Source organism: Ursus arctos, unplaced genomic scaffold, assembly GCF_023065955.2.
Source record: "Ursus arctos isolate Adak ecotype North America unplaced genomic scaffold, UrsArc2.0 scaffold_4, whole genome shotgun sequence".
Lineage (NCBI taxonomy): Eukaryota > Metazoa > Chordata > Mammalia > Carnivora > Ursidae > Ursus > Ursus arctos.
In genome coordinates, this window is record NW_026623056.1 from 27,151,420 (window position 1) to 27,292,592 (window position 141,173).

General features: G+C 44.3%; 5 protein-coding genes and 1 long non-coding RNA gene across 12 annotated transcripts in view; 4 read left to right on the top strand and 2 right to left on the bottom strand.

Moving 5' to 3' along the window:
• The first annotated feature begins 7,769 nt into the window (after positions 1-7,769).
• TM4SF19 (transmembrane 4 L six family member 19) lies at positions 7,770-12,841 on the top strand. Of its 2 annotated transcripts, XM_044384748.3 has the most exons (4): positions 7,770-7,970; positions 8,714-8,791; positions 11,467-11,636; positions 11,909-12,841. In XM_044384748.3, exons 1-4 carry the CDS (start codon positions 7,770-7,772, stop codon positions 12,087-12,089), a joined length of 630 nt encoding a protein of 209 aa, XP_044240683.1. In that variant the 3' UTR covers positions 12,090-12,841. The 2 variants fall into 2 exon arrangements, with proteins under 2 accessions (XP_044240683.1, XP_044240688.1); XM_044384753.3 differs by lacking the exon at positions 8,714-8,791 and having other exon boundaries at positions 11,909-12,835.
• A 3,122-nt stretch (positions 12,842-15,963) lies between these two features.
• On the top strand, positions 15,964-37,367 carry DYNLT2B (dynein light chain Tctex-type 2B). 4 transcript variants are annotated; one of them, XM_057306556.1, is made up of 5 exons: positions 15,964-16,225; positions 19,376-19,509; positions 24,218-24,287; positions 33,366-33,429; positions 37,203-37,367. In XM_057306556.1, the coding sequence occupies exons 1-5, from the start codon at positions 16,107-16,109 to the stop codon at positions 37,218-37,220; spliced, it is 405 nt and encodes a 134-aa protein (XP_057162539.1). In that variant the 5' UTR covers positions 15,964-16,106; the 3' UTR covers positions 37,221-37,367. The 4 variants fall into 4 exon arrangements, with proteins under 4 accessions (XP_057162539.1, XP_026351507.1, XP_048070904.1 ...); XM_026495722.4 differs by lacking the exon at positions 37,203-37,367 and adding an exon at positions 36,085-36,230; XM_048214947.2 differs by lacking the exon at positions 37,203-37,367 and adding an exon at positions 34,766-36,071.
• A 97-nt stretch (positions 37,368-37,464) lies between these two features.
• PCYT1A (phosphate cytidylyltransferase 1A, choline) lies at positions 37,465-78,212 on the top strand. Of its 2 annotated transcripts, none has more exons than XM_057306554.1 (9): positions 37,465-38,705; positions 49,644-49,770; positions 61,647-61,746; positions 66,876-66,992; positions 67,910-68,061; positions 70,023-70,101; positions 70,701-70,843; positions 72,832-73,020; positions 74,118-78,212. In XM_057306554.1, the coding sequence occupies exons 2-9, from the start codon at positions 49,654-49,656 to the stop codon at positions 74,322-74,324; spliced, it is 1,104 nt and encodes a 367-aa protein (XP_057162537.1). In that variant the 5' UTR covers positions 37,465-38,705; positions 49,644-49,653; the 3' UTR covers positions 74,325-78,212. The 2 variants fall into 2 exon arrangements, with proteins under 2 accessions (XP_057162537.1, XP_057162536.1); XM_057306553.1 differs by lacking the exon at positions 37,465-38,705 and adding an exon at positions 42,995-43,131.
• A 1,328-nt stretch (positions 78,213-79,540) lies between these two features.
• SLC51A (solute carrier family 51 subunit alpha) lies at positions 79,541-95,485 on the bottom strand. Its single transcript, XM_044383577.3, has 9 exons — positions 95,177-95,485; positions 94,554-94,648; positions 85,547-85,701; positions 84,538-84,611; positions 83,957-84,115; positions 83,302-83,413; positions 82,864-83,010; positions 80,654-80,759; positions 79,541-79,927 (listed from the first exon to the last, which is right to left on the bottom strand). Exons 1-9 carry the CDS (start codon positions 95,212-95,214, stop codon positions 79,788-79,790), a joined length of 1,026 nt encoding a protein of 341 aa, XP_044239512.2. The 5' UTR covers positions 95,215-95,485; the 3' UTR covers positions 79,541-79,787.
• A 10,752-nt stretch (positions 95,486-106,237) lies between these two features.
• On the bottom strand, positions 106,238-110,641 carry LOC123000864 (uncharacterized). The gene is made up of 3 exons (XR_006409207.3): positions 110,542-110,641; positions 109,839-109,977; positions 106,238-108,471 (listed from the first exon to the last, which is right to left on the bottom strand). It is a non-coding gene; the product is annotated as an uncharacterized LOC123000864 (long non-coding RNA).
• Positions 108,100-141,173, top strand: part of ZDHHC19 (zinc finger DHHC-type palmitoyltransferase 19) — a 46,434-nt gene continuing 13,360 nt past the window's right edge. The window contains exons 1-8 of one of the 2 annotated variants that reach the window (XM_026495673.3): positions 108,100-108,438; positions 108,789-108,910; positions 109,436-109,575; positions 110,398-110,570; positions 110,953-111,058; positions 116,421-116,506; positions 116,865-117,069; positions 117,693-117,995. In XM_026495673.3, coding sequence (XP_026351458.1) covers positions 108,293-108,438; positions 108,789-108,910; positions 109,436-109,575; positions 110,398-110,570; positions 110,953-111,058; positions 116,421-116,506; positions 116,865-117,069; positions 117,693-117,812 — 1,098 coding nt within the window. In that variant the 5' untranslated portion in view covers positions 108,100-108,292 and the 3' untranslated portion in view covers positions 117,813-117,995. Of the gene's footprint in view, positions 108,439-108,788; positions 108,911-109,435; positions 109,576-109,642; positions 110,571-110,952; positions 111,059-116,420; positions 116,507-116,864; positions 117,070-117,692; positions 117,996-141,173 lie in introns of those variants that run through there. The other variant, XR_008957256.1, reaches the window with a different exon arrangement.

Genomic DNA, 141,173 nt, shown 5'->3' on the forward strand with positions numbered 1-141,173 from the left:
AGAAGGCTCGCAGAGGAGCCAGGCCACACATCCAGTCAGCTACGAGCGAAGCAAGGAGGGCGATAAGGAAAGAATGGTGGCTGCTCTGCTCCGCGCCGTTCCCCAAAGAGCCCCAGTTCTGCCATGAGTGGAACAGACAAGGGCCGCCGCCAGTGCGGGAAACAGTGTTGCTGCTTTGGGAAAGAAGGGAGGATAAGCTATTTCTCATGGTGCTGGTCTGACTCACTGAGACATTTTAACTCACGAGGCCATGCCTCCTGGTTCCTTCCTTCGAGTCACATGAAGATGAGCAGCGGGTGGGTCATCAGGAGAGGGCTCTCCAAGAGGAGAAGCGCTCCCTCAATGGAGGCCTGTGGGCTGTGGCGTGGGGGCGCGCACCCTCACACGCCGGCGCGCCCGCGGGCCTCCAGTATATACAGAGCCTCCCTGCCCTCCTGCAGAGTCCTGAGACCGGAGAGCCTCTGGCTGGCCCTGCGGGAGCCCCAGGGGCGCCGCGGGAGCACAGGCCTCCTCTGAAGACGGACTTCTTCCTCTCCCGCCCTGATTCCTGCCCCTGGACGCAGGTAAGCGGCCACGAAAGGCCCAGCGGGCAGGTGGCCAGGGAACAGTAGGGCCTACGGGCCAGGAGCATAGACTTGCGACTCTGCTGAGCCCTGGCTCTGCCTCTGAGCCGCTGTGCGGCTTCAGGCACTTCACGTACCCTCACTTTGGCTCCGGTCTGTCAACTTTGGGTTTCCACACCGCTTAGAATGCTTTCCCCTCCCCACGTGTGCCTGCGGAATGCCTTGTAGTCAGTGAAGTTTGAGGCTGGGCAGCACACCTTCTGCAGGACAAGATCAGGGGATCCCGGGGTGCTTCCGTGACACCCTCAGTCGGCCGCCTCTGCTCAGCACTTGCTTTGTGCCTTGTCAGTGACCCCATTAGGCTTTAAGCTCCTCAAGAAGAGACAGCGTCTCTGGTTCACCGTGGCATCTCCAGCTCCTGGCATCGGGACTGGCAGAAAGCAGTCACTTACACGTAATGCGCATTGACTGATGAAGGGGTAAAGGAAAGGCCGTCTAGGTGACAGGGTGAGGTGGAGGCACACAAAGAATTTGCAGTCACTTCCTCCAGATGCCTTAGCTGATCACTCCGACCGTTGCCTAGACATCCGGCCGAGGATTTGGGCGCCCAGCCAGGATCTCAGGTTAGAACTGGGCCTCCCCCAAAGCCCGGTTTTAAGGTTTTACTTTATGATCCTGCTTATCTCTTCAGAGATGAAATTAGCCAACCTCTTGGCTCATCTCCTGGCTCGCATTTGTGCAAGTGTTTCTCAAAATGTTGTGCTTTCTTACGGAACAAAGTCAGGGAGAGGAAGTGAAATGCAAACCAGTTTGAATCAGTGGGAAAAGCACAGCAAGAGCGTTAGCAGGAGGTTAGTGGACAGCCGGCTTGCTCTGAGCTCCACTCGTCCCAAAGGCCATGCTCAACTTTTTTTTTTTTTTAAAGATTTTATTTATTTATTTGACAGAGAGAGAGACAGCCAGCAAGAGAGGGAACACAAGCAGGGGGAGTGGGAGAGGAAGAAGCAGGCTTCCAGCGGAGCAGGGAGCTCGACGTGGGGCTCGATCCCAGGACCCTGGGATCACGCCCTGAGCCGAAGGCAGATGCCTAACGACTGAGCCACCCAGGCACCCCCGTGCTCAACTTCTTAATTTCCCCTCTGCGTGTTTATATTTTTTCGTTTCCCTTATAAAACTCTTTTCCTGATGGAAAACTTCCATAGAGGAGATTGTCAGGGGGGTTCGGTTTGGTTATCTACATCTAGACAGGCCTTCCTATGCGTCGGGGGGACCTGAAGGCGGCCGAAGGTACTCCTGAACAAAACTCCCCCCGGCCCGCAGTCTCCAGCTCTTGTTTGAAAGTCAACCTGCACACAGGTCCTTACTTGGGCCGGTGAGAGAATGGCAGTCATCTGGGAGGGGGTGAGGGTTAAAGTCGTTTACTTGCTAACACCCTGGATTGGTTAATTGGCTCCAACACGGAGACACAGCGAGAGCCCTGCGCTGGAGGACCGGACAGTCTGGGGGGGAGGCTGCCCAGACATGCACTTACACCCCAAACGTTGGTGGGCAGACTGTGGGGAGGATCGTTTTCCTGCAGGTGCCCTGTCTCCTGACGGCAGGGCCCCTTCCTCACCCTGAGGGCCCGACGCCTAGGACTGAGCAGCCAGTACTTCCGGAAGAGAGGCCTGTCATGGGCCAGCTGGGCAAAGGCAGTCGGGAGCAAACACAGCTTGCCTCCTGATCCCTGGGGTAAGGGTCACTGTTCTTCATATCCTTCCCCCACTCTCCCAACGCGTGCCCCCTGTCCTGGAGGCCCGAACTTACTTCCGGGGGGGGGGGAGTTCCTTTATTCCCTGTGAGAAAAATGGCTTAGAGAGCAACTACCCTGTGGAGAGGGCACACAGAGCAGGCCGCTCGCCACACTCCGACAGCAGCAGCTGCAGCAGGAGCTTCCCTGTCGGGTCGGGAGGAGTTGCAGGAAGTGAGCGTGGACTCTGGGATTAGGGGAAGCGAAGATCACTGAAGGCCGCGGGGGCACGAGCCTGCCACCAGCCCAACGGCCTGCTCAGCGCTGTCTGGCCCCAGTCTCTTCACCGGAAGACAGACGGACAACGCGAGGCTAATCAAGTTTTCGTTCTTAAAAATTGAGTTCCTAAGTTGTAAAACTGTTTTAAAAAAGTATGATAAAAATAAAAATTCAGGATAGTCATTTTAGGAAGGAATTCAGGAAACTATGTAGGGCTTCAATAATATTAGCAGTAACGACCTGTTTTGTAAGCTGGTTGTAGTTACACGGGTGTTGTTTAATTTTTCCATACAGTGTATAAGTACAAATATGTACCCTATGTTTACTTCTTTAAACTCTGAAATATTTTATTTTATTTATTTTATTTTTATTTTTTTTAAAGATTTTATTTATTTATTCGACAGGAAAGAGACAGCCAGTGAGAGAGGGAACACAAGCAGGGGGAGTGGGAGAGGAAGAAGCAGGCTCATAGCGGAGGAGCCTGATGTGGGGCTCGATCCCAGAACGCCGGGATCACGCCCTGAGCCGGAGGCAGACGCTTAACCGCTGCGCCACCCAGGCGCCCCTGAAATATTTTATTACATACGTATGTGTAAAAGAGAGATGGGGAGCTCTGGTTCACACGTATTTTCTTTCTTTCTTTCTTTCTTTCTTTCTTTCTTTTTTCTTTCTTTTTTAAAGATTTTATTTATTCATTCGACAGAGATAGAGACAGCCAGCGAGAGAGGGAACACAAGCAGGGGGAGTGGGAGAGGAAGAAGCAGGCTCCCAGCGGAGGAGCCTGATGTGGGGCTCGATCCCGGAATGCAGGGATCACGCCCTGAGCCGGAGGCAGACGCTTAACAACTGCACCACCCAGGCGCCCCCACACGTATTTTCTGATTATACGCAAAATAACGTGTTGGGAGGGGAGTGCCAAGAGTCTTAGGTCAGACAGACTTACCTGAATCGAAAAGCAGCAACAGTCAACTTCTTGGGGATGTCAAGGCACTGATTGTTTTCAGATCCATGTTGACACAAGTCTACCCAAATATCACCAGTCCTACTGTAATTCACTTTTAGAAAAACGATAAGAAAATAAATGAATAAATAAATAAATAAATAATTTTTTAAAAAAGAAAAATAAAATAAATAAAATAATTTAAAAAAAAAGAAAAATGGCAAGGAGTTCATGTATCAGTGAAAATTTAAAAAGGAGAAATGGCAGCCTCCTGGGGGGCTCAGTCATTAAGCGATTGCCTTTGGCTCAGGTCATGATCTCAGGGTCCTGGGATCGAGCCCCGCATCGAGCCCCGCATTGAGCCCCCTGCTCAGCCGGACACCTACTTCTCCCTCTTCCACTCCCCCTGCTTGGGTTCCCTCTCTCGCTGGCTCTCTGTCAAATAAATAAATAAAATCTTAAAAAAAAAAAAAAAAGGAGAAATGGCTGTAAGCGAAGGTGTGGAGGAGGCATTTTACAATTTATCTAGATGAGACATTTAATTTTTCAATCCATTTCCTTGACATATAATTAAAACACAATAAAATTCACCAATTTTCAGAGCCCAGCTTGATGAGTGGTGTCAGTACATCTAGTTGTGTATTCACTACCAGAATCTAGATACAGAACACGTTTCCATGACCTCCAAAAGTTTCCTAATGCCCTTATATTAATCCCCTCTCCATTCCCCACCCCTGGTAGCCACGGATCTGCCTCCCATCACTAGTTTTGCCTTCTCTAGAATTTCATATGAGCAGAATCATAAGTGAGTAGTCTGTGCGATTGTTCCTGTAGTGCTTTGTCTCTGGCTTCTGTCATGTAGCCTAACGCTTTGAGATTCATCTGTGTGGTCGCACGTGTCAGTAGTTTCTGTTTTATTGCCTCATGGGGGAGCTCATTCGCACAGCTATACGACAGTTTATTCACTTATTGATGAACATTTGAGTTATTTCTCATGTTTTTAAAGATTTTATTTATTTATTTTAGAGAGAGAGTGAGCAAGAGAGAGAGCACAAGCCAGGGGGAGAGGCAGAGGGAGAAGCAGACTCCCCGCTGAGCAGGGAGCTGGAGAAGGGGCTCGATCCCAGAACCCTGGCATCATGACCTGAGCTGAGGGCAGATGCTTAACCGACTGAGCCACCCAGCCACCCGTATTTCTCATTTTTTAATTGATTTTGTTTTATCCTGGTAAAATGTATATATCATAAAATTTATCTTAACCATTTTAAAGTGTACAATGTAATGGCATTAACTGCACTCAAAATGTTGTGTAACCATCACCACTATCTATTCCTCAAATTCTTTCATCACCCCAAACAGAAACTCTGTAACCATTAAACAATAACTCCCCATTCCTCCACTCCTGGTCCCTGGTAACCACTGATCTACTTTCTGTCTCTACCAATGTGCCTACTCTGGATATTTCATGTAAGTGAAATCACATGGTATTTGTCTGGCTTATTTCATTTAGCACAGTGTTTTCAAGTTTCACCCATGTTGTAGCATGTTTCAGAACTTTTTTCCTTTTTATGGCTGAATATTTTTCCATCGTGTGCATATGCCACATTTCGTTTATCCATTTATCTGTTGGCGGACACTTAGGTTGTTTCCGTATTTCTAATTTGTAGTTATTATGACTAAAGCTGCTGTGGACGTTCAGGTCCTAATCTTTGTGTGGACGTGTGCTTTCCTTTTTCTTGGATAAATATGTAGAAGTGGAATTGCTTGATCATTTGGTAAGTAAATGTTTAACTTTATAAGACACTGCTGAGCTAATTTACGAAGTGGCTTGTACCGTTTGTATTCTCACTAGCTACCCAGGAGAGTTCTGGTTGTGCCACATCTTCACCAACACTTGGTATTGTCCAACTTTTGAACTGAAATGATTCTGGTGGGTGTGTCATAGGATCTTACGTTAGTTTTAACTTGCATTTCCTTATGTTTACGATGTTGAGCGTCTTTTCATGTTCTTAGCTGTCATCCATATATCTTCTTTTGTGGGATGAAATGAGGCGTCTGTTTAAATCTTTGTCCCATTTTTTAAAATCATCGTTTGTCTTATTATTATAGAGTTTTAAGAATTCTTCATGTAGTCTAGTTACAAGTCTGTTATCAGATGTGTATGTATTCACATTCACATACATATTTGCAAAATTTATGTTGTGAATATTTTCTCAGTCTATGGTTTCCTTCTTCATTTTCTTCATGGTGTCTTTTTTTTTTTTTTTTTTTTTTTAAGAGCGGGGAGATAGAGAGAGGTAGAGAGAGAGAGAATCTTAAGTGGGCTCCATACCCAGCTTCGAACCGGATATGGGGCTTGATCCTACAATCTTGAGATCATGACCTGAGCCAAAATTAAGAGTCGGATGTTTAACCAACTGAGCCACACAGGTGCCCCCATGGTGTCTTTTGAAAAGCAAATTAATTTTGAAGTAGTTTATTACTTTTATGGGTTGTACTTTTTGTCTTTTATCTACTAAATCGCCTAACTCAAGATCCTGGCTGGCATCTGGCTGGCTCAGTCTGTGGAGCGTGTGACTGTTGATCTCGGGGTTGTGGGTTTGAGCCCCATGTTGGATGGAGAGATTACTTAAAAATAAAATCTTTGAAAAAAAAATCCCAATGTTTTCTCCTTTGCTTTCTTCTAGAAATTTAGTAAGTTTAGGCCTAAGATTCATTTCTAACTAATTATTGACTATGGTTTGCAGTAATAATTATGGTATATTTTTGTTTTGCATATAGATTGTTCCAGCACTGTTTGAGACTATCCTTTTCCCACTGAAATAATATCTTTCTCAAAAGTCATTTGCTCATATGTGAATGTCTATTTCTGAATTCTCTAGTCTGTTCTAGTGGTCTGTATGTCTTTTTACACCAGCACTTTACTTTTTGTAACTTTACTGTAACTTTATAATGTCTTCAAATCACATGGTGTAGGTCTTCCAACTTTGTTCTTTTTCAAAAGTACTTTAGCTAATCTAGGACCTTAGGATTTCCATATAAATTTAAATTCAGTTTGTTAATTTCTACAAAACTGCTAGGATTTTGACTGAGATATATTGAATCCACACATCAATTTAGAGAGAATTGACGTGTTAATGTTAGTGAATCTTTTGATCCATGAATATGGTTTCTCTCTCCATTTATTTAGGTCTTTAGTTTTTCTCAGCAATATTTTGTTATTTTTAGTGTACAAGTCTTGCACATATTTTGTTGAATTTATCCACAAGTATTTTCTATTCTTATGCTATTTAAGTATTTATTTTTATTTTTTTGACGATTTTATTTATTTGAGTGAAAGAGAGAGCACGAGCCAGGTTAGGGGCAGAGGGAGAAGCAGACACCCCACTGAGCAGGGAGCCAGATGCGGTGCTCAATTCCAGGACTCCAGGATCATGACCAGAGCCAAAGGCAGATGCCTCACTGAGGAGCCACCCAGGAGCTTCTAAATATTGTTTTTTAAATTTTTACAATTTATCATTGCTTGCATATAGCAATACAAGAGAATCTTTGTGTATTAATTTTTTATTCTGTAACTTGCTAAACTCACCTATTAGTTCTAGTAATTTTTTGATAGATTCCTTTGGATTTTCTTTTTCGTTTTTTTTTAAAGATTTTATTTATTTATTTGACAAAGAGAGACAGCCAGCGAGAGAGGGAACACAAGCAGGGGGAGTGGGAGAGGAAGAAGCAGGCTCCTAGCGGAGGAGCCTGATGTGGGGCTCGATCCCCTAACGCCGGGATCACGCCCTGAGCCGAAGGCAGACGCTTAATGACTGCGCCACCCAGGCGCCCCCTATCTGTATGACTTCTGCTTCTTTTTATTTTCTTATTGCACTGGATAGGACTTCCTGTACTACTGAATGGAAGTGGTGATAGTGGATATCTTTAAAGTGACATCTTTTAAAGAGGAAGGATGACACCTTTAAACATTTTTTCCTGTCCAAATAGAAATAATCACTGGCTGTATAGAGGTATAAGCAAAATATGATCGGATGAGTGGGGGTTGGCAGAAAATGGAGCAATTAAATCCTATCACTCAGGGACTATTTATAAAAGGCAAAGTTTTTCAGCAAGTTCTTTGGATCTTCTTGATCTGACCTGGGGAGGTGAAAGTATCTGTAGTCTCTTCCCCCCACCCCACCCTTGCTATGGGTGTTCCCCTTCCTGATGTTTCCAGCAACAGAGGTACCATGACTCTCCATCCATTGGTTCCAGGATGCTGTCCTCTCCTGATGTGATGGCATGCTCACGGACCTGCTCCCGCATCCTGGGGCTGAGCCTTGGGACTACTGCCCTGTTTGCTGCTGGAGCCAACTTGGTGCTCCTTTTTCCTAACTGGGATGTGACCTACCTGTTGAGGGGCCTCGTTGGCAGGCATGCCATGCTGGGCTCTGGGCTCTGGGGAGGAGGCCTTATGGTAAGTGTTTGGAGTTCCTTGGGTGTGAACTTCCCAAACACCCCTCAGGTTGGAGCAGGGAGGTGGTAGGGGAGTAGTGTTTTGGTTCTTTGCAAGGATGCTTGATCTTGGGGGTGCCTGGCTGGCTTAATTGGTAGAGCATGTGACTCTTGATCTCAAGGTTGTGAGTTCAAGCCCCATGTTGGGTGTAGAGATTACTTAAAAGTAAAATCTTAAAGATTTTATTTATTTACTAGAGAGAGAGACAGAAATCACAGAAGGAGAGGGAGAGGGAGAGGGAGAAGCAGACTCCCTGCTGAGCAGGGAGCCTGACGCAGGGCTTGATCCCAGGACCCCAGGATCATGACCTGAGTTGAAGGCAGACACCCAACTGACTGAGCCACCCAGGTGCCCCAACTTAAAAATAAAATCTTAAAAAAAAAAAAAAAAGAATGCTTCATCTAGCAAGCTGGTCTTGGGTCTATAGCAATTCCAAGGAATAGGAGACTCTAGGAAGACTTATCAAGTCTTGCTGCTGGACTTTGGCTTGGGACTAGAAGGCTGGGTGTAAATGTTGCCGTCCAGAGAGTCAGATCAGGCTAGTCATCCAATTGGGTCCTGCCAGTCAAAGCCAAACCCTCTGGGAAAGCTAGGATCATCAATTCCTTGTGAGGTGTCCAACCGATCTATTTCAACAGCCACAGGTGGCAGCTAGAAATGTCGATTACCCAATCTCTTCTTACCATTCTTTTCTCCTCTCCCAGGTACTCACTGCAGCTACCCTCATCTCCTTGATGGGCTGGAGATATGGCTGCTTCAGTAAGAGTGGGCCCTGCCGAAGTGTAAGCACCAGATTCTACTCTTCTAATACCTAGAATGTCCCCACGTTCTATTACTCTACAGGCAGAGTGGTAAAGAGGCAATTTCAGTCTTGGGGCTTGAAGTTAGGTTCTGACTGTATCGCTTAATAGCCCCAAGCTGTTGGGCAAGTTCCTTAACCTTTCTGAGCCTCATCTATAAATGGGAGTGAAGAGGATCAAGTTAAGGGAGTAAGTGCTTAATGAGCCAGAAATGTCTACAAACCTGTGAGGAACTGCTACTATTATTTTTAGCCTATTGAACAATGTGGACATGAGTTAAGTGCACTGCAGTCACGTGTCATTGATAGAAAATTTCCTGGGGCGCCTGGCTGGCTCAGTGGGTGGAGCATGTGCTCAGTTTCCAGGTCATGAGTTCAAGCCCCACGTTGGGCATGGAGTCTACTTAAAAAGAAAAAAGAAAGAAAAAGAAAAAAGAAAATTTCTTGGTTATTTTGTTTAATTTTTCTTAGAGTTGGAAGCTTTTCCAGAAATCATCTAATGACTAGATTCTAGCCTAACCCCTCCATTTTACAGAAAATGAAACTGGGGCCCAGAGTAAATTTGCACTGATCAACTGCAGTGGCATTCATATATATCTGAAAAATCTCCGTACATAGACAGTGTAAGCTATATTGCTTACATGAATCATGACACATGAATCTGCAGCCTCCTTACAGTAACTCTACAGCCTACTTTGATATCTGCAGCCCACGTATTGGGAACCCCACTGATTCAGAATTGTATGTTAAAGAAATATAAACACCCACGCATTTCATTCACTATCTGTTCTCAGTCTTTTCTGGTTTTCCCCTAGGCAAGTGAGTGGTTCTCAGACTTGAGTGTGCATCAGAATCCCTGCAGGGTTTGGTAAAACAGATTGCTGGCCCCACCCCCAGATTTTCTTTCTTTCCTTCTTTCCTTTTCTTCTCTTTCCTTTCCTTTTCTTTCTTTCTTTCTTTCTTTCTTTCTTTCTTTCTTTCTTTCTTTCTTTCTTTTTCTTCCTTCCTTCCTTCCTTCCTTCTCTCCTCTCCTCTCCTCTCCTCTCCTCTCCTCTCCTCTCCTCTCCCCTCCTCTCCTTTCCTAAAAATATACTGTCTGAGGAAAGGAGAAGGTAGGAGAGACAGGAAAGTTGACTTTATTTTATTTATTCATTTTTTTAGAGGTGGGGGAGGAGCAGAGAGACAGGGAGAGAGAGAATCTTAAACAGGCTCCAAGCTCAGCACAGAGCGCAACGCAGGGCTCGATCTCACAACCCTGAGATCATGACCTGAGGGCAAATCAAGGGTCAGATGCTTAACCAACTGAGCCACCCAGGCGCTCCAGCCCCAGCTTTTCTGGTTCAGAAGGTGGGTGAAGCGGGAAGTTGTGCATTTCTAACAAGTCTTCAGGTGATGTGATGCTGCCAGGGCCGGGACCCCATTCTGAGCATTTCCCGGGCCCCTCCCGAGCTCCAAACCAGCTTGACATTGTGGGAAAAGGACTCCATGATTCTATATAAAAACTATATCTATGTTTTATTAAACAAGTTTAAATATGTATTCTTTCAAAGGGAGAAAACAACCTAGTATTCTGAGAAAAAAGCCAATTTAAAAGCAAGCTAGACTCCTGCCAATGAAATGAACTTACGGTTATCTTTGTGGAGGGAAGCGAGCGGTGCACAGACCAAGTGCCGTGACAGAATAGGAGTACCTCCCTAGCTGACTGCGGTTCCTCTCTGTCTCTGTCTCCCTCCCTCCCTCCCTGCTTTTCTACATCCTTCCCTCTTTCCTCCCTTGTTTCCTTTCATGCTTGATTTGAGAAAGAGAGGAATCAGGGGTAGGAGCTTGGAACTTTTGAGAATACAGCTTTTCCTTAAAAGAGTCAGAAATGCTCATGCGGGGGCACCTGGGTGGCTCAGTTGGTTAAGCGTCTGCCTTCGGCTCAGGTCATGGTCCCAGGGTCCTGGGATTGAGCCCCATATCGGGCTCCCTGCTCAGTGGGGAGCCTGCTTCTCCCTCTCCCTCTATTTGCTGCTCCCCCTGCTTGTACTGTCTTTGTCTTGTCAAATAAAAAAATAAAATTAAAAAAAAATTAAAAAATAGTAAAAAAGAAATGGGCATGTGATGACCATCCAACCCTTCTACCCACAGGCTGTGTAAAACCTCTTTTTTAAGACTTATTTATTTATTTGAGAGAGAGCAAGTGTGCATGAGTGGGAGGGGGTAGAGGGAGAAGGAGAATATTAAGCAGACTACACGCTTAGTGTGGAGCTCGACATGGGGCTCGATCTCACAACCCTTGAGATCATGACCTGAGCCAAAATCAAGAGTCAGTAACTGACTGAGCCGCCCAAGTGGCCCCTGAGTGTAAAAGATTTTGATGCCAAACTGTTGAGAAGCTCTGGAGAGCCTACTGGGTCAGGGAGACCCAGGTCCAAGTGCCACTGCTTCCCCCTTCTCAGTGCTTTCTCTCCCAAGCCTTCCTGGCTCTACCTGCTGACCCCCTCATCAGCCACTCTGCCTTGGTTATGCTTTAAAGGAGGCGCCTGGGGCAGCGTTATCCCCCATGTGGTATGATGGAGAAGAGCCTGAGTGCCAGAGAAGCTAAACTTGTCCAGATCACCCCATCACCTGGTCATGACCTCATCTCACCTCATGGCTTCTTCCCTCCCTCTACAGATGCTCACTGCTCTGCTGTCCAGTAGCCTGGCTTTTCTTGGAGCCTTGATTTGCTTTATCACTTCCGGAGTAGCCCTGAAAGATGGTCCATTTTGCATGTTTGATGTCTCATCCTTCAATCAGACACAAGCTTGGAAATATGGTTACCCATTCCAAGACTTGCATAACAGGTAAATGGATGGAGACTTGGATTTTCAGTCTTTTCAGAGAGACAAAGACAGACAGAAAGACACACATGGACTACAAACTCCTCTTGGTCACGTGTTCTAGCATCTCCCTTCTCTGATGCTGGGCATTTTGCAGATGCAGCAACAATAGTCACCCTCAAGAGTCCAGGCCTATGACCTTGGCTGGGGGAGGCCCCAGGTTTCTATTGAAGTTGCTTACTTGGCTTTTCTTAACTTATTCCTCAAACCCTGGTCTCCTTTTTCTTTTGGGATAGGAATTATTTGTATGACCATTCACTCTGGAACTCTGTCTGCCTGGAGCCTTCTAAAGCTGTCATTTGGCACGTGTCCTTCTTCTCCACCCTTCTGTGCATCAGCCTTCTCCAGATTCTCCTGGTGGTCATTCATTTCATCAACAGCTTCCTGGGCCTTTTCTGCAGCCTCTGTGAGAAGTGATAGGGAATGCCCTTGCACACGTGAGAGTTTTCCTCAAAAGCTGCCTTGAATCCCCTCTGCAGTACGGATGGTAAACAAACTTTCCTTTTAGGTATCCCTGTAGTGATAATAACAGTAATGATACCTTGCACATATGCTGAATGACATATGCATTTTAAATCACATTGTAAACTGCAAGATGATATATTAGTAGAAGGAATGATGAAGTCATTTTTATCGTGCAGGAACTTACAGTTCATAAAATACCCTCCAGCCATGGTCACATTTCAGCCTCTCCACAACTCCATAAAACTGGCCACACATCACCAATATAGGAGTTGAGGCTCCTAGACCATAAGGACTTGCTGCCTAAAAGCACTCAACCAGGTTAAGGCAAAGTCAGTACCTGAGCTCTTATCTTCCAAAGTCATGTTCACCCATTGTTATGGATTGAATTGTGTGTCCTCAAAACTCATAGGTTGAAGCCTTAACCCCCAACGTGACTATGTTTGTAGAGAGAACCTTTAAGAAGGTAATCAAGGTTAAACGAGCTCATAAGGGTAGGACCCTAATCCAGTAGGACTGGCATCCTTATAAGAAGAGGATGAGATACCAGATCTCTCTGTCCACACAAGCACAGAAGAAGAGGCCACAAGCACAGCCAGAAGGTGGCCCCCTACAAGCCAAGGAGAGGGCCCTCAATAGAAATCAACCTTGTTGGTACCTTCATGTTGGAACTTCCAGCCTCCAGAAAATAAAGGTCTGTGGTTTGAGCCACTCCGTCTGTAGTGTTTTGTTATGGCGGCCATATGATTATGATGATTAACTCACCAATGTTCTTCTCTTGAGTGTTCAGTGTGGTTCAGTAAGTGCTATACACTGGCGTATCCACTGTGCGGCTGGCACTGCTGTGTGTGCAGTGGATCCAAAGATGACCGAGACATGGTCCTTGACCTTGGACCCTGCCTTGTCCTTGAAGAGCTCATGATCAGGTTAGGGGAACAAACACATCTACGAACAATTTAAATGTCCTATGGTAAGGGCCATGTTAGAGGTCAACAGGACGTAGAGTGAGTTCAGAGGAACAGTGACCTTCCAAGGAGAGGGTCTGTGAGAAATCAAGGAAGGCACCCCTTGTGCCTGAGCTGATTCTTGAAATAGTTAACCCAGCAAAGAGGGGACGAAGGGATTCTCCAGCAGAGGAAACAGCACAGTCTAAGGCATGGAGGGGAGACACAGGATGGAGCGTGTGGAGAACCGTGGTGCCACAGTGGTTTCTCATGTGGTAGGTGGAGAGCAGAGCACCTCCTTCTCTCCCACTTCCGGATCATGGCTGGGAGGTAGTGCTGGATGGTGAGTTGAGTCAGGAATGGGGTGAAGGAGATCCGGGTGGGAAAGTCTGATGGGCAGGGCACAGGATGGAGCAGGCAGAAGCAGCCTGGGAAGAAACAGGAAGATGGGTACTGGCAAGAGAAGAGGTAGTGGACAGGTCCAGGGAATGAGTTAGAGAACCCTGGGCTGTGGAGCCACAGAGGGGACGAAGTCGGGAAGGGAGTGTGTGGGCCCAGGTGCTGCTGTATCCCAGGGACCCCAGCACTGTCCCAGGTCAGGAAGGAGCTGCTGAAGCACCAGATGCTTCCAGAATACAGGAATTCCTCCGTTACCAGGGGGAGGAAGGGCGGGGGGGGGGGGGGGAGGAGAGGAAAACAGGGGGGTGGGGAGGGGAATGGGTGAAGAGGGAGTTCTGCATTCATTCCACCATGGGCTCCATAGTCCTCCACACCTGGCTGTTGGCTGCCCTCTATGGGATTCCAGAGGATACCTGTATCTGCTTCCTTCTCCCCACATCCCAGGACTACCTCGCACTCAGAACAGGCTTTCACCCTGGTTTTTTCTCCTCAAACGAAAGCTACATCTGGCTCTTGGTTAGGCTTCCAGACAGGTCTTGGGCACAGGGGCTTATGTTAATCTGTTCATCAGGACAGTATTAACATTTTGTTAAGGAAAGAAGTTGTCTGCCCCTTACCTTGTGTATGCCTTCTTGAATATCATCATGGAATGAAGAGGACGTTGCCTTGTTTATGGTCCTCCTCAGAGAAAAGTAAGCCTGTCTTGGGAACAGGTTGTCCTTCAGCTTTCTGTTATAGCAATTGGTGCTCTATTTAGCCCATTGCTCCCCAGCCAAATCTGTTCACTCTTTAGGGCAAGGCCTAGGTTTTATTCACTTTTGTATCTCCAGCCCTTAGCACAGATGGAATAATAAAATGTTTATTGAATTAAATTGTGCATCTAATCTTCCTTTTTTAGTTGGACTGTAGTAGATAGGATGAGAGAAATAGTACTGAAGAAATCATAAAAGTCTGCATATTAGTAGTATGATTTCTTAAGGCTGGTGAAACAGCAAGGAGAAAATGCTATCAGCCCCTAGGAGACATTGGATTTCTGTGCCAGGTGAGTCTGTGGATGTATGACCACAGCCAATGATGGGACTGGTGCTGCTGAACCAAGGGGCAGCTAAACAGGGCATGGTTGAGGCAGCACTGAGCTGATGCTGGGTGCACACCTCGCCCCATGGTCCTTGCACAGACCCTGGTCTGCTGGCCAGTGCCAGGAGGAAGGTTCAGCAACCCAGCCAGATCATGAAAGGTCTTACTTGCAGTGAATGCTGGGGAGGTGGTCATAAGGAACCATTGAAAGATTTCAAGCAGAGCAGTGACAAAGGAAAGCCATTTGGGGACAATGTGAAGGGCAGACTGGGAAGGTGAAGTTCTGGGAATTTATTGGAGTCAGGGAGACCAATCTAAGCTACACTAACAAGAAAACACATTGTAAGCCAAAACCTGGAATAGTAAAATTAGTTGGTCTCTACTGGAACTTGCAAAGGTATACTTTTACAGAAACTACTCCCTTTCCATCTTAGAGGAGGAAGTTTTGCAGTTTGTTAACCCAACCAATAGGAAGCCTGGATGGATATTGGGGGAATTTCTTTTCCTGTTTTTTTTTTTAAAGATCTTATTTATTTATTGAGAGAGAGTGTGTGAGTGAGCAAGAGAGAGAGAGAGCACAAGCGAGGTGAGGGGCAGAGGGAGAGGGAGAAGTGGACTCCCCACTGAGCAGGGTGCTGGATGAGGGGCTGGATTCCAGGACCCTGGAATCATGACCTGAGCAGAAGGCAGACACTTAACTGACCGAGCCACCCAGGCGCCCCTTTCCCTACGTTTTGAAGCTGGTAGAGTACAGGATAATACGGTTTTCAAAAGCAGGACCAGAAACTGGTGGGGAATACGTCTGAAATCTGCTCCTTTCTGAATTTTGCACTGGATCCAGGGGTGTAGGTGAGGCTGGGGGAACTGCGGGTTTGCAGTTATAGACTAGAGCAGGGCACTGAGAACTTTTTCTGTAAAGGGTCAGATCAAAGTTTAGACTTGAAGGGCCATATGGTTCTGCTGCAATTGCTAAATTCTACCAATAACAGCGCAAAAGTGGCCACACAATGTGCAAGTGAGCATAGCTATGTTACATGAGAACTTCACGGATACTGAAATTTTAATTTCATGTGTAGGTTTATGAATTAATCTTTTGATTTTTTTCGATCATTTAAAAATATAAAACCCGTTCAAAAGTGCATAAAGAAATGAAGGCTGCACTTGCCCACAGGCTACAGCGTGAAGACCCTTTATTTAGAGTCAGGGCTCCGCTACTCAATAGCCTTATATGCTTGGACCTCTACTGGCCTTAGGTTCCGCGTAAATTTCCTAAAATTGTGGCGCGGTTAATAAAACCTGACTCGCTTTAAAGTGCTTTGGAATTCGTGTAGGGCTATACTAGCCTTAGGCCGAAGTTACGGTAGCTGTCGCTCGACCAGTTCCCGCCCAGAAGCCAGTGCGCAGGCGCGCTGGAGGGCCGCTCTGCAGGGAGCGCGCAGCCGCGTCACATCTGGGCCCAGGGAGGCCCTGTTGCCCGGGCGACGGTTTCCCAGCTCCCTGCCGCAACCCGCCAGGCCTTCATCGCGATACACTAAGCCAAGAAGCCCTAGCCATGACCTCGTCCACCCCTGCGTCCTTCCCTATGGGCACAGCCGACGGGTTGCCTGAGACTGAGAAGAACGCAGGGGAGTCCGAGAATACCTACATTCTGCGGCCCATTTTCCAGCAAAGGCGGGTAACGGATGGGTTGTGTGTGTGTGGGGGGGGCGTCCTACGAGCTGCTGGGTCAGGCAGGCAGAGATCGCCTGGAAGCCCGGGCATCGGGAAAGTGCGCGGGGACCCGCGGGGTGGGCGGGGCGGGACTGAAGAAGGAGGGGCGGGGCTGGGCTGGGGACGCAGGGTGGGAATGGTGAAGGAGGTGGGCTGGGGGAGGGAGGGAGGGAGGGGCGGAGCGGGGCTGGAGAGGGTGGAGCGGGCTGGGGGACAGAGGAAGGTACCGGGTGGAGTGGAGCAGGGAGGGAAGGAGGGTGGGGCTGGTCTGGGGACGTAGGGGCGAGCCAGGGAGGGGGCGGGCCGGGGCTGGAGAAGAAGGGGCAAGCCAGGAGGGTGGGACGCTATCTTTCTTGAGCTTCCAGCTGCTCTGCGCAGCTGAGGACCCGACCTGCAGTTGCAGTGTTAGGGCGCCGGGAGCGCCTAAGGCTAGCACAGTGGGAATGGTTGGCCCTAGGAGACCCTGGACGTGGGCAGAGGAAAGGAGATGGGTGGAATAGAGAGAAGAGCAGTAAAGAAGCGCTTTGCATCGAATGCCATTCAGCCATTTCGAGGGTTACTGTGTGCGTACGTGTGCCAGAATACGCTTACTCCTCTGCAGGGAACGGGACCTGTATGCATACGAAGTCTTACCCAGGTATCATCTGATGTTCTTGGCCCACCACCGTGATACCTTCCCAGAATTAAAGTACACAGTCTAGTGCAGAGGACAGTCCGCTAGGGCTCTAGGGCCCATCACTCAGTTCATTTTCACAAGATAAAAAATTAAATTAAAAAAAACAGAGCCCCTCTGTTGCTTGAAACCAGACTACTGAATCAAATGCTTGGCAAATACTGGAAGCCAGGGACTTTGGTTATAATGTGATAAAAAAAATTTCATGCAGTACTTTTTTTTTGGTGGGTAGAATGGACATAAAAAAAGGTATGTTCAGTTATCATGGTAAAAGTTTCTAAATGCATAGAATGCCATTCGCCTGCATTTCTGTTGTAAAAGAGAACAAAAGCAGAACAAAATTAACATATTATGAAGGAATAATCCTATGAGATTATTTGTGATTTGTTTGAATAAAACTTGACATTTCACTGAAAATGAGAAAGGCTTAAGTGGAAGAGCCAGATATAGTATATTTGTTAATAGGAAAACCCCTTTTAGAACAGATCAAATCTTGGAAATTTGTCAATGATTCTAAAGTTCATCTGTGAGAATAACCAGGCAAGAGAGCAAAGAAAACACTGTTAAAAGTAATAAGGGTTGCTTCAGAATTTAAATTAAAAAAAGGAACACCCCCCCCCCCCCAATAAGGGACCACTAGGGCTACCAAATGTTATACCGCATTATAAGCTGAAAACCTAAAACATTCTGGTCACTTGGCACATAATAGACAAATCAACTGATAGAATATATAGTCCAGAAAATGAACCTCGTGTTGTAATATATGATAAATACAACTAAAATGTGAATGTGTTTTAGGGTGGTGAAATCAAGGGCGATTTTTTTCTCTGTCTTCATTTATTCAATAATCTATTCCTTCCAAAAGTATTTATTGTATACTATGTGCCGGGTGCTGTTCTTTTTTTTTTTTTAAGATTTTATTTATTTATTTGACAGAGAGAGACAGTGAGAGAGGGAACACAAGCAGGGGGAGTGGGAGAGGGAGAAGCAGGCTTCCCGCTGAGCAGGGAGCCAGATGCGGGGCTCGATCCCAGCCCCCTGGGATCATGACCTGAGCAGAAGGCAGATGCTTAACGACTGAGCCACCCAGGCGCCCTGGGTGCTATTCTAAGAAATGGGGAGGTAACAGTGAACAAAGCAGATAGAAATCCCTGCCCTCATGGAGCTTATGTTCCAGCTGGGCAAAAGGACAACAAATAGGATAAATACGTAAGTGAACTATATAATGTATGAGATAGTAATGAGTACCAGGAAGTGAGATATAAGGTGATGTGGTAGGAGGGCAATTTGAAGTTTTAGAGAAGGTGGCTAGGGAAAGTGACTTTTGAATAAAGACTTGAAAGTAGTGAGGGAGATAGCTATGCATTTAGAATGAGACTCGAATTTCAGGCAGAGGTTAACAGCAAGTGCAGAAGCCCTGAGGTCATGCCTGGTGTGGTCAAAGAACATAGGGAAGACCAGTGTGACTGGAGTGGAGAGAACTAGCAGGAAAGTACTAGAAAGGTCAGAGTGTTTGATGGGGTAGGTCATATGGGGCTGTGCAAGTCACAGTTAGGATGTTGCTTTTACTCTGAGTGAAGTGGGAAGCATTTGGGATTTTTTTTTTTTTAAGATCTAATGTATTTATTTGAGAGAGAGAGAGTGTGCACGAGCAGGGGGAGGAGCAGAGGAAGAGAGAGAAGCAGATTCCCTGCTGAGCAGGGAGCCTGACGTGGGTCTCAATCCCAGGACCCTGAGATCATGACCTGAGCTGAAGGCAGACAGATGCTTAACTGACTGAGCCACCCAAGTGCCCCAGGCATTTGGGATATTTTGAATAGAGGAGTGCCATGATCCAACATATATTTTAACAGGACCAGTCTAGTTGCTATGTTCCACAGGATATGGGGGCAAAGGCAGAGGCAGAGAGACTTGAGTGGAGCCATTGTAATCCAGGCAGGAGGTAATGGTAGCTTGGAGCAAGCTGGTGGCAGTGGGGTGGTGAGAGTGATTGAATTTTAGATTATTCTGAAGGTAGAACTGATAAAATTTGCTCATGAATCAGGATGTGGTTTGTGAGAGAGAAAGTCAGCAAGACTGACCTCAAGGTTTTTAGCTTGAGCAACTGGAAGAATGGAGTTACCATCGACTGATAGAGTTTTGAAGAGAGGAGGCAGCCCGGAGCTCAGTGTTGGCTGTATGAACTTTAGTTGTCCATTAGACATCCAGATGGAATACGTGTTGGAATATGTGGTCGGAAGTTCAGGGGAAAGGTCCAGGCTGTAGGTATAAATCAGGAATATGACTTGTTTTCTTAAGTTGTGTATGTCACTTTTATAATAAAAAGTATGAAAAAGAATTAAATTGTTCTAGTGACAAAAGGTTGGGGGCAGTTGGGCTGTGAGGGTAAACTCAAGTTTTGGAGTTACCAATTAGATGTTTCAAACGGTTTCATTTAGGTTCAGACCCTCTGTGGTTAAAGAATGTATCCATGCCGTGCTTAAGGAGGAGCTGGCAAATGCCGAGTACTCACCAGAAGAAATGCCTCAGCTCACAAAACGTTTATCAGAAACCATTAAAGACAAATTAAAAGGTAATTGTGGTGATAATTGGAAATATGTTCCCTTCAAACATTAAATTTTATTCCTTTGTCTCCTTCCCTGTCTTTAAACAATGGGCGTAAGCTGTGGATCCTTTTAAACACAATTTTTCTTCAATGTCTAGTCTTCTCAATTATTTGGTAAATTTTACTCATGTGGGTTTTTGCAGATAGTGGGAAAGTTAAAGATATGAAATAAAACATTGTATGCATGCACTATCTGAGAAATTCCAGTATGGGAAAGACCAGAAGTTACAAGGACTCCTTTCTCCCATCTTTCTTGGTTGTTTTTCTTACCAACGTATATATTTCTTAGCCTGTCATTCATACCCTCACTGTCTGATCTCAGCCCATCTCTCCTGTTGAGTCCTTGACTAGTCACCAGACTCAACTCTCCACTCTAGCTAAGCTCTCTACATCTATAGAACACACCTCATGCTTTTTGTCCCTGTTCTCTTTGTCTCTGTCTCTCTCTCTTTTTGAAAGATTTATTTATTTGAGAGAGAGAGAGAAAGAAAGTGTGTGTGCATGCGCCAGGGGCGGGGAGGGGGCAGAGGGAGAGGGAGAGAGTCTTTAAGCTGACTCCGTGCTGAGTGTGGACCTGGAGGTGGGGCTGGATCTCATGACCGTGAGATTGTGACCTGAACTGAAACCAAGAGTCAGATGCTTAACCGACTGCACCACCCAGGTGCCCCTCTTTTGTTAATAATGTTATACCATCTGAAAAGTCCTATCTACCTTTTTAAAAATAGAACATTTTTTGGAGAGAAGAAAATGTCTATGTAACAGTAATACATTTTCATTGTACTAACCTAGACCATCTAGAAAAGTACACATTTAAGTTTTTTAAATTATATAAAATTCCATTACCCACAGGTAGTTACTGTTTAATGTTTTGGTGTACTTTTTTCTTTTTCTTAATTTATTTTAATTTTTAGAAATTAAAAAATATACAAGAGTACAAAGAAGAAAATAGCAATTCTGTGTATTTCTATCACCCAGAATTAACTACTGTTAATTTTTATTTTTTTTATTTTTACTTTTTTACTATTTTTATTTTTTACTTTTTTAAAAAGATTTTTTATTTATTTGTGAGAAAGAGAGAGAGAGAGCACATGAGTGGGGAGGTGGGCAGAGGGAGAGGGAAAAGCAGACTCCTCACTGAGTAGGGAGCCCGACTCGGGCTTGATCCCAGGACCCTGAGATCATGACCTGAGCCGAAGGCAGACACTTAACTGACTGAGCTACCCAGGTGCCCCGATTTTTACTTCTTATTGAAAATTCACTGTTAAAATTATTGTGAAAAAGATACATGTCCATTATAAATACATTTAAACAATGTAGAAAAATAAATAAAATTAGAAAATCATGCCAAATGCCACCACCGCATATCAATATCAGTATTTAATGATAATCATTAATATTAGGTGAACATCATATCAGACCTCTTTTCTATGTTTATATACATATAAATAAATACCTTAATTACAATTGGGTACTATAGACCTGTTTCACATAGTGGTATAGCATTCATTCTGTAGATATACATATATATATTTTTTTGCATTCATTCTATATTTAAATGGAATGATTGCTCACTGTTTAGTCCATTTATCATGCCATTTGCACTGCCGAGTTCTTTATTTTGGTTTGGTTCTTACCTGATGAGATTTTGTTGTAAGTTTTTAGGAAAGGCTCAGAAATGCTACATTCTCTGGGTTCTCTCATGTTTGAGGATGTCTGCATTTTGCCTTTAAACCAGAATATCTTTTGGATGAATATAATATTTTGAGGTGGTAACTTATTTTCGTGAGAATCTTGTAGACTTTGTTTCGTTGTCTTCTGGCATTGACTGTTACTGTAGAGAAATCTAAAGCCACCTGATCCCATCCTTAGCCTTGATGCTCAATAGCTTTTTTAGAATACCGCTTGATAGTTAGCAGTTTATATCTTTCAATTTGTGGATTTTATTTTTTCCATATCAGGAAAATTTTCTTGTATCTCTGAAAACATTTCCTGTTCCATTTGTTAGGTTCTCTTCTTTAGGACAGCATACTGATATGTTGAATCATCTTTATCTTCCATATCTATTAGCTTTTCTGTGCCATACTTTCTTCCCTTTCCTTTGATATTTACTTGTGATTATCTTAAGCCAGTAATTCAATTTTCATTTGTGTCTGTTCTGTTCCTTGCCATTTTTAATTTTTTAGGTCTGTACTGATATTGTGTGAATATTCAGTTTGTTTCTTAGGGGTGTGATCTTCCTTTTCATCTTTCTGTTGAATATAATCTGATTGAGTTCTTATTTTTTGAATTTATGAGCTTATGTTATATACTGTGAATCAATTGTGAAGAATTTCTCTTTGTTCCTTGGTTTATATTATCTCCTAGGTTGAGGGTTTTGTTTGTTTGTTTTTGTTTTTGTCTTTTAAGCAGTATTTTGTTTTGTGTTTCCTGTTATTCTTTTGTTTTTCTTGCTGCATTATTGCATATTCCCACTCTTCTTTCCATTTTACTCTGATGTGGTGTGGTTTTCAGGTTTTTCATTTGCTCTTTTTATAAATGATCCAACATGGTGTGGGTGATTTCTTTTGTACTCTCCCACCATATCTGAGATTATTTTATTTTTTCCCTCAGAACTACGATTGAAGGGCTGGGTATTTAATAGTCTAGCCGCATAGGTATCAGAAAAGGATGAAGAGAAATGGGTAGGAGAAAGAGGAAGCTCTGCGGAGCTGTGTGCAGTGTTTTGGGCTCTGTCTCCTGAGATTTTGTGAAGTATCCTGAATTAAGGTTCATGTCTCACCTGGGAGGGGACCTGTAGTCTTCAGATTGTTTGCCTAATTTACTATATAATCCTGGAACCTTAATTTTGATCAAAGAGAGTTGGCTATGTTTCAATTTTGTCCATTTCCTTTCCTTTTTTTTTTTTTTAATCCCCATCCAACTGTTTCCACTATTCCTTGGTTAGAATAGGGGGAAGATACAGATACCCATTCAGTTTTCTTCTCTCCAGATTTGGTGTTAGTGAGAATTTTCAGGATTTTGCTGCTTTAGCAGTATAGTTTCTGGGGAAGCAGCAGAATTGTGCTGGGCCACAGCATTATACTCCAGAATCTTAAGTTGTGGTTTTCTTTTCTCCCTTACTGAACAGCTTACAGTTTTCTAAATACCCCATACTCTGTGCTTTTGCACATGCTATTCCCTCTCCATAGAATGGAGACATTGTCTGCCTGGTAAATTCCTACTTGTCTTTCAAGACTTAGCTCATTTATCTCATCCTCCAAGAAGTCTCTTCTGGTCATCCCTTCCCCACTGTCTAGACAAGGGAAGGAGCTGCAGCTCTGCTTGGAATTATTATTTTTTTTAAGAATTTATTTATTTATTTGACAGAGAGACAGCCAGCGAGAGAGGGAACACAGCAGGGGAGAGGGAGAGGAAGAAGCAGGCTCCCAGCAGAGGAGCCCGATGTGGGACTCGATCCTAGATCGCCGGGATCACACCCTGAGCCGAAGGCAGACGCTTAACGACTGCGCCACCCAGGCGCCCCTGCTTGGAATTATTAATATGTTGTTTGTTCATTTTATTCTTCATGTTTGCCTTCCCAACTACTCTGTGCTCTTTAAGGCAAGAAGATTATCTTTTTTTTTTTTTTTTTTACTATATTTATTTGTTAGAGAGAGAGAGAGAGCACAAGCAGGGGGAGTGGCAGGCAGAGGGAGAAGCAGACTCCCCGCCAAGCAAGGAGCCCGATGGGCTCGATCCTGGGACGCTGGGATCATTACCTGAGCAGAAGGCAGACGCTCAACCGACTAAGCCACCAGGCGTCCCAAGAAGAGTGTCTTAATTATCCCTGTGTTTTGAGGACCTACCAGTACCTGACTTACAGTAGGAGACAAAGGAAGGGAGCCGAGATCTATTGAGAAACTAGTATGTATCATCAGTACTGTTCTAGAGCTTTATGTATTACTTGTGAAAAGAAAGGGAAACCTCACTAAAATGGAGTTGGGAGGCCAGAAGGGGGAGCTCTAGTACCGTTCCACTCCTTATCAGCTCAACAGGAAGAAGCCTATACTTTTACAACCCCAGCAGGAGGAAGAGAGATTTTCTTCTTGTCCAGCAACAGCCCTGCCAATGAGAGACTGTCACAATTCCAGCAGTGAAAAGCCACTACATTTCCCACTCCTGGTTTACTTCAAGGGACTTTTTGTTTATAACAGCCCTCCTAACCTCCTCCTCTCTTCTATAAAAGAACCAGCTTCTTCTTTGTTCTCTGGACTTGCCTATGGTTTTGCTATAGCTTTCATGTCCTGAATTATAATTCTCTGCCCTTCCTGAAAAACCCATTTTTTTGCTGGTAAAATAACTTTCAGTTTTGTTTTTAAGGTCAATGTACTATATCTTATCTCATCTCACCTCACAACATCCCCCAGGAGGTAGGTTATAATATTCCTATTTAACAGAGGAGGAAGACTTAACCTGAAAGGGTGAACAGCTTGTTTAAGCTTACACACTTGGCAGGCTGACTGACTTATTTACCAAAGTAAGATTTGTCCTCAAGTCTTTCTGACTCCCAAGCTTATCATCCTACTCAGCCAGTCCTTGTGGACTGAATGCCTATGGCCATTTCTAGGCAAATTTACCTTCATTAAATAACTTTACCACTTTCACTTATAGATAACTTTCTTATTTTTCTTTCTAGAAATGGGATTTGACCGATATAAAGTGGTGGTACAAGTAGTGATTGGAGAACAAAGAGGTGAAGGAGTATTGTGAGTAGTTGGTTTTTCCTTCTTGTTTTTATTCTGAAGTGTTTTTTATTAAGTATTCATCCTCCTGACAATTCAGTAAGATTGTGTCTCTGTAAGAGTGAGAGGAAAGGACAGTATAACAAAATGCAGCTGTGAACCAAAAAGACCCTGGCACTGAACAGAGTGGTTGACAGTGTGGGTGAGCTCCGCAATGTAACTCACTTTTCGTAGTATCCGTAGGCCAGTAGGTCTTTTAGGGTTTATGTATATGTGCTCCTAAGTAGAGTATGGCAGTATGTATATATGTTTCTTCCTCAAGTCCTTCTTTTTTTTTTTTTCCTTCCTAAATACCTTCTTGCCTGGTTTTTGTTCCTATCATTCCAAATTAATTTCTTTAAAATTGTCTGAGACCTCCTTATTAGCATATGGAGTAGTTCTTTCTTAGCTCTTGTTTTTGGCCTGGGCTTCTATTTCTTTTTTTTAAATAATTTTTTAAAAGATTTTTTTTATTTATTTGACAGAGAGAGAGACAGCCAGGTAGAGAGGGAACACAAGCAGTGGGAATGGGAGAGGAAGAAGCAGGCTCCCAGTGGAGGAGCCTGATGCGGGGCTCAATCCTAGAACGCCGGGATCACAGCCTGAGCCGAAGGCAGACGCTTAACGACTGCGCCACCTAGGCTCCCCTTTAAATAATTTTTAAAAATATTTACCCATTTCAGAGAGAGAGCGTGTGCGCGCGCACGTGCGGCAAGCATGAGCAGGGGAAGGGGCAGAGGAAGAAGCAGACTCCCCGCTGAGCAGGGAGCCTGATGCGGGGGCTCCATCCCAGGACCCTGGGATCATGACCTGAGCCGAAGTCAGACGCTTACCCAACTGAGCCACGCAGGCGCCTCTTGGGCTTCTATTTCTTAATATTCATTCCAGTTTATTTTGGCCCTGATGTCCCTTATCTAACTTGTTTCTCTTCTGTTTTTCTAACTCTTTCCTTCCCTGGTTCCTCTTTCTCCCCTGCATTGCCAAAGCTGTGAGCTTTCTTCAAGGCTCAATTCTTTTTCTTCTGCTCTTCTCAGTGCTTTCTCAATGAGCTCATTCATTCTCATGACCTCCAGCTGTCGCCCATGTATTGGAGAGTTCAAAATGTGTATTTTCTGTCTTTTCCTATGCCCAAGTGTTAGTCTCCTGTTTCCCTTTGCAAGCAGTACTGAGTATATAATATTTGGTAAGGAAGTATTAAAGTATTTGTTGAACGAATTTTACAAATACATTGTACATAGTATCACTGAGAATTTTTACTATAAAATGTTAGATTTGGAAGGGACTATAGACATTTTCTAGTGTCCACTCCCCTTAATATATGGATGACACTTTCGAGGATCAGTATGATTTGCTCCAAATTCTGTATCTGGCTGGTGTCAGATAAGTAGAGCCTAGCCTTCTGACGTCTGGCACAGTCCTCCTCACCGTGGTGCCCCCTCCCATTTGGTCAAAAGGCTTCAGATTTTCTCACCTCAAAGACGTAAAGAAATACTTTACTACTCTATCACCCCAGATTCAACATGTTCAAATACAGTTGCAAATTTCTTCTCCCTTCTTCTTCAGTCAGCCTGCCATTTTAATTTCTCTGTCTTTCACAGTATTACAAAGGTTCTATTAACTCTGGCTTAAAAACTCGAAGTCCTCTTCTGTCGTATTGAGCCGTTACTCTTTCCCACCACGTGCGCTGTGATCTGGCTGCCAGGCGTACTTAGCAGCCCCTTATCAGCATTGCCAGACTCTGGTCTCTCTCCTCTACAATTCATTTGTATACTAGACCAGTCTTTCAGAAGCACACCTCTTCCATAAACTCTTTAGAGTGTATTTTAAACCCTGTCAAATATAAACTCCTTAAGCTGGTTATGATTCCCTTTGTTAAATGTGATAAGGCCAAACTCTAAAGCATAGCGTTCAAAACCACTGCCCCCTCCTTTTTAAAAACTTTTGTCATCTAAAATTTCAAACATGTACAAAACTACAGGGACTAAGGAACTCCCATTTTTCTATTACTTAGCTTCAAAGTTTATCAGCACCTTCGGGTGTTGTTTTATTTATACCCGTATCTATTCTCCCTGTCCCACCAGATTATTTTGAAGCAAATTCCAGTCATCATACCATTTCATTTGTAAATACAGCAGTGTATAATATCTCTAAAATATAAGGACCCTTTTTAACATAATAGTATATCATCACATCTAAAATATTGTCAATCCTTAATATTATATAATATTCAGTTAGTGTTTGGATGTCCCCAGCTGTCTCATATATAGTTGACTCTTGTGCACAATGTGGAGGTTAGGGGTGCCAACCCCTGCACAGTCAAAAATAACTTTTTATATATGCATATCGCTTTGACTCTCCAAAAACTTAGCTATTAATAGCCCTCTGTTGACTAGAAGCCTTACTGATAACATGAACAGTCAATTAAGACATATTTCTTTTTTTTTTTTAAAGATTTTATTTATTTATTCGACAGAGATAGAGACAGCCAGCGAGAGAGGGAACACAAGCAGGGGGAGTGGGAGAGGAAGAAGCAGGCTCATAGCGGAAGAGCCTGATGTGGGGCTCGATCCCAGATCGCCGGGATCACGCCCTGAGCTGAAGGCAGATGCTTAACCGCTGTGCCACCCAGGCGCCCCTAAGACATATTTCATATAGGTATTATATACTGTATTCTTACAATAAAGTAAGCTAGTGAAAAGAAAATGTTATTAAATGTTATTTTAAAAATCATAAAGAAAAGATATTTACAGTACTGTGTTTATTGAAAAAACATCGGCACATAAGTGGACCTGTAGAGTTCAAAGTCAAGTTGTTCAAGGATCAACTGTATATGTGTATATATGTGTATTTGTGTGTATGTATTTATGTGTTTATATTTTTTTTTTACAATTTGTTCAGAGAAGGATCCAGATAAAGGCCACATGCTGCATTTAATTGATACATCTCTTAAATTTCATGACCCCAAGATCATGACCTGAGCCGAAATCAGGAGTCAGACACTTAACCAACTGAGCCACCCAGGTGCCCATATTGTGGGTTTTTTTTGAGCACTTCCTTACTTTCTGGCACTATAAGATGCTTCATCTTATTTGTTCCCAACCCCAGCCCTATAATTAGCCATTTTTCCAAAGAGCTCTCGTTCATTTTATTGGAGAATGGCATTAGAAACTAACATCTGGGCACTAGGTGTGCCCCTTAACTTTCTAAATATTGCTTCCTCTCTTTTTGCTGTTGTTCTTTTTGGACTCCAATTACCTGTATTTGGATTGAGATGCTCTTTTTACTATATTCCACATGTCTCTTATGCTCTTCTCTGAGTTTTTATTTTTTCTCTCTGTGCTTCCTTTTGGGCATTTTTCCATTGACCTTTCAGTTGACTAATTCTCTTTTCTGTTGTGTCTAATCTGTTATTCAATCCACTAACTGAATTCTTAATATCAGTTATTATGTTTTTCAGGTCTAGAATATCCATTTAATTCTTTTTTATTCATTCTAATTCTCTAGTGAAATCAACTGAGGCACCCAGGCACCCAGACATGAGCTTTATTTGAAGAATTTGTGTAAGAGATTTCTTTTTTTTTTTTTTAAGATTTTATTTATTTATTTATTTGACAGAAAGAGAGACAGCCAGCGAGAGAGGGAACACAAGCAGGGGGAGTGGGAGAGGAAGAAGCAGGCTCCCAGCAGAGCAGGTAGCCCGATGCGGGGCTCGATCCCAGGACCCTGGGACCATGACCCCAGCTGAAGGCAGACACTTAACGACTGAGCCATCCAGGCGCCCCTGTGTAAGAGATTTCTGAATCTGTCCCGATGAGGGAGGAAAGGGCCTTTCTTTCATGTCTGTTACTAAAATGTAAATCAAGACAATTGCTGATCAAACTTACATACTATTGACGAGTAGTTTTTAGCCCCTATTTTAGTTAGTGTGATCATCAGGGGGAAAAGCCTTTTCCTAAAACACTCAGCTGCAAAGGGCAGGCAGTGCTGGAATTGCCCTCAGTGATACTGCACTCCTCTGGAAAATATGCTTTCAGGCTCCTTCCTATGGCCCAAGGCAGCAGCAAATCCTTCCTGTCACCTCCTTTTGGCCAAAGCAGCCAAAGACTTAAAAGTCTTTGGTTCACAGATGGCTAGATCCACAAGTACTTTACTGTTGAGCTCCACCTGGCACTTAACTAAATTGACAGTGAATGCTGGGTACTTCAAGCCGTGTTCCTGGGAGGCCCCTGTAATTTGATTAATCCAGAGTGTTCCCATGTTCCTCTTCTTCAGTCTTTGCACTTTTGTGCATTTCACAAATGCTGTGGTCACAGCTCTGACCACCAACCTGTAGCACCGTGCATGCTGCATTACCAGTCAGGGAGGCCAGTGAAATTACTTTTTATCTATGTTCTTCATCCTCCCTCTCTCCTCCTTTTTTACATTTTGGTCATAGCAGTTATTTCATAGTCGTTGTCTGCTTATTCTCGTATCTGGCTCATGTTTGATTCTGTTTCCATTGATTTTTTTTTTCTTGCTAATCCCTTATGTGACTCTATCTCTCAGCAGGCCTGGTTTAAATCTTGGACATTGTGTCCCAAAATTGTAGACCCTCCAGATAATATTACTGTCTTCCAGAGAGAGTTTTACTCTTTCCTTTTCCATTCAGGTGGACTATGGGCTGCTCACCTTAATCCAATTGGGTACTAAGCGGAGTTGAGGTTAGGGGGCAATTTTGATTTGATGCTCCCTCTACCTTCAGTTCACCCTCCTTTCTTGAATGTAGCCCTCCAGATCTTTCAACTAAGACCCTGGAACTTTCACTGAGACCCCACCCCCATCAGGTACCAAGTTTTATACTTGTTTCCTCAGTATAAAACTACTCTTTCCTTCAACATTTTTTCCTTAGTGTATTGCTTTCCTATTGCTGCTGTAAAAATTATCACGAGCACCTAGTTGGTTCAGTTGGAAGAGTGCGACTCTTGATCTCAGGATTATGAGTTTGAGCCTCACATTAGTGTAGAGATGACAATAAATAAATAAGTAAATAAACTTCAAAAAATTATCACAAACCCAGTGGCATAAAAATATTATTTTACATTTCTGGAGATCTTAAATCCAAAATGGGTTTCATTCAACTAAAATCAAAGTATTAGAAGGACTGCATTCCTGGGGTGCTTTGGTGGCTCAGTTGATTAAGCATCTGCCTTTGGCTCAGGTCATGGTGCCAGGGTCCTGGGATCGAGCCCCACATCAGGCTCCCTGCTCAGCGGGGAGCCTGCTTCTCCCTCTGCCTGCTGCTTCCCCTGCTTATGCTCACCCTCTCTGTCAAATAAATAAATAAAACCTTAAAAAAAAAAAAAGGATTGCATTCCTTCCGGAGGTTGTAGGGAAGAATCCACTCCTTTGCCTCTTTCAGCTTCTAGAGATTGCCTGCATTCTTTACCCTTCCTCCATCTTCAAAGCCAGCAGCATAGCATCTTCAGATATTTCTCTGCTTCCCCACTTCCTTTCTTTTATAAGGACTGTGTGATTACACTGAACCCACCCAGATAATCCAGGATGCTCTTCCCATCTCAGGATCCTTAATCATATATCTGTAAAACTCTTTTTATTTTATTTATTTTATTTATTTTTTAAATATTTTATTTATTTATTTGACAGAGATAGAGACAGCCAGCGAGAGAGGGAACACAAGCAGGGGGAGTGGGAGAGGAAGAAGCAGGCTCATAGCAGAGGAGCCTGATGTGGGGCTTGATCCCATAACGCCGGGATCACGCCCTGAGCCAAAAGCAGATGCTTAATGACTGCGCCACCCAGGCGCCCCAACTCTTTTTATTTTAAAACTCTTTTTAGGGGAGCCTGGGTGGCTCAGTTGGTTAAGCATCTGCCTTCGGCTTGGGGCATGGTCCCAGGGTCCTGGGATTGAGCCCCACATCGGGCTCCCTGCTTCTCTCTCTCCCTCTGCCTGCTGCTCCCCCTGCTTGTGCTCTCTCTCTCTTTCTATGTTAAATAAATAAAATCTTGAAAAAAAATTTTTAAAAATAAAAATAAAACTCTTTTTATTTCTTTTGCCATATAAGGTAACATATTCACAGGTTTTGGGGATTAGGACATAGATATATTTGCTGAGAGGGCCATCATTTTGCCTACCATACTTGGCTTTCAGTTTCGGAATTCAGCACATGTCTTGAGGGGAAAACCTACCATGTGACAGGCTCAGTTCTACTTTCTCCTTTTGGTCCCTCAAGTCTCCAATTTTATCTCCCTAGCCGTGCAAGTCTGCCAGCAGTCTTGGCTGGTTTCTTTTTCCCTGAGTAATTGGTTCTCTAGCTGGGCAAAGCCTGGATTCTTAGCTTCTAATCCTGTGCCTGGTTTGGGCAAATGCCCCAGGGAGAATTCCGATGCAGGGTATCAGCTCACCTCCTTGCAGTTCACCTCTCTGGAATTTTGGCTACCCTAGTCTTACTTGCTTCAGCTGCATTCGGATTCATTTTATCCAGCCTTGCTAATTAATCTTGGTGGGAACATTGGCCTGCTACAAACTGTTCCATCATACTTCTGAGTCCTTTTGACACAAATATATATACTTAAATACAGCATTTTTGTCCCTGTATAGCCCAGGCTTTGGGTGTGGCCCAGAAGTCTCAGGTTTATCTTAAACACATTTCTAGCCCTACGCCTGGAATTATTAGTCATTTCTCTGAGGAGCCCTGGTTCCTTTTATTGGCAAATGGTATGAATATAGACCGAATTTTGAAGGCAAGAATTGTGTTTTATGCATCTTTGTATCATTTGCACCTAGCACTTTGCTCCATATATAATAGACCCTCAACCAATGTTAAGTACATTTTTATATTCCTGCCTTCACTTGGTCCAACTCAGCTTAAGGACCACTTCCTTCACGAACTGTTTTTTGGCTTTTTCTCCTGTCTAAATTCTCTAACTTCCGTAGCACTTCTACAAATTTAGTTCAAATGTTATACGACTTGGACTTGGACTAGACAGGCTTTACAATTCTTTTGAATCCTGATAACCTATAAATTAGTATCAACTCTACATTATCTTATTCTTCTTATGTGTTAATTTTTTTCACCTAATTGGGGATTGAGGATTGAGGCAGATTTTATTCTTTTTGGACATATAGTAGTTGCTAAATAAATACTTGTTGGTGATGAGTAGGTTAATTTTATTTCACATTGTTACTGTTGCAGTTTGGAAATAGGTGAAACTTTTTTGACTTAATGTGTGAAATATCAGGATGGGAGAGTTCTTCTATGCAGAACTTAAAAAAAAAGAAACCACTTTCAAAAATGAACCTGGGTGGCTCAGTCAGTCAATTAGGCATGTCCGACTCTTGATAGCTCAGGTCTTGATCTCAGGATTGTGAGTTCAAGCCCCATGTTGGGCTCCACGCTGGGCATAAAACCAAGTTAAAAAAAAAAAAGAACCAATATCATTATGATATACGTGTACATCTCTCTCTACAACTTGAAGCTGAACTGCCTAGGTTCAAAGCCAAGCTTTGTCACTGTTTGTTTGACCTTGACGAGTGTACTTAATTTCTCTGATACTCAGTTTCCATATTTATTAAATGGGTATAGTAACAGTACCTACTTTATAGGGTCGCCTGGGTGGCTCAGTTAGTTAAGTGGCTGACTCTTGATTTCAGCTCAGGTCATGATCCTCAGGGTCCTGGGATCCAGCCCCGTGTAGGGCTCTGCACTCAGCACTGAGTCTGCTTGTCCCTCTCCCTCTGCTCTTCTCCTGCTTTCCCTCTCTCTATAAAATAAATACATGACATCTTTAAAATGCTAATGATGACTCATACATACATTTAATTAAAATGTAAGAACATTTGTAATTTTTTCACTTAACATTGCATTGTGAATGTATTTTCATTTTTTGTGAAGTTTATAAACTTTTTTATAAGTGTTTTGTAAATATCTCTTTAATGGCTGCATAGAATTTCATTGCCATGAAATACCATGATTTCCTCTACCATTTACTGCTGTGCATTTAAGTTGTTTCCATTATTTATTTATTTATTTAAAAAATTTAGTTTTTAAGTAGTCTCTACACCCAACATGGGTCTTGAACCCACAACCCCAAGATCAAGAGTTGCATACTCCACCGACTGAGCCAGCCAGGCACTCCATAAATTGTTTCCATCTTTTAATTGGCTTTGATTTTGCCTGACATTCTTTCTTACTCAAGATTTGGGGAAAGAATGGCTAATTTGAGAATTCAGAGGTAGCATAGCAATTCTGTAGAGAGAATACTGGGTTTAGAACTAGTTAGAAGATTGAGTTCTAGTTCAGAGTTTGTCCCTTTCTTTTCTGGAGCTCGACAAAATGATCAGGTTGGACTAAATAATCTATTAGGTCCTTTCCAGACCTACTTTTTTATATTATTGTGCAGGATTTCAGTCGTAAGTCTTAGGTATTATTTCCTCTAAAAGTTACACAAAAATATCTTGGCTGAAGTAATCTATAACAGCTTCCCACCCAAAATATCAAAGACTCAAGGTATTGACTTGTAAGCTGTCAGGCAGCTGGTCAGAGTCTGGGGTTGCTAGAGTCCCTGGGCTGTTACCTCCAGTGACATCTATGATTCCAGTCCCTTCTAGTTTACCAGTATATTCTGCTGTATGAACAGGATTTTCTGTGTGCCAACCTGTGAAAAGATTTAGAAGCACTGATCTATAAGAATATATCAAGGAAATAGCGCAGAGGACAATAGGGGAAGGAGGAAAAACTGAATGGGAAGAAATCAGAGAGGGAGACAAACCACGAGAGACTCTTGACTCCGGAAAACAAACTGGGGTTGCAGAAGGGAGGTGGGTGGGGGAGAGGGGATAACTGGGTGATGGGCCTTAAGGAGGCCGCGTGATCTGATGAGCATTGGGTTTTATATGCAACTAATGAATCATTGAGCACTGCATCAAAAACTGATGTATTATATGTTGGCTAATTGAATTTAAATTAAAAAAAAAGTATCTAGGAAGAGTTTTGCTCATGGTAAATAGATACAGTTTAGGTCCTTGTTATATTATTTATAATTTTTCATTCTTTGACTTTTTAGCATGGCTGCTCGCTGTTTCTGGGATGCTGACACTGACAACTACACTCACGATGTTTTCATGAATGTAAGTCTATTTGAAAGCCTTTTTTTCCTTTCCAAGGACATGTGGACATTCCAAGTCAAACTAATATCATTAAGATATGAGGACACTTTAGTTTTAGATGTCTGTCTTAGACTCCTGGATGAAATGATTTTACTGTTCCTTTACTGTGTTACTAAGGCAGAAGAAATCTAACGTGCTGCCGATAGGCAAGGAGACTTGTAGGTGTACAGATGACATAACTCTTCACAAGTTTGATTTTGAGAATATCATATATTTATTTAGTGCTAACAGACATGTGGCACTTGGCTAAGTATGAAGAAATTGGGTTGGCAGTGGGGTGCCTGGGTGGCTCAGTCAGTTAAGCATCTGCCTTCGGCTCAGCTCATGATCTCAGGGTCTGGGGATTGAATCCAGTATCAGGCTCCCTGCTCAGCAGGGAGTCTGCTTCTCCCTCTTCCTCTGCCTCTGCCCCCGACTCGTGCTTGCTCTTTCTCAAATAAATAGAATCTTTAAAAGAAAAAAAAAAAAAAGGAAAAGAAAAGAAATTGGGTGGCAGGGATTCATGAGCAAAGATGATTTTCATTCAGTAATAAAATTAATTATTTCATCTTAAAGCTATTTCTCAAAACTAAGCAAAAATAAAGAGAAATTTTTAAAAAGAGGTTTCATTTAAACATTGGTACATTATTGGCTGAATGTTTTATATATTTTAATCATATATTGTTATACTTTCTTCCAGAAATGATCCCTTTCTCTCTCCAAATGCTCCTAAGTTGTGAATTAGTAGACTCAGAATTAAAGTATAGAATAGAACAGAAACTTGTTGAGTAAATTAGGAAACGGGTTCCAATTCCAGCTCTGTAACTTTCTAATTGAAAGACTTCAGGTGTCATGAGACTTCTCTCTGATTGTATCAGTAACATTAGGAAACTGAATTAGATTTTCCCAAAGAACGGCTGTGGCTTCCTAACATAATTTGGGGAACTTGTTTAAAATACAGATGCCAAAACCCTACTCAAGTAGATTCTGATCAAATAAATCTGGTGTTAAATCAATGAATCTAAATTTTTAAAAAAGTTACATGATTATGCTTACTGCCAGGTTTGGAAGCTGCTTGTGCTGATGATCTTAAGATACCTTTTAGCTCTAAAATTCTGTGGTCCTACCAAAGTTTCGTTTTATGTTCAACTTCCTTAGAGTTCAGGGCTGAATAGTAGGAAGTACTATGTAAATCCCATTTATCAGCTCTCTAGGGGAAGGGTCAAGCTAAGGTGATGATTTTTAATGCTTTTTGGAGTTATTGAGTCCTTATACAATGCAATTCATTCCTTCACCAAATACTCTGAGCTCCCATTAGGTGCCAGCCTCCCCTGGAGGGGCGAGGGATAGAACGATGAATGAGACAGGCATGGAGAACTCTGGGCAGTCCTGTAGAAAGGTGGCCAAAGTGGGATCCACAGACCAGTGCCAGTCCTTGAGCTGTTTGTTTACAGATGCTGTTTACAGGTGAGAGAAGTACATAGAGTGTAAGAGTTTAGAAACTCTTATAGGAATTTGACAAAGTAATTTTATATTGATTAAATCTAATCTAAATTAAATCTAATAGTAAAAAGTCTAGGCTATATTTTGTGTGTTTCTTTTTTCATCTCATTTTCCTACTTACTACTTTTTATTGTATTTTACAAAAGTATCAGTCCGTAAGGGCCTGGAAAGTAAAACAAAAACAAAAACAAGTTTTTCACCACAGATAGCACTGTTGCAGAACACAGCTCATGGTTCTCCCACCCAAGGAAAAGGGACCTGGGCTTAACCAAGAATTTTGCTTTGGTTAGTAATCAGGTACTTGAGTTTAGATTGTTTTCTCCTAGTAGTACGAGGCTAGAGGTGAGATTTGTTGGTCTCAGGAGTCACTAAGGCCGGTGGAACTCCTATAATTACTTAAAAAGTGTTTTAACAAGTTTAACTGGGATCTGGAAAACATTTTGTGATTCTGAGTTAAAAGATAGATAAATGAATTTTATCAATTAAGAACAAACACCCAGAGACCATTTGCCCTTACCCAGAATTTATGACAAGGTGCTATTATGTTTTTTTAAGATTTATTTATTTGAGAGAGAGAATGAGAACGTGCAGGGGGAGAGGCAGAAGGAGAGGAAGAGAGAGAATCTTTAGCAGAGCGCAGAGCCCAACACGGGGTTCGATCTCATGGTCTTGGGATCATGGCCTGAGTCAAAATCAAGAGTCCATGCTTAACTGACTGAGCCACCCCAAGATGCTGTTATTTTTATCTGTGATGTTATAATATAGTTATGCATTTATTCCAAGAAACTCAAAGCATTTCATAATTGTTATTTCTGTGATAAATCAGGAAAAATGGGAATACTCATTTTATGAAATAAAGTTCATTAGTTTGTATTTTACTTCTACCTTCAGAAAGTCTAATTCTTTACCCATCCTACCCTTTGAGCAAGCAATTTTGTAGTTACCCTGAAGCAAGCACCTTTATAGCTATATTCTGGAAACCCTTTGTATATTGAAGAAGGAAAAGAACCTTCATGATTGAAAACTGGCAGGGATCTGAGATGATATTCATTTCATTGCCTTTGCTGCCCTTAGCCCTTCATTAGCACTAACATTCTGGATTTGTGTGTGTTTTCTGTTTTGTTTGCTTTTTAGGACAGTTTATTCTGTGTTGTAGCGGCATTCGGCTGTTTCTACTATTGAATTTTGAAAAGTTGGGTAAAAATATGACCATGAAGAAATGTAAACTTTTATATTGTTAACTATCTCAACAAAATAAAGATAATTTGGCATTTTGGCAACTGAGTCCAGTCAGTTTTAGGCCTTATATTTTAGTGTTTTGATTTTATTGTAGTGTGTTCTTATTGTATTTGCAAAGTGGGGAAAATTTGTATTTCAATTGTTCAAACATAACCAATTGTAAATATTTGGGTATATTTTCTACCAGTGTTTATTTTCAGGGTTTAAAAAAAATCATATACACAATTTTGTACCGTGATTTTTCACTTCTTATAATGTCATGTGCAGTGTTCATATCATTTTATTTCCATTATGATTTTCATAAGCATAATTTAATAGCAGCACTTACTCCACTAGGTTATCCCATTGGTTATCGTTGCCATTTCCTTATTAAGGGATTGATTATAATTTTTCACTATTACAAATAACACTGAGATGAATTTATTTGTGCATAAAGGATTTTTGGTACATTTTGAATTGTTGTCTATCTCTCATCCAGTGTTTCTGCTTAGCTATTGCCATCCTACACCTTACACAGCTTATTAGGTTAAACGCACATTAATTTTCTCCAGGGTTTGCTGTAGTGTTAGGAACAGTGTCCCAGTTGTATATGAAATCAGCCCTCCCTTAAGACTTTGAGATTATTCTGGTTACTATCCAAGCTCCCACTCTCTTTGTAGTGATGTTCCCCTTGTAGTCCCTGGCGTCTTCTCCAGCTAGCAGCCCTTATTTGGAGCACCTTAGTTTACAGGACACGTTCAAGTAACTATTTGAAATTCAAAAGGGAAAAAGGGTTACAATTTAAATCCTATTTCTCCCTGGGGACTCCTCAGCACAGTCCTGAGTGTATCCACCCACTTTTCTTCTCAGCCACTTTCAAGGCAAGCATGTAGACAAAAAATAATAATACGTTAAAAAGTTCTTTTACATTCTTCTCCCATCACATTGGGTATTTGCTTGTCTTGCATCTATGGAATCAAAAGGGACCCCTCCAAAGGTTCATTCTAGCAAGGGAAAACTTTTCTCTTTACCAGATACCCTGCTACCTGTGATTTCCTACCAGCTGGCCTCCCTTGAATCCGCTCCTGCTCAACTAGCCCTCGGTTGATCCCTATTGATCATTTTTCGGTGAGCCAACCTGGGTCAAAAATAACGGAAACGAGGGTTTGGGGCCAGCTACAGGTCACCACAGGGCTGGGCTGACCGACATGGATTCTCCCTACATGACCAAGTAGGGCGAAGTTGGCGCTGTGCCGAAGCAGCCGCAGGCCGAGCGGTCTCGGGCGGAAGGCGTCACGGCCACCTGTCCCGCGCCGGACGCCGGCGACGGAGCGGAGAGGCCGGAGAGGACAGGTCCTTCCCGGGGGGAATCTGGCCGGAGCTGGGGGGCCACCGGCTTAACGCAACTTGACTGACTGCCAGCGAGCACGCGCGACAGTTCACGGCTGTATCTCCTCACGAGGAGGCGTCTTCACCCCAAACTCCGGTGCCGCATGGAGGCTGGCCCTTAGCCATTTCGTCTCTTGGGTCTGGTGTTCTCTGCTCAGCCACGCCGTCCCCGGAGCCTCTGTGGAGGCGGAACTACTGTGTCAAGGGTCTTGGTTTTCAGGGAAATGTCGTAGTCGGATTGACAAGAGGCGGGCAGTAGGCGGGACTTCCGGCCCGCTGTTCCGTCAGCTGCCTTTCCCGGGCGTCTCCCCGCAACCTCTTCAACTTCCCTTGTCCGTGACGCGGCGCCTGGGAGAAAGCCGAAGAGACTGAGGCCGGGGGAGCGTGAGCTGCAGGTGAGGATCCGGTGTGTGCATCTCCTTGCTGCTCTCAATCAGAGGACACACTGTGTGGCTAGGACCGCGAGGAGACAGACTGAAGAGTGGGTCAGTGACAGCGAGGGGAGTGTGAGGAGGAGTTACGAGGCTGCTGTGACCCAGGGGCAGTGACAGCGAGGGGACCGTGACCGAGCTGTAGCTGCTTGCGAGGAGTGTGCGACCCAGGAGCAGTGAATGCTAGGGGACTCTGACCTGGGAGAGCACGAGGCAGAAGCTGCGAGAGGACTGTGACCGAGAAAGTATGAGGCAGTGCCTCGGAGGAGACTCAGGGTCGAGGGAGAGTGACTGTGCGGGGTCTAAGGGAGCGTGAAGCAGCGGCCGGGGGCATCTTGGACCGAGGAGCAGTTAACTTGGACTACAGTGTGGGCTGTGACCGGACGTGGTACTGCAGGGTTATGTTTGGGCACGGGGTGTGGTTGAGCGGTCATGACTGGGCAGAGAAGGTCTTTCGTGTAAAGAACACTGGTCTGGGTGGGACTTATCAGACAGACCTGAGTTTAACTTTATGGACAGACGTCTCGTGGCCGGGAAACTTACCTCAAGACCGAGGTCCAGTTTTTTCATCAGTGAATGGGAAGTTTGGACTAGATTAATGTTTCCTGGACTATGGGTTCCATCCTGTTACTGGGTTGTGAAATCCATTTAGTGGATAGCATCAGAATTTTTTTTTTTTAATACAAGAGAAATTTTCAGTGTGTTCATATAGTAAGGGTAAGTATTGCTTCATGAAACTTGTTTCAGTTATGTATGTATGAGATGATGATGTAAAATGGATTTCATGTATCCTAAAATATGTGAAATGTAGTAAAAGTTTAAACTCAGATTATTTCTGAGTCTTCTCTCAGGTCTAAAATGCCACGATGCTTTGTTTAGGGGACTGTTTAGAAGTACAAAGACTGGCTCTATGGCTGGGGGGACAGGCTCCATCAGATTGACTTAACTGGAGAAGACTTCCCGAATATAATTGAGGTGACTGTTATGACTGAGGACTGAAACTCAATATCTCAGTTGGGAGAACCAGAACTTACATACTGAACTAGGGACAGTGATATTTATAGAAGCAGTGAGGATATAGGAGTTTGTGATAGGAGAAACTGCTAGGAAAAGACATTGAGAAAGGGGAAGCTTTGAGAAGGGTAGGAACAAGGCTCAGGAAGGGAACTGAAGATAGAGACAGAAAACATTCTGCCAAGATGGGGTTTGGTAGGTAAAATGGGGGTAGGGAGATGCAGTCTTTAGGGTCCTTTTCAATCTTGTTATTTAGTCATTCTGTAAGTACCAAGAATTGCTGGTAAAAAGATATTAGTTGAGAATGGGATTGGTGCAATAGTCAGTGGTAGGCAGATGGTGACCATCATAGGGAAGAAAGGATAAGGCTAGCAAAGTCAACAGTGGTGACTAGAATACCATATGGGAGAGGGTTTGATGTATTTAGCTGTCCAGCTCACTGATTTATGTACTAGAGGCCAAGCCTGGCAAACTGGGAATAATACCATGTTGTGAGTAATTCAGATGATGTTTTAGCTGGTGATTTTATCCCCTACTGATCCCCATTCCTGAGGGCTGTTAGTGATGCAGATGACATGAACTGGTGAGTTTCACTATATCCTCTCTACATACCTTTGTAGAAGGTGCTACTGATTGTACCGCCCAGTGTTTTTTAAAAACAATATTTAATAGAAGAAACTTGAGATAATTTTAGCTTATCTGACATTGCATTTATCTGATAATCTAATAGTCACCCTCACCTCCTACACACATATACTTTGTGATAGAGGAAGGGAGTTCAGAAAGATTCTTGAATGGTAAGTTATAGAGTTATGAATGATGGGGGAGAGTCTTTGTTTAGATAAAAAATGGCTAGTTACACCTTTTTCTAAAACATTAGATGTTTACTTGGCTTACATTATACATAACTGAAAGGAACTATGCAAGAATTTCTTTCTGTAACAGAATACAGTTGACCCTTGAGCAACACATGTTTGAGCTGCATGGGTCCACGTACACGTGAATTTTTTTTTTGATAAATACAATACTGTAAATGTATTTTTTTCTTCCCTATGACTCACTTTTTCTTTCTTTCTTTCTTTCTTTCTTTCTTCCTTCCTTCCTTCCTTCCTTCCTTCCTTCCTTCCTTCCTTTCTTTCTCCCTTCCCTTCCCTTTCCTTCTTTTCTTTTCTTTTCTTTTCTTTTCTTTTCTTTTCTTTTCTTTTCTTTTCTTTTCTTTTCTCTTCTTTCTAGAAGAGAAAGGAGGGGGGAAGGTCAGAGGGAGAGGGAGAGAAAGAATCTTAAGCAGGCTCCACACCTAGCTTGGAGCTGAAGCGGGGCTTCATCTTACAACCCTAAGAATGTGACCTGAGCTGAAATCAAGAGTCAGACGCTTAACCAACTGAGCCACCTAGGCATCCCCTTATGATTTTCTTTCTTTTTTTTTTTTTAAAAGATTTTATTTATTGATTTATTTGAGAGAGAGAGAGCACAAGCAAGAGGAGGGGGAGAGGGAGAAGGAGAAGCAGACTCCTTGCTGAGCAGGGAGCCAAATGTGGGGCTCGATCCCAGGACCCCAGGACTATGACCTGAGCTGAAGGCAAACACTTAACCGACTGAGCCACCCAGGCCCCTCAGCCCCCTTATGATTTTCTTAATAATATTTTCTTTTCAGTAGCTTCCTTGTATTCCTTGTTAGAATACAGTAAATAATATGTGTAACATACAAAATATGTTAATCAACTATTAATGCTATTGTTAAGGCTTCCAGTCAACAGTAGGCTTGTTTTGAAGAAGTCAAAGTATAAGCAGATTTTCAGTGTGTGTGTGTGTGTGTGTGTGTGTGTGTGTGTGTGTGCTGGGGGACAGTGCCCCTAACCTCTGTGTTATTCAAGGGTCAATGCTGTATGCTTCAAGATAGCTGACTTAGAAGAGTAGACATTTAGGCTTGGGGACTGCAGCACTTCCTCTGGGGACCTTTGTATTTGTTGAATGAAAGGATTCTTTTTGACCTACCCTGCTTTGCAAATTCCCTTCAAAAACCAGTATAATGGCCTGATTGATAAAGAATAAACTTTATTCCTTTCTGAGCCTATGATTTCTCTTCCCATAAATAGGTGAGGTTTTATTTTTCTTGGGGACCTTCTCTTTGGATATGTGATCCCTTAGGGAGAATAATCTAGTCAGAGCCTTAGATTCAGAAATCACAGGTTACTTTATCTGATGTTAACACTAACTCAGTTTGTGACTGAGGGAAGAACTGTTTGCTTTCTCATTTTAGCTTTTCTAACTATAGCAGAGGTAACTGTTATTCTGCTTATAAACAGTTTTTAATAATCAGAAATATAGGCATACTCACCAAATTTTGTATACAATCTCATAGAGTTTGTAAACCACCTGACCCGGTTCATGATTCCCCTATGGAGCTGTCTAACCTCTAAGTTACACATGATTCTCCTAGAGAGCTGAATAACTTTTCCATGTTATAAATGCTGATAAGAATTAATTTATAAAATATTTATAGAACAAGCAACTATGATAATTTGCTATCGTTATTAATGATGGGTAATGACAAAATATCTAGTAATAATGCTTTTCTTTTCATGTATTTGCATAACTGATCTGAAGTCAGATCTTTTGGCTTTTCTACTATTAGGGAACTCCCTTTTCTACAATTCAGTCAGTAAATTCAGGGAATATACATTTTTATGTACTCTGTTTTGCAGTATGTGCCAGAGCTCCACTCCAGAAAAAAAAAAAAAAAACTGTTTGTGAGTCTCTAACAAATATTTGGCACTCTGTTAAGTTTGTTTACATACATTACCACATTAATATAAATAATTGAATTGCTTGTATTTTATTGTTTGCCAACCAGATTAGTAGATAGATATATAGCTGGCTTTTTTTGGTTTTTGTTTTGTCTTTTTGCCCTTTCTTTTGATAACTCTCTTGTTAAAAGTTATATGAGTTTGAAGCTTTCTGTATTTGTACTAGAAGGACTGCCAGTGAGCCAGGGGAACCCCTGGGTCTGCCAGGCTGTTGTATCACACTCACAACTATTTGCAAACGAATTTTGAAGTGAAGACTGGTAAAAAAAAATAGTGACATATGGTCTTTGCTCTATGCTAGAGAACAAAATGGGTGTGTGGCACTTAATGGAAAATAGTTTTTTTGTTTTGTTTTTAGGTAGGTTTTTTTTTTTTAATTTAAAGGGTATTATCTTAGATGTGATTATCTTTGTTTATTTTTTGGTCCTAGAGAGAAATCTTAATCTTTTTTTGTGCTGTGGGCCCCTTTGGCAGTATGGTGAAACCTTGTGGATTCCCTTTTGGAATAGTATTATTAGACCAAGCAAAGAATTAAATATATAAAGCTAAAAAGGAAACTGTGTTGAAATAAAGCTATCAAAATGCTTTTAAAATGTGTGATATGAGGGACACCTGGGTGGCCCAGTCATTTGAGCGTCTGACTCTTGATCTCAGGATTATGAGTTCAAGCTCCAAGTTGTGCTCCATGCTCCATGTGGAGCCTATTTAAAATATATATATATTTATATTTATATTTATATTTATATTTCCCACCTCACACACATTTCCACTTCTCTGTACTTTCTTAGTAGCAAAATTGATGCATCCAAGCAGGCATTTATTGGAACATTGAAGAACAAGGCAAGCAGTGTGTACTGGGAGGTGAGTCAGCAGAAATGGAGCCAGATTTTGTGAATCTGAGTAAAAATCACAGGCACAGATACTACATTTTGTATCTTGAAAGCAATTTAGAGACACCAATTCACTTAATAGGTGTGGTGGTGGTCTGGTGGTGGTGGCAGTTATGCCTGTATTTAGATCTGTGCATCAGTGGAGATTTTGACTAAAGGTAGGTGACTAGGGACTGAAAGGTAGCAATGTTAGAAAGATCAGGCCTTACAAATGCTGTCAGTTCCATTTGTCTCTCTTGTTATAGTTTCATTTTACAAAGAAACTTTTTTTGTAGGATAAACCGCTACGGAAACAGGAAGCTTTGGCACACCCTAATGAGCTTAAGAGGGAGGCTATGTATCCTAGCTCCAACTACTTTCATTCTGACTCATCCTAGCTTAATTAATATGGATGCTATGGCTGGAAGCCAGGATCCGCTTACAGATTATTAGGTAATTCTCCACTCCCCATCCCCATTCTGATCTTACACTATATTGGTTCTGAGGAGGTGCCATCTTTTTCCAACCTATCACTTTCTGGACAGCCTGTTATGTTAAGGCAGCCTGTGTATGTTTTTGGTTTTTTCTCTCTTGAATGTAGATGTTTAAAGCCACCCCCTTTTCCAGGGAAATCACTGCACCTTTACTTAATAGTGTTGGTTGATTACAAAGGTGAAGTTATCATAAACGGGGAGTTTGAGAAGTAATGTTCCTCATCGTTGGAGGAACTGGACAATTGTGAATGTTCTAAAGGTGAGTGGTTTTAGGTATAATGCACTAAAAGCCAACATGTATTTACCATCCTCAGTATGCTCTCATCCTCCCACATACCTTTTCTCAATGGCAAACCTGATATGTCAGGCATCTTTTGTAACTTTTGGGGAACTGGTAATATTTTCCAGTAAGGCACTAATAATTAAATTATTCTATATGCTTTCATGTTGTATAAGTTATTAGATGTGAGGGAGCATGGGGTTGGTCTAAGAGAGAGCCAGTGAAAAGTGGTTTAAAAAATAGTAGTAGTTTTAGAGGAAAGGCATGAGAGTTAATCTTTTTATAATTTCAAAATTCTTTTAGAGTTATTGTTAAAGAATGTCTGTGATCTTGGTGTTCTCCTTCTAAGAAAGTGGGTAAGATACAGAAGTGTTTTACGTTAAACACCAAAAGTATTAGGTGTATTTGTTCCAAATCCATAGGATGCTAAGACCTGAGTTTAAGTCTAATGTGTAATGTTCAGTTTAAAGTATAATGTAAAATACAGTGGAAGACACAAAAGTCATCTTTAGAAAATAGAAGAACTGTATGTAAGCGGAAAAGGAATAGTGTAAGTAGGTAAGGAAAAATACTTTTAACAGGTTGGGAACTTTGTTGTGCCATCTTTGATACACTTATAAACTGACAAGAACTTGACTTCTTTCAAAACAAAACAGTAATGTATAAAGTGCTTTTCAAAATTTCAAAGTGGTTTTCTATACTTAGTATATTTATTCAAATAGTAATTGAGTGTGCCTACTATGTGCCAGAGCTCATTGCTAGGTATTAAATGTACCAATTATGATTTTTATGGTTCCAAGTGATGAGAAACCCAGTTTAACTAATTTATGCCAAAAGGGCAATATTTTTTTCCTATGGTAGCTTACAGTCAGACTCTAGAAGACTTCTTGCTGCAACAGTGATTCTTAAATGGGATAGGGGTTGGGGAGATGTAGCAGGAGATGTAGCATACTTAATGTTTTACCATAGTTTTACATTCAAAGTATGCTTTTCATGGGGCGCCTGGGTGGCTCAGTCGGTTAAGCGTCTGCCTTTGACTCAGGTCATGATCCCAGGGTCCTGGGATGGAGCCCCGCCTCAGGCTCCCGGCTCAGCAGGGAGTCCACTTCTCCCTCTGCCCTTCCCCCTGCTCATGTGTGCTCTTTCTCTCTCTCTCTCTCAAATACATAAATAAAATCTTTCAAAGAAAAAAAAAGGTATACTTTTCATAATAGTAATTCTAGGGGGGAAACTTGACAAAACCTTTTTGGATATAGGGGATACACAAGAATGCAAGTTTAAGGCAGATGATGACAACTCCTACTACTAAATAATATAGTAGCTATACTTACAAGTACTTACTGTGTGCCAGGCACTGAACTAAGACTTACATGGATTACTCCATTTGAACCTCATTTGTTAGGTGATGCAGCTCTGGTGATTAAGGAATTTGTCCACGTTCTCATGGCTAGTAAGTAGTAGAGAAGGGATTCATATTTAGGTAATCTGATTTTAGGGCCCGAACTCTTAAATCCTTATACTATGCTGACGGAGTGAGGTTAAAATTTCTATATTTCTTGGGGCGCCTGGGTGGCACAGCGGTTAGGCATCTGCCTTCGGCTCAGGGCGTGATCCTGGCGTTATGGGATTGAGCCCCACATCAGGCCCTTCCACTATGAGCCTGCTTCTTCCTCTCCCACTCCCCCTGCTTGTGTTCCCTCTCTCGCTGGCTGTCTCTATCTCTGTCAAATAAATAAATAAAATCTTTTAAAAAAAAATTTCTATATTTCTTAAAATGGAGCATGCATAAGAATTACTGAGAAATACTGCCTTAGACATTTGATTAAAGGTGCTTATATAAGGCAGATGGAGAGTTTTTTTTATATGTACTCAATTGAAATACAGGTAAAACATATTAGTATTACTATTATTTACCAAAGGGCTTTGTAACATGTTAATAACAATAGTAACCACTGTAACCACAGTAACCACTTGATTCCTTCTATGTTTGTGAATTTTACTTTAATTAGCTAATCATACAAATCCTTTCTCTTGCCTTGAGTCCTCATTGTGATATTTTATATTTTTTGTATGATTTATTAGTCTAGTGGAATAGAACTGGTATCACAAGGTCCAAATACCCCAGATACCAGTTTGGCTGTCGAATATATTTAAACCACACTGGCAGTATTTTAACTCTTAGAAGGAGAGCCTTTGCTTCTTTCTAGTACGATAATATCCACCATGTGTTTGTCTAGTTAAGTTGAATCATATGACAAGATGGTTCAGTACTTTAAGAAATAAGCAGTTAGAAAGTAAAGCAAATCTTTACATATATTTTGCCACAGTATAAAAAACAAACAGCCAAACAAAAAGGTAAAGCAAAGTTGAAGTTGGGGAGGGAGAGATAGATTCTAATGTGGCATGAAGAAACCTGAGAGTGGTAGTTATGTTGATTATCTTAATTTTGATGATTCACAGATGTATAGATATGTTAAAACTCATTAAATTATACACTTTAAATACAGTTTATTATATGTCAATTAAACTTCAATAAAGCTATAAAAATATTATAGCACACATGCCTTCCCACTCCTCCACCCCCCACACAGAGCAAAGACTTCTAAAGATTCCTATAAACATGTCTTTGGATGTGTTAAGTATTTTCCTATTAAACATTAGGAATTTTAACTTGAAGTTATAGAAAATAATTATTGAAAAAACAATATGACATTTATCCCCTTGATTTATTATGGCACTCTTAAAACTGTTTTGTATCATGAATGGAAAGTACAGGTGCTTTTAAAGTGACACCTATTTGTAATGTCAGAAGAGGGAGGAACAGAGATTAAAGAAATCTTTTCTTTTTTTAAGATTTTATTTATTTATTTGACAGAGAGAAAGCACATATAGGCAGAGTGGCAGGCAGAGGGAGAGGGAAAAGCTGGCTCACCACCAAGCAAACCCCCTGCTGAGCATGGAGCCTGACACGGGGCTTGATCTCAAGACCCGTGAAATCATGACCTGAACTGAAACCAAGAGTCGGATGCTTATCTGAGAGCCACCCAGGCGCCCCAGCTTTACATTTTTTTTAATGTAACATAATATACACAATTTTCTTCTTTCTTCTCCCTCTCATTCCCCACCCCCTGCTCCTCTTCCTTCTTCTGCTTCTGTTTCTTCTGTTCTACTGCTTCTACTACTGCTGCATCTTCTTCTGCTTCTCCTACTTCTGCTTCTTCTGCTGCTGCTTCTGCTTCTTCTGCTTCTCCTCCTTTGGCTGCTTCTCCTGCTGCTGCTTCTCCTTTCTTTTTCTTCTTCTGCTTCTCCTCCTCCTTCTGCTGCTTCTCCTTTTTCTTTCTCTTCTTTTTCTTCTTCTGCTTCTACTTCTTCTGCTTCTGTTTCTGCTTCTCCTTCTACTTCTCTTCTTTTTCTTCTTCTGCTTCTACTTCTACTTCTGCTTCTTCTGCTGCTGTTTATGCTTCTACTGTTTCTGCTGCTTCTGTTTCTCCTTCTTTTTCTTCTCCTTCTGCTTCTTCTGCTTCTGCTGCTGCTGCTGCTTCTTGTTCTTGTTCTTCTTCTTCTTCTTCTTCTTCTTCTTCTTCTTCTTCTTCTGCTGCTGCTGCTGCTGCTGCTGCTGCTGCTGCTGCTGCTGCTTTTGCTTCTGCGTCTCCTTCTGCTTCACTTCTTTTTCTTCTCCTTCTTCTGCTTCTTTTGCTTCTGCTGAGGGTAAGTTGCAGCAATCATGACCCTTTATCCCCAGGTACTTCAGCTTTTATCTCCTAAAAACAAAGATAGTCTTTTATATAACACAGTGTAATTATCAAATGTATTTTAACATTGATGTGTATTATGATTTGATACACAGCCTATATTCAAATTTTACTAGTTGTCTTAATAACTATCCTTTATAACAATTTCTCCCCCAACCTAGAAATGAAATTTAGTTGTCTATTCTTTGTATTAATCCCTCAGCCTTTCATTGTTTGTCATGATTGACATTTTTTTGAAGAATAACAGGGTAGAATGTCCTTTAACTGAGGTTTGTTTGCTTGTTCCTCATAAACCCATACAGGGTATGCTTTTTTGGCAGGTAATGTGTCCTCAATGCCTCACTTCAGGAGGCATTATTGGTGATGTTAATTAACTTTGATCACTTAGCTAAGAGATTTTTTCACTTTAAAGGTAACTCTTTTCGCTTTATAATTAATACGTAATCTATGAGGATTACTTCAAAATACTTGAAGATGCTTTGAAACTGTAAATATCCTGTTTTTTAACAAACTTTCCCCCAGTGGTTTTAGAATCCTAAGGAGCATTTTTGTATCATGAACATGTGGTTTCCTCAGCTGAATTGAAATCTTCTTGAGAAAATAATTTTTACTTTAAAAAATATGTTATAGTACCCTATACACAGTAAGTTCTCAGGACTAGGAACTACCTAACTTTCAACTGCCTGACAGGAGATTGCTGATTGCATTTCTCATAATGGATTTTGTCTACTTACCCTGAGAAGTTAACAGATACTTAAGCAAAGTCCTATTGTATGCAAATTAGAAATGGTCACTAATTAGGTTTTTTTTTTTTTTAAAGATTTTATGTATTTGAGAGAAAAAACATGTAAGAGAGAGAGAGAGTGAGCATGAGCAGGGGGGCAGAGGGAGCAGGCTGTCCACTGAACAGGGACCCAGACTATGCGGGGCTTGATCCCAGGACCCTGGGATCATGACCTGAGCCGAAGGCAGACGTTTAACTGACTGAGCCACGTAGACACCTCTGATTAGGTGTTTTTAGTTAGCCTCTCAGACCAGTGAGGTGAGAGTAATAATACAACCTCTGGATATTTTGAAAGAAAAATTAATAACAATAATGAAGAAAAGCTCTCATCATCACTGAAAAACTTGTTAAATGTATAGTATCCTTATTCCGTTTTAATTTGCATTTGTGATGAAAGGAAGTTTCTGGGTGGTGTTCATCTTTCACTTTGGACTCTGGCATTTTTCATGTCAGCCTAATACTTAGCCAGGACTCATGGGTGTCACCTTCAGTCTTTAAGAATTAGGTCAGGTTTCTTGTAGATCTTGTCACAGAAAGTAAGGCACAATTGCAGTTGTTTAGATGAACGTCATCTTCAGGAGAGCTTATTAGAGGCAGTAAGGTGAAGGAGAATGTCCTTATTCTGTCTGGCATGTTTTGTTTTTCACCTCTGCTCTGAGGATTTTTCTTCTACCTTTCATGGTATCATGTCTTGGCAGAAATGGCAATTGATCATTAAAGTTCTTCTATCCCCAATTTCTGGCTGATGCCTAAAATTACGTCATTATTAAATTAACTTATTTGTGCAAATTATGATACCCAGGAAAAATGCAAATATCCTTGCAGGGTGTTGGAGAGGTAGCACAAGTCAACATCTAAACATGAAACATCAAATATTCAGATCTTTGCTGTGGTAGCTAGTTGCTAGAAGCTCTCTGCTAAGTGAGACAGTAATAATTAAGTTTTCACTAGGGAAGGAGAAGCTTGGGTGGGGTTTTAATTATTGGGGGCTCTGAACAAACTTAAGGTGCTGACTCTGAAAGAGGAAGGGAAAATAGGTATTGGAAAGGGAAGAGGAAGGACATTTAAAAGATACAGTACACTTCACAATTTTCATAGATCTAACCCTGTGGAGTGGTCTCTGAAACCTACAGAGCATTTAGAGTTTAAAAATCCAGCTTTGTTAAACCAGGAATTGGTGATGGCTGTCTCTTTTTTAAAAAGCTCTTTTTTTCCCCCCATCTGCACCAAAAACATACCTTTCACATTTTCTTATACTTGTAATAGCTCCAGATGTCCTAGGGATGTTATAAGTGGTGGTGGTAAAAGTCCATATAACTAACTTTCTCAGCCAAGTTATTCCAATCTTTTACATTTAGTCAGGATATGAAATTAGCAGTTAGTATACAGGCTACATTGGTCAGGGTAATAATTTCCAAGGTCATGTGATTAATTGTGGCCATTTTTCCAGAGAAGCATTTCAGTGTTTCTACTACAGCATGTGTTTATTGAAGCTTTGTTGTTTTTGCCAGATGCAATCAGTTCATCTTGTGAAATGTGTGCTATGGGATTGATCTTTTGCTGAGTGTATCTGTGTTAACATCTCTGAAATACTGGTGACAGACTTTTTCTCCACTTCAATGAGAAAAAAATTCTTTTTCACTTTCTATGACCAGTTAAAAGAAGATGGATGCACAGAGTTCAGCCAAAATGAACACAAGAAAGAGGAGAAAAGAGGTACCTGGACCCAATGGGGCAACAGAGGAAGATGGAATTTCTTCAAAAATGCCACGCTGTGCAGTTGTAAGGAAGAGACTTCTTTGTTGAACACTTAATCTGGTGGGGGGGGGTGTCTAGAAACTGATATAAAATTGATGATATCAGTATGTCAAGTCTTAAATAATGGAAAGAATGAATAGTAAGTGTGAATAGTATTTTCATAGTTGTTGGAAATGTTATGCTCTCTTATCAAGTTGTAGCTCACAGCTCAGTTGCAAGAGCTTTACATTGGAACCGGAAAAAGAATGTTAGAGAAAAAAAAAAGAAGTTTAGGAAAATTTGGAAGTTGTGTGTATATTAGGCTAAAGATCAAATTAAAAGTAATAGAATAGAGAAATTGGAGCCGTCATCTGATCTTAGTATCATCTCATGGTGTTTAGTTTTCTCTGTGTTATTTTTGTTCTCCAATATCATTCCTTCACTCTATTACTGGTGATATCTTAGATGACAGGCTTTTTCTATTACTGCCTACGTTGTGTTCCTTTATCTCTGGGACGTTGTCTTGTATTTGCTAACTACTGCCAAGCCTTCGACGAAATACCCCATTCCAAACTGCTCATCCTGTCTTGGTTTGGTACCCTTCTTAAAGCTTTCCCTAAAAAACATATCAAAGATCACATACACAATTGAAGTTATTATTGATAGATAATATTATTATGAAATCCATGTTTTAAAATTCCAGTGAAAAGGATTGTATGTTTCTGTGTTTTCTTTACAACTATATTGACCATTAGCCATTGATCAAAAACTGCAGTTTCCAGTGTTTAGTCATGGAGCTGCTTGTAGTGTAAAGGGAAAAATATTTTTACTCTGACACAATTAAAATTTGTTCCAAATCAGTACTCTATCTTGATCAATAAAAGCAACTGGATTCCACCAACAGGAGACATATGCTTTAGGCCTGATATTGATGATGGTATTGATGGTAGGGGCAAGTGTATTAGTTTCCTATTGCTGCTTAACACATTGCCACAAATTTAGTGGCCTAAAACTATACAGATATATTATCTTATAGTTCTGGAGGTCAGAAGTCTGAATTGAGTTTCAGAGGGCTAAAATCAAAGTGTTGATAGGGCTGGAGGTTCTAAGGGAGAATCTGTTTTCTTGTCTTTTCCAGCTTTGAGAGGCTTTGCTCTTGGTGCCAGCCAGCAATCACAACACTCTGACTGCTGCTTCTGTCATCACATCTCTGCTGATTCTGACTTTTTTGCCTCTCTCATTCACTTACGAAGACCTTTGTGATTACATTGAACATACCTGAATAATCCAGGATAATCACCCAGTTTCAAAATTCTTTAATCATATCTGCAAAGCCCATTTTGCCATGTAAGGTAACAGAGTCACAGGTTCTAGAGAATAACATGTAGACATCTTTAGGGGACCATTATTCTGTACACTGTAGCAAGTATACTCAGAAAATGACTCAGCAGTAAACAAAACAGGCCATTGTTAATTTCTGAATGCGTATTAGAGAATTGAGGTTAAGAGATGGTGGTAAGCACCAATTCAGCAATCAGCCTTGGAGTAGGGACAAGTTATAACCAAGTAGGTGATACTCGTTGCCAGTCACAATAGCCAGGGATAGAGCAAAGAAGGCCAGTCTTAGTGGAATGGGCTCTTAAAAGACTTAAATTTCTTGGTCCTTAGAATTGAGGAATTTCAATGCTTTAAGTTACTTTGCTTCATATATTCATGTCACAAATCAGTTGAATGACTTCCTACTTATCCCACATTCCTCTCAAGTACACACTGGCTATTTAGCATGCGCTAATGGTCAAAGATTCACTTACCCAACAGGCTGTACTGACCCTAGTGAGGAGTGTCTGCTAAATAAACTTATCTGTCATCTCTATTGTACACTTGTACGTTCTGTCTCTGACCCCTTTTCAGCTCTGTAGCAAAAGCAAACGAGATTTTTTTCTTTTTCTTTTTTTTAATAACAGTTCTATTGAGATTATATAATCCACCCATTTAAACTGTACAATTCAATGGTTTGGGGTATATTTACAGCTGTACAACCATCACCACAAACAGTTTTAGAACATTTTCATCACCCCCCAATAAAGTCCTATCCCCATTCTCAGTCACTTCCCATTACCTCCTAACTTCCAGCCTCTGGAAACCACTCTTTAGGTCTCTATAGATTTGCCTGTTCTGGACATTACATATAAATGGCATACATACAATACATAGTCTTGTGGCTGGCTTCTTTTCGCTGAGCATGTTTTCAAGATTCATTAATGTTGTAGCATGTGTTTGTACTTCATTTCTTTCTTTTTTTTTTTTTAAGATTTTATTTATTTATTTGACAGAGAGAGACAGCCAGTGAGAGAGGGAACACAAGCAGGGGGAGTGGGAGAGGAAGAAGCAGGCTCCTAGCGGAGGAGCCTGATGTGGGGCTCAATCCCAAAACGGTAGGATCTTGCCCTGAGCCGAAGGCAGACGCTTAACGACTGCGCCACCCAGGCGCCCCCTGTACTTCATTTCTTTTTGTTGACAAATAATATTCCATCACATACCACATTTTATTTATCACTCATTAGTTGACATTTGAGTTGAGCAAACAAGATTTTATCACACACAGTGTGCCAGCATGGCCTGTAGGTGATAGGAGTATAAAGATAAATATGCCCTTCCCTTTGAGAGATGTGAGCCTAATATGGAGCTCTATAGCTCAGAGTTCAGAAGAGGTTTTTGTTTTTTGTTTTTTGTATTTCCCTTGCAAGGGGGAGAGAAATTGTAAGGATCACCAAGTAATAGTAGCTGGGGTGGTGGGTCAGAATAAATTGGAAAGAAGAGAGAAAATAATTAAAGAGGGGGAAAAAAGGGATAACTTTATGGTTAGTTTGTTTATAAGTATAAAGAATTTATTGATACAGATGTTTCTAAAGGTACAATCAAAAAATCACAAAAATATTTGTGAAGAATAAGACTTTTAGCCTATCTTAATATTTATCATATGTATAAATAATCACAAATTGGCAACAGTTCTGCTAATGGAGATAGATCTCACAATCTCATATATTGAGAACATCTGTATGCCAGTTGCTATGCGTTGGAGATGCAAAGATGAAAGGATGACCTTGCCCTTAAGAAACTCACAGACAGGGGCGCCTGGGTGGTGCAGTTGTTAAGCGTCTGCCTTGGGCTCAGGGTGTGATCCTGGAGCTCTGGGATCAAGCCCCAAGCCCCGATCCCCACGTCAGGCTCCTCCCCTGGGAGCCTACTTCTTCCTCTCCCACTCCCCCTGCTTGTGTTCCCTCTCTCGCTGGCTGTCTCTCTCTCTCTGACAAATAAATTAAAAAAAAAAAGAAGAAGAAGAAGCTCACAGACAGGGGCACTTGGGTGGCTAAGTTGGTTAAGCGTCTGCCCTCCGCTCAGGTCATGATCCAAGGGTCCTGGGGTCAAGCCCCACCTCGGGTTGCCCGCTCAGCGGGCAGTCTGCTTCTCCCTCTCTCTCTCCCTCTGTGTGCTCGCTCACTCTCTCTTTCTCTCTCTCAAATAAAGAAATCTTAAAAAGAGAGAGAAGGTCACAGACAAATAGGGGAAATAGATAAATAAGATACAGAATGAGGGGTGCCTGGGTGGCTCAGTCAGTTAAGCATCTGACTCTTGATTTCGGCTCAGGTCATGATACCAGGGTTGTAAGGTTGAGCCCCACATCAGGCTCTTTGCTGGGGAGGGAGCCTGCTTAGAATTCTCTTTCTCCCTCTCCCTCAGCCCCTACCCTGTTTGCATACTCTCTCTTTCTCTAAAAAAAAAAAAAAAAAGATAGAAAATGAAAGGGCCAAATAGAAGAAAGAGGTACAATGGCTGCCTAGAGAAACAACAGATAAACTTTGATCTAGGGGTGGGGACAGTGGTTTTGGAAAAGCTGCATTGAGGAGATTATTTCTGAGCTGAACTTTGAAGGATAAATAGGAATTCAAGACATGGACAAGGGGCACCTGGGTGGCTCAGTTGGTTAAGCATCTGACTTTGAATCTCAACTCAGGTCTTGAGATCAGGGTTGTGAGTTCAAACACTGTGTTGGGCTCCATGGAGCCTACTTAAAAAAAAAAAAATTCTCCAAGAAATGGACAAGAGATAGCATACAAGTTCAAGTGTGAAATAATAGTATGTTTAACAAACCATGAGTAATATTACTAGAGTTTAAAGTTTGGAATAATAATCTGCAATAGATAAGGTAAGCAAGGGCCTGATTATGAAGGATCTTGTGGGCTGTGCTCAGAAGTTTGAACTTTATCCTGTGGATAATGTGATCAGATTTGCAGTTTAGAAGATCATCCGGATTGTTTTAGAAAGGATGAGTTGAAATGCAGATTGGCAGAAACCAAAGGACTAGTTATGAGATTGTTGTAATGATCCAGGTTGGAGATAATGAGAACTTAAGCTAAAATTTTAAGTTTTTAAGGGGTAAAATAGGCAATCCTTGGACATTGGGATGTAAAGGATGAGAGGTGTTAAAGATGACTCCTAGATTTCAGTCTTAGGTAGATTGTATAGATGGGGTGCTTCTTATTTAAAGTAGAAATATGGAAAGATGGTTTAGGAGAAAGATTTTAATTTAGTACAAGTTCAATTTAGAAGGCCTAGGAGACATCCCAATAGTGGTTAGATAGATGAGTTCATTGTTTGCATTCATTGAAATGGCAATAGGAGTCAGGGAGAATTATTGCTTTTCTTTTCTCCTTCCTTCCTTCCTCCCTCACCCCCCTTCTCCCTTTCTCCAGCTTCCTTCCTTCCTCCCTTCCTTCCTTCCTCCCTTCCTTCCTTCCTTCCTTCCTTCCTTCCCTCCCTCCCTCCCTCCTTCCTTCCCTCCCTTCCCCAGGGAGTGGAATCTTTTTGCTCTGTTCCTTATCCCTTCTTTCTCATACCACATGGTATTCCTCTTGACTTCACAGCCTTTCCTCTAGCATTATGGAAAAAAATTGGATCTCAGTAAGACCTGTTACCATTTGTGCAGCATGTTTGGGTAAAAGGGAAATGTTTCTCTGTGTCATTCTGAAAGTTTTTGCTGAAAAATGTTTTAAGAATCCTTGGAAGTAGAGTACTGGGAAGCCAATATCAAATTCTGGTCATAATCTGAGTAATCTCCATTCCCTATTCCTTAGGACACCAGAATCTCATCTCTTTCACTGGAATTTTGAGGAATAGTGAGTTAATATATGTGAACATAATCAGGAAAAGTTTTTGTGAAAGCAATATTGTATTCAGAAGATCATTCATAATTTGGGGATGATGATCATTAATCATTATAATAGTATTCATTATAATTTGTAAAGAATTAGAAACTTGATATAGCATCTAGAATCTAATGTCTTAGATTAGTACAATTTAGTTAATTTTGTTGGCGTAATGAAACCTGTGTACCATAGAATGGGAGAGAAAATGAGCTCACGTTGTTGATGACATAAATTGTTGAGTGCCACTATATGTGAAACATTGTGCTAGTTACTTTGCATATGCTCTTTTATTTAATCCTTGCAGCCACCTTGTGGGGCAGGTATTATCTTCCATTTTATAGAAGATGAAAGCTATGATTTCACAGCTATTAAGCGATAGAGTTGGGATTTAGATCTAAGTTTTTTCAAGTTCTAAATCCATGACCTTTCATTTATGCTTCACAGCCAGATAGTCAAACGACTTGAAAATAATATTCTGTAGGATTCCCTTGAGGTTAAAATGAAGGAGGTATGTTTTAGGAGAATAAAGGTAGAAGTACTTTGTCCTACTTTTATTAGGTTTAGCTTCTAGAGGTACTGTTTTTAGAAAGATATTTTTAGAAATACTATTCATTCTAACTGGAGGCAACTCTAGAGAGAGAAAGGTTTTGCTGATCTGTTGTAGTTGAAGAACCTTAGGTTTCATTTTCTATACTTAGGAGGAATTGAAACCCTAGCCAGGAGGGATACCTGCATTTGCCTTCTGCTTTGGAACATACACAGTATACAGGGAAGATTGAAGAAACATTGTAAAAGATAGGACACTTTTAAAAAATATTTTATTTTTATTTATTTTAGAGAGAGAGAAGGAGCACGGGTGTGTGCGGGTGGGGGAAGGGGTAGAGGGAGAGGGAGAGAGAGAATCCCAAGCAGAACTCTGTGCTGACCTCGGAGCCTGACACTGGGCTTGATCCTGGGACCCTGAGATTATGACCTGAGCCGAAATCAAGAGTTGGATCCTTAGGACTGAGCCACCTAGGTGCCCTGAAAGATAGGATACTTTAATGTATCGTTTTAAATTGAGATAAAATTCACATAATATAAAATTCACTGTTTAAACCATTAAAAAGGTACAATTCGGTGATTTTTAGTGTATTCACAATGTTATGCAACTATCACCACTATCTAATTACAAAACATTTTCATCACCACAAAAAGAAGCCCCATATCTATTAGCAATCACCCCTCCCATCCTCCATCCCCTGGCAAGCACTAATCTACTTTCTGTCTCTAGGTATTTGTCTATTTTGGACATTTCATATAAACGGAATCATATAGTATGTGACCTTTTTATCTGGCTTCTCATATTTAACATTGTTTTCGAGGTCCATCCGGGTGGTAACATGTATTAATACTGCTTTCCTTTTTACAGGTGAATAATATTACCCATAGACATACCATTTTGTTTGTCCATTCATTAATTCATGCACATTTGGATTTCCACTTTTTGGCTATCATGAATAACGTTGTTATGAACATTGTTCATTTACAGGTTTTTAAATATATATATATATATTTTATATGGCCCTGGCTGGCCCAGTCAGTGGACTGTGCAACTCTTGATCCTGAGTTCATGAGTTCAAGCCCCATAGTAGGCATAGAGCCTACTTAAATAAATAAATAAATAAATAAATAAATAAATAAATAAATAAAATCTTTGTTTTCATCCTCTCGGTTATATACCCAGGAGTGTAATTTCTGGATCATATGGTATTCTGTGTTTAACATTTTGAAGAACTATTTTCCAAAGTTGGGCACTAGTTTACATTCACAGCAGCAGTGTATGGAGGTTCTAGTTTCTCCACATTCTTGCCATCACTGTTATTGCTAGTCTTTTTGCTCATAGCCATCCTAGTGGGTATGAAGTGGTAACATTGTGGTTTTAATTTGCATTTCCATGATGACTAATGTTGTTGAGCATCTTTCCATGTGCTTTTTGGCCATTAGTATATCTTCTTTGGAAAAGTGTCTAGATCCCTTTGCCTCCTTCTCTTTACTTCCCCCTTCTGCCTCCCTTTCATTTTCTATGGCCTAACCCTACATCTTTCAGTTTCTCTTCCTAGACCTGTTAACTTGGCCTTCTCTAGATTAATGTTGCTGGCTTGATCTGGTCTTAATACAGTGCTCAGTAGTTCCATTAGTCATTTGCTGATGGTCTGGTACATTTCCCACAGTAACTATTCCACATATTTTCTGCTTTCCTCAAGCTTTCAGTTTCATATCAACCTCCCTGTTTTTCATAGGACATTTCATATCCTTCTTACTATACTGATAAAATTGAGGATATCAGATATAAATTTGTGTGTCTTTCCTCCTTTACATCTAACATTGTCCTTTTATCACCTTTCCTTCTGCTTTTAGAATGGGGTGATCCTTCTTATTTCTGAAGCTAATACTTTCCCCCCTGCTTTCCTTTAAAGCCATTCCCTGCCATTTCTCTAGACTCTTCCTTCCTTAGTTATCTGTTTTTTCCTTCTCCAGTATTTTGTCTCTTTGACTCCTTTTCCTCTGTCTTTGACATGTACAGATCTCCTTAACTTAAAAAAAAAAAAATGCCACTTGATCTTTCTGTCTCCTCTAGGTATCTTTCAGTTTTTCTCATTCCTTTTATGGATACACATATTTAATGAAAGATTATTACTAATCTATTTCCTTTTCTTCTAATTTTCTTAAAGGCCCTGGTGTTCTGACTTGTATTGATATATTCTAGAAGGTCTCTAATAGTCATTTGAATCTCCAAGTTAAAAGACTACTCTCAGTTCTCATTTTCTTTGATCTCAACTTCTTTTTTAAAAAACTTCCCCGTTCCTGCTACTGATACTACTGGTACTACAATCTTATTTTCAGTTCAAAAATTCATTGTAAATGCCTCCTTCCCTCAAGTGACAATATTTTTTCCTTTTACCATGTACTACCCATTCTTCCTTCACAAAATCTGCCACCCTTTCTACTCCCACTGCAACATTAATGGAAAAATCTGTAAGCCCATTTTCTTCTCCCTGTAATAACCTCTGAACTGGTCTCTTTCTAAGTATGCAAAATAACCAGTGGTGTCTTAGTAAACTGGCTCACTGCAGGGGAAAAAAACCCCTCTGATATGTAGTATTTGCTGATTTCTGTGGCTGAGATCAGACTACCAATGATTTAATAACTGGCCCACAAAAGTCCTGAATATTTAACAACCAACTCCAGTACTCTATTGGTAATAACTTTCAGAGCAATAAAGCTCATCTTTGATCTATGTGTACTATTGTTAATAAACACATTTTTTTCTACTTGTTTTATAGATTTTTGCCTGTTTTTTATATATAAATATATATACACTTTATTGATATAATTCACATACTATTATAATTCACATATCCATTTAAAGTGTGCAATAAATGGTTTTTGGAATATCCAGAGGGTGCAACCATCATTATAATCTATTTTAGAACATTTCATTACCCCAGAGAGAAGCCCTGTACCTGTTAGCGGTCACTCTCCATTTCTCCCTAACCCTCCAAGCCCTGTATAACCACTAATTTACTTTCTGTATAAATTTTCCTATTCTGGATATATAAATGGAACCATACAATAAGTGGTCTTTTATGGCCAGCTTCTTTCACCTAGCATGTTTTCAAGATATCAGGATCCCTGTTGTAGCATATATCAGTACTGCATTCCTTTTTATGCCCAAATGTCACTTGTTTCTTGCGGTATAACTTACATACAGTAGAGTGCAGAAACCTTAAGTGTACAGCTCAATAAATTTTTACATATGTATATATCCACGTAATCACCAGTATTCCCAGAAAACTCTCATGTCCCTGCTTGTCAGTATCCATTTTACCTAAATTTCCTCCTTTTCCTGTGGCTTCCAGTCATCATAGATTAGTTTTGTGTTTTGATCTTTATATAGATAGAATCATAAATTATGTATTATTTTGTGAATAGCATATGCTTTTAGAAACACAAACTACTGTTAAGCAACTCTTTGAGTACTAACTTCTAGAGGATAAATTGTCTTCTCTAATCTGTAGAGAAATCTGTTAACTACAGAAAATTGTATATTTGGGTCATTGGTCTATTCTTATCTCCTTTAAAAAATGTCCTTAAAAAGGATAGCATGCATATGTGCCCATGTCTCCTAAAAAATGAATGTTTTATCTTTATATAGCTTTAGCGTATCTTAAACTAAGCTTATTATGTAAGTGATTCTTAAAAAGAAATAAGTTTTTTTAAAGATTTATTTATTTTTTTATTTTTAGAGAGAGAGAGTGGGGAGGGGCAGAGGAAGAGGGAGAGAGAGAATCTTAAGCAGGCTCCCCATTCACAATCCTGAGATCATGACCTGAGCTGAAATCAAGAGTCTGACGCCCAACCAACTGAGCCACCCAGGTGCCCCAAAAACAAATATGTTTTAATTTTAAAACCTAATCTTAAAGGATGCCTGGATGGCTCAGTCAGTTGACTTGGCTTAGTCAGTTGGCTTAGTTTCTGCTTGATGAACCCTGAGTTGGGCTCTGCAGCAAGGGGGGGGGGAGTCTGCTTGAGCTTTCTCCCCCTTTGCCTCTCCCCCTACTCATGCTGTCTCTCTCTCTGTCTCTCAAATAAATAAATAAGTCTAAAACTTAATCTTAAAAAAATCCATCATTATCTCAAAACAAAACAATGTCTTCCCAGTCGCTGGATTCAGCCCAGTCATGATGTGATCTATTTAGAATTTAAAATTCTAAGCAAACATTACTACAACACAACAGAAATTAAAAGAATTATAAGGGAACGTTATGAACAACTGATGCCAAAAAATTTGACAATTTAAATGAAATAGACATTCCTAGAAAGAGACAAATTACAAAAACTGACCCAAAATGAAATAGAAAATCTGAATGGACTTATCCCTAGTAAAAAAAAAAATTGAGTTTTTTAAAATCTCCCCACAGAGACAAGACCAGTCCCAGATGCTTCATTGGTGAATTCTTTCAAACATTTAAGGAAGAAATAGTTTCCTATTCTGAACAGTTTCAGAAAATAGAGAATACTTTCTATCCCATTTTATGAAACCAAACATCAAAGCCAGGCCAAAAAAACCTAAAAAACAAAAAACACAAGAAAAGGAAACTATAGTTCAAAATTTCTCACAAACTTAGATGCAAAAATCCTTAACAATATATTAACAAATTCAGGAACATATAAAAAGATGTATATAGCATGACCAAGGAGGATTTCACTCTGGAATGCAAGGTTGGTTTGACATCCTAAAATCAATTAATTTAATACACCATAAGTAACAAAAGACAAAACCAGAATATGATTGTTTCAGTAATGCAGAAAAAGCATGTGATAAAATCCAACACCTATTTATTATAAAAACTTTCAACAAATTGCAAAAAGAAAGACAATTCCTCAGTTGATAAATGGCATCCACAAAATACCTACAGTTAACATAATAATGGTGAAAGAGTGCATTATTCACCCCTAAAATTGGGAAAAAGGCAAGGATATTTGTCCTTGCTACCTCTGTTCAACATTGTGCTAGAGATTCCAACTAAGGCAATAAGGGATAATAAAAAGGAAATTAAAGACATCCAGATTGGAAAGAAGTAAAATGTCTTTAGTCATGGATGACATGATCTTATATGTAGAAAATCCTAAGGAATCTACTGAACAAAGTCCTGAACTAATAATTGAGTTTAGCAAAGTCACAGGACCAAGATCAATATATAAAAATCATCTGAAATTATAGACACAGACATTACATTTGCACATATAAATCAATTTGCATTTCTATATGCTAGCGAGGAACAATCCAAAAATAAAGTTAAGGAAAACAATTCCCTTCACAATAGAGGAAAGAGCATTCCTGCATTCTATTTCAGCTTTGCCTCTGAGTAATTGCATATAATTCATATAATTTCTTTGAACCTTGTTTTCCTCATCTTTAAATTGAGAATTATTGTATTTCTTGCCTGTTAATGAACTGTTACTAGCATTAGAACATATTTACAGTGTAAAGCATTATACTGTGATAATCATGCTTAATAAAGCATACAGAAGCTATTTGCCGGGGCGCCTGGGTGGCTCAGTCGTTAAGTGTCTGCCTCGGCTCAGGGCATGATCCCGGCATTCTGGGATCGAGCCCCGCATCAGGCTCCTCTGCTGGGAGCCTGCTTCTTCCTCTCCCACTCCCCCTGCTTGTGTTCCCTCTTTTGCTGGCTGTCTCTCTCTCTGTCAAATAAATAGATAAAGTCTTGAAAAAAAAAAAAGAAGAAGCTATTTGCCTTCCCAGTCCCCTAGTTGAAGTGGTATGAAAATGTACTTAAAAACCTTGGCAATTTCATCACATAGAACAGGGTCGGGTGTTCTGCCAGACGGCAGAGGAGCCATTATTCTGGACCCAGTTAGTTGGGACATTGCTTAGTGCCCCAGCCACCTCGCTCAATATTACCCTGAAATCACCAGTAAGACATTTATCTTTCATATCATGATTTACTAATTTACCTATTTGGTAAAAGGTTGCAACTTTCATTTGTCATTTTGAAATGCCTTTTTTTCCTTTTGTTATGGTTTTAGGAGGAATTTAATCACCAGTATATTGAATAACTGATTGTTCTTTAAAGCTGCAGTTTTTTGATTATTTCAGTCTGTACCATTGAATTTAACTTTCTTTTCCTTCACTTTCCTCTTTTTAAGGGCTTACAGCAGCCAGCTCCTTTTTCTGACGAAATCGAAGTCGACTTTAGTAAGCCCTATGTCAGGGTAACTATGGAAGAAGCCAGCAGAGGAACTCCTTGTAAGTAAATGCCTAATTATATTCTTGTTTTACTCTTGTTTTTAGCATTCAATTGTATTTATCAAACATACACGGACTTTCTATATTCTTTCCTCAGTTTACTTGTAAAGGCTAGTTGGGGGAGGGTTTCTTCCCATCTCCCAGCTGTTATCTTTGGGGAAAATAACTGTACTCCATAAAATTTCATTTTTTCTTATTATAAACTTGTTTCCTATTATGTTGTTACAGCTATGAGATATAGTCGTACACACTTGCTTCCTGGGCTACTGTCAACAGCTATGAGATATAGTGGAACAGAGATAATAGGATATTAGCCTGAGCTGGATTATAATCTTGTCTATTTTTACAAAGGTCCAAATAGTATGTCAGGCTGTCACATTTTTAATAGCCTTCAAAATTGTCCCCCACATCTCCCTTTCTATAAGTTAGTACCCTAGCTATGATGCTGCTGATTGATAGAGGACAAAAATATCCTAAGTGGAGAGATTCTTATCACTTAACTTTATCTTTACTGATATAATTTTTTAGGTTTTTTTTTTAAAGACACTTTTATTTTTAAACCCTATACTCTTTATTTGTATGCTAAATTTACATGATTAATTAGCAGTTTTTGACTACATAATTTATTAATATGTATACTAGATACCCTTCCTGTTTTGAACAAGTGGATTTAGGGATCATCATAAAGAGAAACTTCCTTGAGTGTTAGGAATACAAAGTCCTATAGGCAGCTGTCCTTACTTATTTGTAAACTCTCCAGTTCTTTTTTTCAATCCTTTTTTGGTTCTTTCCATTACTATGGTAAGTGTTCTGTCTACTCTGTAAATGTAGGCCTGCACTCGAACCCAGGCAAGTACCAGGGAACAAGAGGAAGTCATAGCCACAAGTCTATACATTTCCACTATATAGAAGATATTTGTGGTTACTTCTTAATAGTGTTAGTATGTTTGCTCTCTGTTGTAATTGAAGAGTAGCAAAATATGAATAGACATGAATGCTGGACAATTTCAGGCCAGGGATCCCAGTGCTCCTTAGCTATTTCTTGGCTATTTGGAGCATAGTTTTTGAGTCCTCAAAATTCCAGAGCATGCTTTCTCTTTGCAGAAGTGTTTAGTTGTAGCTCATGTTGATCACGACCCTTCTGACTCATGATGGCATTTTGGACTTGGCTGCCCTTGAGTAATAAGTAGGCCAATCGGGCAGAGTAAAATGATAAAATGACAACAAGATAGGGTGTAGTGGTAGCAGGTCAAATTTCAAAATGCCATCAAACAGTTCAAGAATCACATTCCCATGTGATAGTAGACCTGTTGAGGGCAAGGTCTTTTCATGTGCTCTCTAATAACACACAATCAGAGTGTAGTACCTCACTCAGATCTGATCACATTGGCTATATTACCCAGCTTATTGCTAATCGATCCACAAATCACCTGTGGTACATAAAATGTTTGTGTGCATGTGTAATATTCCCAAGTTTTGAAGCTTATAATTAATAAGCACTAATCTAATTTTTAACAATTTTAGAATCAATAGAATTTCATAAGTAAGTCATTTTTTGAGGTTATCTACTTTATCATCTCTTCATTATATACATGAAGAAACTGAAGTCCACAGAAACTAAGAAGTGAAAGCTTCCCCATAGTAAAACAAATAATTAGTGATGACTTGAAACTAAAACCTAAGTTTTTCCATCTTTGTGTTCTTTTCACCCTGGAGTGATGGTCCTCTTTGTAGACATTAGTTATAAATATAGAAGGCCGTTGGCAAACTGATTGCATTTTAGGTGGAACAAAGAGTTACAAATTAGCCTTTAAAGTTTGCTGGTCTAATTTGGTCTCCAGTTTTTCTCCTATATCTCATTCCGTCTGTTCAATCTTATGTTAAATAACCACATGACTATTCATGCCAGTGTTGGACAAGGAGTAAACCAATAAAGAATCTACACGTGCCACAATTAGTGAATTTTAAACCAATAACTAGTACAAGGGGGTATTCTTCCCCTCCACACCATGTTTTCACTAGGGAGGTTAAGGGGATACAAGAAAGGTGTTGGTATAATCTAGGAGAAAACTCACTACCCAGAGAAAAAGCAAATATAGCTTGAGAGATGAAAAGCTTATTTCTTTTGGAAGATGAAAGAAAAAAGTCAACAATATGTTTTCTGGGAGAAAGGGAAAAAAAGGCAAAGTCTGAAGGGCAATGGAACCTGTTAGGGACAAAAGTTCTGGTGATAGGTATTGGAGAGAATATATCAAAAGATGCAGTAAATTGAAACCCAAGTCTGTTCTGCCTAACGGAGGACATATATTTATTTAGCCAACAGTAGTGCAAGGACTATAATTTATAATACAGATCAGGACCATTTTGAAAGTGAAAGGGGGTTGCTCTTAATAATATGCTGAGACAACATATAAATCAGGGTTTGATCATCCTAACCAGTGGACACTTTGAAAAAGAATGAATGACTGGTGCTTTGTCCCCACATTTTCTCATTCAACAGTGGTCCCTTCTGGCCATTTGGTTACTATATTAATGGGTTTGCCAAAGACTTGGGGGTAAGTCATGGGAAATTGAGAATTTAGGAGGCTGGGGAAACACTGAAAAGGGCAAGAAGCACATCTCGAGTTTGGTCTGAGAAAGGCTTTGGTGGTGACTTGGCCTGATAACATGATGATTAACCCTGGCAAACAGCCAGTCGATCAACAGCATTCTGTACTATTTCCGCCATCCTGGAAATGTGTTTATGGAGCTAAATCCCCCTCATCTTGCTTTGCCCATGCTATATGCTAATGTCAAAGAAACAACAAAATATTCTTAATTTTTGTATTGTGTGCTTTGTCTTTTAGGATCAAAAAAAGTGAGATCATAGTCATGCTGGACTTGTTTAGGAAAGATGGCAGTATGTTAGTTACTTCATGGTCATGATTTCTAGGAAATAGAAGACAGATTATGTTCCTCAGATTTTGTTTTCTTTTGCTTCATTTTATGGATGAGGAAACTGAGTCTTAAAGAGGTTAAGATTACAGAGGAAGGAGGCTGGTTGTTAAGTTGGAGCTATAATCTTTCTGATTCTTAAATCTATTTTTTGTTTTTCATTGTACTGGCATATCTATTTGATTTAAAAATCTTACTGCCTCTATTATAAAACCAATACATTCCCATGGCCTAACATTCATAAAGAACAAACAGGGTACAGAGTGAAATGTCTTCCTATTATCACTGTCTTACAGCCAGCCAGTATCCCTCCCTCCCACCCTTTTAGTAGGTGTATCATAGTACATTCAGTCCTTCTGTTGAAATTTATGTTGTTTCCAAACTTTTATTATTACAAACTATGCTGCAGTGAATAATGTACATACTTACAAATCTATCTGTGAGATAAATTCCTAGAATTGGAATAGCTGGGCCATTGTAGAAGATAAGAAAACATCTGATGACTTTAGGTGCTTTCCAGAAAAAAAGGGTAAAAGCATTTATTTGTCTTTTGATAGATATTGTCTAATTGCCCTTCTTTTTTTAAAGATTTTATTTATTTACTTGAGAGAGAGAGAGAGAGAGCATGCACACGCTTGTGTGTATGCACAAGCAGGGGAAGGGAGAAAGGGGCAGAGGGAGGAGGAGAAGCAGACTCCCTGCTGAGTAGGGAGCCTGACGAGGGGCTCAATCCCAGGACCCCAGGATCATGACCTGAGCCAAAGGCAGATGCTTAACCAATTCAGCTACGTAGGCATCCCTCTAATTGCACTTAAAAGTTGTACGAATTTAAATTTCAATCACCAGTGTATGATTTCTCAGTTTAAAAGCTACTTACTTATGGGTAAAGCTATCTGGAAAGAAAAGTCCACAAACCTTCTGAGAACCAGTTTTCTCCCCCTCGATTGATTGTCCTCAAGACAGGAGGGAGCTGTATCTTACCCCTACCTTCAGTATGGTTTATCTGATGAGGCTCCCCTTCTTTCCCAGAATGATGTAGCTTCTCCTACTGTTATTTTCTGCTGCTATACTTGAATACTCTTCTTTTATTCACATATGGGAATATGTTACTAGGACTCGTTAGAGTTATTATTTGAAGCATGAGGAACCATTATGTCAATTCCATTCTCAACGTGTTTGTTTGGCTTTGGTATTAGTCTTGTACCCCCAAGAGATCATTTCCTGGCTTTTCTTTCATAGTCCACTACTACTAAAAATAAACTAACAATCTGTTCTCTATTATTCTCACTAATGGAGAGAAGAGGAAAAGCTCTAATACAAAGTCCTATAAGATTTATATTTGATTTTCAAATAGTCTGTCACCCTCTACTGAGAAAGTATAACACCATGCTCACAGTCAGGGAGAAATACTTGAAGGAATCCTATCTGTTATCACAGAGCAGGTATTGAGGGTGACTGGGACTGAGAAGCAATAAGTTGGTAACTGATACTTACCTTCACCCCTTTCACCTTCCCTGTCTCACCCCTCTGGATCACTTCTTACTCACTGGGCAATTGGAGGGAGGTTTATTTTCAAAGCAAAGCTTAGTTATTAGTAATCAAGGCAGCCTGAAAATGAGAGAGAGAGGCAGCGAGAGTATAGCTTAACTATACTCTGTTTAAATATGACTGAAATATAAGCATAAGCCGAAGGTGAAGATATTGAAGTTTAGAACACATGTTACGTAACTCTTCCCATTCATTTTTTTTTAAGATTTTATTTATTTATTTGAGAGAGAGCGTGAGTGAGCAAGCAAGAGAGCACAGGTGGCAGAGCGAGAGGGAGAAGCAGGCTCCCTGCTGGGCAGAGGACCCTGGGATCATGACCTGAGCCAAAGGTAGATGCTTAACTGATTCCCATTCACTTCTAAAATAACTTCAAGAAAAAGCAATCATGAAATCCAGTTACACGAGCAGCTTAATGATATCAGGCTAACAGAGAGTCAATGGATGTGATGTCAAAAGGGACTTTGGAGCCAAGGAAGTCTGTGATGTTATTCCTCACAACCCCAATCCACCATTCCATTAGGGTGAATATCCAGAGAACACCTTGAGAGAGGTGTATGCAAGGATGGAACACAGTGCCATTTCCATTTGTCAAATATGAGGTATCGAATCAGTATATTTTTGTGATAAATTCTTTCCTTTGGATTTAGGCGATCGGCCTGTGAGAGTTTATGCTGATGGAATATTTGACTTATTTCACTGTGGTCATGCCCGGGCTCTGATGCAAGCAAAGAACCTTTTCCCTAATACATACCTCATTGTAGGAGGTAAGAAAACATCTGATGACTTTAGGTGCTTTCCAGAAAAAAAAAATTATAGTAGCCTTTTTCTCCTATTGTAACATGAATACTGGCTCTTGTTTTGGTTTTTAAATGAGGGATCTAGAACAGCCTCTCTAAAACATGAAGTATATGAAGTATATAACATGGTAAGAGGAGCTCCAAACTCTTTGGCCTGAGATGTCCAGTTTTTATCTCAGTGTTTTCAGTTGCATTTCTGCAGTTTTGGGAGCAACAGTGACCCCTATTGTCTACTTAAGAATAGCATTTATTCTAGATTTCAGTTTGTCAATTTTCTTTTTTTTCAAGATTTTATTTATTTATTTATTTATTTGAGAGAGAGAGAGTGTGTGAGGGGGTTGGGGGGAAGAGAAGCAGAGAGGGGAGAGAGAAGGATAAGCAGACTCTGCTGAGCATGGAGCCCAATACGGCGCTCAATCCCAGACCCTGAGATCATGACCCAAACTGAAACCAGGAGTCAGATGCTCAACTGACAGAGCCACCCAGGCAGCCCTGTTTATCATTTTGAATCAACTGAAGTGCAAAAGTCTGTTAAGCAAATGTTATGTGGTCCAGCACAGTCTTATGAAAATATAATAAGAAAACATTTTTAAAAACTCAAGTGTGCAGAAATTCACAGCAGGTTAATTTCAAAGCCAAAGATTTTAGGCCCTTGTTGTATCCTCTCCTCTCCAAAGAATGAACATACTTTTTAGTGAGTATTGGTCCTGAAGGTGTATCTTGGATTAGGAAAAGCACTGTTACTCAGACTGAGCTGTATCCAGAAAATTCTTCTCCAGGTGGGAAGATTGGTTTCAGTTCTAGGAAATGGGAGAGGTTGGTGACTGAGGAATGGTTAAACAAAGGGGGCTTTGACTTACAACTTTATGATGTGGTGAACTCAGTTTGCAGTGATGAGCTTACGCACAACTTCAAAGGCTTCACGGTGATGAATGAAAATGAGCGCTATGACGCAGTGCAGCACTGCCGCTATGTGGATGAGGTGGTGAGGAATGCCCCCTGGACCCTGACACCAGAGTTCCTGGCAGAACACCGGGTAAGAAACTGAGCACATGTCCCCATTCCTTGTTCTGGAATTCCCTCAACTCTCAAAACTTCTGGGACTTGGGCTAGTTTTCCACTAGCCTTATTTTACTTCTATGCTCTATGTAAATTTTACATAGAAGAGATGACAGTAATATTACTACTAATTATATTGCTACTACTAATAACAATCACCCCTAACATTTATATGGGGATTGGTGGTTTACAGGCATTTCTACATCCATTATATTTCATTTGTTCCCCAAAACAATCTTATTGGGTAGCTATTATTTCTACTTTACATATGAGAACAGAGCCAGAGAAACCAAATAACCTGGTCCAGGATACACAGTAGCAGGGCTAGAAATTGAACTCTTCAGTTAAGTGATTTTTATACCCCCACACTATGAACGTGTCCATCCTCCTAACATACCAGTCCTTTAGAATATACAAAGCCTTAGCTGTGCTCGCAAGGAGTTCCAGGAAACAAGACAAATAAACATAGACTTCTCTTGTACTGATTTAAATCTAGTTTCAGGGCTTTGATTTTGGGCTTGAAGTTGTATGGGATCAGAAACCAGGAGGTTTCTCACTTTTATTCCTTGAGTTAGTATTATAAAATCCGTCACTCCTTTTAATTCTCACACATTAAAGAAACAAGTTTCCTATAAAAGGTGGGTATAAAAGGTGAAAAATGTTTATCAGGTCAGGTCGGAGGCCCCCAAGCTTGAGGAACTAGCAAGCATATTGTCAGTTCTTAGCAAGGGTATATGGAATGTCAAAGGTGAGTTGTTCAATGAAGCAGAAAGAGCAGAAAGAACAAAAGTAGCCAAAGTGCTTCAAAAGCAATAGCAGGGGTAGGCCTGAAGCTAAAGGGTATTTGTTAAAACTGCTTGGGATTAGGACAGACCTTTTGTAGTTCTCTAGCTTTTCTATATCAATACTTGGCAGCCAGTGGTACCAAAGGTGATGAATAAGATTGTTCTCAGCAACCACAGCCAGGCAGGCCCAGGCAGAAGAGGTTAGAGGAACTTTTAACTTCCCTTTCTCCTTGTTAGCAGTGAATCCTCAGCCAGCAGTCTTTCTTGGCCACCATTCTTATTTTCACTTTGCTGCCTATTGATCCCTGACAGATTGTTCATAGGTAATCAGGATGTTAGCTGAGAGTCTCTGACACGGTCATGATAGTCATGCTTCACACTACAGTGGCTTCTGGGAATTAGCTATAGTCATATTAGCAATTACATTAGTAAAGGGCATATGGCCTACTCAGGAATGACTAAGGTTAGCATATCTCTCTGAAAGATTATTGATCCCAGTGCTATTGATCTTTTCTCACTGTTGCAAGAGGTATTGACAGTAGTAAAATGATAGAGCACAAGACCTAAATGTTTTTTATGGCTTTGAGTTTTACATTCCTCAGCAGTATAGATGCATCTGTTCTAGTAAAAGGGCTCTTGGTTGCTATTTTTATATTCCCACTCATCTCATGGACTGAGGGAGAAACCAGCTAAGGAAGAAGTGACCTCTTTTGCATATTTTTGAAACCCTTATTTGACCAGTCTTTATAGACCCAGGAGGATGGGGAGATTTCCTTTCTTCTTTCCTCAGCTCCACTCACTCACTAACACACCAGCAAATCCTCCAGTCGCGTTTACTGCAGCATGGTGGCTGGTGTGCAGTATGAGGGTAGCACTTCCAGTAGACCAGGATAATTAGCTAAAAAAAGAAACTGGTCAACTTCATATTTATGAGTGATAAATAATTAGATTGAGTGGCTTGTGAATGAATCACAGAATTTATGAAGCAAAGCAAAGAGAAATAAAGAGAAAAGTCCATTTGAGGCCTGGCCTCTCCTTGTCCTTTATCTGGGTCTGGGAGAGTATTTACTGGGAGAGTATTTTCTGGGGGATTATTTGTTGGTTCTTTCTGATGGCAGTGATTGTGGTTTTAAATGATGTTTCCTTATTTCAGATTGATTTTGTAGCCCATGATGACATCCCTTATTCTTCTGCTGGGAGTGATGATGTTTATAAGCACATCAAGGAAGCAGGTGAGTCAGCTGATAAACATCCTCACTTTATGGAGTCTCAGGGGCAGCATCAGAGATTCAACGACAGTGCTACATGGAAAATTTATACACTCGGAAATTCAATATCTACTTTCAGTCACACTTCAGATAGGAGGTTTAGGTATGTCTTTTAATTTCAGGAAACTCTCCCAGGTCCATATTTTTTTTAGTATTAGGGCCATATAGTTTTTCCTTTCTTTACCCCAAGCCTTTTTTTTTTTTTAAAGATTTTATTTATTTATTTGACAGAGACAGAGACAGCCAGCGAGAGAGGGAACACAAGCAGGGGAAGTGGGAGAGGAAGAAGCAGGCTCACAGCAGAGGAGCCTGATGTGGGGCTCGATCCCAGAACGCCGGGATCAAGCCCTGAGATGAAGGCAGACGCTTAACCGCTGTGCCACCCAGGCGCCCCTACCCCAAGCCTTTGATTCAGTCCTCCTCCTGCCTGTCAGTATCTCCAGACTTCATTTAGTAATAGAAGATTGTTTTTTGAGGAAAATAATGTTGCTCCCAGTTTCCACCTAGTCCTACTGCCTGAGTTAACCAGAATGTCACAGTGTTTGTATGTGTTCTTGGATTAGGTATGTTTGCACCAACACAGAGGACAGAAGGTATCTCCACATCAGACATCATCACCCGAATTGTCCGGGACTATGATGTGTATGCCAGACGGAACCTACAGAGGGGCTACACAGCAAAGGAGCTCAATGTCAGCTTTATCAATGTGAGTTTCAGCTTCATCCCAGAGTTCCCTGGCCCTATAGGACACACGTTTGCCTCCCACTTCATCTGAACTAAAGTTGCTTTTCGGTCTGCTGTAATTATCACCTCCAAAATTCAATGATTGCCTCTTTGCTGATTATACTGTGCTAAGCTCTTTACAAAGAGAGTAAAACAGAGGCATTCTCTGCCTTTATGGTCTAGTATCAACACGTTGATATAAAGACACACAGCCAATTAAATAAGAAAATGTTACTTAGCATAGTACAGTATTTATATCAAATATATTTAAAACAGCAGTTCTTAACCTTTTTTTTTTTTTTTGATTGGATGGTCTTTGGAAAATCTAATGAAAGCAATGGATCTTCTCCCTGTGCGGATAGTGGCACACACATTTTGCATGCCGTTTCTCAGGGCATGTGGATGTAGGTTTTAAATTTTGATTTATGAAAGCAAAGTTTACCTTGGCTTAATATTGCCTTTTAGAAACAAACTGCTATGCATTTTGTGTGTAAATTGTATCTTAATAAAGTTGGTTTTAAAAGAAGAAAGCTGCTAACTATATTTTCTATACAAGTAATTTACCATGCTCCCTTACCTGCTGCCAGTTGCGTGAATAATGAATAGGTGAAATGGTTTCATCTAAATATGATTTATCTTTGCAGATAAACCCTAGCTGTTGTTTACCACCTACTACAGAATCTTTTTCAGGTGTTTAAAAATACTAAACATAATCCCGTTCCCCTTTATGATCTGGAAATTATGAAAGTGCTTTTCCTTTGGCTAAACATCCCCACCCCCCATCCCTGGAGGGTTCATACCATTTCCCCTTCTGTTTAGGGAAGCTGATAGGACCATAGAGTATCATCTTCATTTTGCAAATAAGCAAACAGACCTCCAAATACTAAAAGATAAAACAAACAGCTTCTAAAATCATAGAATAGGCCAATGATAGAGGGAAAACATCCAATAAAGTAAACAAATTAAGTAAAAGATCTTCTACTTCAACCTATTATAGTTGTCTTATTCTTGGCAATATTGTGCAGTGATCCTGTGGCTCCTTATATATCTTCATCTAGAATGGGGTTTGGGTTATGTTGTGCCTGTTCTTGTTCCAAGTTTATGATTTTTTTTTCTTTCCTTCTTTTTTATTAACATATAATGTATTATTTGTTTCAAGGGTACAGGTCTGTGATTCATCAGTCTTACACAATTCACAGCTCTCACCATAGTACATACCCTCCCCAGTGTCCGTCACCCAGCCACTCCACCCCTCCCACCCCTCTCCACTCCAGCAATCCTCAGTTTGTTTCCTGAGATTAAGTCTCTTATGGTTTGTCTCCCTCTCCGGTTTCGTCTTGTTTCATTTTTTCCTCTTTTCTATGATCCTCTGCCTTGTTTCTCAAGTTTATGGTTTTGTTTTTTTTTTATTATGTTCAGTTAGCCAACATATAGTACATCATTAGTTTTTGATGCAATCTTAAAAAATCTGACTTCATTTGGCTATATGCCCATCTGTTACTGAGCATACGCAATATATTTAGTTTAGTCCAGGCTTCCACAGTGTTCGAATTGTCACACTTTCATATAAGATGACCATCCAGAGTATATTTAATCTGTTATTATGCTAGAGAAACAAGGGCTAGATTAGGGCGAAGTGAAATTCTTTTTTTTTTTTTTAAAGATTTTATTTATTTATTCGACAGAGATAGAGACAGCCAGCGAGAGAGGGAACACAAGCAGGGGGAGTGGGAGAGGAAGAAGCAGGCTCATAGTGGAGGAGCCTGATGTGGGGCTCGATCCCATAATGCCGGGATCACGCCCTGAGCCGAAGGCAGACGCTTAACCGCTGTGCCACCCAGGCGCCCCCGAAGTGAAATTCTAATGACTGGAAATAGTGTCAATAGAGTGCTGAAATGTTTTTTTTCTTCTCCCTTTGGAACAGAGATCAGAGTGAGTATTATTTCTCAAAACAATTATTTCTTTACATAGGAGAAGAAATACCACTTGCAGGAGCGGGTTGACAAAGTAAAGAAGAAAGTGAAAGATGTGGAAGAAAAGTCAAAAGAATTTGTTCAGAAGGTCGAAGAAAAAAGCATTGATCTCATTCAGAAATGGGAGGAGAAATCCCGAGAATTCATTGGAAGTTTCCTGGAAATGTTTGGTCCAGAAGGAGCGCTGGTATGTTCTTTCCTGGTGGACAATTTAGGGAATTTCAGGAAAATTTAGGGAATTTTCATGCTGTGGAAAGAATTATAGCATTATAGAAAGGGACATCACCATTAAGTAGTTATCTAATCTGTTCTTTATAGTGGGCAGAACTATATTTCAACTATTCCCAAAAAGTTGTTTAAAATCTTTACATAAAGAGGTTACACATTCTCCGAAATAATTTTGCCAGCTCTCTGTCAACCTCCAAATCTGGTGATAGGCAAGTAACCTTGCCTAGCTTGCTTCTATATTATAGGTTTAGATAAAAAGGAAAGAAAAGAACGAAGAACAGTCAAAAGAAAGCTGCCTCCACTACAAACAGCTGCTGCAGAGCTGCTGGGTGAGGTGAGAGTTCTGTCCATGAGGAGTAACAAGGTCTTTCCAAGCCAAATAGAAGGTGAGTGTAGTTATTTAGCAAGTGAGCCCTAGGATATCAGGAAGGATCTAACTATGAAAGTGTTTGATACCAGAACAGATTATTCAGGGAGAATATAGAATTTCCTTTTCAGAGAGCTCTAAAACTAGGATAGGTACCCTTTTGTCTGAGTTAGTTCCTTTGTTTTTGCCTGGAGCCTGGACTGCAGACCGAGTAGCCATTTAGGAATTCCTTTGACATAGAAGTCAAGAATTGGGTGACTGTGGATAGCATGTGAGAACCCTTAGATAAGTAGCTTAGCATGGACTACTTTAGGGAGGCAGTTGCTTAAAATTTTAGGTATGTCCTCGCCTAGCTTATTTGATCACTTTTGACATTGCACAAGGCACTCATGATAATTTGAAGTCTCAGATCCTCCAGTGATGATTTAGTAGAATACATAGGTTTCTTCTTTTTTTTTTTTTTTTAAAGATTTTATTTATTTATTTAACACAGATAGAGACAGCCAGCGAGAGAGGGAACACAAGCAGGGGGAGTGGGAGAGGGAGGAAGAAACAGGCTCATAGCGGAGGAGCCTGATGTGGGGCTCGATCCCAGAACGCTGAGATCACACCCTGAGCCGAAGGCAGACGCTTAACCGCTGTGCCACCCAGGCGCCCCATCTTCTAATTCTTCCTTTTGGTCTCCCCAGAAACATATGCTGAAAGAGGGGAAAGGCCGGATGCTGCAGGCCATCAGTCCAAGGCAGAGTCCCAGCAGCAGCCCCACTCGGGAACGCTCCCCCTCACCGTCTTTCCGATGGCCCTTCTCTGGCAAGACTTCCCCGCCTTCCTCCCCAGCAAACCTCTCCAGGCACAAGGCTGCAGCCTATGATATCAGTGAGGATGAAGAAGACTAAGTTTTCATCCCTCCTTTCCTCTCCCCTCCCTCTGTTCCATCACCTTCGGAAGCTCTCTGTTGAATTTCAAATTGTGATTCCAACACTAAACCTAAGGACAGCTACAAAGGAAAGAAAGTTGGGGCAGGAGGACCTAGGATGGGATCAGACAGCCCATCCTCTAAGAGACATCACCCGTTCACACCAAGAAGGAGGCTGACTACACCTCAGAAACCTGTTCTGCATCCATATACCCTCCCTCCAGACTTTGCTTTACTGTTTATGTTCATGTGATTTTGACAGGGAAATTGTCATTTTTATTAATTTTTTAAAAATTAGTCTTTCAAATGTTGTAAGTAGAACTAATTTTTTGCCCCTGAGGAGTGGGCAGAAGGAAATGGTGTATTACCCAGAGGCCTTTTCTTCCTGATACACTATAATGTTTGCCTTCTGTTCTGAGGCAAAGTGGCTTGCCAAGTCCTTCCAGCAATGAGCCGTGCTGATGAGTGATTTCAGGGGGAGGAGAAATAGCATAGTTTTGGTGTCCTTAAAAAAAGCTAAAAGCTGTGTAAACTCAGTCACAAATCCCCTAAATGTACTGCTGGCACATGTGTCAATGTGGCTGTGAGAAGAAGGAGATCTGAGCCTAACTTTTCTTACTCCCTGAGGAGTTTCTTGTTGGACCCAATGGGGTCCCTGGAAGACACTGATGGGGATGGAGCCAGACCACATGGCATCAGCTGCGGTTCTCCTGCTGTGTTCATCTTCTCAGAAAACTCTGTTGCCCAGTTATTTGGGAGCTCTTGTCAATCTTTTTCCTACAGTCTACCTTTGAAGGAAAGAACACTTTCAGGTTTGTTGTGTTTGGGGGGGCAGTGGGACAGGACTCAGTCCTATACAGGGTCAGGTTAGGTTAATTTTCCCACCTGGGAGTACGCCCCTGGCCCTGCTATATCAATGCTTATTACCTAGCTTTTTACAGAGGATACTTTGTAAATGTCTGCAGTTTGAACATGATCTGTTAATCCGTGTTGCTCAAAGCCATATTGAATATTTAGGAGATTTGCACAGAATGTAAACACGAAAGCATAAAGAAACACCCCCCTTCCTAAAGCCTTATCTTGAACTTGGTCCTTCTTAAGAATGTTCTCGACTGGAACTGATGCTCCAGGTGGTGTTTCTTTTCCTCTGAGAGCTGCAGCTGGTTGGGACTTCCCTCCGCTGCCCCTCCAGCAGGCCACAAAACATTACAAGAGAATGGCAGGTTCTCTCCCTTTCCCATGTGTGCCTGGTGGTTATGGTCCCACTTCCTCTGTTAGGTTGCCCAGGGGGAGTCACTGCTTATATTCAACATCGGAGATGCTGAAGCTTAACACTTGCTATTGAGCATGAGCTCATTTTTAAGCCTCTAGCATTCTGCAACTACATGACCCAGCAGACCGTCATCTTCAGTAATCCTGTAGCTGGGTTCAGGGGAAGATTGCTTATGTCCAGGCCCCACCCCGTCACTCATAAATACCCCTTGTGGGGGTGGAGTTTTGGTGTTTTCAGCTAAGAAAACCACATTTTATCTTTTCTTGCCCCTATGCTAGGGCTGTGAGCATCTCATAGTCTCCTCCCTAAATACTTTCTGGTAAAACCTTCTCTTCTGCCTGAGGATCAGAGGCTAGAATCACTGCCTGCCTGCACAGCAGGACTACCTGGTTTCCTAAAACTCCGATCACCCAGAGAGGCAGAGTATGGCTGAGTAGAGACACAAAGAGAAGGAAATCTCTTGTTGTCATGATGGCTTATGAAAACTACATTTCTGACCCTTCTCATGAAGTGCTGTTTTTGCTATCAAATACGGTTTACATGAGCTTTGGCTTGAAATCCTTTTTTTGCAACAGTTCAAGTTCTTGTCTTCCTACATTAACCAGCTTCCTAGGATCACATAGTTTAACTTTTCTGCTTTAGTCTTCTTGGGAATTCTGCCTATTTCTGTCTTATTCTCCCTGGTGTAGAAAGATGATGAAATCATCTCTGAAGGTCACCTACCTGTTCCCTCAAAGTACATATTGGCCAAGTGTATTTGGCAAGGGAGATGCTCAGAATGCGGTTTTCCTCGTGCATGTCACTCCTCTCAAGTATACTGTCTGGGACCTCTTCCTCTGCTCTGTCAATGGGCTACTTTTGGCATTCCCTGCCCTTGGAATATAACCGCTGTGCTGAGAAGTTCTGTGAGACTGCCGGGGCCAGCATATGCACACGAGCTTGGAAATCCCTCTCACGCCTTTTAACGAACTTCTGTGGCCCCAGTGTCCTAACACTAGTGCATCTTCAAATAATTTTGACTTAAAGCTAAAACTTGTATGGTGTGGCATATTAGCTACTTTGGGATAAATGTGATCCTAGGTGCTGGACAAGGATGGGTGGAGGGAAGACGCTGTTGGGATGATGCAGTATTTGATCATTTGTGCCTAATTAAATGAAGTTAGTGGTTGCCTACCATGACCATGCCTGTGATCTGTAAGTCTTCTATTATTAATTGTAATATTAACTATTAATATTGATTTCTTATATTAATATTAATTAGCTATTTCCCTGAATCCCACACACAAAGCAATAAGCCAAATGTAGCAGAGATGGGAGAGCCTTAAACACTCGTTGGCTTCAGAGCTCAGTCTGTAAGACAGAAGAATGGAGACGGGCCCAGGAGCTCGTGCTGAGGAGGTGCTACTTCAGTTACCTGGGGCAGAAGGTTGGCTCTTTTCATACACACTAGACTCAGTAGCACTAAGGAATAGAGGTTGAAACTTCAGAGAAGTAGAAACAGGTCTTTTGTACTGCTGCAGCTGTTTCTGATAGCTAGAGCCAAAGACCATTATTTCGCTGAGGCTTGGGTGAGAAGGTTGGGGATATGAGAAGGTTGAAGACCCTAAATAAGAAAAAATACGAAGGAGGTCAAGAGAACTTCTGACTTTTTCTGGTTACCGATAACCCAGCACCCGAGTTAGATTTTCCTTCTTTACTTGTGATGCACAACTGGTCGGGCAGCCTCTGTCTGCATATCCCCTCTGTGGTGGTTCTTCACAGTGCTTCTGTTTCTCTGGATTATCTTGATTTGTGGGTAGCTTGTTATTCTGGAGCGCATTGCCTTTTGGATCCTGTTCTAGATCGTCTATCTAAAATCTTCCCAAATCCATTATATTTTGCTGCTTTTCTTTAATCTCTAGAAGCCATAGCTTCTACATTTTCTGTCAGCACACACTTTCACCAGAAGTTGAACTAAGACAGGTAGAAAAAGAAAATCTCCCTTAACAATGTTTTTAACTAATGGTTTTTTTTTTTAAACTTACCAATATAAGTATTTTTAAAGGTTGTATTTTTCAAAGTCATACAGTGATTATTCTTGTTTTCTCTCATAGAATAGATTGTCATGAGATAAAGAGTGGTCCCTAGCTTCTATTTTTCCAAATAAGTGGAACATGTTCTTGGGATTATACTATTAAATGTTAATTTTCTTTAAAAGAAAGAAGAAAGATTATCTGTCTGCCAAAGTTTTATGTTAATACTCAGACTGGGGTAGAAAACAAAAGTGCTAGGTTTAACACTAGGATGACTCAGGTTGTGTTCCTTTAGGTTTAAAGAGGGCTTTCCCACCCTTCTTAGGGGAGCACTGACTGTTTTAAACGCAGAGTCTTGACTGGTTGGGTTGTTTTGTATTGAGGATCCTGAAAAGAAAAAGGTGTGTTGGGAAGAAACGCTGGCCTTGGCGTGAATGTTAGCCCATCCGCAGTGCCAGCAGCCACAGGGCGTTTTCCTCAATCGGTGTTCAGTATATTGTTTTCCTATGTAAGTGTTATTAATTTGTTCAGTTATTTTGGCCTTTGTCATTTAGCCAAATAAAGGCAAAGTGGTTTTACCTAATGTTCCATTTCCTGTGTTTTCGACCTAGTATACATGGGTATAAGATGTTTTATGTATTTGGGACTTTTACCTATACCCTCAGTTCCTTTGCTTTTACATCCTAATTTGTCTCCTCAGAATTGTTCCATGACCATATTATGAGGGATATCCTTGTGCAGCTTTGCAAAGAAGCTCAAAAAGCCATTGTCCCTCTAAGGGAGGCTGATCCAGATCTATGAGATCAAAATGTCATCAGTGCCCTCATGACACATCTGTAAGGGAAAGAACACCTCCCATCTAATCAGAAGCCTGGTTTCTTTTGAGACTTTAGGTTTGTACTATTTTTGCCTAGTTGAGTTCTTTTTTTTTTAGTTGACACACAATGTTACATTAGTTTCAGGTGTACAACTTAGTGGTTTGACGAGTTTATACATTATGCTATGTTCACCACAAGTATAGCTACCATCCATCCCATTACATTGCTATTACAGTATCATTCACTGTATTCCTTTTTTTTTTTTAGATTTTATTTATTTATTTAAGAGAGAGAGAAGGAGAGAGAGAGTGAGAGCAGGTGTACATGGTCAGAGGGAGAGGAAGAGAGGGTCTTAAGCAGACTTTGCACTGAGCATGGAGCCCGACACAGGGCTCAATCTTATGACCCTGAGATCATGACCTGAGCCAAACTCAAGAGTCAGATGCTTAACTGACTGAGCCACCCAGGTGCCATTCATTGACTGTATTCCTCATGCTCTGTTTTTTATTCTTGTGACTAACTCATTCAACAGCTGGAGGCCTGTATCTCTCACTCGTCTTTACCCATTTTACCTAACCCCTCACCCTCTCTCCTCTGGCAAGCATCAGTTATCTGTATTTATAGTTCTGATTCTGCTTTTCATTTCTTTATTCATTTTCTCTTAGATTCCATTTATGAGTGGAATCATATGGTGTTTTTCTTTCTCAGTCTGATTTATTTCCCTTAGCATAATACCCTCTAGGTCTATCCATGTTGTCTCGAATGGCACAGTCTCATCCTTTTTATGGCTGTGTAATATTTCATTGTGTATATACACCACATTTTCCTTATCCATTCATCTACTGATGGACACTTAGGTTGCTTCCATGTCTTGGTTATTGTGAATAATGCTGCAATAAACGTAAGGGTTTGCCTGGTTGAGTTCTACTCCTGTTCTTATAACAGGCAAACTACCATATACTTTCCCCCCTTTCAGTGGCTTTGGGAAAACTCAGAGTGACCTTTCAGTATACAAACTTCAAGGGCTAATAGTGTCACCCACAGAGGCAATGTACCCAATTACAGAATTTTTTTTTTTTTGGTAAGAGTTTTTTTATTATGTTAGTCACCATACAGTACAATTATAGAATTTTAAACTCTATCCTGTTTATTGTAAAACTTAAAATACCTTCTCTAGGTAAGATCCAAAATAATTGCATCCTATTCCATAATTCTCCTTCATCTCCTACAGTCAAATGTAATCTGCCAGCTTGTGCTGAAAATGGAATCCATCCCTGTTTGGTCAAGGTTGAGGGACTGTGAGGAAATCTTGTGCCCGTTTAATGTGTACAGTGTCTTTTTCAATGTCCACCTTGGACCAAATCCAGGTTTGAGGAAGAAAAAGGTTCATATCCAACCTTGTTGTCTTTCCTTCGGTAGTACATGCGTGCCAGCACAGTCATTAGAAAAGTCTCCAGTACCAGGAGGTGGCAATTCATCACTGCAGCATGGAGTGAAAAATAATGTAAGTTATGCTAAATTGTAGAGGTGGTATCCCACTAGCAGCCCTGGCATATGAGTTCAGCAACACTTTTCTCCAGTTTGTCCTCAAACCAAGTCTAGACCTATTAAGTTGTCATAAGTAACACAGCAGATTGATGGCAGAGCCAGAACCAGACCTTGACTCTACCTTCTGCAATCTGAGGCTACCATTAAACCCCATTTCTTTTGTGTGTTCTATCAGCACAACCTTCCTTTTTTTTTGAGAGAGAGAGTGAGCAGGGGGCAGAGGGTGAGAGAGACTCCCAAGCAGATTCCATGCTCAGCATGGAGCCTGACGTGGAGCTCGATCCCACAACCCTGAGATCATGACCCAAGCGGACATCAAGAGTCGACGCACTTAACCAACTGAGCCACCCAGGCGCCCCCATCAGCATGACCTTCTGCCTTCATACCACACCCACTCCTCTCCCAGAAGCTGAGGATTGAACAAGTGGCTTCCTGGATTGGTCATCAGGGCTGGCCTCAAGCTATGGGATCGAAGCTCTCCTCTGTGTGGTCAGAGAAGCCACCATTTCCCTAAAACCTGACTAGGATTTCTCGGAGATCCCTTTCTGAGTATTTTGAGCAGAAGCCAGCTGGCCCAACCTCTGTTCTAAGGTCCTGTCTTCCCTGACCCTCCCTTCTCGCCCATTCTGGAATGAGAGAGGGACTCCCTTGTGCTCACCTTGAGACCTGATTTTAGAGGAAAAGGGAGGTGAACAAGCAATCTGCCCATTGTTGGCCAAGACTGAGAAGATGGATGGCTGCAGGGCAGTCAGGATGAGGAGCACCTGCAGAACGGAAGAGAAGCAAGGGCAGGAGGGGCCCAGCACCCATGGCCCTGAGGCTGTGCTTGGCCTTCCATGGTGCATTCAGCTGACCTTTCGATCTGTGCGCTTACAGAGGGTTGAAACTCACTTAAGGTAAAATTTTGTGGAGTTTTAATCTTTAGGCAAAGTACAATCTTGTCTTCTACCCAATATTTTATGAGAATTTGTGACAAGAAACAAGAATTGATTGGCGGTCCATGTTTATTTCCCTATCTCAGCCATGGCTACTAATGAGCACTCAATGGATGAAGAGGGTGGATGGTTAGAGAAGACTATTTCTGTCTGGCTCAAGAACCTGAGATTCCCTGCTCCTTGAATAATGGGCAATTGGCCATGAAGTAAGGCACCTTTGAAAAATCTCTACTGTGCCAGGGGCTGGGCGGAAGCGGGAACGGGGGATTAATGTTCAATAGGTACAGAGTTTCTGTGTGGAAGGCGAAAAAATTCTGGAAATGGATGGTAGTGATAATTGCACAACAATGTGAATGCACTTCATGCCACTGAACTGTACACTTAAAAATACTTAAAATGGTAAATTTTATGCATATTTTGATACAATAAGAAAAAAAAAAAAGAAGAAAAAGAAAATCTCTGTCCAGAGGCTCCAGCAACTCCATTTGTCTTAGTACTTGTCCTCCCTGAGTGCACTTTTTAAAGCATCAGACTCTTTAAGGCAGACTCAGCATGTCCAGGTGTCCCCACAATAGTCACAGGCAGGCTTGGCAGTCACAGGGCTCTTACCCTGTGGCATGACCCTAAGTGCTTCTGGGGCCCAGATCCTTTTGGCCCTTTCAGTCCCTGACTCATTTCAGGCTCTTCTGGCCTCTCTCTTCTTCAATTCTACCTACTGTGTGTCCAGAAATCCACATTTTGGAGGCATCTGCTTAGATCAAATGAGAATTTATGTGAAATCACATTGTTAACTGTAAAGCAGTCACTATGCTGTGGGAGTAGGAGAAGGGCCTAGTGAGGAGACAGAAAGAATGGAGAGAGAAGGAAAACACGGCTGGGCTAGAAATCACTGCATTTGGTGGAAGTTCTCTGGGCTTTAGAGAATGGAAAGTGTCAAAGTGAAAAAATGTGCCTTGTGGAGAACTTTCAGAAGAGGCGTGCAGGTGAAGAGGCAGCACGATGAGAAGAAGGAATGTGGATTTGAGAGTCAGACAGATCTAGGTTTAAATTCTAGCCCCATACCCACATGCCTTCGAGCAAGCCCGATGACATCTCTGGGCCTCGTTTGTACAATAGAAATAATAATGACTCCTAAGATTATTGTGAAAATTTAGATGTAACACATGAAAAGTCCCTAACAGGTGGTAAAGGTAGGTCATAACTATGATAACGCTGATGCTCCTGGTGGTGATTCATTATAGAGCTTTAGAAAGTGTTGGGTAGAAAAGAAAGAAAAAAGCAAAGGTAGAAGAATTTAAGGTTGATGGTACACGTTTTAGGAGTTGAAGTGGATTCCCTAAAACGATATGTTGAAGTCCTAACCCCCAGTACTTCAGAATGTGATCTTATTTGGAAACAACATCATTGTTTTGGTTAACTAATTAGGTGTCATTAGTTAAGATGACGTCGTGCTGGAGGAGAGTGGTTCCTTATTCCCATATACTGTTGTCCTTATAAGGAGAGTAAAAGAGACACAAGACACACGACACATGCCATGTCATGATGGAGGCAAAATCCGTGATGCAGTTGCTAGCTGGGGATTGCTGGTCAACCACCAGTAGTTAGGAAGAGGCAAGGAAGAATTCTCCCCTATAGGTTTCAGAGGGAGCATGGCCTGGTTGACATAGGCTTGTAGCCTCCAGAACTGTGAGACAAGACATTTCTGTTGTTTTAAGCCACCCAGTTTGTGATCCTTTGTGAGGGCAGTGTTAGGAAGCTATTATAGCACAGAAAAGCAAAAACTGGGAAGTGGCAGGAATCGTTTTCTAAATCTCACAGGAAACTCAGGCTTAAGATTCCCAGACCCACTTTTGTCTTTATTAGTCTCACCTCCTAACCCCAGTTGTTGGTAGCTCTAATATTAATCCTCTTTTCTCTCCCAGGGTATAGTTACCTGAAAGAGGACAAATTTGGCTCCTATATTCTGCGCGCCCAGGTGCATCTTGGCTTGACGGAAGATGATGGCCAGGGACCAGAGAGCCAACAGGGTGGACACACCAAGGACAGTGTTGATCCACAGAGCTGTGCTTTCCTCAGAAATCTGGGGGCAGATCAGAAAGCAGTCAGTGAGGTAGGCAAGCCTTTTCTCCTCCTTGTATTTCTCCTCTTCCATGGTGGGAAAGGTAATAAAAAGGCCCCCAAACCTTGGCCTGTTCCACTCTCCTCTCCCCACCAGAGTCTCCAAGCCTCTACTTTTCCATGGCCACACTGTACTGGGGCTACCCTGTCTGTGGGGCCCTGGTTGCAGGGAATGTTGGCTCCAGCTCTTCCTTCTAGAGCTCAGAGGTAATAAGTGAGTCTGGGACTTTGCCACCCCTTACTCCTGGCTTACGTCTGCTGGGTCATAGATGCCATCAGGGATGAGAAACAGGCCCACCAGGCTCAGTGTTATCTTGAAGAAGGCATACTGGAATGGGCCCAGCATCAGCAGCTGAAGCTTCTTCCTGAAGGAAGTAAAGGGTTAGGAACATGAACCCACAAACTGCCTACTTCAAGAACACCTTCAGCTCCTGGGCTGAAGCTTGGCTGCCATAATGGACACCAAAATGGCTAGATGGATGAGGACAGAAGAGACCAGAATGTTGAGAGCATTGGGAACCCTCTTCTTGTCTCCCACTCATCCCCAGACCAGAGGGCTGCCTTTTGAGCAAGAACTATCAGAATGTTGACCCCAACCTCATTAACCAAAATGGGCAGAAGGGACAAGTAAGTAGCCCAAAGTCCACTTTGCTCCATGTGGCTAAAGTTTGTAGGCAGCAGTGAACTTAAGTGATTGAAATTGGAGTTCTCCTTCCTGTGCTTTCCTCACCCCTGGGTGGGTGCCCAGTGTGTGGGTGGTGGCTGTGGGATGTCCACCGTTTCATCGCTGGCTTTGTTCCATACCAGCCTGATTCCAAAAGACTTGAAGCAGGGCTGAGAGAACCAGAGAGGCTCTTGGGAGAAGAGGCTAACCTGTTCCTTGAGGGAGCCTCTCCCTCCCACCTTACCTGGTGAGTGTTAGTGGGGGGCAGCAGGGGCAGCAGCAGCAGCAGGGGCCTGTATGGACCATCATCGGAGTGTCCTTCAGTGTCCTCAGTACCGCCTCCTTCCCACCAAAGCCTTCCACCATGACTCTCATCATCAGGTAAAAGCATACCGCGTAAAACCTGGAGTGGGAGCAGAGGTGGGCCTCACAGAGGGGGAAGTGGCAACCAGCTAAGGGGATAGCAAAGACAAATAGACTGCAAAAGGTGCAACAGAGGTATGGCTCAGCGAGGGGGTCACAGTAGGGACCAGGCATTCAGAATGTGTGACGCAGCGAGAGGGAGAGAGAGGACAGGGTCCAGGGGCTGAGGAAGAGGGGAACTGGGGCTTGTAGGAGCAAAATGGTTGACTGAGGATGAACAGAGTGAGAAATTTAAGAGACCTGATTAGCACAAGTTGAAAGGGCCTAGATTCATGGTCAATTGGTTTGCAGGGATTTATGGAAGGGATATGGGATAAAAAAAGACATGGACTCTGGAGTCCTGGGTGAGTGGGGAGCAAAAGGGTACCCAGCTCAGAGCTGGGGGTGGGGCAGGACACTCACGAGGTTATGGCCATTTCCACGAGCATGAGGGAACGAGGGATCCAGAGACCAAAACAGCAGAAGACAGACACGACCTACTTGGAGAGGAGCAAGAAGCTGGTTACGGCGAGAAGGGAGTCTTTGGTGCTCACCCTCTCAAACCTTTTATGGCAAAACCTGAACAATTAAGGTGCCATCACTTAAAAGTGGTTGGCTGGAAAAATAAATAAATCAATGAATTTTTAAAAGTTTTTTTTTTTAATTCAGTGGTTAGTTCCTTCTATATCTAGGGTCAGAGACAGCAGGTCACTGTAGGTCAGGTGCTCTTTTAAAGACTGTCCTATATCCTATATGAAGACATCCTATATCCCTGGAGCAGTGTAGGTAAGTTCATCCTTAGGATGAATTGGGTCAAGATCCAACCCTCCCTTTTCAACATTGCATGTTACTAGAGCATCTCTGATGACATGAGATGGCTCAGGCAGGTGTCCTCTGCTAGAAAAGGACCTCAAGGTGCTCCATTCTCCACCCCCCACACACACACATAGACCTTACAAGGAAACGGAAGTCCAAACTTATGGCCTGGGAGCAAGCCAGAGACCTATATAATGTCTGTGAGAGTGAGTTAAAAAGGTTTACAATGTAAGGGTAGAGCTGAGTATGTCCCCATGGGAAAATAAATTCTTTCCCTCTTCCCCCTCTGAGGAACCACTGCTTTCCTGTACCGGAAGGAAGCTTGCTTTTAACAGTAATACTATGGTGGGAAGTAGTGAGTGGCAGTGCTGGTGGGCTGAGCAGTTTCTGCAGCTCTCTCTTGGCTCTAAGAATTCAAACTCCCTGTCCCACTGCCTATTGGCCTTCCAAGCATGGGGTCCTGACTGCAAATGGAAATCACATTACAACCCCCCATTGTAAGTGGGTAGAAGCAGTCAACCCTCTGCTGACTTGAATTCTGAGTTTAGAGGAATTCTCAAAAATGGTTCCTGTCTCTTGTTTAGTCCCTCCCAAAGGGCAGCTATAAGGCCCTTACCGTGGGTGCAGAGCTGCTCCAGAGCAGGGTCCCCCTCTTGATGGGGCATCGAGTGTTCTTGTACAGGTAGACAGCATCTTCCAGGAAGATGATGACCGAGCCCAGGGTGAACAAAGTCATAATGACTGTGAGGGCAATTTGTGCAGGACCCAGAGCTAAATGGAAAGAGAGGGCAAACTCGCCTGAGCTGAAGTCCAGGACTGAGGGGCAGAAGATGTGGGCTTCTTCATTTGGATCTAAATTGCTTTACCGTATCTAGAATTATCTGGTCAACGCTCCCACCCATGCAGAAGAATGGCATTTTCTTAGACCTAGACTATCCAACACGTAGCTAAAAAGTAGTGATTCTTCTGCATGGATGAGAGACTAGACCAGATAATTCTAGGTATGATAAGGCTTACCTCAACCAGGATATAGACACCAAAGAAGTTTTTACTTAATTAGCAAGAATTTTGAATTAGGAGGTTGGCCGTGCCTAGTCAACTTTACTACTTTCCAGTGAAAGGTGTCATGCTAGCAGACGTGGACCAATTAACATTATAATTAAAGCAGAATGTAATCAATGGTATACTTCAGGGCTGTTTAAATTTGACTTCAAAAATTATGTCATGAAACTGCGACATTAGGAAGGGATTTTAACAAAAGAGAAATGCATACACGTAAAGACTCCAAGGACAATTGACTCATGTTGGCCTCACATTAGTCTTAAATTAAATGTGGTTCAGTAGTTCTCTTTAGTGTTTATTGCAATCATTTGAGTAGTTGTTAAAAATTAGCTGTCCAGGTCCTACCCTCAGAGATGCTGCTTTTAAATCTTTGTGAAGAATGTGTAATATTTTTTTAAAAACTTATTAGCACTCAGTTAAAAAAACAATTTATTAACAGACCCACACATATATGGTCATCTGATTTATGACAAAGGCTTCACTACAATTTATGGGGAAATGGATGTTTTTTTCAAGAAAGGGTTCTGGCTTACTGGATACCCTTTGGCAGATAAAAAGAACATTGACCCCTCCCTCACACCATCTAAAAACACCTAAATGTAAAAGTTAAAACAATAAAGTTTTTAGAGGACAACAGAGAAGTGTCTCTTCATGACTTTGAGATGGGCAAAGGTGTTTTAAAATAGGACATAAAACCACTACCCACAAATCTAAAAATTGATAAATTGGACTTTCTTAAAATTAAATATTTTCATTCATCAAAAGAAACCATTAAGAGAGTGAAAAGACAAGCTCAGACTGAGAGAAGATACTTGAAATACAGATATCTAGCACAAGACCAGTATCCATCCATACATGAAGAATTCCTATCGGTCAGAAAAAGACAGCCCGATTTTTACAAATGAAAAAAAGACCTAAACAGTTACTTTACAGAAGATACTTAAATGTTTATGAAGCAAAAAAGGTGCTAAATATCAGCAGTTATCACGGCCACACAGATGTGAGATGCCATTACATACCCACCGAAAGGGCTCGAAAGGACTGATGATTCCAAGTGCTGATGAGGATAAGGGGAAAATGAACTCATTTATTTCAGCTGGGAGTGGCATAACCGTTTTGGAAAACAGTTTGGTAGTACGTAGTAAAGCTAAACATACCCCTACCCTATGACACAGACATTCCACTTCTGGATACATATTCAACAGAAATGAGTGCTTGTAATCACTGAAAGTATCCTCAGAGCAGCATTATTCATACTGGCCCAAACTGGAAACAGCTTATAAGTATTCAACAAGAATACAGATAAATACAGTTGACCCTTGAACAACCCAGGGGTTAGGGACTCCCACCCCCGCACAGTTCAAAATCTGTGTATAATTTTTGAGTCCCTCCGAGCTTAACTACTAATAGCCTACTGCTGACCGGAAGCCTTACTGATAACTAGGTAGTTGATTAACACGTTTTGTATGTTATATGTATTATGTTTTGCATTCTTACAATACGGTAAACTAGAGAAAAGAAAATGTTATTAAGAAAATCATAAAGAGGCACCTGGCTGGCTCAGTCAGTGGAAAGTGTGACTTTTGATCTTGGGGTTGTAAGTCGAACCCCACGTTGGGTATAGAGATTACTTAAAAATAAAATCTTTATTAAAAAAGAAAATCATAGGGAAGAGAAGATATATTTACAGTACCATACATATATTATTGAAAAAAAATCCTCAAATAAGTGGCCCCGCACAGTTCAAATCCGTGTTGTTTATTTTTTAAAAGATTTTTTATTTTATTTATTTGACAGAGAGAGAGAGAGCATGCGCACAAGCAGGGGGAGCAGCAGGGGGAGAAGAAGAAGCAGGCTCCCAGCTGAGCAGGGAGCCTGACACTGGGTTCGATCCCAGGTGCCCCAAACCCATGTTATTTAAAGGTCAACTGTAAATCGTGATCTATTCTGACAATAGAACATCGTACAGCAATAAAAAAAGAATAAATTACTGATACATGCAACAAAATAGATTAATCTTAAAAACATAGCGATGAGGGGCGCCTGGGTGGCTCAGTTGGTTAAGCATCTGACTCCTGCTCAGGTCATGATCTCGGGGTCCTGGAATCCAGCCCCGCATCCGGCTCCTTGCTCAGCAGGGAGTCGGCCTCTCTTTCCCTCTACCCCTCCCCCTGCTTGTGCTTTCTCTCTCTCTCTCTGTCTGGAAAATAAATAAAATATTAAAAAAAAATAATGATGAGTGAAGGAAGCCAGATACGAGAGTATATACCATTTGATTTTGTTTATAGAAATTGAAGAATAGGGAAAAATGATCTATAGAGGTGGTAGAGGTTAAAACAGTGGTCTCAGGAGGCCGAGTAACTGGGGAGGGAGTACAAGAGACCCTACTGGTTGCTGGAAATGTTCTATTTCTTGATCTAGCTGGTGGTTTCACAGATGTACACACAGGCAAAAATGCACCACAATATACACTTGACATCATTACCCTTTACTGTATATAATTTATACCTGAGAAAAGGCCTCACGTCAACAAAGAAGATTGCAAAATTAGCACAGTAAAATTATAATCATGTTTGGGGAGAGCAAGGTAGGAAATAGTTGAAGGAAAGAGTGGGGCACGAATATCTTTCTCTTACAAAGTGCAAAGTCAGGAAGTACTGCTCATAGTTAGCAGAATAAGAAATTATCTAAAGGGATAATAAACCTATAAAGATAACCAACTAAAAATATTGACATAATTGTATGGAGAACAGAAGAAGGTCAGGGCTGAGAAAGAGAGAGAGAGTGCACATGGGTGGGGGGAGGGGCAGAGAGAGAGAGAGAAGAATCCCAAGCAGAATCCTCCCCCTACCTCCACTGAGTGTGGAGCCCCCCCCCCAACCCCCATGGGGCTCAATCTCACAACCCTGAGATCACGACCTGATCTGCAATCAGGAGTCCCACGCTCAACCAATTGAGCCACCCAGATGCCCCAATTCAGTAGATTTCTCTAAACCAGTGTCCGTTGTGGGAAGGCAGAGTCACTGCTAGAGGCCTCTCTTGGCAGGACTTGCCCACCCCTGCTTGACCCTTGTCCTCACGAACTCAGGGAGAACTGAGAGTGAAAAGAGCCCTTTCAAAAAGCCAGAGCCTTTCCCTGTCTTCACTGTCTCGACTGCTCCCTCCTCTTTGAAAATCTGCCCCACATTGGCTCCCAGAACCACTGTCCCCTTCATGGCCTCTGACCCTAGGTCTCGGGCACTGATCTCTTATCCTCTCCCACGCCCTGCGTTTCCCCATCTGAAACACTGCTGCTCCGGTCTTCTCCGTTTATTGAGGTTCAGGATTTCCCTGCCACTCCTTCAGTCTCCCAATAACCAAGTAAGCTGTGCCACCTCCGGAACTTGGTGGTGCTTGGTTTCTGCCCATATCAGCTTTTCTCCCTGAGCTACCAGGGCTGGCTTCTCCTCACTGAGTTCTCCGTTCAATGTCCCCCTCAGCCAGCCTTCCCTGAGTGCCTGGCATGCTGCTGCCCCCCATCTGCCACCCACAGTGAGGTTATTTACATATTTATCTACTTGCCTATTTTCTGCTACCTCCCCCTGCCCCCCCCCCCCCCCCGCCATAAATTCCTGGAAGGCAGGGGCTTTGTCAGGCTTTGTTCTCTGTTCCATCTCCAAGTGCTATTGGTTGAATGAAAGAAATAACCCCATGAGAATTCCTATTGTCATCTCCATTTTATAAGCTTTTCCAGAAAACTAGGCTTGGAGAGTTAAGCACCTTGCCCATGGTCACACAGCCTGGAAGTTATGGGGCTGGGAGCAAAACCCAGGGGTTTCTGGCTGAGCCCATACTCTTAACCATTTCACATGCTGACTCTTGGTGTGTGTTCCCATAGCTATGGGAGGGAGTGTGGAGTGATATAAACAATGAAACGCAACCCTAAAAAGTTGTTTAAGTTTAGGAAGGTGGGGTGGGGGCATATGTGACTGTTCAGTACAGACATGCTTTTGCAGTCTCTTGTAACTTCTGGCTTTGGCACTCTGTATTCTTTCTCCTGCTTGTATCTGTAGGCTCTTGTATCCACTGCCACAGCACAAAAGCTAAGAAAGAGAGAAGTTTCTTAGCATCCATAGCCTACTGCTGACCATGAAACTCATTTATCTTCTTTGAAGATTGTCCCCTACCTTATTTTTCTGCATCTTAATAGATATTAGCGTTCTACGGCCAGAGGATTTTTGGAAATGCCTTAAACAAAATTAAGCCTATTTCTTCCCATACTCAAGCTTTTAATCGGATTTATACTGTAATTTCCTAGTGGAGGTTATAGAATGCAACTTTTACAAAACTTATTTTTCTGTAGATTCTGTGTTCATGAAGCAGTACTTGAGACCAGTATTCCGAGAAACACACTTTGGGAAATGCTTGTCTAACTGACCATTTTGAATACAATTACACACTTAGGAACTAGCAAATTTCCCACTGTGTCTGCAATAGTGAAGATTATTTTTTTAATAATGAAAACAATATTGGAGCATTAAAATTTTGAAAGAGTATCCCCCATAATTCCAGCTAGTTCCTAACCAAAAGTTATTTTCATTTTTGCGTATTTGTCTTCATGGGAGCTAAGAGCATAAGCTCTGGAGTCAGAGACACCTGAGTTCAAAGTAAAATCCCACTTACTGCTTGCTCTTGACCTTGGACAGGTTATTCATCCTCTCATTAACCTCTTAGCACAGCACCTGGCGTGTAGTATTTGTTCAATAAAAAGTAGCTTTAAAAAACACCCTGGTTAAAGTGCATACCTACTGTATTACTGCAATTATACTATAAAATTGTGTACGCTTTTAACTAGCATTTCATCACAGCCATTGAAAACGATTTTTTATAATTATTTTTTAAATTACAAAAATAAAGAGAATAATAGAGCAAACAGTAATATATATACCCATAACCCATTTTAAGGAGTGTTACAATGTTGCCAATTTTGCTTCAAAAATTATTTTTAGAAGCATTAAACATTACAGATGTATTTGAGGGCCCTTGTACATACCTCCTGGATCATTTTCCCTTCCCCACCTCACCTCCCAGAGCTAACTACTGTTCTGAAGTTGGTGTATATCTTTCTCCCTTATGTTTTAATTTTTCACAACATAGGTACAATGTACTCAACATACCATATTACTTTGCATTTTACAAAATCTACAGAAATGGGGGCACCTAGGTGACTCAGTCGGTTAAGTGGTTAAGCATGTCTGCCTTAGGCTCAGGTCATGATTCCGGAGTTCTGGGGTGGAGCCTGAGGACCCCCACCTCTGACCTCCTGCTCTTCGGGGAGCCCGCTTCGCCCTCTGCCCCTCCCCCACTTGTGCTCTCTCTCTTTCTCTCTCTGCTCTCTCTGTCTCTCAAGTAAATAAATTTTTAAAAAAAGACAAAAACTACACAAGTGGCATCATTCTGCAAAATGCTTTCTCCATCCAACATTGTTTTCATGACATTATTTTCATTCTGACGAACAAATGCTTCCATAAATATTCTTGGACGGGTCTCAGCACATATGGGAGAGTTCTTTTATGCGGACACTTAAAATCAGAATTTCTGGGCCGGAGGAGATGAGAATCTGTCGTGCTGCGGTGAGCTGACCACTCTCCACAGTGGCTCTCCCAGTTAGATGCCCGCCGCTGGGCCCTGAGCCCTCACTGTCACCTCAGAGTCACTGGAGGGAAATGCCATCATTTTACTCACGGCTCTCCAGTTCCTGACCAAATTGAGTATCTTTTTGTCCATTTATTGGTCGTTTGGGTTTCTTCTGCTTGAACCGTCTGTGCACATACTTTATATACTTTGTATTGGGTAATTTCTCTTACACCGACTTAATTCTTTGTTAGTTAGGATTGAAAATATCTTCTCCCAGTCTAGGGTTTGGCGTTTAACATCGTTTATAGTGTCCTTAGTTGTATGGAGTCAATCTCCCTGATCATTTGGGCTGCTTGTGTTTCATTTAAGAAATTATTCTCCACTTGCAAACATAAAGATATCTTTTCTATATTGTCTTTCGTAAAAACGTTTGCATTTTCCAATTAGGTATTTCAGCTGTCTGGATTAAAGCTACCCTGGAGCTATTTTCACACGGATTTTTTTTTGTCCTGGGGACAAATACATTGTCCAGATCACTTCTCGAAGAGTCTGCTCTACCCACTGGTGTGTGTGGCCACCCTTCACGGAGCACGAGCCTAAGCGGGCACCTGTTGGGTTCTGCGTTTCTACTTGTTAGGCCCCTTGCGCTTACTACTCATTGCTTAGTCTTATTAGAAGTCTTAATCCCTGGTAGGGCAGCTACTCTCCATACATATTTTCAAAATTGTCTTGGCTTTTCCTGGCCCTCCACGCTTTCCATAAATGTTTGGATCAGTCCATTTAAGAAATCCTGTCGGGATTGTCACTGCAGTCGTATCGCAGGCATTTTAAACACAGGTTCAGTAGTTCTCCCCTAAGAGCTCCTCCTTAAACGGCAACCAGTTTTAAGGAGCAACAGTTTACAGATGAAGGAGCAGAGCCTTTCCCGGGCTTTCCTGTTTCTCGGGGTCATCGCCTCTGCCCTCACCATCCAACCGCCCCCCCCCCCCCCGCCGCCATCCCCAGGGTGGTGACCGCAGCCTCTTTTTCCTTCACTCACCCTGTCAAGCTATTTACCAGGTAGCACACTCTTTCTTCAGCTTGCCTCTGCTTTCCAACCTCCCCTCTCTTTCCCTGACACCGTTCTGGCTCCGACTCTTGTTCCCCGTGCTGGGCTGGGGCGGTAACCTCCAATGTATACCCCTGCTTCTCGAAGCCCTTCTTCCCGGAGATCCATCCTGTCTACGGAGTAATGATTCTGAAGCACTGTCCAGCCCCCTCCCAATCTCAGAGCCCCGACCGCTCCTTCTGTCCGCAGGATCACATATGACTCCTCTGCCTGACACTCATCAGGCCCCAGCTCACCGGCCCGGCCCTCCCGGTTGTCCCCTGCTTCTCCACCAGCAGCCTGGAATCCTGCCAGATTCAGCTCCTTCGTGTCCGGGGAACCTGCCGGCCCCTACTGTACTGCCCCTGCCCCCCTGCACCACCCACTGCTCTCCACTCTCCGACATTCCCCCTGGGCACGACCCAGAACCATTGCCCTACTTTGAACATCCTTGGTGCTTCTATTTGCACGTTCTGCCACAAAGCAATGAGAGACCGATTTTTACTGTGTAAGGCAGGGTTTCTCCATCTCAGCACTGCCGGCACTTTGGCCAAGGTAACTCCTTGTCGTGGGGGACTTTCCTTTGTATTCAGGCCAGCATCCCTGCCCTCTCCCCACTAGAGGCCAATGGCACCCTCTAGCTGTAGCCACTGAAAGGGTCTCTACACATTGCCAGACGTTCCTTGGGGGACAAAATTGCCTCTGGTTGGCAACTGCTCACGTAAGGGAACACTTGTGCCACCAGCTGCAGTCTGAACGAGGGCTTCCCGGAGCTGGATATAGCAGCTAGCCGCTGGCACGAGCCCCAGAGCAGCCGCCAACCTCTCTGCACACTCCGGCAGTTGTCATTCGCTCTGAAACCACGCTGAACCATGCTCTGAACCATGCCCATGTCTGCCTCCTGATCCACACTGACCACAACCTGTTGGTCAGAAAGTCTACTCACTGAAGTGGCAGTATCAGGAAGGAGGCTGGGAAAAGACATTAAAGGTACCGTAGAGGGGCGCCTGGGTGGCTTCGTCAGTTAAGTGTCTGCCTTGGGCTCAGGTTGTGATCTTGGGGTCCTGGGATCGAGACCCACATGGGGCTCCCTGCTCAGTGGGGAACCTGCTTCTCCCTCTCGCTCTGTCCCCCCCCACTTGCATGCTCTCTCAAATGAATAAATAAAATCTTTTAAAAAAAAAGATACCACAGAGACACAGACTCCTCTTCATCAATAGCTAAGAGGTGGTTAATCATGTAGTAGGAAAACAAAATAAAATACAGGTAGGAGACGGATTTGCTAGAAAGACGCTTGGGTCATTGGTTGTCATACAGCAGCCAGGGAATAAACTGAGTCCCATCGTCTGCTTTGCACTTTCAAAAGCGATTCAGTATAAGACCTAGTTGGCCAGCATTGTCAGAGTACTTCCACAGGGTCGCCTAAGTTTTAAGAACGTTATTCATAATGACCACCCCTCTAGACCGATGTAGAGCCTTTCCCAGAAGCTATTGTGCAGGCCCCAAGGGGGATTCTTGGGGGCTTGGATCATGCGGGCACCATCTTGAGTCCCTGGATGGCTCTAGGGTTTGAACAATGCTCCAGGCATGTCCCCAGCTTGCATGAGCTTTGAGGCTGCGATCTGTGGGAGGTCTCGCATGCAGCTTTGTCTCCCTGGCTAGGCCGCCATGCCCCTCTTCTGGCCTCTTGACTCCTTGAGGAGGTGCTCTTCTCCAAGGCCTTAGCCATGATAGATAGACACTGTCCAGGCTGGCCAGCTCAGGACCACCTCTCGTCAGCGTCACTCAACTGTCCTGGCCTCCTGCTGGGATGCTCATTTCTCCTTTCAGTTCCCTCTGGGGAGGGCCCCTGACTCACCTCTCAGAAGCTGGGCTGCAGTGGGAGCGTAAGAGAAGCAGGCAGAAGGGATGCTGTAATTGGTTTTCAGTAACTCCAGAAGATCTGCTGTGTACCTGTAGAGACGCCAGCCTACTTCAGAATATGGGGCTTGGGGAGGTGGAGGGGGGTTACCAGAAGGAGCACCAGTTATCTGACCCTCTCTCAAACACTCCTGAGTTCAGGGAGCTTGTACATTTCCCCTCGACGCCCTGATTCTTGGAGGAAATGGCAAGTGAGCCCAGGCTGGTGTGTAAGACAAGTGCCACCCAGACTATAGGCAGGCCTGGCTTCGGTGCCCAAAGAGTCCACGGTTCGCTCTCTCCACTTCCACTGGGGCAGCGGGCCAGGCACTGGCCAGAGAGAAAGAGCAGGGCCTCAGAGAAAGAGTAGACTCTGAGCACCAGGGATGGGCCCACAGCTCGTTGGGGCCCTGTGCCTGCCCCTCATAAGTCTTCAGGGCCAGCCTGACCATTATTCGTCTGCCTCATTCTGTGTCCTGGGAGCCGAAGGCCCCGGGAGGGAGATAGGGCCCGGCCCGCGAGATAGGGGCCGCCACTGCTTAGCAACTGACTCCTGGCTCTGGGCCGGCCGCCCTCACTCACCTGGGGTCAAGTTTTATCTGAGTTTTGTCTGGCTCCATCGTCTTCTCTCTGGCTTTCCCAGCAAGCACTGAGGGGCAAGCAGGGGCAGGCTGGTGGGGCCCTGAGGGAGGTGGCTCCCGCTGGTCCTGCTGCCTGCTGGCCTTTGTCAGAGCGAGGGCTGCGGCCACGTGTAGGTGCAATGGCAGGATCTTCCTCTCTGCCTCTCTCTTCTTGGGCTTCCCGTGCCCACAAGTCCCTAGAGCTTATCTCAAGAGTTTACCCCAGAGGAATTTGATCCTCTTGGCTGGCTGAGTTCCCTCATTCCTGACTCCTCCCTCTCCCTAGGTGTGGTCCTTCCTTCCTCCCTCCCCCCCATGCCTTTGGCCACCCTTCACCACCTGCCAGCCCTCATACTTCATCCCCTCTAAGGAGTCTTCTAGGGTGGTGGTAGAATAAAGTTCCCTATCCTCCCTGCAATACTACCAGTCAGCAAACCCCTGTCTCCCAGAACCTGGCTGGAACTTGAGCTCTGGTCCCCTGGAGACGGGAGAGTCAAGGCCAACTCCCTGACTGCGCTGGCACTTTGGTCTGGCGTGCAGAAGGGAGAACTAGCTGGTAAAGCCAGACGAGGCCCATGTGCGTTTCCCAAATCTCAGCCTTCCTCATCTTGATGATGAGCTTATCCTGCCAAATAGCAGCCAAAGACGCAGCAAAGATGCGGAGGTGCTTAAGAGGCAGAGCTGCTGAGGGAGATTTCTGAGCATTTTGACAGATTCCAGAAAGCTGTGCCAAATTATATGTCTCTGAACTTTTTTCATTGATTAGTGATTTCTCTTCTCTCTCCAAGCAGATTTAAAGCCATTTGAGCCCAAGCGCAGTACCCCTGGGTTCCTGGCACAGGGCCCGATACATACGGAGTGTACTTTGGAAGCGGTCATGTGATTGATGAACGAATGAAAGCTGGGCGACAGCAGCAGCAAATGTTTGTTGAGCATTTTTGGTGCCCTGGGTGCTGTGGAAAATGCAGTAAGGTCCTTATCTTGTTGAAACCTCACAACTGCTCTTGGAAGGTAAGTACTGTCTTTATTCCCATTTTACAGATGAAGAAACTGAGACTCCACCAGGTTGGAGAGAAAGCCATGAGTGTGGAGAGAGGCAAAAGGGACCTAGGTCAGGAGTTCTGTTGAGGTTCAGGGAAGAATTTTGAAAGTAAGAAAAGGGCCCCTGAGAGGGTCAAGAGAGTGGATTCTGGGAAGGTGAGGAGTTACAGGCAGAGAAGCAGTTACTGGTGGGTACCAAGAGGACTCTCTACTGCTGGCCCCGTACACCTAAAATGTCTCCCAAGGGTCCAGCATGGTTCTGTCCCTCACTTACCCTCCTCCTAAAGCACAGCTCTCAGGGCAGGATAGTGTAGGGATCCAGGAGTCTCAGGGATCCAGTTACCTCCTGAGGTGGAGGCGACGGCACAAGGAGTACGAGGGCATTGACCCACAGAGGGTCACTTGCCTTGGTCCCACCCCGACAAAGACACAGGCTGACTCAGCGCCTCAACCACCTGACAGGAATGCTCTCTGGGTCATTCACCTCTAGCCTGGTGAGAGGCCTTGAGTTAATTGTCCCAAGTCCTGAACTTTAGACTTCCCCAGAGCAGGTAACAGGGCACCAAGGATGTTCTCTGAAACGTCTTCAGGATGGAACTGGGGGAGGCAGGAAAACGGGAGTGAAGAGTGAGAGGGGGTCAGGAAGGGAAGGTGGCTGGGCTGACGCTCTGTTTCTGCAGCTGGCAGCAGAAGGGGGAGACTGGCCAATTCTTAGGTTGGATGACCATGGAGAGAGAAATGATGGGGTGTTGGTGAGAGGGAAGGCTTTAGCTCTGAGGGGGTATACTGCTGCCCCACCCGGAGTCCCTAGGTGGCTATCTTCCAGACAGAGTGACCCACAGATTGATTAGTCGAGGGCGGTGACGGCCTGACCCGAGGCCAGCCCACCCCTAGCTAAGGTGTGGCCACAGGTGATGAGCTGGAGCCGCTTATCAGATTCTTCTCTTCCTAATTTTGGGCAGCTTATTGTCAAACCCTGAATTTTAGACCCAAGAATGAATCATTCTTCATTTCATTGTTCGGGCTTAATTATTCACACCAAATTATATGATTGCATGGAGGACACCTGTCACTTCAATTTTGGCTCTCTCAGTGTAAGGACCATTTTTGAAAAATCCAAATATAAAAGACCCCATAAATTTCATCAGTTTTCCTCGGGGGTCCTCAGTCATTTGATGTTTCAAGGCCATTCTCTCTTTTTAAAAAAAAATGTCTTATTGAGATAAAATTCACATAACATAAAACTCACCTTTTTAATCATTGTAAAGTATATAATTCAGTGGTTTTTAGTGTATTCATAGTGTTGTGCAACTGCCATCATTAACCTAATTGCAGAATATTTCCATCAGCCCATAAAGAAACCTCCTACTTCCCAATTCTTCCTTCTTCCCATCCCGCTGGCAAGCACTAATCTACTTCCTGTCTCTATTGATTTGGTCCGACTCCGGACATTTACCTAAGCAGACTCTTACCATGCAATACGTGGAGTCGCATGCCTGACCTTTTATTCAGCGTGCTCTCAAGGTTTGTCTGTGTTGCAGCATATGCCAGTACTCTACTCCTTCTTCTGACTGAACGATATTCCATTGTGTGGATGTGCCGCATTTTGTCTATCCGTTCCTCAGTTATGGGCATTTGGTTGTTTCCATTTTTGGCTGTTATGAATAATGCTGCTATTTTTCCTGAACTCATTTACTATCTCTGATTGTGTGTGTGTGTGTGTGTGTGTGTGTATTCTTTAAGGTTAACTATATACAAAATTGTGTCATCTGCAAATGGAGTGTGGATGCCTTTTTTTTTTTTAAGATTTTATTTATTTATTTTTGCAAGAGAGAGCATGAGCGGGGGGGGGGGGGGAGGGGCAGAGGGAGAAGCAGACTCTCTGCTGACCAGGGATCCTGATGTGGGGCTGGATCCCAGGACCCTGGAATCATGACCTGAGCAGAAGGCAGACACTTAACTGACTGAGCCACCCAGGCGTCCCTCCTCTTCTATGTCTTGAAAGAGTTTGAGGAGGACTGGTGTTCATTTTTTCATGTCAGAATTTAACAATGAAGCTATAGGCCTTTTTTTTTTTTTTAAGAGCCTATTAGGTTGTCAACCTTGTTGATTTTCCCTTCTTCAACTTTTAGCTGTTTCAGACTAGCTTCTTATCGGTTGATGACTTTTTGGGTGATTTAAATGGTATTCCAATATCACTTCTATCAACATCATAAAATTCTGCTGCTTTGCCAGATTTTAAATCTCATTTTGTAATAAATTGTCATTGTACCTGCAGTTGGCATTGTTTTGCATTGCCGTTGAGGAAAAGGAACATGATAATTTGAATGAAAGGTGATGCTTGAGTGGGGCCTCGGTTCTTATTCATTAGTTAACATTTTTGTGTTATGCTTTTTGTATACTACATAGCATCGTAATTTAGGAATTCAGATAATGACAACTAAGAATGCAAAAAGCCCCCTGGATTCTAAAACCACCAACATCAAAATATGTGGTGCTATATTCAATAAATAAATAAAACAAAAAATTTGCAACAGACTCTTGAGATCAGCATGCAGGATGCTTGTTAGGGAATCATTTTCAATCAATGCCTGTAAAAGTGAAGGAAAGGAAGCGGGTTTGAGTAGAGAAGTCAATCTGTGGTAAAGGGCCCAACAACAGCCTCAGCCAACCTGGAGGTCACAAAGGGGCTGGATAGCCCTTCAGAACTCCTGCACTGGGGCAAAGTGTCTGGGCCTTTCTACTTCATGTTCATCACTCCTTGGACGCAAACTGCTACGGAAGGACGTGGGACCTTGGTGAGGTAATTTTTGTGAGGGGAGGCACTCCCCCAAGCTGAGGCTGTCTTCTAGCAGCTGGGGGATAAGTTCTTCATTCCTGAGGGGAGTCTGAGAGGCCCCTCACAGTGCACCCACATATCTTAGCATATGTAAAGAAGTCAGAACATATCAACTTTCAGGACTGCTAAAGGCCAATGCTGAACCTGAGGACATTATGCTGAGGGGAAGAAGCCAGATGTAAAAGGACAGATACTGTGTGATTCCACTTACATGAGGTCCCTAGAATAGTCAGAATGTAGAACAGTGGTTACCGGACGCTGAGGGAGGGGAAGTAGTGAGGAGTTACTGTTTAGTGGGTAGTTTCTGTTTGGGATGATGAAAAAAGGCCTGAAGTGGACGGTGGTGACGGTTGCACAACATGGTGAATTTACTGAATGCTACAGAACTGGACACTAAAAAGTGGTTAAAATAGTAAAATTTATGTTATGTATGTTTATCACACAAGAAAAAAGAGAAAAATACCCCAACACTTCCACATTGAGATGTGAGCAAGCCAAAATGTAAAAGGGCAATTCACAAAGCAACTACAAGAAAATGACCTCTAGGTATATAGAATACTTAATTTTATTTTATTATTTTTATTATTATTTTTTAAGATTTTATTTATTTATTTGACAGAGAGAGACCACCAGCGAGAGACAGAACACAGGCAGGGCGAGTGGGAGAGGAAGAAGCAGGCTCCCAGGGGAGGAGCCTGATGTGGGGCTCGATCCCAGGACTCCAGGATCATGCCCTGAGCTGAAGGCAGACGCTTAACCACTGAGCCACCCAGGCGCCCCAGAATACTTAATTTAAAAAAAATAATAATTGATTAATTAACATATAGTGTATCATTAGTTTCAGAGGTAGAGGTCAGTGATTCATCAGTCTTATATAACACCCAGTGCTCATTACATCACATGCCCTCCTTAATGCCCATCACCCAGTTACCCCACCCTCCCACCCCCTCCCCTCCAGCAACACTCAGTTTGTTTCCTATGGTTACGAGTCTCTTATGGTTTGTCTCCCTCTCTGATTTCATCTTGTTTTATTTTTCCCTCCCTTCCCTTATGCTCCTGTTTTGTTTTTAAATTCCAAATATCAGTGAGATCATATGATAATTGTTTTTCTCTGACTTATTTTGCTTAACATAATACCCTCTAGTTCCAACCACGTCATTGCACATGGCAAGATTTCATTTTTTTGATGGCTGAGTAGTCGTCCATTTTATATATATATATATATATATATATATATAATGCTCCCTGAGCAGGGAGTCTGACGCAGGGCTCGATCCCAGGACCTTGGGTTCATGAACTGAGCTGAAGGCAGACACTTAACTGAGTCACCCAGGCCCCCCAAAAGTTGATGGTATTTTGATAGGGATTGCCCTGAATGTGTAGATTGCACTAGGTAGTAGCATAGACATTTTAACAATATTTGTTCTTCTAATCCACGAGCATGGAATGTTTTTCCATTTCTTTGTGTCTTCCTCAATTTCTTTCATAAGTGTTCTATAGTTTTCTGAGTACAGATTTTTTTCCTCTTTGGTTAAGTTTATTCCTAGGTATCTGATGATTTTGGGTGTAATTGTAAATTACTCCTTAATTTCTCTTTTTCTGTCTCATTGTTGGTGTATAGAAATGCAACGGATTTCTGTGCATTGATTTTATATCCTGACACTTTGCTGAATTCCTGTATGAGTTCTAGCAGTTTTGGGGTGGAGTCTTTTGGGTTTTCCACATAGAGTATCAAGTCATCTGCAAAAAGTGAGCGTTTGACTTCCTTGCCGATTCAGATGCCTTTATTTCTTTTTATTGTCTGATTGCTGAGGCTAGGACTTCTAGGACTATGTTGAAGAGCAGTGGTGAGACTGGACATCTCTGCCATGTTCCTGACTTTAGTTTTTCCACATTGAGAATTATGTTCCACTTTTCGTAAATGGATTTTATGATATTGAGGTATGTTCCCTCTATCCCTATGCTGTGGAGAGTTTTAATTCAGAAAGGATGCTATACTTTGTCAAACGCTTTTTCTGCATCTATTGAGAGGATCATATGGTTCTTGTCCTTTCTTTTATTAATATGATGTATCACATTTATTTGCAGATGTCGAACCACTCTTGTAGCCTGGAAGTAAATCCCACGTGGTCATGGTGAATAATCCTTTTAATGTACTGTTGGATCCTATTGGCTAGTATCTTGTGAGAATTTTCCCATCCATGTTCATCAGGGATATTGATCTGTAATTCTCCTTTTTGGTGGGGTCTTTGTCTGGTTTTGGGGTCAAGGTAATGCTGACCTCATAGAAGGGGTTGGAAGTTTCCCTTCGATTTCTATCTTTTGGAACAGCTTCAGAAGAATAGGTATTCGTTCTTCTTTAAATGTTTGTAGAATTCCCCTGGGAAGCCATCTGGCCCTGGACTCTTGATTGTTGGGAGACTTTTGATTACTGCTTCAATTTCCCTGCTGGTTATGGGTCTGTTCAGGTTTTCTATTTCTTCCTGTTTCAGTTTTTGTAGCTTATACATTTCTAGGAATGCGCCCATTTCTTCCAGATTGCCTAATCTGTTGGCATATAGTTGCTCATAATATGTTCTTATAATTGTTTGTATTTCTTTGGTGTTGGTTCTGATCTTTCCTGTGTCATTCATGATTTTACTTATTTGGGTCCTTTCTCTTTTCTTTTTGGTAAGTCTGGTCAGGGGTTTTTCAATCTTATTAATTCTTTCAAAGAACAAATGCCTAGTTTCATTGATCTGTTCTACTGTTCTTTTCATTTCTATTTCATTGATTTTTTCCCCCTAATCTTTATTAATTCTCTTATGCTGGGTTTAGGCTTCATTTGCTGTTCTTTCTCCATCTCCTTTAAGTGTAAGTTTAGGTTGTGTATTTGAGACCTTTCTTGTTTCTTAAGAAAGGCTTGTATTGCTATACATTTCTCTCTTAGGATCTCCTTTACTACATCCCAAAGGTTTTGAACAGTTGTGTTTTCATTTTTATTTGTTTCCATTATTTTTTAAAAATTTCCTTTAATTTCCTGGTTGACCCATTCATTCTCTAGTAGGATGCTCTTTAACCTCCATATGTTTTGAGTTCTTTCCAAAATTCCTCTTGTGACTGAGTTCAAGTGTCAAAGCATTGTGGTCTGAAAGTATGCAAGGAATGATCCCAATCTTTTGATACCAGTTGAGACCTGATTTGTAACCCAGTATGTGATCTATTCTGGAGAATGTTCCATGTGCACTCGAGAACAATGTATATTCTGGTGCTTTAGGGTAGAAAGCTTTGAATATATCTGTGAAGTCCATCTGGTCCAGTGTGTCATTCAAAGCCTTTGTTTCCTTGTTGATCTTCTGCTTAGATGATTTGTCCATTGCATTGAGTGGGGTGTTAAATTCCCCTACTATTATTATATTATTATCAATGTGTTTCTTTAATTTTGTTATTAATTGGTTTATATAATTGGCTGCTCCCAAGTTAAGGGCATAAATATTTACAATTGTTAGATCTTGTTGGATAGACCCTTTAATTATCTCTTATTACAAACTTTGGTTTAAAATCTAATTTGTCTGATATAAGGATTGCTACCCCAGCTTTCTTTTGATGTCTGTTAGCATGATAAGTGGTTTTCCACCTCCCTCACTTTCAATCTGGAGGTGTCTTTGGGTCTAAAATGAGTTGTAGACAGCATATTGATGGGTCTTGCTTTTTTATCCAATCTGATACCCTGTGTCTTCTGATTGGGGGCATTTAGCCCATTTACATTCAGAGTAACTACTGAAAGATATGAATTTAGTGACTGTATTAATTGTAAAGTCACTGTTTCTGTATATTGTCTCTGTTCCTTTCTAGTCTATGTTACTTTTGGGCTCTCTCCTCACTTAAAGGATCCCCTTTAATATTTCTTGCAGGGCTGGTTTAGTAATCACAAATTCTTTTAGCTTCTGTTTGTCCTGGAAGCTTTTTATATCTCCTTCTATTTTGAATGACATCCTAGCTGGATAAAATTTCTTCGGCTGCATATTTTTCTCATTTAGCACCCTGAATATATCATGCCAGTCCTTTCTGGCTTACCAGGTCTCTGTGGATAGGTCTTCTGCCAGTCTAATGTTTCTACCCTTGTAGTTTATGGACCTCTTGTTCTGAGCTACTTTTAGGATTTTCTCTTTGTCTCTGAAATTTGCAAGCTTCACTATTATATGTCGAGGTGTTGACCTACTTTTATTGATTTTGAGGGAGTTTCTCTGTGCCTCTTGGACTTGAATGCCTGTTTCCTTCCCCAGATTAAGGAAGTTCTCAGCTATAATTTGCTCCAATATACCTTCTGGCCCCCAGCCCCACCTTTCCTCTTCTTCTGGGATCCCAATTATTCTATATTGTTTCGCTTTATGGAATCACTTATCTTTCGAATTCTTCCCTCATGATCCAGTAGTTATCTTTTTTTCAGTTTATTATCCATCATTTTGTCTTCTATATCACTGATTATTTCTTCAGCTTCATTTATCCTAGCAGTTAGAGCCTCCATTTTTAATTGCATCTTATTAATAGCTATTTTGATTTTGACTTGATTAGATTTTAGTTATTTTACTTCTCCAGAAAGGGATTCTCTAGTGTCTTCATGGTTTTTTCAAGCCCAGCTAGTATCTTTATAATTGTTATTCTGAACGCTAGTTGTGACATCTTACTTATATCCACACTTATTAGGCCCCTGGCAGTCAGTACTGCCTCTTGTTCTCCTTTTTAAGGTGAGGTTTTCCATCTTGTCATTCTCCTACCTTCCAGAAAGTGGTCGCTTTTCTATTTGTAGAATTGAAGCATTCTTTTCTTAGATCTCCAGTTGAGGTCACAGGTGTTCAGAATGATTTGATAGCTACCTAGCTGGATTCCTGGGAAAAACTAAGGTCTCTTACTCCTCCACCATCTTGAAAAGTCTTCCTTCCTTAATTTCATATGGAATTTAAGGAGATATAAATGAAAAAATCAAGATGTCATTTCTCATTTATAAAATTTTAGAAATTACTTTATGTTAATATTTAATTATAGTGTTTGTATTATAATATGGTTATGCTCATAACAGTAGTGTAAACATGTATAAACTCTCTGGAAAACATCTTGCAAATGATGCAAAAGACGTTTCAAGTAATCACATTTATTGACCTAAAATCCAACTGTGGGGAGTGTATTCTGAGGAAACCCATGGATGTACAGGCATCTGGAAGGCACAGAGGTGCCACATGAACAAAGGACTTGGTGAGGTGAGGAAGCAAACTCTGTGAGTGTTTGTGGCAGAGAATTCCAGGGGAACAGGAGAGCAGGTGTGAAGGACCCAGGGCTGGAGTGTGCCAGGTGTGTTTGGGAAACAGCAGGGAGGCCAGTGTGCCTGAGCAAGGGGCTGAGTGTTAGGAAATGAGATCAGAAAGTTAGAGGAGCCAGGTCAGGGAGGGACATGAAGGCCATGGTAAGGACTTTGGACTTTGAGGGAGGTGGGCAATAGTTGGGGTTTCTGACCAGAGCCCATGATCTAAGTTCTAAAAGGAGCACTGGCTACTATTTGGAACAGAGTCTACTAAAGGACAGAAGAAGCCCGGTCTGTTAGGAGGTTATTGCAATATCCAAACAAGAGTGGGTGGTGGCTTGGTCTTGTGAGGTTCTCTTTTGATGGCAGAGATGGTAGATTGGATGTGGGGCATGGGATAAAGACAGGAGTCAGGTGACTCAGTGGGTTTGCTCTGTACAATAGGGTGAATGATAATCCTAATTACTGGGAAGAACAGCACTGGGGGAGAAGTAGGTTTTTGGAGGAAGGGATCCAGGGATTGACTCTGACAGCGAGGTCTGCTCTGGTGGTCACATCAGCTTACTCTAAGGAAGTCTATAATCATGTGTCTATTCCCTGTATCCCTTTCTGTTCTTCTTTGATGTTTCTTCCAAAAGACCTGACCTCTGGTCTGCAGCTTCTAGCAGGGACTTTCAGACAAAAATGAAAGGAGCAGAGAAACTGTATGGGGATGACAAGGCACATTAACTTGTTACAGTAGCTAACATTATCAGAATGGAGGAGAGTGGAATCTCTACTGGGGTGAGGTACATAAGTGATGGGTCCCCATAATTATTCTGTGAAGATTTAACTGATAATTAACTTGAGGAGAAAAAATAAATTAGTAGACAGTGAAAACACTGACTAATCCATTACATAAAGTGTGTGCCAAAATTGCTGCCAATCGACATATGGGTTTAAAACCAAGAAACAGGGACAGCTGGGTGGCTCAGTGGGTTAAGCATCTGCCTTCAGCTCAGGTCATGATCCCAGAGTCGGGCTTCCTGCTTCTCCCTCTCCCCCGCTTGTGCTCTCTTTCACTCTCTCTCTCAAATAAATAAATAAATAAAATCTTTTAAAAAAATAAAAACAAAATAAAAATAAAACCAAGGAATAAAATGTTCTCAGAAGCCAATTTGTTGACAGTCTATGTTGGGCTTTGCACTGGAATTTGAATGTACTTTTACTCAATCTGCAAGAGTATCCAAATTACTGAGAAACTTATTCATATCGATAACCTTTTACCTATATAGATATTAGATTAAATCCTTTTTAAAAATTTATTAGCTTACCCCACAACACGGGCCTAATAAATAAAGCAACTCTTACCGTATTGTTGAGCACATAAGAAAATATGGAACGTGTTAATTGTATCTCTATGTTAACACCCTTCCATGCTTGACAGTGCCATGTCACAGGTTATGAGGGGGCAGATGAAGCCTTTGTGTCACCTTGCAGTCAAAAAGACACAAGGTCAAATTTATTTTTCTGAAGTTGGGCCCCAGCATCAGAAAATAGCAACATCAAGAAGAATTGTTGCTATGTGAGAGTACAGGTGCCGGAGGATAGGAAATAAATGGTGATAGTGTTTGCTGTATTATTAATCAGACTAACAGTCTTTTACATAGCATAGCAGAAGGTAATGTAACAAACATTCAGCATTTTATGGTTTTTTTTTTAAGAAGCAAGGAATCTCCTAACATTCTATTTATTTTCTTATAATTGTCTATGGTCATAAAATTCCCCAAACAACAAAAAAGTATGTAAATGAATAGACCCCATGAGATTATTCATTTAGGTTAGGCGAGATCATGATTCTGTACCATTCAGTAAATTGGCAGAAAGCAAATAATAACTTTTTATTGCATCACATTGAAAACAGACTGTTAACGCAAAGATCATTTCTATTCCAAGCTATCAATTCTCTCCTATTGTAGATATACCATTAAAAAATTAATTTAATTTTTTATTTTTTAAAAAGATTTTATTTATTTATTTGAGAGAGAGAGTGAGAGAGAAAGAGAGAGCACAAGCAGCGGGAAGTGGTAGAGGGAGAGGGAGAAGCAGGAGCAAGAGGGAGAAGCTGAGCAAGAAGCCTGATGCTGGACTCAATTCTAAACCCTGGGATCATAACCTGAGCGAAAGGCAGACACTTAACCAACTGATCCACCCAAGCACCCCCTAAATTAATTAATTTTAATATGTATCAATATGTAGGCATTTTAAATGTACATACATAATACTTTTTAAAATTATAACAAATGAAAATGTCTAAAACTTTAAACCTTAGTATTTGAAATATAATCAAGTATATTATAAGGTAGTATTCTTTTTTTAAATGTTTTATTTATTTGAGTAATCTCTACACCCCAGGTGGGGCTCAAACGTGATCATGACCCTGAGATCAAGAGTTGCATGCTCTTTTGACTGAGCCAACCCAAATACCCTTTATAAGATTGTATCCTTATGACATTGATTTTAACCCATTAATTTGAATGTCAAGAAGAAAACCTGTTTCTATAGATAAGAAAATATAAGTAACAATGATTGTGCATTGACAAGGGACTTTTGCTGTTTTTAATCAAATTAATTTTCTCAAAATGTTCCAGTTCATTTAGTCCAATTCAAAGTAGGACTCTTGGAATTCCTTTTTTTTTTTTTAAAGATTTATTTACTTATTTTAGAGAGGGAGGAGAGAGCATGAGCAGGAGGGGGCAGAGGGAGGGAGAGAGAGAATCCCAAGCCAACTTCATGCTCAGCACAGGGCCCGATGCGGGAACCAAGAGCCAGATGGTCAACCAACGGCGCCACCCAGGTGCCCCCGGAATTACGTATTTTATCCATGTTGAAGAATAGTACAATCACTGTTGGAATTAAAGTGACATTTAAGATGGCCATTACACTTCAACACGTAGGAGCTCTGCAAATATGTGCAGAAGACTCCCACTTGGTTGGTGGTGGCAGTTCTGAAGCTAACTGGTGGCGCTGGGTCACAGGGCTATGCTCTAGCTGCAGGAGAGGCTTTGAATTTGAGTTTCTGGCCGTTGTAGCTCGCATTGGGCTGGGGAACGGTCTTTGCCCTTCATGAAGAGGTACAGTGCAGGGACTGCTCCAAGCACAGAGGGGTTCAGATGCTCCACAGCTAAAACAAATGACAAATGTCGGCTGCATGTGACAGAAAACTCAGCTATCTTCTCATATAACAAGCAGCTCAGAGGGAGCCAGCTCACGCCTGGGCACTGACTCAACAGTGTCCTCACGCCTCTGTGCAGCATGTCGACATGCTGCCTCGTGGGTCCAAGCACCTGCAGCCAGCACATCTAGGCTCAAGACCACAAGAAACGGACAAGGCAAAGCTTTTCTAGAAACCCTCAGCAGACATCCATTTGTGTCTCCTCGGCCAGAATTGTGTCATGAAGTCAACCCTGGAAATGAGGGAAGCTGGAAAGTTATTTAGCTGCCCGCCCCCCCCCGAAAGCGGAATTTTATAAGAACAAAAAGGAAGGAAGTGGAGATAGGGTGAACTATGAGCACTGTCTGCCCTGATTAGCCCGGAGCCTGAGAGGATGATTAGAATCACCCACCTTCTCCGCATGTGTTTCTCTAATCTCATGTCGTGTCAAAGCCAACCTCACAGGGCCAGGAGCTCTCAATCCCTGGCACAAGTGTGGGGCGGGGGTGGGGTGGTGACGGGTGGGTTTGCTGTTGGTGCAGACAGTTCTGCTGAAGAGCCCCTGGCCTCCATTCTTCTCAACCTCTATGATGTCACACTGGAACTTCTTTCCTTCCACCCTGGGCTGTGGCTTCCGAGGCTGCTGTGGCCATGGGGCTCCTGGAGCCAGCAGGGGTGAGGGAGCCTAGTGGCTCTGATCTCCCCTGGGAGCGCAGGAGGTCCAGCCATGCCGCTCTTGAAGGACGCCATGCCCTTCATGAAGCAGCCCCATCCCCCACCTCAGGCCCCGCTTCCGTGGATCCTCCCAAGCCTGTTTGCCGCCTTCAATGTAGTGCTGCTGGTAGTTTTCAGTGGCCTCTTCTTTGCATTCCCGTGAGTCTCCCTCCCACACAAGCTGCAGGTTTCCTACAGAGACAGAAAGGAAAACAGATTTAGAGGCAGGGGAAGTGCAGAAGAGGGGTGAGAGGAGGGAGGATATTCTAGGCTGAGGGACCTGAACGTGCAAAGACACAGGTACACAGTGCTTGGTGCCTCTGGGAGCCACAGGTGGCTGGCAACATCAGGTGACATTTGGTGGAGTCGCTAAGAATCTGTCAGTAGGCTGGATATTTAGAGCAGGCTTCAGGGTGTGTGGGTTTTGACCAAGTGGACTGGGTCGGCGGGGATGGGTGGGGGAGCTTCAGGCCACTCTGGATCAGGGCTGAGCCCTGCTCTGGTCTCAGTTGCAGATGGCTGGCCCAGAACGGGGAGTGGGCCTTTCCCCTTGTCACAGGCCTCCTCTGTGTCCTCACGGTCTTCAGTCTGGTTTCACTCAATTTCTCAGACCCCGGCATCTTGCATCAAGGTGAGGCGCTGGCCCCGGGGAGAAGCAGGCAGCCCCTCCTGAAGGGCTCCTTCCATCTCCCCTCTTTGGGCCTCAGGACCCTTTCACTGCACATCCTCATTTGCCCTGGCCCTGCCTTTGGCACCTCATTGTTTAAGCCACGGAGATGTGGAAAAACACATTTCTGGAAGTTTTCCAGTTGCCTTGTGTGGGAGGGCCCTGGCAGGCCGGGGAGAAGCCAGCTCTTTGAAACCACTCAGTTCTCCCTTCGTCCTTCCCACTGCACAAACTCTTTAAAGCATCAATCATAGTTTCGAAGGGCTGAGTCCTCACAGAACTCTTCTGGCTGGAAACCTACCTTCCCCCTGAATGCCAGTCTCTCTGTGCTTGGGAGGCTCGCTCAGTGGAGACTAGGGATACCCTTGCCCACCTCTTCCCCACACTTCCTGGAGCCCAGTAATGACATAGGGCTGGCCTCCCTACCCCCTGGAGCAGAAAACTGATGGAAGGGCCTCCTGCTGCTGCCCAATCCTCTTCCCACGCCAGGCTCCAACGAACAGGGCCCCATGATGGTGCATGTGGTGTGGGTGAACCACAGGGCCTTCCGCCTGCAGTGGTGCCAAAAGTGCTGCTTCCACCGCCCGCCCCGGACCTACCACTGTCCCTGGTGCAACATCTGTGTAGAAGTGAGTGCCTCTCTTGACTTGCCCACCTGCCCCCACCCCTGCCCACCCACACGAGGGCCAGTGGCGTGAAATGACTTCCGGCACTGCTAAAGGCCAAGAGTGGCAGTAACTCCCAACCGCTTTTGGTCACTCACGCAGGTCACTACCTCTGCACCTGTCCGGGGAGGTTGGCCCTTGCCTGTGTGGGTGTAGGCACGCACAGAGGCATCCACACCTATGCTGGGCCTGGTCAGGCCAGGGGGAGAAAGACACTCCCGTCTTACCCCAGGCTGGCTGACACTAGCTACCCAAGGCCGTCAGGCTGGCTGTAGGCCTGGCTGGAAAGCTTCGCCTGTCCTCTTCGCATGTCCAGGCCGGAGGGTCTTCTGGGCTCTGAGTGCTTGTCTGTCTCATGTGCACAGCCTGCAAAAGTTTACAAAGGTGCTGTCTTATCTGGTCCTCACAACCCTGGGAGGCTGGCTGAGCAAGGGTATTATTATCCTCAGTCAATGGATGAGGAAACAGAAGCCCAGAGATATTCTATTTCCAGCCCACGGTTACACCGGGATGTGTCCCCAGAAGACCAGGCAGGCCTTGTTTCTAAAGGCCTCTTGACATGTGACCTTGTGAGCCAGAGAGACCTAACAGTACTCTAACAGAAATGCCAGCATTAGGGACTTTGGGCTGGGTTTCTCCCTAGGGATGAGAGCCAGTTTGAGGGGCCAAGGGCAGGTGGCTTTTGGGAACGGGAGTGGAAGGGTGGGTAAAGCCTCAGATTTGGGGGCGATGGAAGCTGGTCCAGAGGTTGGATCCTTGAGGTCTGCTCCCCTCCCTCTTACCCAGGACTTTGACCACCATTGCAAATGGGTCAATAACTGCATTGGTCACCGCAACTTCCGCTTCTTCATGCTGCTGGTCCTGTCCTTATGTCTCTACTCTGGCGCCATGCTGGTGACCTGCCTGATCTTCCTGGTGCGCACGACCCACCTGCCCTTCTCCATGGACAAAGCCATCGCGTATCTGCCGGGGGACCCACGTAGAGAGCAGTGGGGAGCGCAGCAGTCGGCCGGGGGGCGGAGTCACAGGGGCGGAGCTAATGGCGGGCGGGGGAGAGCCCCCAGGACTAGGCCGGGGCGGGAGTGTGGGGGGTGGGGGGGCAGGGAGATGGGCGGGGCTAGGAGGGACTGCGAAGAGTTGAGAATCTCGCAGGGTGATGGTGGGGAGTGCTAAAGGTGGCACGGGGCCTGGACAGCTAGGTGGGCTGAGGTGTATGCGGGGGCGGAGCGCGGGGAGCGGGCGGAAGGGGCCGGTTGGGGGCGGGGCTGTTGGGGCGGAGTCGGGCGAGGGGCTGGGCCAGGGAGGAGGGTCCGGCGGCGCTGCTCCTTAGCTGGCGCGCAGCATTCTGGTGGCCGTACCCGCCGCCGGCTTCCTGGTGCCGCTCTTCCTGCTGCTGCTGATCCAGGCCATGTCGGTGAGCGCGGCCGAGCGCTCCTACGAGGGCAAGGTACGCGAGGCTGAGCGGGGCGCCGGGATACCGGGCAGTGGGTGGTCACCTTGCGCCTCCCGGACCTCTGCCCTTTCCGCTCTTTGTCCCCCTCCCTGGCCCCTGACGACCTGACCTCCCTCGAAGGCGCCTCATGAGCCCTTCTAGACCTAATGCATCTCCAGTCTCACCGGCTCGGTGGTGATTCTCCCTCCCGGGTGCCCTGCATCGAGGGCCTACTTGTGTGCTAGGCCTCGTGTGCTTTATTTTGAACGATGGGCGTAGAGGTGAGTAAGGCTACACCCCGCGCTTCTGTCGATACGGAACCTGAAATCAGAGTAACACCCGCCAGACAGCGGTGAACGCCACGAGAAAGGGCCTGTCCCATGTTGAGTAACAGGCTCACAGAGGGACTCAAGTTCAGTGAGGACCACCGGGTAGAGTCGGACGCGGCGCTCAGTGGTTTTGGACGGGCAGAAAACGGGGGGCGGGGGGAGAGCAGTGCAGGTGCGGGGCTCAGCCTGCAGAGAGGCAAGGAAGCCTGCAAGTCTGTGGAATGTGGGTAGGATGGAGAGGACACGGTGCTAATTGGAGCAGAAGGTGGCGTGGGAAATCAAGGGGACTGCTTTGGATTGGTCAGAATTAAAAGGCCCAGAAAGTCAGGTGGAGAATTGAGTCTTGGTTCAGGGGAAGCCTGGGAGCTTTGAGAGGATTTCCTTTCTTTTCTTTTTTCCTTCTTTTTTTACATATGCTAAAATTCACCCTGTTTCAGTGCAGTTCTATGAGTTTTGACACACGTACAGTCCGGTCCTGTAACCAGCACCATAATCAAGATTTATAACAATTCCGTCGCCCCCCAGAAACTCCCTCATGGCCTTTTGTAGTCCGTTTCTCTCCCTGCCTGCAGCCCCTGGCAACCACTGATCTGTTTTCTATAGTTTCCCCTGTGTATAGCCACGTGAACATACATTTTCATTTTTTTGTGGGTAAATACTTAAGAACAAGGAGTGGTTATATGGTTGGGGTTATATGGTATATATATATGGGTTATATGGTAACTATGTTTAGCTTTATAAGAGACCGTCAAATTGTCTTCCAAAATCGCTGCATTTCCGTTGTGCATTCCCACGGGCAATGTGTGAGAATTTCAGTTGCTCTGCGTCCTCACATTTGGTGTTGCCAGGGGTTTTTTGTTTTGTTTTTTTGTCTTTTAATTTTAGTCAGTCTAAAATATGTGCAGTGGTATCTCATGGTGATTTTAACTGACATTTTCTTAACGACTAGTGGTGTTGAGCATCTTTTCACGTTCTTACTTGCCATCTGTATATCTTTGATTAAAAGTCTGTTACAATCTTTTGCCTATTAAAAAAATTGGGTTTTTTGAAATTATTGAGTTCTATGAGTTCTTTATATACTCTGGATTCAGATATGTGTTTTGCAAATATTTTCTCCCAGTCTGTGGCTTGTCATCTCAATTTTTTAACAGTGTCTTCCAAAGATCAGAAGTTTTACATTTTGGTGAAGTGCACTGTTGGTTTTTTTCTTTTATAGACCGTGCTTTTGGTGTTGTTAATTAAGAAAGCTTTGCCTAACCCAAGGTCACAAAGATTTTCTTGTATTTTCTTCTAGAAGTTTTATAGTTTTAGATTTTATATTTAGGCCTATGATTCATTTTGTGTTAAATTTTGTGTATGATGCAAGGTATGGGTCAATATTTATTACTTTTGCGTAAGGGTTGTTCCGGCATGATTTGTTGAAAAGACTATCCTTCTTTCATTGAGTTACCTTTGCGCATTTGTCAAAAATCAGTTGACTAAATAGTTGTGGGTATATTTCTGTACTCCCTGTTCTTTTGCCAAAACCACACTGTCTTGATTAGTAGGTTTGTATGACTTGAAATCACACAGTGTGAGTTCTCCAGATTTGTTCTTTTTCAGAGTTTTTTGTTGTTGTTGTTATCCTAGTTCCTTTGATTTGCTGTATAGCTTTTAGAATCAGCTTAATTTCCGCAAAAAAAAAAAAAAGATTGCTGAGATTTTTATTTGGATTACATTGAACCTATAAGTCGATGAGGAAAATTGGTATCTTAGCAATATTGGGTCTTTGAACTCATGAGCTCCTTTTCATTTATTTACTTCTTTGATTTCTTTCATCAGTGTTTTGTAGTTTTCAGTATATAGACCTTGCATACATTGTGTTAGATCTTTTCTAAGTATTTTGTGTGCTATTATAAATATGTTTTTAAATTTCATTTCTATTTGTTTATTCTTTTAAGAAAATAACAGTGGATTTTTGTTTAGTGGTCTTAAATCTTGCAATTTTGCTGGACTCACTTGTCCTAATAGCTTTTTTTGGTTGATTCTACATAGAAAATCATATAATCTATTAGTAAGGACAGTTTTATTTCTTTCTTTCCAACTTGGATGGCTTTCTTTCTTTCTTTTTTTCTTCCTACTGCACTGTCTTGGATCTCCAGTAGAGTGTTGAGTAGGAGTGATAAAGTGAACAACCTTGCCATCGGATTCCTTTAGCAGGACAGTGACTTGACTAAATATTGGTTTGGTTTTGTTTTTCTTAAGTAGGCCCCATACCCAATGTGGGACTTGAACTCACAACCCTGAGACTCTGAGATCAAGAGTCACATGCTCTACTGACTGAGCCAGCCAGGCACCCCAACTAAAGGTTGTTTTAGGAAGGCTGTAGTTGGCCACATTGTTGAAGGAGGGCTGGAGACAGTAAGACAGCTGAAAGGACAGAGGAACCCTGTCTGCTCACTGCTTCGCATCCCTACAGTCAGCACTCAATCACTCCAGCCCACCCTTGTTTGGCTCCCAGCCCACCTGTGACTCCTCTGCTCTTACCCATTAGCCCTTACTCATTACCTCCTGTGGTCTGCATGCCTTCTCTCTCTAGCTTCAGTCCATCATTTCAGCCTCTCCAGGGCAGCATTCTCCCTTCCCACGTCCCATGGTTTTTCTAGCCCCCAGTCAGGCCATCGGCCTATCCTTGCTCCACTGCTCAGAATGGGGCTCTCCCAGTCTATGATCTCCAGTCAAGAAATCTTAATGTGCCCTGCACTCTGTGAGTCACTGCACTCTGTGATGAATGTGATTCATTCATTCAGGGCTCTTTCCCGTTAACTCCAAAATCCATTTCAGGCATCTATTCCCTTCCTACCTCCATCCCCAAACCACATCTCCCAGGACCACTTGCTTGGTGGTTGACAGCAAGGGCTCTAGAGCCAGTCTGCATAAATTCAAACCACAGCTTCCTATGGGCAGGGAGATCTTGGGTCTGTTACTTAGCCACCTGGTGCTTCCATTTCCCCATCTGTAAAAGGGAGCAGCATGGGTTAATATGTGTACAACACATACAACAGTGCCTGGTACAAGCAATTGCCCTATAGAATGTTGCTGTTGTTACCATTCCTTCCCGTCATCATTTACACATATTCATGTCTCTCTGATCTTAAAAACAAAGCAAATAGTCCTTAACATCACAGGCCTCCCCTCTGGCTGTTCGCTCTCCCCTCCAGCAGAGGCATATTTCTGGAACAAGTTAGCTGTGCTCACTGGCATCATTCTTCCCCTTCCCCAGCCCACAGCAGCCCGGCCTCTGCTCACTGTCACACTAATGTCATGCTCACCAGGTGGCCAGTGGCAGTCCTAAGACTCATCTTTCCAGGCCGCACACAGCAGCGTGGTGCTGTATTCACCTGCTGTGGCCCTTCCGCAGCCTCTCAGGGCCCCACTCTCTGCTTTCCAGGGCTGCTGCTACTCTCCCTGCCCCCTGGAGTCCTGGCACCGGCTGCCTGCTCTGCCCCCTCATCCCCTCTCTGTGCCGCCCTGACCCCTCACCAGCTGTCTGAAAGTTAAGCCTGGCTTTGTTGGTGGTGGCATGTCCCCAATCCCCAGTGCAGTGCCTAGGACATTGTTGAGGCCCCAGAATATTTATGAGCAAATACATGAATCTATACACAAAGGAATTGCTACTGCTTTGGGAGAGAAGAAGGGAGGGAGGGAGGGAGGGAGAGAGAGAGAGAAAAGCCTGATGCCCTGATCCCCAGGGAAGAAGGGCAGAGAGCAGAGGCAGCAGGGAGCTGGGCAGGAGATGGGGTGAGAAGATGCCCACTTTGGTTACTGTCCTGTGGCGTGTGAGAGCACTCGCGGCACGGATTTGGAGCAGGAGAGCTGGGTGTGGAGCCACTGTGAGATGACAGGGAACTTCGGAGCTGTTGGATTCTGTTCACATCTGAGAGGCTCTCCTGTGGGGAGAGGAAGGTGCTGCCCCTTTATTAGTAGGTCCTAATGAGTTCATTAGGCAATTATCTATCATTCCTTTAAGCGTTGAACAGTCAACGTGTTTGTATACTTCATATCCATCTAATCAATCAAAATTTATTTCTCTAAATTTAAAATTCTAATTGTAAATGTAATCAAACTCTTCTAATCATTTAATTAAAATTGCAAATAGAATACCACTTTCCCTTAAATGCTTTAAACATGTTAAAGTAGGCCGGACTCAAAGTATCGTGGTTGTTAGTGTTGCTTTCTGGCAATGGTGGGACATCGTGGAGGTGTCAGCTGCCCTGCATGGAGTCCTGGCTCCTTTTGGTGGAGAATAGTGTTGAAGGTCAACATCTTTATGACAGGGACATGGGACATAGGGGAGCTAGTGGTGGGCAGAGGTGGCCCTGGGCCACTTTTGGTCATGACAGACATTTTATAGCCAAGGCTCTTGTAGTCACGGTGAGAATCAGCTTGTGCTGGAGAGGAGGAGGGGAGGGAGGCTGATGGGTAGAGGGAGGGGAGGGGGAGAACTCGGTTAAGAGTGTCCAGTGGAGGACTTGACCTTTGGGCTTGACCTTCCCTGCAGAGGTGCTCGGCAACTTCAGTGCAGACTTCCGGATGTTAGGGAAATCTGATTGGGCCCCAGGCAACTGCCCTTCTAGACAGTGAAATTCAGTGAAGACACAAGTTTGGAAAAAATGAGAGGTGGGAAAGTAGGAAAGTTGGGAAGGGAGTGGAACTGTCTTTGGAGCAGTTTAGCAAAAAAGGAAGATCTGAAAGTGTATCTGGAAGGAGGTAGCAGGAGGATGTGGTGCGGTCCAAGGAAACAGAAGAGGGGAGGATACTGCAAAAGGGGGTATGGGTGATGGGGGCGGACCCCTGAGAAGGCAGGAAAAGTGGGTGCAGTGCCAGGGGTTGCCTAGAGAGAGCTACTCAGAGGTGGATGGGGGGATGGATTGGCTCACTCTCCCTCCTCTGCCCCTGGAGTCTTGTTGCCGCCCTGAGCTGAGCTGATGGTTCAGGGAGGGCATCAGGGGTGGCCTGCCCAGTGTTGCTGGATCTGAGTTCCTCTTCCGGTCCTTGCCTCCCTCCAGTGCCGCTACCTGCAGGGATACAACCCCTTCGACCACGGCTGTGCCAACAACTGGTATTTAACAATTTGTGCACCGCTGGGACCCAAGTGAGTTGGCAGACCAGGGGACCAATTGGTGGCCCCTGGGGCTGGGGGGCAGGATAAAGCCGGGTCATCTCCCCTGGCCCCTTAGCCCAGCTCCCAGGCCCTTATACTCCCTGTTCTTTTTCTTTCAAGTTTTCTCCAGGGCATTGTGAGAGCCTCTGGAACCCCCCCCCCCGCCCACTTCCTTGCCTTTGCCCATGAAAGGTTCTTGCCCCAAGGAATGGGGTGCAAGGGCACTATAGCCTGGATGAGACTGGTACCAGCTCTTTACAGGGCCAGGCCTTGGGCTGTGTGCTCCCCAAGCTGAGGGGGACCAGGCCAGGCGGGCCACAGCCCCCCCACCTGACTTGTTGCTCCCCAGGTACATGGCCGAAGCTGTCTGGCTGCAGAGAATGGTGGGGTCTGACTGGGTGCCCATGCAGAGCCTGCACTTCCCAACGTACCCCTCGGTGCTCAGTCCCCCTGTCATCCCAGGGCCTGGGCCTGGCCCCCAACCCCAACCTCTGAGTCTCTACAAACCAGGGAAGGGTCCCCCAGGGAGTGGTGAGGCCTCAGCCCTCCAGGAGGTGAGGAGTATGCGTGTGTGTGCGTGTGCGTGTGTGTGTGTGTTGGAAGAGGGGGTCTGTGGATTTTACAGGTGTTGGGGGGAACCCCCTCACCGCATGTTGGGCTGGCCCTGAAGCTGGAACACTCAGAACTTGAGGGAGGGGGATCATACATCTGAGGACTGCTGGAAGTAAAGTCACAGGCCCCCAGAATACACGGGGGGGAGGGGGGGAGTCCCTGGAGACAGGAAGGGAAAAGACCGCACCACTCACTTGCTGGTTGGCTTTGGGCCAGTCACTTACCCTTTCGGGGCATGTTTCCCCAGCTATTCATTAGGATTGAGGCTAGTCCAAGGGGTTCATAATTCTGAGGGGGGATTTCTTTATTTAATGACAACTTTTACTCCTAAGCCCAACATATGAAACACACGGAAGTGGACCGTTAGGAATGAAGTGGGGGGTGGGTAATCACAGCCTCCCCCTCCCCCCGGGCCCCTGTAGTGACAGTCTGTGGTGCCACCCCACTCCCTTTGCTCTGCCTGGGGGGATGGTGGCTTGGACAGTTTCTTGCTCCCCAGCTGGTGGGTCATGCGCTGTTGGGCAGGGGCTTGGGGAGAGCCCCCATCCCTCCACTCTGTGTTTAGCTCCATGCAGGCCCAATGCTGCCCCTGCTGCGGGAGTGCCCCAGACGAGGCTCTGTCTGCCACTTGCCCCTTCACACCCAGCGATGCCAGGAGCCCCTGCGCCTGAACCCCATCTCCTGAGCCCCACATGGAGGCCTGTCTGTGCTCTGCCCTTGCCCACTCCCCTGGTGGGAATGTTGAGATCCCAACCAAAGCCCATTAAATACCTGTTGCCTGCCTCCTATAAAGGCCCTACTGCGCTGTCTGTCCTGTGGGCGAGGGAACTTGGGGGCGAGGGGGGCTCTGAGGGGCTGGGACAAAGACTCTGGGAGGGAGGAGCCGGGGTCCCATACTGGCTGGTTCTGCGGCCTTGAGCAAGACACTCAACACCTCTCATCCTTAAAATGGGGCAACCGTAAGGACCACAGTGATATAAGAGAAAACCCAGCGGTCCCAGGAATGTCAGCCCCAGCAAAGTCCCGGCCTCCGCCCTGCTGCACCCCCGTCTGGCTGCAGGGGGCGCCCGCCGCCTAGGAATTCACCAAGCCCGCAGGTCCCGCCCCACTACACTGAAGCCTCCCCTGTGGGTTGGGCCGCCCTCAGGCTGGGAGTGGGCCGTGCCCACGCTGCCTCATCCCCTGGGGGAGGGATGTAGGGGGGTGGCAAGGGGTGTTCTCCATCACAGTACAATTCTGCAGTCTTTCTTGCCAGCGGGTGTCACCCTGGTCACTCTCTTCTGTTGGGGAGTCACATGCTGGTTCTGGTCCTGTCCCCAGCGTGGGTCCCAGGCTCTGTGAGTCTGCAAGCCGCTGGGGGTTGAAAGGGGTGAAGGGGGCCGAGAGGAAACCCCCTCAAACTGCAGTTTCTCACTGGAGGCCAGTATGTGACTTTGGGAATAGAAATGATGGCACAAATGAGATGGCTCTTGCCAAACATCAGGAACACGGTAGGCACACAATGAATGCAGCCAGCATGGCTATGGCTGTTTTCTCCACCCAACACCTAACAGACCCCCCCCCCCCCCGACGTTCCTCCAAGGACCACCTTCTCAGGATTACCTGGGGCCCCAGACCACTGATTCAGAATCTCGGAGAGGGGGGAGGGCAGGAATCTCAGTCTGAATTTTTGTTAAGTGCCCCATGTGATCCTGCCCCCTGAAGTGTCAGAACTGCTGCCTTAGCAGGTGAGGATGGGCACCAGCCCCACTGCTTCCTGCCACCTTGTACCCAGGTGAAATCAGGGTGTGGTGAAGGTGAGGGCACGGGATGTCACCAGGATGAACACCCCAGAGTCCTGTGGAGGTGTGTGCCTGTGTGCTTGCTGATACTGGGGGAGTGGGGTGGGCAGGAGCCCATCCTTTGCGGGTGTCAGCCCAGCCTGGAGAGGTCATAACTCCAGTTCTCCATATGCTGAGTCTCTCTCGATGCTGCCCTTCCTTCTTGCTCCCACCAGGAATGTCTTTGCTCAACCTCACAAACTCCAGCACTTTCTTGTCCCCTTTGCTCTGGTCTTAGGGTCTCCCCATTCCAAACCCTGTCGGTGTTCAAGCCTTTTCTCAGCTCTCATCTCGGCTTAACTCAGGTTCTTGGGCTCTGGGAGGGGTGCAGGGTACTCACTGGCATGCAAAAAGGCAGCCTAGTTTTGGCTTTGTTGTAAATGGCTCCCTTGGCCATGTGTAAGACTCTTAGGGCCCACATTTACAAGTAAAGTCGAAGCAGACTTGTCTGTCTGGGAAGCCTGCAGTCCATGGTTGCTTGGTGAGGGGACGAGGGCATGAGGCCTTTTGAGCCCCCAACCCCAGGTATGTATGTGGCGTACAAATCTGTGTTTGTCACCTGTCTGGGTGGTTTCAGAGGGTACAGCTCAGCCCAGGCTGCCCAGCAGTGAGGAGAGGCACAGGTCTGCTCCCAGATGGGAGTCCTCAGGGTGGTCTGAGCCTGAACCAGAGAGGAAGAGAAACCAGGAACCTGGGCCAAGGCCTGGATGGGGAGATATTCAGGGGGCTGGCTGGGTACCTAGGTGGTGCCTGCCTGGAGTCCCAGCTCCACAGGGGGCCAAGAAGCCCAGACCTCAGGGTCTGGGAGGCCTGGTCCTGCTTTGCACTGCTGCCTGTGTCTCTGCAGCTCTGCCGGTTCAGGGCCCTGTGGCTGCTCTTTAGGACTGAACTTACTGGGTCCCTGCCTCTAGCTGTACAGGGGACTCACCCACTGTCTGGCAGGGCCTTCCAAGTCTTAAGCCAAGTGTGAGTCATCTCACGGAAAGCCTGGGCCTCAGTTTCCCCATTGGGCAAGGACATCACTTTTCTCAGGTTCTCAAAGGTGGCCATAACCCTTCCTGCCCTGGGACATAGCTTCTGGGTCTCTCTCATCCTTCCCAAGTTGAGATATTTAGGTTTCTTTAGGAAAGCCCCTTGGATCAGGCTCCTCAAGGGGAAGTGGATCTAGTTTGTCCCTTCCTTTGACTCCCCCCACACCTGTCTCCTAAGCCTTGGACCTGCCCTCAAAGAGTCTTTCCTTCCAGGCTGGAGGCCTCCGCTGACCTGCACCCACCTTCCCTCTCTGCCCCCTCCCCACTTCGGCTGAACCTGCCCTTGATTCTCAGACACACCCCTTGGAGCCCTTGGCCCACTGATAAGAGCAGGGGTATTATCTGGGCCCAATTATGGGGTCAGCTCTCTACACACCCAAGAAGCCCTGCCATTCCTCCCTTTCCTGGACAGGAGCCAAGGAGTGACCTCCCACCGTGTAGGGTGCCAGGTACCCACATGTCTGGAGCCCCTCTGAGATGTCCCCAGTCCACACTTGGAACCTGATGGAGGGGTTTGGACCTGGGATGGGGAGCCCAGAAGCAGCCATCCCTTTATCATCTCCAAACCTTCCCTCCATGGGCCTTCTAGAAGGTCAGGGTGTGGGGGGTGGGAAGAGCACTGGGCGGGGTGTCACTCAGCTCTGCTACCAACTAATATGCTATGAGAATGAGTCTCTTCCCTCTGCCTGGCCTTCCGTGGCTTGTCTGTAAACAGGATGATCGTCATGGCTACGTCACAGGTGGTCAGTCACAGGATCCTAACTCTTTAGAGCTCCAAGGGACTCAGGGGTCACCTTACCCAGCTGCCCCTCCACCCCCAGTTTCACAGATGGGGACTAGAGAAGGAAGGGATTGCCTAAGATGACTGGTGTCCAAGCCAGGCGGCGTTCTGTTTGCCAAGCTGCCTCTTCCAGTCCTGCTCCCAGGGACAATTCCAGAGGAGCAAGGACTTGGGCAGCCACCACGGGGCCCCGCCTTCCAGCCCCCAAGCCTCAGGGCCAGGCAGTGCGTTACAGCACAGGGCCTGGGGAGCCGATAAGAAGGCCCAGCTTAACTTCGTCTCCAGCCCTGCACTGGGAGTGATAACGATGCCCTCCCTGCCCAGCCCTGCCCGCCCCACCCCACCCAAGAGGGCCCTGCTGGTGGTTGAGGGTGGGGTAGGGACATGTGGGGCAGAGGAGGTGGCCGCAGTGTGGGATCGGGGCCCAGAAAGCTACCACGTCACAGAGCCCTGGCCCCTCGCTGGCTGACCCTCGCGAGCACCTGGGCGCAGCGCGTGGCCGCCAGTGATGCTCCCCGGTGTGCACATCCTGCTCTTCCGTTCCTGTGCCTGGAGCACGCACGGCTGAGGGTTTGCAGGGCCCGGTCATGGGTGGCGAAACCTTCCCCGAGCACCGTGCGGCCTGGCCTGTGCGGGGGTTCATGTGCGCTTCTCTGATCCCCGCAACTCTCTGCAGTCGTCACCTCGTTCTAGAGATGAGGGGACCAGCGCTGAGCCAGCAGGCATTCCTCAGGGTGCCACCGCTTCTCAGCGGCAGAGCCAAGTCCCTGTCAGCCGTTCCCACTGCACTGAGCTTCTCTAGGAGTTCTGTTTCATTTCCGTTTGTCCCAGGAGTCCCCCTTATCGCGGGGGGCTGCTCCGAGCCCCCCAGCGGAGGCCTGAGACCGTGGTCAGGACTGGACCCCGTATACACCACAGTGAAGTCTAATTTATAAATGAGGCACAGGAGATTAACAACGACAGCTAAAAACAATTCTAGCGGCGCACTGTAATCCAGGTTATGTGAGCGAGTGTGGTCTCTGTCAGCCATCTTGCGACCCGACGTGAGATGTAAAACGCCTGCGCGAGGAGGTGAGGTGACGGATGACGTCACACCGTGACCCGTGTCGTCATGGTCGGCTGCCGCGGGCCTCCTGACGATACGTCAGAAGGAGGCTCATGTGATTCTAAACAGCAGCTGAGTGCGGGTAACTGAAACCGGGGGCAAGGGGAGACTGCTGCGCTGGTGGAGACGCGGGCTCGGCAGCCAGACTGCCCCGGTCGCCCGCTGGAGAAGGGGACGCCTCCCTGCACCTCGTGGCGCTTTCCCCGGGGCGTGTCGTGCAGCGCGTGCAGCGAGCTGGGCCCGGGAGCTGCTCGGCTGATGCCGGTGATGACGGCCTCCACACGCCGGAGCCGGCGTCGCCCCAGGCAGGCTCTGCGATCTCCTGGGGCGTCGGGATGCTGGTCACCGTGGCCACAGCGGCCTGCCCCTGCCCGGGGTGGGTGGGCTCCCTAGTGGCCGGGCTGCAGAGCTGAAGGGTGCTGCTTCCGAGGGGAGCTTTGTGGTGCTGCTTTACGGAGAAGCAGCCCGCATGGGCGTCTCGGGGCTAAAGCGGAATGGGGGGGCGGGCTGAGAGTGTTCCAGGGAGCAGCACGCTGACCACCCAACGGCTCTGCCTTCCCGCACGGGGAGGGAGTTCCTGGGAAGAAAACATAATGTTGCTTCTGTTGTGTGACCGGCCAGGGTCCCAGGCTGAAGGTGGTCAGAAGCCATGGGCATCTGAGCCCTGGGTCCGGGCTGTGCTCAGAGCCACTGCCCTGGCTCCTGCCTGCTCTCCCCTCTCCCTGCAGCCTCTCCCTGCAGCCTCCCTGCGCCTGTGTCTCACCTCAGTCTCTGCTCCCCACTTCTCACCTTTCCGCTCCCACTGCTCTCTCCCTTGTTCCTCCTCTGCCTCCTCTTCTCCTCTCTCTCTCCCCTTCTCTCCCAGCCACCCCCTTACTCCCCCAATCGTTCCTGGACTACAGCTTCCAGGAATACAAAGTTAACCGTCTGGCAGCTTTCAAGTAATACCTTCTAACTATGATTCTTGGAAGCCCCTGGGCCTGGGTGTGGAAACCCGCAGAGCTCTGGGCCAGGCCAGGGGCCTCGCCCGCACAGGGCAGCTTTGTCTCCAGCGGGCTTCCTCCTCCCGGCCAGGCACACGCTTTCGCCACTTCCTGGTCGGGGCAGTTTTGCTGCTGAAATTGGAGATTTCCAAACTGGAAGGGTCCCTCCTGAATATCCAGCTTATTTCTCAGAAGAAAACCCCTGGGGTGGGGTGGGGGAATTCAGCAGGGCCTCCCCCAGATCACACACCCAAGGAGAGGCCAGGTGAGGCCGGGTTCCAGACCTCCTGCCTCTGAGCTTTTCCATCACCCCAGCGTGTGCGGCCAGGTGGGTCAGAGGCCCAGATCGTAAACTGGGAGGCACCCTTTCTTTGCCTGGAGGCCTAGTAGCTTGGCTCCGGTGGGCAAGATCACAATGACAGCAATTCTAGCAGTATCTGCTGGAGTGCCCACTGTGGGGGAAGTGCTTTGCTTGCATGATCCCATTTAATCAGAACAACTGGGGAGGAAGGTGCTGCTGTTAGTTTTGGAGATATGACCCTAGATGGTCCTTGGGCCTCCGTCTTCCTATCTGCAAGGACAGAATTTTCTGGAGGCTTCTTAGTGCTGCTCTTGCCCTGACCTCTTAGAAGTCCGTGACTCTGACCAGGAAGGAGGGTCCCTGGTCTGGGGACAAGCCTAGGACCCCTGGCAGGGCTTACTGAATGACTCCTTAGGGGGGGTGCATTAAATCACCAAACAAGGGTACTGAGCCCTGGGCAGGACCCTTGGCCATCTGCTCTGGAAAAGTCCCCTGCCCGGTGTTCACTAGGTAGATGTTCCTCAGCCACTGACAAAGATGGAAAGGCTGTCCTGCCTGCCCTTTTGCTGGCCGGGCAGGGGGACGCTATGGAGAGGGCACAGACTGTGCATCAGGAGAGCTGGGCTGGAAAGTAGGCCCTGCTCCTTCTGGTCATGTGGCCCTGGAAAGCCTCTGGCCTCTCAGAGCCACTGTTTTTACATCTGCAAAAGGGCGATGAAAGCCACCTCACAGCACTGTGGTGTTGCACTGTGACGTTCACCACTTTGCACAGGCCACAACCAAGTGGGTGTGGGTTGCTGGGAAGGGAGCAGAAGGGCCAAACTTGGGTTCCAGTATTTGTCTCCATTTTCCCTCCTTGGGCCTCCTTTTCTGGCTCTGGATTTGGATCATTGGGAAATGACCAGAGCCAGAAATGAGCCACTTCTTTTTAAATCCCAGACAAAGCCTGGGTCACCTTCCTCAGGTGACTTCTCGGCTTCCTCTCTTCCCCACCAAGTATCTGTCTCTAGGGGGAGAGCTGGCCCGACTTAGGTTTGGGGCAGGGATGTGGCCCTCTCCTCTCTGCTCCCGGCTGGTACCATCTGTCCGTCCCTCTGGGCCCTTGACTTCAGGGTGCCCTGGAGTGGAAGCCTCTGGAAGGTCTCAAGGTCTAGCTGGGCCGGGCTCACTCTGACGCCATGGCAGAGACTTGGGCTGCACCCATCTTGGCCAAGAGGCTCTCTCTGCCTTGGACACAATTCAGACCAAAGAGTAAAGGAGGTTTGTTCCTAATGCAGAGACCAGAAGTAGGCACACAGAGGGCTCTTTGCTTTTGGAGTTGGGAAGTTGCTTCTAAAGTTGGAGCTTTAAAGATTTGTTTTCTTTAAATATCCTGCTGCAGGAAAGAGAAGCCAAAAATCAAACATTACTGAGACATAAATTTCAGATGGCTTTAAAGGAGGAATGTGTTTAGTTTCCGTCCCACCCTGTTTCTGCTCAGTAGGGTCCCGGGACTTGTCCCTGGGGTTTGGTGGTGGGTCCACACCCTCCTAGGCTCACCCATCCAGCCTCACTGGGAGGTTTCCAAAGTAGCAGACCCAGCCAGAGGGCCTCCGGGCACAGCCCGGCCCCAGGCTTGGTCCCAGAGAGGGTCTGTGCACATCCAGCTCAGGAAGGGGAGGTAACTTTCCTCCAGCCTCGCTGCATTGGCACTGTTGATTGTACCCTCTTTCTTGAAAACTCTCTCTTTATCCTTGACCTCAGGGATCAGACACACCTGACTCTCCTCCTGACTCCTGCTAGATGACTCTTCCTCTCACCCCCTACCAGGAAAACGTCCAGGCTCTGTCCTGTGCCCTCCTCTTGCAGAACTCATGCCCTTGTCTTCAGTAGTCCTGGGCCTGGCCAGTGCCCCAGGCTCTGGCCTTAATTTTTTTTCTTTCTTTTTTCCAGCTTTACTGTGGTAGAGTTGACAGACAAAATGATAAGGTATTTAAAGTGTACAACATAGGGGCACCTGGGTGGCACAGCGGTTAAGCGTCTGCCTTCGGCTCAGGGCGTGATCCCGGCGTTATGGGATCGAGTCCCACATCAGGCTCCTCCGCTATGAGCCTGCTTCTTCCTCTCCCACTCCCCCTGCTTGTGTTCCCTCCCTTGCTGGCTGTCTCTCTGTCAAATAAATAAAATCTTTAAAAAAAAAATAAAGTGTACAACATAATAATTTACTATCTGTATACATTGTGAAAAGATTCTCCCGGTTGAATTGGCCTTAATTTTCTTTTTTTTTTAATAATATTTATTTTGTTATATTAGTCACCATACAGTACATCCCCAGTTTTTGATGCAATGTTCCATGGTTCATTACTTGCATATAACACCCAGTGCACCATGCAATATGTGCCCTCCTTAATACCCATGACCGGCCTATCCCAATCCCCCACCCCCCTCCCCTCTGAAGCCCTCAGTTTGTTTCCCAGAGTCCATAGTCTCCCATGGTTCATTCCCCCTTCTGTTTACCCCGCCTTCATTCTTTCCTTCCTTCTCCTACCAATCTTCCTATTTCTTATGTTCCATAAATGAGTGAAACCATATGATAACTGTCTTTCTCTGCTTGACTTATTTCACTTAGCATAATCTCCTCCAGTCCCATCCATGTTGCTGCAAATGTTGTGTAATCGTTCTTTCTGATGGCCGAGTAATATTCCATTGTATATATGGACCACATCTTCTTAATCCAGTCATCTGTTGAAGGGCATCTCGGCTCCTTCCACGATATAGCTATTGTGGACAATGCTGCTATGAACATTGGGGTGCATATGGCCCTTCTCTTCACTATGTCTGTATCTTTGGGGTAAATACCCAGTAGTGCAATTGCTGGTTCATAGGGTAGCTCAATTTTTAACTTTTTAAGGGACCTCCACACTGTTTTCCAAAGTTGGCCTTTATTTTCTGATTGAATGATTCCCTTGGGGTCCCACCAGAGGCTCGGGGTCTTTCCATAGCCCAGCACAGTGGGGAAAGGAGAGAAAGCAGAGACAAAATCAGCCATTGAGTAAGAAGAGCACTTTGTTAGATGAGAGAACAGCTGAGCAGGGTACGATGGCCTGGATCCCGGGAGAGGGCATCTGGGGGTCGCAGCGTCTTCCCAAAGCTAATCCAAATGGTGTCCCATAGTTGGCCTTAACCAAGAGAGGAGCAGAGTGGGAGGAATCCTGTGGGCAGCCTCACTGGCCTTTGCCCCCGGAGTCCCTGCTGTGGTAGGGACCCCATGGTAGGCCTGGGTGGGGTGGGGGAGGGAGGGTCCTGGGTGAAGGACCTTCTAGAGGGGAAACCCATCAAGGGCTTAGTGCTGTCATCTAGAGAAGAGCTGGTAAATAAACTGAGGGCTGAACTGGGATAGTGGGACTAACCATTCATTCATTCAGCAAATACTGAATGACTTCAATGTATCCAGGAGGTAAGGAAATTGATTTTAAAAAAGAATGGGTTCACATATGGTATAATTGGTAATTTTCAATTTTATATATGTATTTTTAAGAGACTGGAAGCAAGGTCATCAAATGCTCATGGTGGATAAGCAAGTATTTCCTGGTTGGGGGGTTCTGGCTGCTGGTCTGGGTGTCAGGACACCTGATCTCTAGGCCCAGCTCTTCCTCTGTGGGGCTGTGTGACTGCAAAAAGCCCTTCCCCTCTCTGGGCCTATTCCCTCATCTGTGGAACTATTCTGTGAAGCTAGAAATCTGGGGCTTCTTTCAGCTCTGCTGTTACCTGAGAACATTCAGGGTCTAGGGGGTTATGGACAGTTTCGCTGGCTTGGCGATCAGGCTTTGATCTCAAATTAGAATCATGCCTCTCATCTCTTTACACCCATTTTGAATCATGAAAGGACTCCTGGACCCTTCACTTGTGGCCTCATGATTTGGGGGCCACGACAGAGCTGCTGCCTTCACAGCCTCCACGGCCCCGAAGCCTCAGTCAGGAAGTGGGGGCGCCAGCCAGACCAGGGGTAATGTATTGTTTATGTGTCCCCTGTGCGCCAGATACTCACTGTCTGAGTCATTCATTCTCCACAGCAGCCCTGTGGGGGGGGGCGGAGGTTTGAGTGTCCCCTTTGTATCCTGGAGGAGGAGGTGAGGCTCGAGGGGTAGAGCACCGAGTCCAGCCGCACAGTTGTGAGTGGTGGCCCCCCATCCGAGTGGAAAGCGGCCAGAGTCCCTAGCTGCTCTTCTAAGGGCAGAGGGGGAGTTCCAGCTGCCTGTTAGACCCGACTCCTGACCCCCTGCCAGAATTTTATATGTGGTAGCAGGGGGTTAAATCCATTTCTGATCACACCCATTGGAAACCCATTTGTCTTCCGTAGAAAATCCCACCTGCAGAATTGCTTTGCCCTTCTTTGCTCTCGGGCCTCTGAGTCCCCAGACCCCCCAGCAGTCAGCAGATCCAGCACCTTCTGTTGTCTTTCTGTGAGGAAAGCAGCCTCCTGAATGGGAGAGAATCTAGGGTCCCCAGCCCTCCTGCCATCCCCCTCATGCTGAGCTGGCTTCAGGGACCTGCTTCTTCCTTTCACAACTTCCCTATTTGGTCAACTAATTGTCCTTCTCCCCAGCCTGCTCCCCTGCACCCCCCCCCCCAATACCACCGTTCTTTCTTTAAACTCTAAAAAAGAGCAGGGGGAAATTATGTCTCTTCTCCTTTCTGGCCTCAGATTTTAGGCAGGTGTTCGAGATAAATAAAAAGTACTTTCCTATCAAATGCTATCACTTTTGTTTTAACTACTGACATTATGGTAATATTTTTTGAATATCCATTGCATTTGTTCAGGAATCTGGAGGATTGTGGGTTAATTGGCCCTCCGTGGACTAGCCTGAGTACCTGAATACCATAAGCCTCCTGTTTCGGTTTGAAAGTGCCTTAGAGCACGTCTTGGAATATAACCTAGTTGGAAATCGGGGGCTGCCTATAGTTCTTCACAAATTCAGATCTGCTACATCTTGGGTGGGATTCCTAACCTTGCTCATTTGGCTCATAGTCCATGCTTCACCGGACTGTTCTAAGGATTAAATGAGGTGAGGTATGGAAATGTGCCAGCTCATAATGGGTGCTCTGTGAACCTCCCACGCCGTTCACCACTGCACGCTGTCCTGAGGGCTCAGGTCTTAGCCTCTCCGAACCCCAGGTTTTTCATACGTGAACTGGGACAACAGTCCTGGAGTTGCTTTGACTACTTCAGAGGGTACTTTCTAGGCTGAAGGCACAGAGCACCATTAAGAAATTGTTACATGCATGCCCCGTTGCACCGCTTAATTGACTTGTTTTTAAAGGGATAATGCTCCACTCCCCAAACTTTTTTTTTTTTTAAAGATTTTGTTTATTTGAGAGAGAGACAGAGAGAGCCCAAGCAGGGGGAGGGGCAGAGGGACAAGCAGACTCTCCGCTGAGCAGGGAGCCCAACTTGTGGCTCGATCCCAGGACCCTGAGTTCAGGACCTGAGCTGAAGTCAGATGTTTAACCGACTGAGCCACCCAGGCGCACCCCAGTGCCCAAATTCTTAAGTCCTGGTTAGGACAGGCCACACGGAGCTCTGGAGTTATGGAGTCGGGCCCTGCCTGGCCCCACAGCTCTAGAGACCTGTAATGAAGGGCAGATCAGCCCTCGCGCTCCTGCTCCCAGCGCTCTCAGTTCCCAGCCCTTGTTTCTCAAGCACTGGCTGCCAGGAGGTCTGTGCTCTGACAGAGGCCTGAGGGCGGGACTCCCAGGATGAGCTGGCCTCTTACTTCCTTCACAGTGAGGCCCTAGGGCTCCTTGTCCCCTGCGTTGTCCCTCTCTCCCAGCGGAGCAGTGGGGGCCCTGGTCCTTGCTCTCCAGGGGGGCCAGTGACTCCTCCAGGCAGAGGTCCCCACGCCCACAGCCACGGCACCCCTGCCAGAGTGGGTGTGGGCTTCGGCTGCCCATCTGTTACCTCGGGCTCTGCCGAAGTGCGCTGCAACAGCCTGCCGGGCCCTTGCCCAAAGGACTTCAGATTTTAATAGGGAAGTGTTTATTGTAATGACTGTTGGAAAAGAAAATCGCTAGCTCAAAAGAGGCCTGGCCTGACCAAGAATAGAAGAATTGGAGTCAAACGGTTCTGTTTGTTTTTTGAGACAGGAGTTTTTTTAATGGATCATTTAAGGGGCGCCTGGGTGGCTCAGTCGTTAAGCATCTGCCTGCAGCTCAGATCATGATCCCGGGGTCCTGGGACTGAGCCCCATGTCGGGCTCCCTGCTCAGCGGGGAGCCTGCTTCTCCCTCTCCCTCTGCTGCCGCTGGCCCTGCTTGAGCTCTCTCTCTCTTGCCCTCAAATAAATAAAATCTTCCAAAAACATGGATCGTCTAAAAGGAACAAGAGAGGTTGCATATGTTAACCTATTGTGTGAGCTCTGTGTTCTTTTTTTTTTTTAAATATTTTTTAATTTAAATTCAATTAATTAACATAATTTATTATTAGTTGCAGAGGCAGAGGTCAGTGATTCATCAGTCTTATATAATACCCTGTGCTTCTCACATCACCCAGTTAGCCCATCCCCTTACCCCCCTCCCGGGCTCTGTGTTCTTTAGCAAAGTACATTTTTTACAAAGTGGGGTGATTTGAAGTTGATTTGATGACAAATACCAAGTAGGAAGCAGAGCGGGTAATGTGCAGGTATGGGAACACCTGTGACGGGAAACTGAATGACTTGAGTCTGGGAAATGCTGTTTTCCATTTGATGCTCACAACCATCCCGAGAGAATGTGCTCTTGACTGCTTTTCCAGAGGTGGAAACAGGTGCAGAGAGGCGAGGTGAGTGGCCCCAGATCGGTGGCCATGACCAGTCTTCAGTGGGGTTGCGGGGCCTGGAGAGAGGGCTCCCCGCAGGACCACTGAGCCAGGGGCAGCAGCACCCCGGGCTGACGGTTCCCGACGGCTCAGAGCACACCGCGGCGTTGGTGAGCTGTGCCTGGTGGGGGCTTGTCTTCGGACCAGAAGCGGTTGCATCAGACGGGCTGACCTCATGCCTGTGGCAGGGCAGATAGTGAGGTTGGCTGGGGCTTAGGGAGGGGGGACGACCAGAAGGAGAACCAGGCAGAGACAAAAGGCAGGCAGAGACCTGCCGGGCTGGCCACCGCAGGAATCCAAAACCCAGAGCGGGGAGGAGGAACAAAGTAACGTGCTCTGAGGTTCTTTTAACCACTGGGGTGGCCTCGACTCAGCCTCCAACAGTCTTCCAAAACCAGAACTGAGGGTAGGTGAGAAGAATTTGAGTCAAAGGACAGCTACAAACTGTGCAAATGCATCCGCACCCACCCACCCAGACACACAGACACTGTCCTTAGGACAGCTCCCCACATACACACACACCATGAGCGACTCAGGGTCAGGCACCTTCCTGCTTGAAGAGCCATCACAGACCTTTTGTCCCGGTGCCTCTTAAAAAAACTCCTGGGATGTGCTCTCAGCTTTGGAATGACATGTAGCTGCCCTGTCCCTCCGCCTTTGTTGTTGTCACCAAAAACTTAACAGCTGCGTCTCGTGGCTGTAGTTGCCAAAGACGTAAACACAGGTTCGAGGGAAAGGAGCAAGCAAGTACCGAGCACACTTGACGACCAAGCGCTATGCAAGGAATGGGATCCGTTGGGCGAAAAGGAACAGGGAGGGGACGAAAGATGAATGAGGCGGCCTTGGCCTCAAGGGACTTGGAGCCCCTGAGGGGCAGGAGAGGGAGCTCGCCTGAGGAACCCGAAGTGGCCAGCCTGCTGTAAGCCACTTTCAGTAAGATCTGAAGATGACTGACCGTAGAGGGGTGCTCACAGTGAGGTGCATGACTTTTCCCAGGGGCTGGAGTCACCGCCAGGCGGAGAACAGAGTGTCAGGGACGGCCTCCTCTTCCCGGGAGGCTACGGGCACATTCCCCCCTGCCCTGGGGTGGGGCCGGAGTCGTCGGGCCCCCATGGACAGAGGAGGAACCGAGGCTCCGGGCGTCCAGCGCACCAGACGAAGGCAGTGAAGGATAGCATCCAGACCCCTGAAGGGGATGCCAAGCCCAAGAGTGGCCTGGGCCTGGAGGGCGGGGAGGGCACGGGTTACCCCGGGGGTCTGCGGGGAAGGAACAGATAAGGGAAGGGCAGCGTAAGCCATCCTGGAAAAGCAGCTCCAGGAGCAGTGACCCGGGTTATTCACTCGAGAGGCTCAGGGAGGGGGGATGTGCAGGTGGAACGGGAGAGGCACACTTGTTGGCGGGTGGGAGGAGGGCACAATGGTGGTTACGGTTGGTTGAGATAAAGATTTCTGGTGCCAGTTAAGAGAAACCTCAAAAAACCTTCCATTCCAGAACTAGCTTTTGGTTTCAGAGATTACTCAACTCTCTTTATTTTTATCTTAAAAAAAAAAAAAGAAAAAAGAAAAAAGAAAGCTTTTCTTAAGTCAGTTCTATTCTTTTTAATACCTGGAAGCTAAGATGCGAGTGGGGGAGACTAGCAGTTGCCGTTCACCCGGTCTCAGCTATGCCATGGGAGCCACCTGTGCGGGCCACCGAATCCCTCATTCACCTTCGGAGACTTCACAGTCCCTTCCGTATCATCACTGGGGACACTGAGGCACCAAATGGCCAAGTATCTAGCTCTAGGCCACTCAGCAAGTAAGTGGCAGAGCTGAGATGTGACCCAGGTGCCAACCCCCACCCCCCAGGGCTGGCTTTTTCAGCCTGAGCGAGGCCAGTTCCTTCCGTTATGCTGGCTCCTGGCACCGAGCAACCCCCCACACACCCAGTCTTTGGCTCCCCTCCTGCCAGTCTCCTCAAGGGCCCTGCAACTTAGAGATTGCTCTTATTTTAAGTAAACACTTTTTTCTCCTGACTACAAAAGTGAAACATATCTATTTTGGAAAATTTGTAAAGTATAGAAAAACACAAAGAAGAAAAATGGAAGTTCTCTGTAATCCCACAACCCAGAACTAACCACTGTTAACATTTTGGGGAGTACCCTTCCAGTTTTTCTGGTACCTATCCATATGCATATGTAATAAAAATTACCACCACACTGTTTTGTAATTTTTAAAAAGAAACCTCTTTATTTTTTAGAGAGAGAGAGATAGCAGGGGAGGGGGGAGGGGCAACGAGAGGGGGAGACTGACGCGGGGCTCCATCTCGCAACCCTGAGACCATGACCTGAGCCGAAGTCAACAGTGACTCGAGCCACCCAGGGCGCCCCCCGTTTTGTAATTTTTAACACCTATTTAGAGATATAACTGACTAAACTGGACGTATTTGGTGCGTACAATCTGATAAGTCTTACCACATGTGTACGTCTAGAAAGCCGCCACCACCATCAAGATACGGGACACGTTTGCCACCCACAACATTTCCCTGAGCCCCTTTCACATCCTTCCCTCCCTCCGGTCCTATCCCCCCGCTGACATCCTGGAGCTGGGGGTTTCCGGCCAACATCGCAGGCCTGCGGAGCCGGCACCCGGCCAGGGTGCTTCAAGGAGCACGAACAATACCACCTTCTCTAGGCCAAAGGGTGCGCTTGATTTTGTCAGCTTCCTGCAGCCGCTCGGCCTCTGCTGTCAGGCACGGCCAGTGCCCCAGCGGGCCTGCTCCTTTCCTCCCCCCGGCTCTCAGCCCTCTGCCTCCACCGGCCCTCCGTCATACAGATCTGCCTCCTCCTGAAGCTTCCAGCTCTCTGGAGCTGGCCTCAGCCCTCCTCGGGTTCTATAGCCCCTTCTGGGAAGTTCTCAGGGGTCCCCAGTGGCAGGTGCCGCGGGCCTGTCTTTAGCTATTGCTGTGTCTCCAGGCGGAGCAGGAGCTGGGGTGGGGGTGCCGGCTGGCGAGGGAGGCGCAGCAGGCTCTCAGTGCGGCCCCCACACTTGCTTTGTGCTGCTTTTGACAGACATCTTTCTGACTCTCATTACTCCGGCACTTTGGTGAGCAGGATTTCCTGAGCGTAATTTAATCTTTTCTCTATGACTCAGGCCATATTTGCAACCTCGTTTGCTAACGTAAGGTGGCAGATGCAGCGTGCAGTGTGGGTGGAGGGGAGAACAACCCTGCCGTCTTACTGGAACTTGCCTTCTTGCAAAGGCCACATGTGTCCTCTAGCCTCAGAAAGGGGATGGCAGCTGTGTTTCTGGCTGGTCTATCGGCAGCAGCCTAACATGCCACCAATTATTAGCAGATCGAGGGCGGCAGCCTTCTGTCAAGGCTTCAGGCTTTCTCGTCCTCCATCAGATTAGCATGATGACAACCGTATATGTACATTATTTCAGGGTCCTCAGAGCGTGCTCACACACGCACCTTCTGTTCTGACCTTCACAATAAGCCTGGGAGAAAAGCAGGGCAGGTGCGCCTGCCCATTCCAGATCTCTGCCCCACAGCGGCCTCAGAAATCAATCCCAGCTCCCCTCCTCAGGTGGCAGGCCGAAGAGAAGCCCTCAAGTAGGGAGTGTAGGAGAATACGTCTGGGACCTTGGGGTACAAAGAATTTCTTGAAAGCACTAACTGTTAAGAAAAAGAGGAATACATTCTCCTACATTACAAGGGAAAGCTGATAATGATGTGTCCGTGTAGGTGAATGGATTGTAACAAATGTAGTGCTCTGGTGGGGCTGTCGGTAGGCGTGGGGGCTGTCAGTGTGCAGAGGCAGCGGCCGAATGAGAACTGTCTGCACTTTCTGCTCTGGGCTTTTGCCGTAAACCTAAAACCGCCCTTAAAAATAGTCTCTTTAGGGGCACCTGGGTGGCTCAGTCGGTTAAATGTCTGACTCTTGATTTTGGCTCAGGTCATGATCTCAGGGTCGTGAGATCGAGCCCCGTGTGGGACTCTGCGCTGGGCATGGAGCCTTAAGATTCTCTCTCCCTCTGCCCCCCTTCCTCGAGCGTACTGTCCCTCTCTCTCAAAAATATATGTGTATAATAAAGGTCTTAACCTTAAAAAAAGCCTCTTTTTAAAAAAATTTTTTTCATTTATTTATTTGCCAAAGAGAGAGGGAGAGAGCACAAGCAGGGGGAGCGGCAGGCAGAGGGAGAAGCCCGCTCACTGCCAAGCAAGGGGCCCGATGCGGGACTCAATCCCAGAACCCCGGGATCATGGCCTGAGCCGAAGGTAGATGCTTAACCAACTGAGCCACCCAGCATCCCCCCAAAAAACCTCTTTAAAAGGAAAAAAAAGTGAAAAGCTTCTGTTCCTCAAAAGACACTATAATAAAACAAAAAGGAGCAAAATAAGAGAAGATATTTGCAACACGTACATCCGCGCAGGATTGGAGTCCAGAATGCATGAAGCACTAGAGAAAAGTAAGAAACGAAGACGAGCAACACATCCACCCCCAGGTGTTTTGCAAGAGAAACCATGGTCAGCAAGCATATAAAGAGATGCTTAACTTCCTTAGGAATCGGGAAATTGAAGACGCAGGGAAATACCGTTTTATACCCACCGGATTGGCAAAGGCTTTTGAACAGTTAGGATTGTCTTGCCGTGCATGCTGCTGCCCGGGTTGCTGCTGCTGAGTCAAGACCCAGGTGGCACTTCCCTGGAGGGCACGTGGTGCGGGAGGTTCCGGGCGGCCACCGTTTGTCACGTCAGGAAGCCTGTAAGCAAGCCGTATAGCTTGCCAGTCAATGGATAAATTGCCGTCTATCATATAACGGAGCGAGAGAGCATGAAGAACCCTGCATTTTTTATCAGTTTGATCTTTGGTCAAATTCTTTACCTTTTCTGAGCTTCATCTGCGAAAGGGGGCTAATGCCTACCTCGTAGGCTGGTATTGAGGACTGGGGAAATAAGGCGGGTGCCATAGGGCCTGGCACGCTGCAGGTGCTCAGCGAACGTGGCCTCCTGTCCCTCTCCTTCCCCACCCCGTGTCTCGCACAGGCAAGCCTGGGTCCTGTCTGCCTCTCCCTGGCCAAGTGCAGACCACGCACCCACATGCCTGCCCCTGGAAGTGCTGCCTGTGTAAATCTGAGACCTGGTTTTCTGAGCGGACTGTAGAAGGGTCTGAGCCACTGTCCTGGAGTTTTACTGGCCCCTCCTGAGTGGTCAGAAGGCAGCTAGCTGTCACTCAGGCTGTCAAAAGATGGCCCCAGCTGACCCCACAGCTGTTGTGGAACCTGGCACTTGGTGCAGTGAGCTGGAGAATTTACTCTCTGCTGTGACCCCAAACCTCCCCTGGGCAGTAGACCAAGTTCAGTTTTAACTCAGTTTGCCCATCAAGCACAGGGAATATTATCCTCCTTGTGTGCCTAATTTTCCTGCTCTGTAAACTGACAGGCTTGGATGAGGCCATCTCTAAGTCCCTTCCCACGACAGATTCTGGATTTTTTGTAAGATGTCATTGGAACCTACAAAGTTAGCCCGTAGAGACACAGAGGTCCTGTTTTGCTTCGCTTAAATCCTAGAGCACCTAGTTCCCCAGCACCTGCAGGAATCCAATCTAGCGGAAGTGCAGGGAGAGGAAGTCTTGGGTCTTAGGAGCCCTGGAAGGACAGCGTGGAGCCCCGGGTGAGCCCTGGCTCTGTGAACCTACACAGGACTGTCCCCGGGGGCCCGGGGAGTGGGTACCACCACCGCTCTCAACACACCCAGTCTCTAAATCAGTAACTTCACCTTCATTTCCTTCATTTCCAAGGAAATGACCAGAAATATGGACAACAGTACATACATAAGGATGTTTATCACAGTATTGCTTAAAATATTGAAGAACTACAAGCAACCTAATGAAATAGAACGCTAGTTGAATAAATTTTGTTATGTCCATATGATTAAATTTCAGGAAGCCATTAAAAATCATGTTATAGGAGATTTTGGAAATACTTATAATGCATTAAGTGAAAAGGTAGTGTGTATAATTACACCTATTGAATGATATAAACTATAGATGGACAGACAGACATATACACATGTATATATTCAAGATACAGAAGGAAGTATATCATGTTATTAGCAGCAGTTGTCTCTGGGTAGTGGGGTGATGGTAATTTTTATTTCATTCTGAGTTTTTTCATGTAATATATGGGATATATTACATTTTTGCCTCTTCAGACTTTTCCATAAGTTCAAGAATTTTAATAAATATTTCCTTTATATGCAGAAAAACAACAAAATGTTGTTAAGATTTTTATTTTTAATTGTGGCAGATACTTTTAATAGTGGTAAAATACACACAACATAGAATTTATCATCTTAACCACTTCTAAGGGTAGAGTTCAGTAGTGGTTTTTTGCTGTTGTTATGTTTATTTTATTTTATTTTATTTTACTTTATCTTCTCATCATGATAAGTGTACTCTTTAGTCCCTGTCCTCTGTTTCCTCCCTCCCCCCCCACTCCACGTTCCCTCTGGTAGCCATCAGTTTGTTTTCTATAGTTACGAGTCTGTTTCTTGGTTTGTCTCTCTCTTTTTTTCCTTTGTTCATTTGTTTTGTTTCTTAAACTTCATATATGAGTGAGATCATATGGCATTTGTCTTTCTCTGACTGTCTTATTTCCTTAGTATTATACTATCTAGCTCCATCCATGTTGTTGCAAATGGCAAGATTTCATTCTTTTTTACGGCTGAAAAATATTCCAGTGTGTGTGTGTGTGTGTATCCCACCTCTTCTTTATCCATTCTTCAATCGATGGACACGTGAGCTGCTTCCATTGTAAATAATGGTGCTATAAATGTAGGGGTGCATGTATCTCTTTGAATTAGTGTTTTCCTATTTGGGGGGAAAATACCCAGCAGTGCTATTCCTGGATCATAGGGTAGTTCTATTTTTAATTGTTTTAGGAAACTCCATACCATTTTCCACAGTGGCTGCACCAGTTTGCATTCCCACCAACAGTGCACAAGGGTTCCTTTCTCTCCACATTCTCATAACACTTTTTGCTTCTTGGGTTTTTTATTTTAGCCAGTCCGACAGGTGTGAGGTGATATCTCATAGATAATTTTGATGTGCATTTCCCTGACGATGAGTGATGTTGAGCCTCTTTTCATGTCTCTGTTGGCCATCTGGATGTCTTTTTTGTAGAAATGTCTGTTCATGGCTTCTGCCCATTTTTAAATTGGATTATTTGATTTTTGGGTATTGAGTTGTATCAATTCTTTATATACTTTGGATACTAACCCTTTATCAGAAATGTCATTTGCAGGAGCACCTGGGTGTCTTAGTCAGTTAAGCCGGTGACTCTTGGTTTCGGCTCAGGTCATGATCTTATTAGTGTCCTGGGATCGAGCCCCGAGTTGCGTCCTGCATTGGGCTCCTCACTCAGCAGGGAGTCTGCTTGAGGATTCTCTCTCTCTCTCTCTCCCTGTGCCCTTCCCCCCATTTGTGCACTCTCTCTCTAAAATAAGTAAATAAATCTTTTTTTTTTTTTTTTGAGATTTTATCCATCCAGAGAGACAGCCAGCGAGAGAGGGAACACAAGCAGGGGGAGTGGGAGAGGAAGAAGCGGGCTCCCAGCGGAGGAGCCCGATGTGGGACTCGATCCCGGAACGCCGGGATCACGCCCTGAGCCGAAGGCAGACGCCCAACGACTGCGCTACCCAGGCGCCCCTAAAATAAGTAAATAAATCTTAAAAAAAAAAAAAAAAAGAAATGTCATTTGCAAAAATCTCCTCCCATTCCATAGGTTGCCTTTTAGTTTCGTTGATTGTTTCCTTTGCTGTGCAGAAGCTTTTGATTTTGATGTAGTCCCAATGGTTTACTTTTGCTTTTGTTTCCCTTGCTTCAGGAGACATGTCTAGAAAAATGTTGCTACAACTGATATCAGAGAAATTACTGCTTGTGCTCTCTTCAAGGATTTTTATGGTTTTAGTTTTCTCATTTAGATCTTTAATCCATTTTTAGTTTATTTTTGTGTATGGTGAAAGAAAATGGTCCAGTTCATTCTTCTGCATGTTGCTGTCCAGTTTCCCCAACACCATTTGTTGAAGAGACTTTTTCCCATTAGGTATTCTTTCCTCCTTTGTTGAAGATTAGTTGACCATATAATTGTGAGTTTAACTCTAGTTTTCTGTTCTGTTTTGTTGATCTATGTGTCTATTTTTATGCTAGTACTATACTGTTTTAATTACTACTGCCTTGTAATATAACTTGAAATCTGGGATTGTGATACCTCCAGTTTTGTTTTTCTTTTTCAAGATGGCTTTGGCCAGTCAAGGTCTTTTATGGTTCCACACAAATTTTAGGATTGTTGAGTTCAGTAGTATTAAGTACACTCATGTTGTTGTGTAACCAATCTCTAGAAGACTTTCATCTTGCAAAACTGAAACCCTATGCCCATTGAACAAGAACAATCCAGTCCCACCTCTGACAATCACTGTCGTACTCTCTGTCTATGAGTTTGACTACTCTGGGTGCCTCATATAAATGGACTCGGAGTATTTGCCCTTTCGTGACTGGCGTATTTCACTTGGCATAATGTCCTCCAGGTTCATCTTTGTTGTAGCATAGCATATATCTTAATTCCCTTCCTTTTAAGGCTGGATAATGTTCCGTGGGATGTGTACGCCATATTTGGTTTATCCATTTGTCTGTAGATGGATATTTGAGTAGCTTTCACCTTTTGGCTGTCGTAATATTACTGCTGTGAACGTGGTATACGCATCGCTCTTCAAGACACTAGCTTCAGTTCTTTCGGATACATACCCGGAAGTGGGATTGTTGGATCCTCTGGTATTTTTAACGCTCTGAGGAACCACCCCACTGTTTTCCACAGCGGCCGCAGCATTTTACTTTCCACCAACAGTGCGCAAGGGTTCCAATTTCTCTCCATATCCTGGCACGTGTTATTTTCCGTGTTTTTGATAGTAGCCAAAAAATATCATTTTTAAAGAGGGCAGGCCAAGCTGAAATTCTGCCTCTACCCTCTGAGCGCCAGATACTGATTCCTGGGCCCAGCACAAAGGGGATACACAGAGGCTCATTACAAAGCCCCAGCTTCCCTAGAGCTTAAGGCCCCGCCCGGTGACCTGTCTTGGCTGTGACCCATCACTCAGGATGCCGCTGGAGGGACCTGGCCGCACGCCCTAAACTCACTTCGGAGAAGGGGCGTTCAGGAAGTCCTCATGCCAGAGCTCAAGCTGCAGAGGACGGTTTGTAAGCCTTCCTGTAACTCAGGGCTGTGAAGGGCTGAGTGCAGGCCTGACCTGGCAAGTGCGGCACGGTTAACCATGACACGCTTCTGGTTTCCTTACCTCTGGCGTCACTGCCAGGAGAATCCCATGCCTAGCCTTGTGTCCTGGCCTGGCGTCTGGGGCTGAAGCTAAAGGAGTGGGGCTGGGCTGCCCCCAGTCAGAGCTGCTCCCAAAGGCAGTGCACGGAAACGGAGGTCCTCAACCAAACTGGGGCATTGGCAGGGATCTGTTCTTGGGCTCTGAGGAGGGTCAAAATAAGTCAGGAGTGGGCAGCAGAGCAGTGGGCGGGAAGCGGCAGTGTCAGCCCTGCGCATCTCCGCACCCGTGAGAGGGCCTCCCGGGTGACTGGCGCCCTAGTGATGTGGAGCATCACAGAACTTTCTGGTTTTGCCCTGAAATAGCTGGAGGCAGAGGGATGGCCTTGACCTCTGGAGGGCCCAACCAGCCCAAGGATTTCACTTGATTTCCCACTTCTATGCTGGTACCAAATAAAGATTTATGTGTACAGTGTAGTTTATTACAGACCCTATTTCAGTTTCCGTCCACGGCATCTGTCTCTGAGAACAGTGTCCCTGGAGCTTCCTTTATTCGGGCTTGCTAGTATCAGTGGCTCCCATCCCTTCTCTTGGCTCGTGAACCTTCTTGCTGGTGGTTTGTGGTGAGCAGAAGACACAGCGAGGGACAGGCCATCGTCAGCCACCCTGAGACAATTGCAGGGCAGCTCTTTCTCACGGTGGGGAAATGGCTGTCCATTTCAGCTTGTGGAAACCCATCGTCACCCCCAGTGACGAGTCTCCTCAGGCAGAAGTGAGGAGCTGTGACACATGGTCACTAGCATGGAGGAGGCCTGCGGGCCCATCTCCCACAGGGTCTGCCCTGTGCCCACTTCCCCCAGAGGCAGCAGCTGCTGTCTCTGCAGGATCTGACTGGCCAGCGTGGGGGTCGTGGAATGGTGGCACCCAGGGCCGGCCGCATGGGCATGTGACCTGTACATCGCAAAGGGCCCCGTGCTCAAAACAGCCCCACATTTGCTTTAAGGCTCTGTTGTTGCTGAAACTCTAATTTTTTTTTTTTTTTTTTTTGCAAGGGGCCCCACAAGTTATATAGCTGGTTCTGGGAGCCCCTTTTCCACAGCAGCCCTGGAGAACTGCTCCTTAGGGAAGGAATGATAAGACCGCACCATGCCCAGAGAGCATGTGCCGCCTCTGAAGTCCCCGCATCTTGGATTATCACGGCGCATCGCTCACCATGCCCTGCCTCGTTTTAGAGGTATGTGGCTGCTCGCGCCATCCTGCAGCTAGACCCTAAACTCCCCGTGCGTAAGACCAGGCCTCGCAGCAGCAGAGTGCCCGGCACGTGGTAGATGCGCGGTAAGGGTGAGCCGAAGTAACGACCGAGGACTTCAAGCCAAGTCAGTGTTTTAGTGGCAAAGGAAAACAAAACAGAGGACTCCGGATTATCGAGTTAGATTTTGTGAGGAAAGTGTGTGGGAAATAGGCAAAACCAGGGGTGGTCCATGGCTGAATTTCCACACTGCTGTGTCGCTAGCCGGGCACGGATATTATCAAACACCTGCTGTTTCCGGGCACTGTGCTCGGTGCCCTAATCCACCATCTACTCGATCCTACGGCCTCTCAAGGCTTGGGAGGCCGGGAGAGCTCGTAGCTCGCCCAATGCCGACGGGAGAAGAATGGGGATTTGCACGCAGGTCTGTTCGATCTCAAAGGCCTCGCTCCTGGTGTCTTGATCCTGGGGAAGGGTCGGAGATCAGTAACTCAGTGAAGGAGGATAGCTTCTTCTATGGCGCCAACAGCTTGGGAGTATCTGCGGTAGAGCCTGTGAGATCCTGACTCAGACGTATTCCTGCGCAGCGTGCGGAGCGGGCCGAGACTCTCCTTCCGGTCTGCAGTGTGGGAGAAA

Excerpts from the sequence above, each read along its gene's own strand:
- SLC51A (XM_044383577.3), bottom strand. The coding sequence starts at position 95,214 with ATGGAGCCAGACAAAACTCAGATAAAACTTGACCCCAG. Across the intron at positions 80,760-82,863 it reads CCAAATTTGTCCTCTTTCAG|GTGCTCCTCATCCTGACTGC; the intron begins GTAACTATACCC and ends TCCGTTCTGCAG. Across the intron at positions 79,928-80,653 it reads CTCTAAAATCAGGTCTCAAG|TGATGAATTGCCACCTCCTG; the intron begins GTGAGCACAAGG and ends TCCATGCTGCAG.
- PCYT1A (XM_057306554.1), top strand. The coding sequence starts at position 49,654 with ATGGATGCACAGAGTTCAGCCAAAATGAACACAAGAAAGAGGAGAAAA. Across the intron at positions 61,747-66,875 it reads AGCCAGCAGAGGAACTCCTT|GCGATCGGCCTGTGAGAGTT; the intron begins GTAAGTAAATGC and ends CTTTGGATTTAG. Across the intron at positions 66,993-67,909 it reads TACATACCTCATTGTAGGAG|TTTGCAGTGATGAGCTTACG; the intron begins GTAAGAAAACAT and ends TGGTGAACTCAG.
- DYNLT2B (XM_057306555.1), top strand. The coding sequence starts at position 16,107 with ATGACCTCGTCCACCCCTGCGTCCTTCCCTATGGGCACAGCCGACGGG. Across the intron at positions 16,226-19,375 it reads CGGCCCATTTTCCAGCAAAG|GTTCAGACCCTCTGTGGTTA; the intron begins GCGGGTAACGGA and ends GGTTTCATTTAG. Across the intron at positions 19,510-24,217 it reads CATTAAAGACAAATTAAAAG|AAATGGGATTTGACCGATAT; the intron begins GTAATTGTGGTG and ends TTTTCTTTCTAG.
- TM4SF19 (XM_044384748.3), top strand. The coding sequence starts at position 7,770 with ATGCTGTCCTCTCCTGATGTGATGGCATGCTCACGGACCTGCTCCCGC. Across the intron at positions 7,971-8,713 it reads TCTGGGGAGGAGGCCTTATG|GTACTCACTGCAGCTACCCT; the intron begins GTAAGTGTTTGG and ends CTCCTCTCCCAG. Across the intron at positions 8,792-11,466 it reads AGAGTGGGCCCTGCCGAAGT|ATGCTCACTGCTCTGCTGTC; the intron begins GTAAGCACCAGA and ends CTCCCTCTACAG.